Source organism: Microcebus murinus, chromosome 27 (genome assembly GCF_040939455.1).
Source record: "Microcebus murinus isolate Inina chromosome 27, M.murinus_Inina_mat1.0, whole genome shotgun sequence".
NCBI classification, from domain to species: Eukaryota; Metazoa; Chordata; class Mammalia; order Primates; family Cheirogaleidae; genus Microcebus; species Microcebus murinus.
The window spans coordinates 10,030,558-10,172,958 of NC_134130.1; the positions used below are offsets into that span (position 1 = coordinate 10,030,558).

At 39.3% G+C, this 142,401-nt stretch overlaps 2 protein-coding genes across 2 annotated transcripts; one reads left to right on the forward strand and one right to left on the reverse strand.

The window, feature by feature from the left end:
* The first annotated feature begins 1,290 nt into the window (after window positions 1-1,290).
* On the forward strand, window positions 1,291-92,627 carry SEC24D (SEC24 homolog D, COPII component). The gene is made up of 23 exons (XM_012786385.3): window positions 1,291-1,495; window positions 3,823-3,981; window positions 13,381-13,510; window positions 19,770-19,918; window positions 21,133-21,420; window positions 21,715-21,842; window positions 27,070-27,181; window positions 28,807-28,934; window positions 48,241-48,379; window positions 51,918-52,033; window positions 59,370-59,494; window positions 64,288-64,479; window positions 65,048-65,141; window positions 72,008-72,124; window positions 72,953-73,123; window positions 75,573-75,669; window positions 75,800-75,945; window positions 77,284-77,422; window positions 79,017-79,135; window positions 84,071-84,250; window positions 85,263-85,454; window positions 88,338-88,427; window positions 92,209-92,627. The coding sequence occupies exons 2-23, from the start codon at window positions 3,864-3,866 to the stop codon at window positions 92,347-92,349; spliced, it is 3,111 nt and encodes a 1,036-aa protein (XP_012641839.2). The 5' UTR covers window positions 1,291-1,495; window positions 3,823-3,863; the 3' UTR covers window positions 92,350-92,627.
* A 10,394-nt stretch (window positions 92,628-103,021) lies between these two features.
* METTL14 (methyltransferase 14, N6-adenosine-methyltransferase non-catalytic subunit) lies at window positions 103,022-123,540 on the reverse strand. The gene is made up of 11 exons (XM_020284498.2): window positions 123,307-123,540; window positions 120,737-120,825; window positions 119,925-120,012; window positions 118,387-118,467; window positions 117,942-118,029; window positions 115,332-115,422; window positions 112,980-113,121; window positions 111,882-111,974; window positions 109,951-110,067; window positions 108,469-108,679; window positions 103,022-104,114 (listed from the first exon to the last, which is right to left on the reverse strand). The coding sequence occupies exons 1-11, from the start codon at window positions 123,370-123,372 to the stop codon at window positions 103,810-103,812; spliced, it is 1,371 nt and encodes a 456-aa protein (XP_020140087.1). The 5' UTR covers window positions 123,373-123,540; the 3' UTR covers window positions 103,022-103,809.
* Between the last annotated feature and the right edge of the window lie 18,861 nt (window positions 123,541-142,401).

Sequence of the window (142,401 nt, forward strand, 5' to 3'; positions counted from 1 at the left end):
TAGCTGTGATATGACAACTTATTTCATTACTCTTACAAGAGGTACTGCTTAAACACAGTACAAAATTTCCTAAATTTCCAATTCCTAAACCAAATATTTTCATCATATTGAGAATATAAGAAACAATTTAAAACAATATTTAATGTGGATTTTCAAACATGCCCAGAGTTGAAGCTGATGTAGACAGGACATCACATCTTTAAATCTTTTAAGAGCGGGGAAAGGGATCATAAATCTTCACTGCTGAAAGGACTTAAAATTCCTACACTATTTATATGGCATCTCAGCAGTAGAAACATCCCCATGTAAGTTTTTACCTGGGCAGTTCATCTGTAAAGACATTTGTGAAATAGCTTTCATTTTTTGTAACCCAGAAGAAAGTATATTTTGAAAACAAAAATACTGGGCTGATATACTGTGTGCGTTTAAGCAAAGTGATAGCTATACCAAACTCAGGGGAGGCTGAAGGCCTTTCTATTAATATTTAGCAGCGGAGGATGGCGGGAGCAGCCGGAGGGTCCTGGTTTTAGGGCGAGACAGGTCGAGTTCCAGGTCTCACACAGGAGGGTGCCTACGTCTCCCAACTGTTTCTCAGTGCAGTGAGCTAAACGCTGCGATTTTCACGTGCAGAGACACCTGTGGGGGCAGGTCAGTTATCCTGCTTCACAAACAAGGAGCACACGGAACTCTAGCAACCCGGCTTCCACGGGGGGAGCCTCTCCCCGCTATTCAGTGGAGACCCCCCATTTCCACGTCGCCAGGCCGCCTCGGGAGTCCCACGGGCCCGTCATCCAGTCGTTTGCGTACAGGCCAGGTGCGCCTGTAAACTGCAATTTTCTCGAGGCCGGAAGCAAGTACTTGCCTGTATTTGTCGGCAGCGGAGCACCCGAAATATCGGTTCCTCGGGCGCCGGGTGGCGAGTGAGCAGCGGCAGCCGCGACCTGCGGAGGGAAGGGGGCACGCGGGGCTGCGCGGCGACAGCACGGCCCCGACGTAGCAACGGCGTTAGTCTCGGGCCTGTAGGAAGAGGGGTCTGGTGGAGAAGAAAGAAGAAAGGAAAAAAGAGAGCCAGATAAGGGCAAAAAGAGAAAAGACGGGGGTCCCCACGGCCACTGCGCGGCCCGGTCTCCGTAGCAACAACTCGGTAGCCCCGCCCCGCCCCGCCCCGCCCCGCCCCGGCGCCTGTGCGCATGCGCCCGCGAGAGCGCGGCGGCCCAGCGCGGCCCCTGTGCGCGTGCGCCCGCGAGAGCGCGGCCGGTCCCAACGCGGCGCCTGTGCGCGTGCGCCCGCGAGAGCGCGGCCGGTCCCTACGCGGCGCCTGTGCGCGTGCGCCCGCGAGAGCGCGGCGCGGGGCGCGCAGCGAGCTGGAGTTTGACGTGGCAGTCCCAGCCCGGCGGCACCTCAGCGCGCCAGGCGAGCCTGTGGGGACGCCGGCCGGGGAAGAGGCGCGGCGGGAGCTCGGGCACCCGGAGCGGCCGTGCGGGAGCGGGACCAGGTACTGCCTCGCGCAGCCGGGACGCGGCGCGGGGGCACGGCGGGAGTGGGCTGTCTGCTGTGCCACGTCAAACTTCCTCGCGCGGGGCTCCAAGTTGCCAGACCCGGCTCGGCCCCGAGCGGCGGCGACAGGGCAGAAAGCCGCTCGGCCTGGGCAGGCCTGGGGCCGACGTCTGGGAGCGGCGGTGGCGGCGCGCGCTCTCCAGCCCCTGTCACTCGGCGGCGTGGCGGTGCGGGCGGCCGGTGCCCACCTGCGGCTGGGCGGGGGACCCCGGCTTTGCGCCTTCGCCCTCAGCGCGGTTAATATCGGGGGCGGGGCGGGGTGGGCGCGTCTTACCCGCCCCCACCCTGGTGCCCGGGGTGCGGAGGGGCTCGGCTGGGGTCCTCGGGAGCCGGGCGTTCCAGGGTCACTGTTGTCTCCGTATCAACTTAATTTCCTCTTTCCTGAAGGAAGGGAATGCTCGCAATATTCACAATGGAAATGGCAACTGTATCTTTAAGCTTCGGGACGTCCTGATAGTAAAACGGATCTGGCCACATCCCGACTTGTCCCGGGCAGAAGTGCGCCTGGGCTGGAGTCGGTGGTGACAGTGGCTGGAGGGCGCGCACCGGGACCGCCACTCCCAGACTTGGGTCCCAGGCCTGCCCAGACCGAGTGACTTTCCACCCTGTCCCCACTCGAGGCCCAGCCAGGTCTCGGCAACTTGGAGCCCCGCGCGCGAGGAAGTCTGACGTGGCACAGCAGGCTCCGCGAGGAAGGATGCCCCTGGGGCCAGCCGAGGGGACCCGGCGGCTCCCTGCCCTTTGGCGTGGACATCTCTGCCTTCCGCGGGGACAGGCCTAGGTGTGATCTGCCGCCTCCCCAGATGTGCTGTGCTGTGCTGGACGAGAGGGACCAAAGCTCAGGCTGCCACGTCTGCTCTGCTTAGTGGGAGGAGGGAAAAGTGTTGTCAGGAACAAAGTGGCCAGAGGCTTTTGCCTGTCTCGCTCCCTCCTCTTTTTAATTCTCCCCGCCCAAGGTGAAGAAAGTGATCTCACAATATTTTTACTTGGTTGCTTTAATTTTAGAAACTTATAGTTTAATATGAAAATGAAACCAAGTCATGAATTTTAGGCTTCAGATTTTAAATTTGAATGCCAGTTTCTGAATATAGACAGATCTCAAGTCTTAGAAGGTATTACCAATCTTTTACCTTAAAAGGCAGCAAATAAAACAACAAAAGGAAGAATATGCCTGGCCTGGGTGAAGAAACTGGAGAGAAATTGTAGAATCAGTGTTTTATAATCTGGAAAGGCTCTTGGAGCCTTTATTTTCTAAAGGAGGGAACTGAGAGGCCCAGAGAGGTTCTTCAGCTTATTCTGTATCACACAGTTAAGTATTGGCAGATATGGAATGAAAACCCACTTCTTCTGCCAGGATTCAGAGCATTTTCTGTTCTTGTTACAAAATGTTTTTTGAAAAAAGTCCCATGGACTGTCTCTTATTTTGTGAAAACCTGGAAAAAATGGAAAATTTAAAGCAAATTAATGTTTGGGTTCTGAGTAAAATCAAGATGAGTTTGGGTTCTGAGTAGAGTCGAGATGGGTATGTTATATTTGTGAGTGTGTGTGCCTACACACATACGAAATTACACTTTTTTTCTTAGTTCCTTAAATATAGGTGCATGTGTTCTTAGAGGTGTGATATCATTTAAATCAGAAAGAAATTCTGTCATCTTTGGCTGTGAAACTACTGACAACACTCAAATGTCTGTAGCTACCACCTGGCTAGATCAGTTATGACTCACAAAATAAATCCCTTATCAACTTTATTTTTGGCTATATTTATTGGACTATGATTTCTCTTTGTCCTAACTACCAGATTAAAATTACTAATTAGAAGAGCTCTAAAAAGACACAAATCATGAAACACCTGATTGCACACTACTGGTAGTCGTGGTGGTCAGTCAATTGAATAGCATGGTACACTCTGTGCTGCAATGTGGCCATGGAAACCAAAAGCACAAAATAGCAGGAACACTTATGAGAGGGTACCCTTTAGGCTTCCAATGAAAAAGTGGTTGGCAGTTGTTATTCAGGTTTCATGCCTGAAAATTTGCCCAGAATTATTTAGGTGATTTACTGAGTTTCAAAGAGCTATGGTTAGATCCTTTTTAGGGGATAATGATATGATATATTACATTGTATGATATTAAGATGTCTCATGCACCTGATACTGTACTTTTACTCAAACCATCATAAACATTCATTAACAGTGTTTTTATATTTTTAATAGCATTGAGGGACTAAAACCCTCTTGTTGACATTTTTAAAATTTTTCTGTTGCAGAGTTCTTTTGTAGAACTATCCTTTGGAATGATATTTTCACGATGAGTCAACAAGGTTACGTAGCTACACCTTCCTATTCTCAGTCCCAGCCTGGAATAGGCCTTTCTCCCCCTCACTACGGACACTATGGGGACCCATCGCATGCAGTATCTCCACCAGGTAAAATGTGTTATTTTGACTTGTATGTGAGTATTCAGTTCTCAGTCTCAGAGACATAAGATGTTCTGGAAGAGGAACTTTTAAAGTGTTGAATGGCTGTTATATAATCCAATGGCTTGAGATTATAAGATCATTTTGAAAAGGCTCTCATAGCAGAATTCTACAGTTCAATTACTGGGTGGAATACAGGTTTGGTTTCTAACTACAGATTAAAACAAAGAAGATTTCCTGAGTGTTTTATTTTTACTGTTAGACTTGTTCTTGCTGTTAATTAGTGGTGTAAGGTTATTGTATTCAACAAAGATGAGTTTCTGTATATGTGCTAAGGTGATTGGGGCAATAATATTACAAAATCAGTTTTGAGATTGGAAAAATACTATTAGATTTGCACACTAAAGATTACTCAGTGATAATAATAAAAACATGGCCTTGAAATTATTATTGAATAATATTGGTTGCTTTAAAATATGATACTCAAGGAGGGGGCAAGGGCAATATATGTAACCTTAACATTTGTACCACCATAATATGCTGAAAAATAAATAAATAAATAAATAATAAAATAAAATATGGTACTTAGCAGCAAATTTTGGCTTGAGAGGCAAAGGTAGGGGGAAGAGGAATAAGGGAGTGAGAACAACTGTTGTTCTGATGGCAGCCATTGCTTTACCAATCCCTTTACCAAAGAGCTGCTCTGGGGGACCAAGCAAGCTTCAGGAGGTGGGTGAGGCTACTATTAATAATAGCTTGTTTTAGGTCTCATGGTCCCAAATATTTGGGTAAGGCAGTTCCTGGGCTTCTGAGAAAATGCTGGGAATTCCACTCAAATCCACACAATACATATATCGTGCTGTGTAAATGCTGAAGAGGAATAAGCCACTAGATACATTGAGAGAAACTGGAGAAAGATGGGTTCATTGTTCCCATAGGGTCCAAAAAAGCAAAATAGTAAATGTTATGGGGAGAATTGATCCTAGATCAATTATATATCATTATATGTAATGATAATCCATTGTGGAAATGGGCCATATATCAATCAATGAGTAACTCTCAGGGATCCCTGGGACCAGCTCAGATATCTGTGGTCCAGGCTGTGCTGGACAGCAGGCACTGGTAAAGTGCAGAGTCAGGGAGGGAAGTAAAGCCCTTTAGGGAGGCTTGACATTAGCAACCACACATATTGTGCTTCAGAGGATGCTCTGAGGTTGTGAATTTCCTATGCAAAGTCACCCTTATGGTTTAATCTTCCCTCAGTTTTTTTTTTTTTTTTTGAGACAGAGTCTCGCTTTGTTGTCCAGGCTAGAGTGAGTGCCGTGGCGTCAGCCTAGCTCACAGCAACCTCACACTCCTGGGCTCGAGCGATCCTTCTGCCTCAGCCTCCTGAGTAGCTGGGACTACAGGCATGTGCCACCATGCCCGGCTAATTTTTTTTTTATATATACATATCAGTTGGCCAATTAATTTATTTCTATTTATAGTAGAGACGGGGTCTCGCTCTTGCTCAGGCTGGTTTTGAACTCCTGACCTTGAGCAATCCGCCCACCTCGGCCTCCCAGAGAGCTAGGATTACAGGCGTGAGCCACCGCGCCCGGCCTTTCCCTCAGTTTTTAAAGACCTCCAGATGAGGCATCCCTCCTCTTGTTCAGGATCGATCCTCTCCATAACATTTATAATCTTGCCTTTTTGGATCCTGTAGGAACCATTGACCCATCTTTCTCTAGTTCCTCTCTAGCTGGTGATTCATTCCTCCTAAGTCAGCATTTATGATAATTATAAATGACTTTTTTTTTTGGTGCTTACCATGTATCAAAATCTGGTCCTAAAAGCTTTACATATATTGTCTTAGTTAATCCTCATACAACACTATGCAGTAGATTATTAGCGCTCTTTGCAACTAAGAAAACTGAATGTCTGGTATAATATGCCAAGTCACAGAGCTGGCATGTGGTGGAGTCAAGAAGGCAAACTCTCCCACAACCTAAGTGCCACACTGAGTAGTAGTCACCCTTCCTGCCTCTCATCACAGCCATCTTCTTGAGAAAGTACTCTTTTACCTCCCACAATGCATTTGGTCTTCCACGTCCTTTTGGAGTAGTTGTGACGATCTGCCTTTGACTCTCCGTCCCTCAGTGTAGTTCCTATTCCGTAGTGTGCCCACATCCTCCCCTCACTTCTTGCACTAGGGTTGCCAGTGGCCTCCTATTTCTAATGAAATAGACATTGTCCTTTTTTGTATTTATTAATACCATTAATTACTGCTATCATTTTTGCAAAACTCTGTTTCGTTTCAATGACATTATCCTTTTACTGTTTTTCTTGGTTGCCTTCTGGACATTTCTTTCTGAAGGAGTCCTCCTTCCTCTACATGATCCTGATGTTGCTGTTTCTCGGATATGTTCTATCTTCACCCCTCTTCTCTCACTTTATAGATCAGTGGTCCCCTTTTTGGCACCAGGGACAGGTTTCATGGCAGACGATTTTTCTACAGAAGCGGGGGCGGGGCAGAGGAGGCGGAGCTTAGGCAGTGATGCCAGTGATGGGGAGCTGCTGTAAACACAAATGAAGCTTCACTGGCTTGCCCTCTGCTCACCTCCTGCTGTGCCGCCTGGTTCCTGAGTTTCACAGAACACAGTTTTCCACAGATGGGGGCGCGGAGCTCAGGTGGTGATGCACGGCCTGGTTCCTAACCAGGCCACGCACCAGTACCAGACACAGTCCAGGAGTTGGGGACTGCAGCTATAGATTTTTTTAAGCTGTATCATTTCACCTGGAGTGCTTGTCCTTCAAATCTATTCTTCTAGCCCAAGCTCCAGACCCATATTACCAGAGGCCCTCCTGTTTACTCAGCACCTCAGAGTCATCATGTCCAAAACAGTTCAGTGTTCTTTCATAGAAGCCTGTTTTTCTGGCATTCACTATTCACTCAGCAGCATCATTTATTTAGTGATACATACCAGAAACTTTCACCATTTTTTTAAAAAAAACTCAGCCTTTTACCTGTTCCAACACAATTGGTCTCTCAAATCCTTTTAGAGTAATTGTAGGCATCTTCCCCATCTGCTGCTGCTTTTCCGTTTTCCTTTCACTCTTTCTGTGCAATCTGTCTATCTCTCACCTAGATTACTAACATGGCCTCTGAACCTTTATCCCTCTCTCCAATATTGCCTTCTTCCATGCTATCAACTCTTGAGCCAGTGGGATTTTTTATAGCAAGCAAATCTATTCTGTACTTTTTCTTTTATAAAGGCTTTGTAAAGGTTTCCAAAGGAAACATTTCATAAAGGCTGAAAACCTTTTATGGCTTCCCATTGCCCCTATTTATATTTTTAAGCTCTTTAGCCTTCATTATTTTACACATTTTCCTGTTTTCAGTTCATCTGTCCCACTCCCATGTCCATTACTCCAGTGATACCAAGGTATTGTCATTTGGAAGCCGGTTTGCACTTGTTCTCTGGTTAGCACTTCCCACTGCTATAAAGCCAGCCCATGACAGGCTTATCCTCATGACAGGCTTGTCCCCACATTCCTCCTTCAGGCTCAGTTCCCATGTCACACTTGCAGCCTTATTCTTCCTCAAGTTTCTTTATGAATCATTTTCTCTTTTTGTCAGGCCTGTGTACCATTTACCACACTGTGTTTTAATAGATGTGCCTGGACCATGAATGTTTTTAAAAACATTTTTAATTGACAATTAAAAATTGTATATATGTGTCATGTACAACATGTTGTTTTGAAATATGTATACATCATGTAATGGCTACATTGAGCTAATTATAAATGTTTATTCAATGAATGAAGTGAATGACAAGCTGCAGCATTCATTAGCAAAACATTATGGTATTTACTGATATTTTAAAAACAGACTTTGTTGGATTAAATCCTTCATGCTTTAATTTAAGCCTCTTCTTATGTCTCTCAGATGGATAATCAGGCTATCATATTCTGTGTAAAATACCTTTCTGTAAATTATGTTTTTTTTGTTCAATTAAAGCTTTCACTAAATTACTCCAGCCTCTATTTCTCTGTGCTGAATAACTTTAGATACCTTAATTTTTAGTTACCGTGCATCATCTCCTATCTAGTCTTTTAGTGATCCCCTTGTTAGTTTCCTAACAGATACAGGCAACCTAGTTGTGGTTCCTCGAAGTATTATTAATAATATCTATTCCACCATAGATCTGGCCAGTGCCAGCTCTTGCCTTGTATTTCTCACATACCATATCTCCATTTATGCCTGTTCATTGTGTTTTTGTAATTCTAATGCTATGTAGTAACTTATTAAACAGATTTAGTGAGTGAGCAAAATACTTCTGGTGATATAACAACAAATAAAATAAACCTAATCTCAGTCCTTATAAGTACATGCTTCTCTAGTGGGAAATGTGTTAAATGAATTAACAATTACAATCCAGTGGTGCTATCATCAAGGAGGTGCAGGGTGGTGGCAGGGACACCTAACCAAGACTTAGAGGGGAAGGGAATCTTTCCGAAGGGAAATGACCTGAAAGATGAGTAAGAGTTGCCAGGCAGGGAGGCAATTTGATGGGGTTGTAGAGGTGGCACTTTTGATGACCCACAAGACATTCAGCATGGCTAGGATATGGCATGTGAGCAGTGAAAGATGCTACTAGAGTGGAAAGTGGGACCATCTTAAGGAATTTAGGCTTTATTGTAAGGGCAGTAGGGTGCCACTGAAGGGTCACGATCCAGCATGTGTTTTAGAAAGAGCTACACAGCACATTAGAAAGTCTGGAGAAGGAATTAGGGCTGGGCATACTGCTCTCTGGAGCAGGGTTCCTCAATCTCAGCACTGTTGACATTTGGGGCCAACTAATTCTTTGTGGTGTGTGGGAGGGGCACTGTCCTGGGCATTGTAAGATATTTATAAGCATCCTTGGCCTCTACTCACCAGATGCCAGTAGTACCTCCCTACCTTCTAGGAGCTGTGGCAACCAAAATGTCCCAGAAACTGCCAAACCTCTTGTTAGGGGCAAAATCACCACTGGTTGAGGATAGCTAGTCTGGAAGCTGAGTGTCAAGAAGTATTAATGTCCTGGAACTAGGACAGGGGCTGTGAGGGGTGTTGATAATGGTCCTAATAAGTCATATGTGGGTACCCCACCCAGCACAGTGCTCCAGGAACCACAGCCATTATGATCCATCCATGTAATAGGAGCTTATCTTTGTTTATTTTAGGTAAACTTCTCCCACCCTCCTGACCACCCCCATGAGGTTTTTAAATTTTGGTTTCAATTGTCAGATCTAGGGCCAAAGTTAAGGTATACTTTTCTGTGATGTGGTTTTGGTAAGGGCTCCTTTGCTGAAACAATCCCCTCCAGTGGAAAGGGATTTGTTAAAGGGGATCAGGAAGCAAACCTGGTATTAGAGAAGGCAGAGAATCAGACTCAGGCCTGTGTGGTCCACAAAGATGCCCCACACAGGCCCTTTCCAATCAGAAGTCACTACTCTGCTCCCCCACGCCCCCCAAGAACCATGTCTGCCACCAGGCTGGACAGAGGCTCCCAGAGGTGTGTTGCTTTGATGAATTTAGAGCACATGGCAACCCAAACGGTCAGGGAGTCTAGGAAACGAAGTTTCCACCTTTCCAGTCCAGGGCCATACAGAAAGGAAGCCAGAAAGGATTTGGAATTGCTGTTGAGTAAACCAGTCTGTAGTATCTGCCACTGTATTAAAGACCAGTTGGTGATCTTAGATATTTTTCTTTTGGCATAAGCATAGTTAGTTCATTCTTACTGTGTGGTGTTTATTATTAAAATTCTCATACTATTCTATTTATATAAAGAACTTAATTTTCTTTATGTCTGATCACTTTTGAAAAGGCTAATAACATGGCTGGGGAAGGCTATGACTTTGCAGATATCAACGATACTGACTTCCCTTTGCCCCAGGGATGGAGTCCAGATGACACACAGGACTTTGCAGTCTGACCCCAACAAACCTGGACAACCTCCGCTCTGGCCACTTCCCTGCACAGCCTTTTCCCACTTCCTGGTCATGCTCTCCTCTCTCGCATCTGGCTGGAGCTTTGCCTTCTGACTGGTGTCCCTCCTGTCCTCTATACTAAGAAAACTCCTGCTTGCCTTAGAGATTCAGCTCCAGCAGTCCCTCCTCTGTGACTCTTGCTGAATCCCTCAAGCAGAGTTAGAGAGTCCCTCTGCATAGTATAGCACTTACTACGGGCTTGTAATGGTTTGTTCACGTGGTTGTCTCCTCTGTAAATGCCTTAAAGGCATGTTAAATGGATGTTGAATAAAGAGTTTAAATCATTCCTGTAGAGTCGATTTCCCAAAATAAAAGGGAGAGTACATTTTAGTAAGACTGGTGTATAACAGTTCTGCTTGGGTATATTGGAACTGTTTTTTGATTCTCTAGACATACGGGGATTGTTGATGAAAATTGCTATTAGCCTATGTATTTTTTAAAAAAGAATATTTTTCTGTTTCTTGTAGTGCATGGAATTAACTTGAAAATATTTTAGTGCTATTGTTGTGGGTTCTCTACTTTTGTCCAAAATTATGTTTTAAAAATGAAAATATAAGTATGCATGTAGTTATAGTGTATATGTATATTATATATATGTATATGTGTGTGTGTGTGGAGAGAGAGAGAGAGAGAGAGAATAAAAATGCTTGAGGAAAACAGAGCAGGGGCTATGGCCAGGGGAGAGGAAACATTTGTTCTGGATGCTGTCGTATCCATTGCCTCATTTCATTCTCAGGACAATTCTTGGAGATAGGGGACATTATTGCCACGACATGGTATTACAAGTTGAAAAATAAAAAGTATCTTGTCGAAGTCACAGCTATTAAATGGTAGGGAAGGAATTCAAACCCAAATCTGTGACTGCAAGTCTCATGTTTTTCTAACTTTACTGGGTTTGTGGTTTAAAACCTTTTTTATTATTTAGAGAAGGGTCTTGCTATGTTGCCCAGGCCGGACTCTGGGCTCGAGTGATCTTCCACCTTGGCTATCCTGAGATGGGATTACAGATACATGCCATCAAATGCAGCTGGGGTTTAGAACTTTACATAAAAATATAGTTCTATAAGAATAATATATGTTGAAAATGGTGGTAAATGAAAATTGTTAAATAAAATTATGACTTCAGAACGAACATAAAAAATTTTCTCAGTTTAAGGAATCCTGTTTTAACAGAAGAAACCTTCGAAAAGTTTCAATACTATTATTCATGAAAACTGGCCCTTCACTGGTTACCTGTTATTCTAAATTACTCAGACATCTGAAAGTGCCAACTCAAAGGTATTGAGGACTGAACTCTAATTTTTTGCTAAAAACTCCTTCCTAAGGAGGCCAGCTGGGTTAGGCTGGCAAATGACAAGGAGGCCAGCAGGGTTAGGCTGACAAACGGTAAATTCCCACTAAGTGGCTTTTGTTAACCAAATGAAGCAGTGGTTTACTTCCTGACCTGATTCTGGTATGGCATTAACATCACCTAAAAGATAAGAAGCCCCTGTCTTAACTCAAGCATCCTAGCAGATGCCTATCATAAATTTAAAATATCTTAACTCAAGCATACTAGCAGGCGCCTATTGTAAATTTAAAATGTCCTTCTGTCTGGACCTCCCAGAGTGCTCATACCCTTATCTTAAAGTAAGCATATCCTTTCTGGTCTTCTAGATAAAGTCTAACTCTCTCAGCCAATTGTCAGCCAAAGAATCTTTAAACCCACCTATAACCTGTAAGCCCCCCTTCGAGATGTCCCACCTTTTTGGGCCAAACCAATGTATGCCTCTCATGTATTGATTTGTGACTTTGCCTGTAACCCCTGTCTCTCTGAAAATGTATAAAACTGAACTGTAACCCAGCCACAGCGAGTCCACTTGCCCAAGGCCTCTTGGCAGTGGCTCCGGGTCATGGTCCTCAAATCTGGCTCAGAATAAATCTCTTTAAAATTATTTTACAGAGTTTGGCTTTTTTCCGTCGACAGTATTAAGATGACAATATGAGAAATTCTGCTTGGGTGACCACAGGTCATCTGGTCAGTCCCTTTCTGACTGAAGGAATAAACTCCCTGGAGGAGAAAACAGGAGAAAGGAGGTATAGGCATGAAATACCCTCCTGTGGTCCTGTGGACAGACGGGTGCATGGCAGACAGCTAGGGGGGTCCTCAGTGACCTTGCCAGAGAAGAGGGTGGGGTCAAAAGTAAATTGAATGGGCTGAGGCACAAATTAGCAGGATGGAAGTAGAAAGAGCAAATAGAAGAATTGTACTTCTCTTTTTCTTTTAAGAGGCTAAAAGGAGTCTCACAGGTAATGTAGTCTAAGCTTTTCATTTTGCGGAGAGACTACTGAGGTCCTCGAAGATAAGCTGCCTGCCCAGGGCCACACACTGCTAGGAAGTGGCCATATGTACCTGGAACTGCTCTTACTCATGCCCAGGCATTTTCCTACTGCAATTTCTCTAGAAGAAAAGAGAAAAATGTCTGAAGACAATTCCAAAGAGAAACCTTTAAGGCTCTCTGAGAAGAGCTGATAAATGAAAACAGTCATTAATGACATGTGATCCCATCTTTTTTTTGAGACAGAGTCTCACTTTGTTACCCAGGCTAGAGTGAGTGCCATGGCGTCAGCCTAGCTCACAGCAACCTCAAACTCCTGGCTCAAGCAATCCTCCTGCCTCAGCCTCCCAAGTAGCTGGGACTACAGGCATGCGCCACCATGCCCGGCTAATTTTTTGTATATATATTAGTTGTCCAATTAATTTCTTTCTATTTATAGTAGAGATGGGGTCTCGCTCTTGCTCAGGCTGGTTTCAAACTCCTGACCTCGAGCAATCCCATCTTTTGTCTGAGCGAGTGTGATGGCTTGAATAGTCCCCTGACTGCTTATCACCCAGCTATTGAGGACCCTGGGAAAGTTGTTAAGCAAAGGATATGCTCAGGATTTTTAGAAAAACAGACCCTACTCTTCATTTGCTTCCTCATGCTGTCGCTCAAAGACATTTTCAGTGGTCCTTTTTTTTTAATTCTAGAATGCTTTTCTTACTCTTACTGTTTGTTCCAGATTTAGTTTCTGACATCCAACATTTTTCATTGTGTTTTCTAGTATTGTTTGTGTGGTGGTATGCTCTATCAAGGTGCCTTGATCACATGCAAAGATTATTTTTGTTTTAGTAGTTTTGTGTTAAAATGATTCCTTCCTTTTCTGCTCTTTAATCATTGGGACAGTCAAATACCTTTGCCCGAGCCTGGCATTGACAGGTCTGAAGTCCAGGGTTAAAGCCAGCTTGGGGGAGATCTTGTCCTAACCCATATGTTTCCCTCTTCTCCCACCTTGTTTTTATTTTTAATCTAAAGTCTTCATGTTATCTCTCTTTGTACTTTGATACACCTCTGAATTCATGCCCTTCTCTTGCAGGTGTGATGAAGCCAGCAGGGCCTTTGGGGGCTGCTGCCCCGGGTGTGATGTTGCCTCCAGGCCCTCCACCATCTGGACCCCATCAGTTTGGCCAGAATGGAGCTCATGCCTCAGGCCATCCTCCCCAAAGGTGAGCTGGGTAGATTCCAGCCTTCATTTGTGTATTCTACTCAAATAGTCTCAGAAATGCCTGTTAAACTTGCATGTTTATATGTTGAAACTTTGACCTCTTGATAACGTCTACATTCTTGAGAAGATCTATTGAAAAACTCTCCTAGGGAATGAAGCATTTAAAAAAATGTTAGGAGGGAAAAAAACATTAGTAGATATTTAAACATGTATCAGAAATGACTTGTCAATACCACACCTTTTAGTTTTGAGTTATATTCAGTTTATTTTGGAAATTTCTATTAATTTCTAATTACTTCAGATGCCTGTGGTCTTTATTCCTCAATAAAATTTTGAATCACCATATTTTCTTGGATCCTTCATAGAACTGAGCTTAGTGCCAATAGGTGCTTAATAAATATTTTTAAATTAAATCAGATTGTGGCCAATGGTGAAGTCTGAGAGTTTGCTGTGGAAGGCACACTGATGCCAGTGAGGGACGCTGAAAAGGAAGGGCCGCAGTAAAACAACAGAGTAAATAGATCTTGTGTTTGTGTTTGCAATAAATAGAGGTAGGGAAAAACTGGAAGCAGGCCTGGAGAAGCCAAGTTATGAATGTGAAATATTTAGAGCCTGCAACCCACTAGGCACTGTTCCCTGGGCAGGGAGCCAGCGTCACACCTTCCCTGTTAGAAACCCCATCATTGCTCGTCCTGCCAGGTGTTGCTGCCCAGAACCATGGTGCCAAGCTCTAGGCAGTGTTTACTTTGGAGCTTCTCCAAGGATTACCTTAGAGGCTTTATGTCTCAGGTTCCTTTCCCAGGTAGCTGTTGGGGAGAGAACGCCGTAACACGTAAATGAAAATCTGGACCCTGCTAGTGGTGAGGCATTTAGTCCTTGCCTTTCAAGAAGCCTGTCTTCCTCCATAGTAGGAAAACTCCCTCTGGGATTTTTTAAATCATCAGGTTAATTCTCTAATCTGGCATTTGCAAGTTTGATACTTGCTGGCCTTTGTCTGTGCTGATAACATTTGCCACTGGAGTGAGAGCTGTGGGATGCAGTGGGAGGTTAATGCAGGAAACAGAGGATGAGTCTAATTTGGTAAGTCTGATTGTGGTTTGAGCTCAGAGCACAAAGTCAGAGGCCTTGTGGCCTTGTCAGGACTTGACCTCGCTGCCCTCAGTCTCACAGGAGCAAAGCTAGGAAGTGCCAGAGAGGAAGCGCAAAGACTGAGCATCAGGAAGCCTCTTCTGGTGAAGACAGTTAACTAGCTGTGGTTGCTGGTGAAGTTCCTTGGCTTCACCAGGCCTCAGTTTCCTCACTTGTAAAATGAGAAGAAAGAATTCTCAGTCCAGAAGTAAAAGGGGGAAGATATGGAAAAATTCATCGTTGTGAACTTCCAGGCATTGCGATGTTTTTTACAAAGAAAAGCAAAGATTGAACAGCTGGCTTCAAGTTTAGAAAAGGTTTAAGTCACTGGTATTAGCCTGGATTGGATTGATCTTTTTGCTTTATTGACCTTGATTTCACTTGAATCAGGTTGCTTAGGAGGAAATAAATCATGGGTTTTGCTGTCAAGCAGACCCGGGCTGTGTGGTTGTGAGCTCAGCACAGGGTCTGGTACAGGAAGAGCATAGACCCTTGAGACAGGACATGTTTGTTAATCTTGGCCCAGACAGACACTAGATGGACAAGTTATCAAACCTCTATGTGTCTTGGTTTGCTCATGACAACTGTAACAATAAGATGTGGTGGTGAGGATTTTGATGATTAATGCATACACAGTACCCACAAAGGACTCAACACATGTTTGTGGCTACCAGTACTGTTTCCACTGAATATGGAAAGCTTGCCATCTGTAGCTTGTGCTTCCATAGAGCTCAATCTAGTTACTCATGACAGCTCAATCTCCTTTTTTTATTATTCCTAGGGAAGCTTGCTACTTCTTGGATACTGAATTGAAGGTTGGAATTGGGGCTAAAAAGGAAAAGTCAGGGAAAAGTGTAGGTGTTTCAGGCTAAGCCTCCATGGTTGCTGTGCTACCTTGCCCTCATGGGACACATTTCTGTGTATATGATGCAATTTAAGGGCAAAGTATGCAGCGATCACACAGGCAAATCACACCAGTCTGATGGATGAGATTGTCAAAGAGCATAGCTGGTGTGTGACCTTTTTTGTGGGTTCTAGCATTTCATCTCTGGCATTCTTTCTTAAAAGATCAAACAAAGAAATCTCTTAATTTTTACCATATCTAGACTATCCAATAAAAATAAGATATAATTCAGTCACAGTTGATTTGAATTTAAAATGTAAAAAAGTATAAAGTTATAAATAAAAATTTTATTTAAAAAATTATTATTTTGAATATGATGTTTCACAAAATTTTCGATTGTCCTTTTGATCTTGGCTGAGGAAGAATAAATGTGTTAAACTTGTGAGTAGTACTGGAGTTATTGTTACTAAAAACGTGGCACTTGCCCCCAAGGCCACATCAGAAGAATGAGGACAAGTGGTTTGAGGAGAAGGGAAGAGGAGTTTATTATATAAAGGAGGAGGTTGGAGACTCCTGCCTAAAATGCCATAGTCCTGATGATAAACAGAAATGCAGAGCTTTTAAAGAGTGGCTTCTCAGCTTCAGGCAGTGGCTGTTCAACTGCAGTTGAGATCCTGATTCCCATCTCCTCTGAAGACAATTCTGTGACCGCTGCCCAGGATCTAGTTCTGCCAGCTTAGGGCTGGGCCATCTCCTATAGCGTAAAGAACTGACCTGAGGCAGGGATGCAGGTGATAGTTCTCAAAAAGGACTGGAAGATATATTAAAGAGACAGAAAATATTTTTGCCATTTTTTTTCAGGCCATTCCCCTTGTTACATATTTCCCTTCCATACCTACGGGAGGAGGGGTGACTAATCTGTTAACGTTATCTACGTGGGGTTACTGCTGGGTAGAATTAATCTATTAAGTAAAATCTATAACCTAAAAATCCATTTTTTTAATTATAAGGGGAAAAGTCAGTCAATTGTAAGTGGTCTAATTTGACCAGGAAATTGTGAATTGGAGGGGACAGGGGACTTGGCTTCCCAAGTTGAAGCTGATGTGTGTGAATCTACCAAGAAATTGATTTCACTAAAAAAGGAGGGAGCAATAAAAATAAGAGAAATAACTTTTTTCTTTAAATTTTTTGAATGTAAAAAACAATGATAAGATTTGGCAGAGCTATTATTTTCTTTACTCTGTGGGCTGAGTGTTTAAAATCTACACTTTGTTTCAATCAAATCTTGGAAAATTTGGCACTTTATCTCTACATACATAAACTTCGCTTGTATCTCATTTCTTGTATAATTTGTTGCAAACTTGAAAATGGGGAGTTTTGGAACTTGAACAGGCCACAGACCACTGAGTCAACTCTGCAGAGGATTATGGTTAAATAGAGGCTACATTTTCATGTTTTATTAATCATCTGATAGTGATTCTTCATTGATTTTGATGGCAATCTGCCCTTTTCTGACATTCAATAAAACAAGTTAAAATATATAATTGAATGTTTCTCAGTCCAGAAACATGTTAAATGAAGGTAATTACCATGAGAAATATTTAACTCTATATGATTCTTAATTTTAGCCACATTATATTTATAGCAGAGAAAGGGATCATTCTGTTTCACCAGCTTGTCTTTACAATTTGAATGCTGGGAGCTACGGAGAAGAGGCTTGCCTGTGGTCACACACTGGGTCTCTACGCTAGGGGTGGGAGGAGCAGGATTCTCACCTAAATTTTGACACCCATATGATGTGTGACTTTGGTAGACTACTTTAGTAAAGTAATGAAATTGAAATAAACCAATTTGTATATTTTAGATGTTCTGCTCTGTGAGGATTTTTGTTATTTAGTAATATTTTTATTTTGACGTTTATGACATTGCTTTTGAAAACCAAATCTGTTTAAGATTTACCATTTTTAAATTGGTCAGAAAGAAATTATTTATTTGAATTTCTGAAGTCTGACTCCCAGGACACATAATAAACGCTGAATGATAAATAGGCATTTATGAATTGAAAGTGTAGTAGCTGGTGATTATACTTTCTCTCATTCTGTAAATCAAAATAGTACTTGAGGCTACTTGTGTCATAACATCTATTTGAAATATATTTTGTCCTACCTGTATTTTTTATGTAAAAAGTTTGAGAACAGCTAGAGCCAGAGTAAGACCCTGTCTCTACTAAAAATAGAAAAATTAGCCGGGCCTGGTGGTATACGCCTATAGTCGCAGTTACTCGGGAGGCTGAGGCAGGAGGATGGCTTGAGCCCTGGAGTTTGAGGCTGCAACGAGCTATGATGATGTCACTGCACTCCAGCCTGGGTGACAGAGCAACACCCTGTCTCAAAAAACAAAAAACTCCAAAATATTATTAACAATTGTGACATATCTTTGAAAATGGGGGGACTTTTGTTCTCCATTTAGCTGCTGTTTCCTCATTTCCTACTTACCAGATCTGAGGTCTGGAACCAAACCTCACTGCATCCACTCATATATTATCATAGTGCATGTACATTCTGCACCTCATGATTGAGTTTTTAAAAAAGACAAAAAAAGCATTATTTCTTTAAAAAAATAGAAATGGATTTACAAAATAGTTCTTTAAGACAATTCTTGGAATCATTTTTTAGTAACCACAACATATTTTAAATGTGTTAAGCAAGATTAGAGTTATACTTTGCCTTGTGTTTCATCATTGTCATTAATTGATTAGAGATATAAAAAAACTTTTACTGTGAAAAGTTAACTTTTGATTATGAATGGGTGCAAATATATGGTTTGATGGAAGAAAGAAGACCTAGTGTTAGATCAGTAGGGTGACTATAGTTTACAGCATTCTGTTGTACATTTCAAAATAGCTAGAAGGAAATAATTCAAATGTTTCTAGCATAAAGAAAAGCCAAATATTTAAGGTGGTGGATGTCCCAAGTCCACTGATTTGATCTTTACAAATTATGTGAATGTATTAAATTATCGGCCGGGTACAGTGGCTCACGTCTATAATCCTAGTACTCTGGGAGGCTGAGGCAGGAGGATCGCTCAACATCAGGAGTTTGAAACCAGCCTGAGCAATAGTGAGACCCTGTCTCTATTAAGAATGGAAAAAAATTAATTGGCCAACTAAAATATATAGAAAAACTTAGCTGGGCATGGTGGCACATGCCTGTAGCCCCAGCTACTCAGGAGGCCGAGGCAGAAGGATTGCTGGGGCCCAGGAGTTTGAGGATGCTGTGAGCTAGGCTGACGCCTAGGCACTCTAGCCAGGGCAACAAAGTGAGACTCTGTCTCAAAAAAAAAAAAAAAAAAAATTAGCACCTGTACCTTGATCACATATGCATCTATTGGACATCAAGGAATTTATTATTGTGACTCTGCTACAAAAAAGTAAACTTTTGTATTTTGTATCTTTATTCAAATTTTTTTTCCAAAAAATATTTAAATCAAAGGATGCTTAATCTGTGTTGGTCTTTTAAAATTTTTTTGTTAGAAGAGGAGTTTGACAATTTTGCTTAGCAATACTTTTGGGTTACAACATTATTCATTATAACTTTATAATCATTTATAATCAATTATCTGCTGTAGGATAGGATACCTTGTACTTGTGAGTTGCATGGAAAGAGCATTTTGATCATTCATCTATTCAACACAAAGTGTGAGATAGCATTATTCTGGGATTGTGCATAATATCATACAAAGTAATGGATTGAAGGTTAATTTTAACTTTTATTTATAATAATTATTCAAACCAAAACATATGAAGAAAAACGATAAGATAAAATTAGTGTGATGTTTTAAAAAGTGCGCTCTCCTATGACGTGGGTACCGCCTGGTCCCAGTGTTGTCACGGGAGGTTGTGGAACTGCAGGCAAGCCACGGGCCCCTCAGGCCCTGCTTCTGACCTCTCACGTGGCAGTCAGGGACAGAAGGCAAGACGTGGGCCACTAGGGAGAGAGTTTCTAGTTTACAGATGGAGAAGTTGAAATCCAAATATACCATTTGGGAAAATTTAATTTTATTTAAAATTTAAAGTTGACAGGAATCCGTAGTGTGACTCTAAGGCACAGATTAACATAATAGGAACTCTGTTCGGATGGTGGCTCTTGTTTAATGCAAAATAAGGAAAAATAAACATACAGTACGTTCAAACTAAATCAAAAGTGCGGTAAAGTTACTGACATTTGTTACATGTTATTTGCTTATGAGACTCTATGGTATCGTTTAAAACCATTTTTATCCCTCTCAGATTTCCAGGCCCTCCGCCTGTCAACAGCGTGACATCCTCTTATGCGCCGTACCAGCCCTCTGCACAGCCATCCTACCCGGGACCGGTGTCCGCGTCGCCCGTCAGCCAGCTGGGCAGTCAGCTCAGCGCTCTGCACATGAACAGCTACGGTAACAGCTTTGTTAGTGCGCGCTGGCTGCCTCAGGTCATGGCTATGTTTAATGAGAAGCATTTTCTTCATCTTTAAAATAGATGTGACAATGGCATACCATATTGAATTCGTATTTGGACATTTCTATGTAAAGTATCTATATCATGAATGGCTATAATTAATTTTTTTCTGACCATACTGCCATTTATTTCAACATAATTAACAGACCCTCAGAATACCTTACATTCAGTTGTAGAACAATAAAAGACAAAAGAATGCTGACTTCACACATAGCCATTAGAACAGTGAGATTATTTTAAGAAATATGAGGGTATTTTAACCTTGTGCTGTTTATGATGGGGCCCCACAATGGAAAATATAGTAGCGATTGTTTCAGAGTCCATTTTAATTCTGGGTTTAGATCGTGGGAGGATGGAAGCTGGCATGTTGTGATGCGGAAAGTCAGAGAGGAAAGAACTACTGAGATTTGCAGCAGTGGAAATGCTGTCTACTTTGGAGTCGCAGAAATCACCGCTGTGATGACAGCACAGTCAGCCGTTTATCTTGTTGAAGAATGTTTCCGTATTACTTAAAATTAGTTTTCTAGAAGTATCAGTGAAAACCACTCAGAATATTCTCTTTCACTAATTTCAAACTGGATAAAGTCTCTGAAGAAGCAGCTCAATTTCTTATAATCAGAGAATGGAAAACATGAACCTGGTTTTACGGCTGTTTGCAGTGTGGTTGGAATGGTGCTGGCCCATCCCCTCTCTAGGCTCATTTCCACCTGGTTCTGAAATCTGTTTGATCAGGTCAAGCACAGGATGCAAATAATTTACTGAATGTGCAAGTTACCTGAGTGATGCTTGTTATGTAGTGAAATTTTTCTCTGTATGATTTTCTATATTTTGTACCAGATATAGATGCCTTACTTAATGCATGTCTCATGTAAAGTTAATGCAAGTGAGTTAAACTTTATCCTATTAATTTTTTCACTGAAGTTATGAATGTTGCTTTTATGCTTTAAAAATTTTCCAATTATATAAAATGCCCCAAATACCATTTGTAACACTTCCCAAATGAAGATTTCAATTTGTGGTCAGAAAACCAAAAAATATATAAGGGTGCCCTCTTGCTTTGTCAGGATAACAGGCATCTCTGTCGCATACCTTTTAGAAGTCTGAGAGCTGAGCAGTGTGGCACTTAGGTGGGTTGGTCTTCTTTCTCACACAGGTTCCTCCCAGCCTGGCATGGCTCCTCCCAGCCAGGGGCCCCCCGGCCCTCCTCTGTCAGCCTCAGCATTCCAGAGTCCTCCACGACCTCCACAGCCATCTGTTCTGCAGCCTGGATCTCAGGTTCTCCCACCACCACCCACCACGCTCAACGGCCCTGGTGCCTCGGCCTTGCCTCCGCCAACCTACAGGCAGGATGGGCTCCCCGGGCCTGCTCCTCCGGGTGCACAGTACCAGCCCCCGCCTCCTCCTGGCCAGGGCCTGGGCACTGGATACCCTCTGCAGCAAGGTAAGGCGGGCAGGTGCAGAGGAGGGCCTGGGTTACCTAGGGGAACCGTTATGTGGAATCAGCTTTGCTCCTGTGTTACTAGTACCTATCACTTACTTTAAGGGATGGGGTAGTTTTTGAATAGTGTGGCAATAGCAAAGAACTGGGAAACCGAATATATTCACACTTGACTACTGTCTTATTTAATAAGATGAAAAATGCAGTGTTCTTGACTGAACAGCATAATATTGTCAAGGAGTCTTACATATGGGACTTGGGACTATAACCATTTCTTTCTAAACTTTTCCTGAGCAGCCAGCACTGGCCCCCCGATGGCGGGTCCACAGCTTTCCTACCCAGGAGGCTTCCCCGGAGGTCCTGCACAAATGGCCGGCCCGCCTCCGCCCCAGAAGAAGCTGGATCCTGATTCTATTCCTAGCCCAGTAAGTGCTCTTCCCACTCCCATAGTCTCCCTCCCAAAGGAGAGTTTTTCATTCATTGTTCTTAGGAACTCTTCCGTATGTTACTGTTTATCTTGTCCTTAATCACAGAAGTTAGGAGATGCTCATTGCGTAGGGAGAGGGCTTCCGTCCTCTACATTAATATGTATGTATGGGGCAGGCATAGTAAGGGTCTCCGTGAGACAACGGCCTATAGTGTCAGCTCCATGAAGACAAGGATTTGCTTTTGTTAACTGCTGTGTCTCTGACACCTAGAAAAGGGCCTAGGACATTGTATGTATTTGCATATTTGTTAAGTAAATGAATGAATGAGCAACAAAAGCAATAAGCAGTAGGGGCTATAATTTATCCAGGACCCTTAAAATAAATATGTACAAATCAATCCAGTATTTGTTTTTATCTTAAAAGTAATGAAATACAGATGCCAGATGAAGCTTGTTTATGTTCCTATTACCAAAGTAACATGCTTTTGCTAACTAAACAAATTCTTCCTTCTGGAAAGAAAGGTGTAAAATTGTGTTTACTGATCTCTTGCTATCTCCAGTCTTGAGCTAGGTGCTTATTGCAACCTTTTTTGGGTGGTGGTTTTAGCTACTTTTTGAAAGTGAGGAAATTGGTGTCATCATCAGAATTCTTCCTCACTCCCTTTGTGCATGCACGGGAGGATTATTCAGCAATTGGGTGCTTCTGTTCCTCTTTCTCTCTCCAAAATTCAAATAATTGCTTTAGGCAACTTGCTGTATATGACACACACATCTTCTTTTTTCTCCCTTATATTTCTTGCTCATAGATCTCAAGAGAATTGCTTTCCATTTTCTCTCTCGTCTGATTTATGAGCCCAGAATGCTCCATTCATAGCAGATAAGTGTGAATATAATTCTAGTGGCACATCTTCCGAAGGAAAAAGAAATCTGTACTTTTTGAGGTGGCTTTGGCATTATCAATAATTACTGTCTTTACATCTAAACTTTTTAAGTACTGGATCACAGTCAAATCTCTATTGAAGCTTATTTTATCTCTAAGCCTGTTTTTCAAAAACATGCATTTGAGGTAAATAAACAAGCTATAGTATGTTTTAACAATTATTAAAGCTGCTATAATTTTTACTACTCTTTGCTTTGTAGTATTCTCACCAAGACATGGATTTAGAAATGTAATTACTACTTATAATATTTTTTCTTTGGGGATAGGGCTTTGTAAATTGTAAAGGGATAATTTAAAAACAAAGTTTTTGGAAAGATAGAAGATTATGTTCAATATATAGGTTCAGTATATTAGGCACACTAATATATTATGGCTTTTACCTTGCTTTCATATTTGATTTTTTGTTGGTTGAAATGATTGCAATAAATGTTAGCAATATAAAAATTAATTTAAGCTGGACATGGTGTCTCATGCCTGTAATCCCAGCTACTCAAGAGGCTGAGGGGGGAGGGTCGCTTGAGGCCACGATTTCAAGACCAATCTGGGCAACATAGTCCATCTCTACAAAAAATAAGAAAACAATTTTTGAATGAACCCAGTTAACTCTGTGGTCAAAATATAGAATATAAATATAATGTGTTTTGATTTCTCTGTTTGCTTCTTGTCTCTGCCCATGGTAGCCATTAGTCTCCTCTGTGTCTGATCGTAGTTATGTTTGGAACACGTTTTATATCTTAATTTAGCAATAATTAGAATCCTATGAAATTAAGAAGGCAAATGTGTAGAGTTAAAGGCAGGATAACTCTGTCACCAACATTCCATGAAACCAGTGGCGTCAGTACCAGCTGGGGCAGGATGAGATGGGAGTGAAGAATAGAGAGGGTAACATTTCAATGTTTGGCAGGAGACAGTTTTCATATTATTAATGGTTTCTTTAGGAGTATGAAACACTGCATATCCTTTAAAGATCCTTATTCCAGTTTGGACATTTTTCCTGTTTCTCTATTTTTTCCCTTTTCTTACCTTTCTGCCTTTTTTCCCCTCCATGTCTCTTTCTCCTATGAAGAAAGAAATGAGGGAAAGGAGAAGATAAAGAGGAAGATAATTATTAGGATTCCTTTCTGTTTTCTTTTTAACTCCATAGTACTAAATTTTATTCATAATTTTCATCCCTGGACAGTTAAAAGAGAAAGACAATTTATTGTCTCTTATATTCATCGACAGTAAGATGGCAGAATGTAGAGACTTTTGTTCCTGTTGATTTCTGTGCAGTAGGCACAAGGCATGTGGGCACGCTTTGCGCTCTTTGTGTCATGCAGCTCCAGGAGCAGGATGTAGCGGGGAAGCGTGAAAGGCAAGCTGAAGATCAGGAGGAATTTGAGGAGAAAAGTTAAGGCTTCCTTAGGTCAAGGGTGGGGAACCTTCTCATGTTGGAAGGCCACATTAATTTAGCTGTAACCAAATAAGACCACATTCCAGAATCTTCAATTAGATATACTTAAAAATGTACATTATTTTGTAAAAGCATAACTACTATGTACTTAATAATTCCAAAAAATGAAAACTAGTTGTTAATTTTAAAGTTAACTAACCTTTTAATGACTCCTTTGTGCCTGCTTTTTGTTGGAAAGCATTTGAATATTTGGTTGCAGCCTGGAGGTCCACAATTTCAGTTGATCCTCTAGATGGGTATCAGTCATTTGTGACCTTAAGGGCGTCTTGATTTGGGTTAGGTAGGAGAATGTAGATTCACAGCAATTAGTGGTTGAAAAGCAAGAAAGCAATTTGGGGCCTGTTGCCAAAGGCATGGGTTTTCTACTGCATTTTTTCATGTTTCAATTGGATCTTTCTTAGCATTAAACAATGACTTTAAAATGTTATCTGCTAATAGCTCAATCAATTCCATCTGTAGTTCTTTAGGTGCCTTGGTGACATCAACTAGCTGAGGCTGAAATACTACTTTGAATGTGATGTCATGATTCTCAAAGTCAGTGAACCCTTCATTGTATTTTCCAATTACTAGGTTTATAACAGCTGTGTATTCTTCAGATGATTGGCATATGTCATCCTGCTTATCAGTGACCTTGGCTAACTTGGGGAAAATGTTCATCTGAAATTTCTTTTTGAAGAAGTGTTTTGGAAAAAGATAGCTTTTTTCGAAATGCTTGAATTTTTTGCCACGTATTGTATATAGACTTAGTTTTACCTTGCAAAGAAATATTTAAGTCGTTTTGATTTGACATGATACCACACAGAAATGCTGCATTCCTATAGAAATCTTCTTTCAATAATTCACATTGCTGTTCTGTTCTTCAGAAAGTTGAACTATCTGTTCTCACAGATAAAATTTTGGCTAAGACCTATCCCAGCGATAGCCAACACACTTTATAATGATATGGCAAATCCACACTGAATACCTCATCTGATGATGCCGCGTTGCATTTGCATGAATTTAGTTAACACTACTTATAACTTGTTGCAAAGCACAGAGATTTTGCTGTTGCAAGATACAATGAAAATAAACAAGAGCATCTGAATCTGTTAATACTCTTTTTATCTGTGCAATAAACCCTTCATGTTTTCCTGTCATGGAAGGTGCACTGTCTGTACATAGACTCACTAAATTTACCAAATTCTGTCCAACATTATGAAATTTATCTGGGAAATTGTTGAAGATTATTCTCCACGTTCTGTTCACGAAAGTGTCCAAAGTAAGTAACTCTTAGGAGCAAAGAAAATCTTCTCTATGACCCGAAGAAAGCATAAAACCTGCACTGAGTTAGTAGTATCAGTTGTTTCATCCAAAGTGATTGAATAAAATATATTTTCCTTTTGAAGTAGTGTGTGAAGTTGTTCTGTTAAGTTGAAGGATAATTCATGCTGCTGATCAGTTATGGTTCTCCTTGAAAGAGGCAGTTGTTTGTACTTTGAAATGTTATCAGGGTCTAAGCATCCTACAAATTTCAGCAATGCGTTCTTTCACACTTTCTACATCACTGAATAGCTTTCCTTTTTTCTCGGTTATATAAACTATTTTATAATTTGCTTCGGTGGCATTATTTCCCGGTCTCATTACTGCTTCAAAGAATTGTCTTTGCTTTTGCTTTTCATCTTTTAGTTTCCGCAGTACAACCTTTTGTGCCTCTCCCTCTAATTTAAAATATTTGTGGTCCTTATGAATGTTATAATGCTGATGAGCATTGAATTTCTTGTATTGCAGTATCACAAAGCAAATAAATTACCTTATTGTTAGGAGAAACAAGATAATATTGCAATTCCCAATCCTCATTAAAAAATCTCTTTTCTTCCTTCATTGTTCTCTTGTCTTCTTTGACATGGTGGGATGTTAGGCAGACAGAATCAAAAAATACTGTTGAGCTGTGGAACTATTCATAAATTCCACTTCAAACAGAAACACAGTGCACCACTGTCAAAAGCTGATAACGGACTGGCATACTCAACCCCCATAAACTCTCTCTGACCAACTTTTTGTGGTAGTGGCACCAGTCAGGTGGGGGAGGTTAGAACTAAATCATTAGAACTAAATTATGAGTGTAGCAACTGTCAATTTAGCCCTTATGGTTACTAATGTTCTAATTGTGCCACTTTAATCTGGGAGGATTATTTTGTTAAACTTATTTTATTCTTTGTTATTTTAAATATGTTCATTTAAAATATAAAATAAAAATATAAAAGACTAACAAAAATAAAAGGATTTGTTGTGTAAAATTAGGATTCAGTCAAAAGGCTGAACTTAAGGACCTAGAACTTAAGGACCATATGTGGCCTTAAGGCCGCAGGTTCCCCACCCTGCCTTTGGTCGTATATTATAAACAATTTCTTCTGAATTTCCTGATTTTTAGCCTTTTAGAGTTTTCTTTTACTTGTAAAAGTATTTCCTTTAAACAATTGTTTTCAATTTCTTTTCCTACCAGATTTTTTTTTTTTTTTAAGAAAATGCTTACCTATGGTCCCAATAATCAAATTAGATAAAAATAAAGTGCTCTGAAGGGTCAGGTTTGGAGCTCAGGAAATTATGGAATAGAATTTGGAAACTGTTGGTCTACAGTTGTGAAAGCAAACAAAGGTGGAATTGAAGACATGGTAGATTCTCACTGAGAATTTGATCTGAAATGAACTGAAAGGATTTAGAAAGTGCCTGTTCTCACACATGTGAATAATTAGTGGGAGGCAAAATGACGGGGAGAAGGGGTATACTCTTTTACCTGAATGCTGGTAAGAGTCTTAACTTACTTCAACTTCCACTTGATGTCTTATTTGTCAGATCCAGGTGATCGAGAATGATAGAGCCACCAGAGGGGGACAAGTTTACACCACCAACACCAGAGGCCAGGTGCCTCCACTCGTCACTACAGATTGTATGATACAAGACCAAGGTATTTATTTTCACTGGTATCTTTGATGGAGGTCTTAAAATTTCTCACCATTTTTTAAGTAAATACATTGAAACCCTTCAATAATGCTATTACTGCTGAGAAACGCCATTATAGCTGATGACAAACCGATTCACCATTAGTCTTAATCCCTCCAGTACTGAGAAGGTACTGTCAACTGAATTCTCTTCTCTGCTTTTTGAAGTCTAGAGAGTTTCCAGTGAGGTACAGAGCAATGTATCTGCTTAAGAAAAATTCTTCACTTTTATTTATAGGTTTAAATTAGTTCATACACTACTTTGGTTTAATTTATTTACTATATTGGAAACTTGGAAGGGCAGCATGAGCAGAATGACAGGGGATTGAACCCTTGGGAAGTCAGCAGACCTATTCTAGCTCCAGTGACTTTTTTCAGCATGTCCTTTAGCATTTTGGGTTCTGTTTTCCCACTTTTAAACTGGGGAGAGGAGAGGCTGAGCTCTATCTCTACTGACTGTCCCATACTCGCCGTCAGTTTAATATATCTGTCAAGCCTTGTACATATTTGCTTTACCCAGGACTATATTATCCTATCATTTATTGCAAGTTAAAAAAAACAGCCTGATGAAATCTGACGTCTGAGATTCCGAATATACCATTTTAATGGGTCATGTACTTGATCCTAGAAGTATAACATCATTATAGAAACAAGCATTTTGTCTCATCCCAGAGTTGCTGAGCCAGCCAAGTTCTAGCTAGGGATCCCTCTCTCTTTAGTTCATCCTCTGTGCTGCCTTCAGAGCTGTGCTTCTCCGGCTGAGCCAGCCAAGTTCTAGCTGGGGATCCCTCTCTCTTTAGTTCATCCTCTGTGCTGCCTTCAGAGCTGTGCTTCTCCGGCAGGCAGCACAGTGGGGTAGGAAGAGCCTTAATTGGGACATCCAGACCCCTCTTCTTACTGTCCACACGAGCTTTGCCCATCTCACCTCTCTGAACCTCGTCATCACCCCCAGTAACATGTGGAGACTAAGACCTGTCCTGCAGAGCCAATGTAAGGATTAGAGGTGACTATGAGTGTGTGTGCACACATGTGCAAGTATGGTGTGTGTGTGTGGAGGGTGTGACATACAAAAGGGTTTGATATAAATTGCGGATATTATTGTAATAGATATTAATATTTGACTGTAGTCAAATGGAATCATACTTGACAAAGTATCACTTACTAATATGACATAGGGTACAAATGCTTACCTTTCCCATAGCAGAGAGAAGAGGATGAAGAAATATTGGTAATGATCCAAAATGTTTGTTCGTTCATATTTTTGTGCCTGTTTCTTTTATTCTATTGAATGTAAATACTTCTCAAGTCTACATTAAGGCTATATGAAGACACTGCTTTTAGAAAATAATATAATTGAAACATATCTTTGCTATAGAATTTTGACTGTTTTATTTTGCAAGAAATTACAGCACATCCAGAATATAGATTGTAGAATTGTACAATACTATGATTTTTTAAAAGAAATCATGAAGAGGATTTTACAGATAAGAAATAAGGCAATGCATTATCTAGAAGTACCTTTATAAATATTTAAATATCTTATGGCATATTTTGTCTGAGGAAGTTTTGTGTGTCCTTTTGCATGTTTCAGGCAATGCTAGTCCTCGATACATCCGTTGCACAACGTACTGTTTCCCATGCACGTCAGATATGGCTAAGCAATCTCAGATTCCACTAGCTGCTGTCATCAAACCTTTTGCCACGATTCCTTCAAATGAGGTAAGAATGATAAATAGTGGTGATTCAGTAATGTATTGATTCCAAAATTATTCCTTTATTGTTACTTTCTTATAAATTATTCTGCATTAAAGTAGAAAACTGGAGTACATTTATATAATGCAAAAACATCTATTCATTTAATTCATTAGGAAAACAAAAATCTGACAAGCTATGTTTTTTGGCATCTTACACACCAAACACTGTTAGACTAACTCACTTTTTTCATTTGAGGCAAAGTTCATTTGCAATACAAATGCAGATGTCTTAAGTGAACATTCATTGAGTTTTAACAAATGTATATATTTGTCTCACCTAAACCCTATCAAGACATAGAGCATTACAGTGACCTTGCAAAGTTATCTCATGCCCTTTCCTGGTCACCCTCTAGCCCTTGGCACAAACTCCCTTCCCTGGCAACCACTATTCTGATTTTTTTCATGATTTGTTTTGACTATTGTAGGACTTCATCTAAATAGAATCATAGAGTATGCACTATTTTGTGCAAGGTTTCTCACACTCAGCATAATATTTTACATAGCCATGTATTGTTGCATGTATCAATCAATAGTCTGTTTCTCTTTTTATTGCTGAATAGTAATTGGGGTATCTACCACCTCAGGCATTTAACATTTCTTTGTGTTAGGAACATTCCTTTTCACCCCTTTCTCTCCAGGGGAAAACACTGTAATGAATTTAATATGTGTGTCCTCCCTCTAAGTGTTTTTTTTATATGTTGACTTCATATGCAGGTATCCACGATAATATGTAGTATTGGTCTTTACTTTTTTTTTTTTTTTTGGCCACAAAGTATCTGCTGATGGTCTTTACTTTTTTAAAGAGTCAAGTACTGTACTTTTAAATAAGTAAAACAAGCATTCACAAGATGAGAAGGGTGTACAATGAAAAATAGGTTTTTTCCTACCATTGCCACCTCCCCTTTTCATACTGCCCTTACCAGATATTTGTGTTTCCTACTGGAATAAAATGCATATGCCAGCATATAAGTATCTATCCTTAAAAAAATAAAAAAAATATGTATATATAATAATTTATAAAAATGCTAGCACAGTAAACATACTGTTCTGTATGTTTCTTTTTTTCAACTAATATGTCTGGCACTCATCCATGTAACTACCTACATAGCTGCTTCATTCTTTAAAATGGCTGGTAGCATAAATATATATTAATAAGAGAAACATTGCAACTGTATGTATGGAATTGACTTTGAGATGCATACAGATTTCAAAAATGTGAAACTTTCATGCATCCCAAAATCAAGGAAATGTGTTCCTCTAAATGTACGTGGAAGAACCATTAACAGAGCTTCTCTCAGAAGGATGGGATTGCTACAAATGTGCACCCTCTACCTTTACTCGTTCCTCTGCTGTCTGAAGCTTCTTAGAGTGTTCTTTTATTGTTTCATGATCAGGAAAAGCTAACATAAATGCAGCATATATAAATAACAAAATAGTGTAGACAACAGCCCTACTGTATGTTAATATTGTGGATATGTGGGATTCATGCCCCTGAACAGTGTCAGCTATGGGTGCACCTTCTTCGTGGCAGTGAGTTTGCATGGTTTTCAGCTATACGCTAGTCAAAACCTCTCCTTATGAGAAGGCAGACCTTGCTCAAATATGCATGGAACTCTCGAAACTATTGTAAAATCTGTAAATTTCCTCTTGTTATCACCATTTAGTTTAACAATGAAATTATTCAGTAAAACCTTTTGGAAAGTAAAACCTAGTGTTTCATCTTTTGGTTGAAAAAAATCTTTCAAACATTAGTCCAAGCCTCCCCAAAATGCACATGTTTCCTATGTGTGTATGTGGATATGGTTTCAATTTTCCGAAGTTGTTTGTTTTAACCAAATACTACCCCTCTACCAGCATGAGATCTTTTTCTTAGTGAAAAATTGTGCTGCATTTTCATCTCTGTGCTTTACAAAGTAATAAGCAGATGAGGTTAGAGTGGTAGTTTATTTTTGAAATCTGACTTAGGGAGAAGCTAATCTCTACTTGTAAAAATAACACACTCTGTTTTAATGTTGCTAGAGACTTGGCCAACAGACCATGTAAATGTATTTTGACAGTACTGTTTTTCAATTCGGCCTCTCTCTACAAAAAACCTTTTCTTTTTTCTTAAACCTTCAAGAGAGAATATTCTATATTTAAGAAGAACTGCTGTCCTTTTGACAGTGTCTCCTAGTTTGAATGAAGACATTTTCTATTTAAAGAAGTACTTTTACTTTTATGTGTTGAAATATACTTAGAGGTTAAAAAAAATGACTGTGAAGCTGTGTGTGGTAGTTCACACCTGTAATCCTAGCACTTTGGGAAGCTGAGGTGAGAGGATCACTTGAGGCCAGGAGTTTGAGACCAACCTGGCAACATAGTGAGACCCCATCTCGAATGAATGAATGAATGAATGTGAAAAGGATGCTAGACCACCAGGAAGAGGTTCCTCAGGGGTATACACTCAAAAAATGTCTTCTTCTTTGGGCTTGTCCCTGGGCCTGTACTTGCAAAGCCACTGTCATTAGGAAAATCCATTGCTGCTACACTCCTCCACCTAGCTGGATGGAAGTCAAGTGCTACCAATTATTGGGGCCTTCCTGACAGATTCTCCTCTTGTGGCTTCCGTGACACCATCCCGGTGTATTTTTTTTCTACGTTACAAGTAATGAACACTTTAGTTTCCTTTGTTGTTTTCCTGACCCTAATTTTGGGGTTAGTCTAAGCTGGGACTTGGGGTCTTCTCTCTTTAGACCCCTTATCCCCTCCAAAGACTAAATATTACCTGTAACAGCAGCTGCTACTACTGATGAGAATAATAGTCAAAATTAATGAGCTCACTTATAAGTTGTTAAAATATTTGGTCGCTTACTTAATCCTGGCATCAACCTATTTTGTTATCCTCATTTGAGATGTAAGGAAACTGAGGCACAGAGTTAGAGGACTTGCTGAGGTCAACAGCTACTAAATGGCAGAGCTGGGTTTCCAGCCCAGGCAGTCTGGCACTGGAGTCCTTCACTCTAAGCCACTGTGTTGCTATTCTCTCTCATTCATTCATTCATTTCTACATCGTCAGCATGCTCACATATGCAAATACTTCTCTGAAATATCTCCTTGGGTATCTCATAGAAACCTCAAACTCAACATGTTTTAAAAGTGAAAGTTTTATCTCTACACTCTAAACCTGTTCATTCTTCCACATATCAATAAATGGCACTGCCATTTATTTAACTGCTAGAGCCAAAAACCAAAATGAAATGATTAGAGTTGAGTAATAATTGAAAATGAGGGACATGCTTATTTTATCTGATTTTTTTAATTTTAATAAATTATTAAATAACCTATTTTTTTGTTTCTTTTTCTCGATGGTGACTTGTGGGTTTTCAGACATGCTTATTTTAGATATTTATAACCTATAATCAAAGAAATAACAAGTTTTAAAGTATCTTTCTTAAAGATGAATAGATTACATGAATACTGTTATTCTACATCTGAAAAGCATTTAAATTATTCTCCTCTGTCATAAATGACTTGTTTTTAGGTTAATAAAATCTTAGGATTTTCACATATCTGACTAAAATTGCCATCATTACTGCAATTAAAAAATCTTTCCTTAAAGAGATCCTGCTTTGGCATCTACCAAAAGAATTTATTTAGGTTTTTTTTAAAGTTGGTTCCATTGTTTGACAGGTTCCAACCTTTTCAAGCATGCTATTGTGTTAGCAACAGCCTATAAAAATAAACCTAACCCCAGTAGTTTGATCAGAGAATGTTCCCTGTGAGCATTTGCTTTGGAGATATATGCTATTTCCAAGAGCATATCTGTGTCATAATTGTTTAACATTTCATATTCCTTACCATAAATTTTAATTTTTTGTGTGTATTTTAAATGAAACCCATCCCCACATTCAATACAATTAACTATGAGGTATTTATTTAGCAAAAGTAATAGGTCGTAGCAAAAGGTTATGTTGTAAGTTCTTTTGTTTAGTAAACTGTGTTTCAATGTTGATCCTATATTTTAAGAACTGAAGTAGAAATAGTATAGAAGTCCAGTGCAAAAGGATTGAAGATTGTAACTCGTTTAATTTTGCATTTTCTTTGACTAAAATAAGAAATCTTTACATTTTGGACAAGTACATACATCTAATTATACATGCAATTAAATAATTTCACCTATAAACCAGATGGTAGAAGATTTTACTCCAACTGTGACTAGTCTCAGGAATATTTATGTATATTTTTAGATTATAAATGGATATAATAGTCAAAATAATTTCCTTATTGATTAGCAAGGATAAACTTTTATCCAAGACTCTAAATTTCAGTGGATTTTTTAGTCCATTACTTACTCTGTGCTAAGAACTGAGCTAGACTTTAGGGATTTGGAGAAAAACAAGACCAGTTACTTTGCATTAGGAAATTATAGAAAATTTTCAAGTATGCAGTGAGTTTTTGTACAACGTGAAAAAGGCTTTGATGGGGATAATCTTATTGTTTATATGGAACATAGTTTCAGGGAAAGTTTTAAGTGAGGCATTCCTTAATAAGTAAGAACATTTGTCCTATTATTAAATACTGTTTAAATTCTTCCTCCTCTTAATAATTGTTCATATTCTGATAGGTTCAGTAGATATGGAGAAGGAGGTAACATTGGGGAGAAAAGAAAGGAATGGATGTCAGCTGATAAATGAGTTTAATAAAAAGGAAAACCCTGTCAGAGAATAAACACAACACCAATACATTCTGTCAGGGTAGATGTCGCATCTATCACTTGTGGAAGGAATTGCTGGTCATGCATTTGACTTTTCAGCCAGTCTTGCTTGTAGAAGTTGACATAGTGTTGGCAGAATTTCTACTGCTGTTTAAAACATCAAAGAAAAAATTCTTCTTCACTGTAGCTGTTCATGTCACGATGGCTGTGTGTCACCCTTCTTTTAGGAAGATAGCAGCTTGTGAAGTAGGTGCTATCCCACTGTTGGAGATGATCAGCTCTACAGGTTCTGAGGCTGTTAACATTGTATAACTAATAAGTGATACTGCTGGAACTCAGGATTCCAAATTCCAAGTTCTTTTAACTCCACCTGGCTACAAATGAGCTTGTTAAACAGAATTTCTTTTTCCTGCTAGCTGTAGTTTTAGCAATGGGCCTCTTGCTCCTACTGTAAGCTTTTGACTTATTTTGAAATGTCCATTTTAAGTTTCTTTTCTTAAAGTCTTTTGACTTCAAGCTACCGCTTAGTACTCCACGAAGATGGACACTGTCCAGATTTCAGCAGTGGGCTGGGCATATAGTAGAGGTCTTAGTTGAATAAGTGGACTGTTCTCAGGGTTGGATAGACATTTAAAAGACAAAAATAAACCAAACCACACAATGGTGGTTGATTTCTAGGAATTTTCGGCCTCTAAATTACTATTTTTAGCACAGTGTCTTGGCACTCGCTTGCCAACTGCTCCTTGGCAGCGGTTAGGTCTGTTGATAAATGTGTTACCAATGAAGTAAAAGTTTTTATCCTACTTTGGGCATTTTCATACTTTTAAATAACTACAAACTTCACTTATAACCCTATTTACCTCTTTAACAAACTCCGTGGGTAAAGAAAAAATCATTTGAAAGGTGATTGATGTGTTTTTACAAGTTTATCAACACTCCTCGAAACAACACAATCTGTTCTCTATTTTTAATAAGAGAGGTTCTGTTTCATTATAAAGGATAGACAGTAAAACAATTAGGAAGAATTTTTGATCAAGACATTTTTAGGAACCAGTAAAGATTGACTACTTTCTTCAAAGCACAATAAATATTAATAGTAACTAAATGGTGAAACACTAGATTCGGAGCCAGGAGGTGATTCCAGATCTCCACTGTGCCTTGTGTTGTGACCTTGGGTCTCCATTTCCAAAAGGGAGAATATCCTATAAATCTAGAAGGCTGATAGTATCTGTGTTACTTTTCCAGTGATTATGGGGCATTCAACATGAATTACCATTTGTTTATAAAATCTTATATGTTACCAGAAATTTATGTGAACAAATGGCACAGCCCAACTGAAAGTGATTTCGTTTATATTATACTTTTAGTAAAATAAGTCTGGAGTACAGTATTCATGTGAAGTTTGTGAGACTATGCAATTTTACATATGTCCCAAGTGTAGCTAGTTTAGTGATAAATATGCTCTAAAATTAAGCTGATTGCCGCATAATATCATGGCCTGTAAAAACTTAAAGAAGACTTGTAACTTAAATTATTTTTAAATGAAAGATTTCAAAGCCAGAATTTATTTTTTAGGTATAGTCTTGTCTGCTTTAAATGCAGTATTTTTAAAGTATAAGCATAAAAACTTGGAAATATAAAATACATGTACTCAAATAGAAATGGAATCATGAATATAACATTTAAAATACCTTTGTTGTATGAAGTTACTTTAGAAACTGAATCTCATCCCTTAAGGTTTTGGTCACTGTTTATATAGTGCTCTGAGAAAGTACTGTGAAAAAGTTTGGCAGCTGAAGAACAGAATGTTATCCCTTTTTAGAACTGCGTTATAGCACTACACCAGACGTATGGGGAGAGTCACATTTGTCAGGGCAAAGGTCATTAGAATTCTATTTTAAGTTACATTTTAGAAGCTAAATGCACCACGCTTATTTTCTCAATCACAAAATCATTCATGTAAATCTTTATTTTTTATTAAATGGATAATAACTTCAGGAGAAACAAGAGTAAAACAGAAAACATTCTGCCATGCTTTAATTTTCAGCAGATCTCAGGGTGCATTTTATGACCTTCAAGGCCCTGGTGGTGGAGGACACTGAGATCCACACCAGCCGCTCTAGGTGAGAGAGAAGCCACCACAGGACAGGAACCGTTTTAGAGCCGTCTTGCCACCATTTCCATCAATTCTAAGACCTGCATTTTATCACGTGTTAACATTTCTAAAACAGGAACATGTCTTATAGACAAAGACTCCTAGCATTGTATCACATGTAGTCGAAAGCTTTGGTGTTTCTTAGAATTGATGGGACTTTAGAGTCAATGAAATATGCTATTAACATCTATATCTTGCATCATGAGTCTAACATGAGTCAAATTTTGTGGATATTTAGATAATACAAGTGTTTACAGCATATGTAACTCACGTGTCCTCTGGTCATCACGTATGAGGAAGTCAAATATTTTAAAGTTTATATTTGAAAGTTTCACAGCAGTCAAGTTCTCATTAAATAAAAGGGTAAAAAAAAAATCAGTGAACAAAATTTTATTTTTATGAAGAAAGGAAAGAAGGTAGGAAAAGAAAACCCTATCTAAATCTTTAATTTGAAATTATTTTTTTTTTGAAATGTTTGAAAGTGACACTCACATTTGTCTAAAGCACAAATTATTTTTGAAGTGATTGTTTGTCAGGAGCATAGCATTGTTAGGAGTACAGTGATAAGGGCAGAAATTTGGGGGTCAAGTGGAGTTAGGTACATAACTGCATTGCTTTTAGCAGTGTCACCTTGAAAAGTTCACATCACTTTTTTGAGCCTCATTTCTGTCACCAATAAAATTATGATAACACCCTATAATTCATAGTTGTTTAATAATAAGATAAACTAGTGTTATCTTTATTATAATTGTTTGCTATACAATATTAAATTTCACCATGGAAATTTTATTTTAATCCAGTAATCATTGATTTTAAGTGTCTGCTATGTACAAGGAAGAGAAGGAAAGTAGAACTTTAGGTAATTTATATTTACCTAAAGTGTAAATCCATTTAAGACAGATGTTATCAAATCCCTTCAGTGATTCTAGCTACATACATTATATGTAAGAAAGAGGAAACTGAGATAGACTCCACAGTTTATATTCATATATAAGCGGGAGAAGAGAGTTAGTTGTGCATTCACATTTTGAAGGAATGTTGCATGGTATCTGTCGTTTGATATTACATCACTATTTTCTCTGTTTTTATTCAAATTATAAGCACCCACCATGACATAAACAGTGTGTAACCTTTGTGTTTTCCTCAGGTGCTTCATGGGTATTTGCTGGAATAATTCTCCTGCAATACCCATGCCCCCCTCCATCCTGTCCTTTTAGTTGCTTCCCGAGTTGCTTCCAGGGCACCTCGACCACCCACCTGCTCCCTGTCCCTTTCTTCATATCGCATATTGCAGTTTGCAATTTTGTATATATGTATTTGATTAATGTCTTTCTTTTACTGGGTTTCATGAGGGTAGAGCCCACATCTGATTTCTTCTCACTAGAACATTCCTGGAACCTAAAACAATGCCTGAGAGATTTTTTGCTAAATAATATTTAAGTGTGATATTTTCATCACACAAGATTGTTTATATATTGAAGTATACTAGAATTTTGAGGACAAGTATTTTGATGAGATTTTCACCATAGAGGTCTGTGCTCAACCATTTATTGACCTTCTGCACAAATGCTGTATTTGATATTGAAAGATTACAAAGGAAATAAGAAAGGAACTGACAACCTGGAAGTTGAGCTGAGGCCAGGATCCTATTTCTAGGAGTCGTCTCTTTATCCAGGCATCTGCCATTTACTTGAGTTTCCAATGAATATATGTTGCTTCCCACACATATGTTCTTATAAAATATAGCCATTTGGGGAGCCACTGCAAATTATTCTTGCTTTTAGATGAGATGGGGTGCGTTCAGGATGGTACGGCCATAGACACCAGGCCCGACCCTGCTTAGCTTCTGAGATCTGACCATATTCTGCTTTTAGTATTGCTAGCAGATAAAAACAGCTATGCTGACTGGAATAACAGTTGCTTGAGGAATTTCTTGGACAGTAAAATTCTTCATAAGTTTCACTTTTATTTGCTGCTTCTCCAGGGTGTCTCTCAATATCATATCACTTTGTGAAGGTATGGTGTGTGTGTGTGTGTGTACACGTACGTGCACATGCATGGGCGCCTCTTTGGAGGGAGGAGAGGATATATGAACAATACGTGAAAATTGAAATCTTTAAAATGTTATTCATTTTTTGGGAAAATATGACCGTCATAACTTTTTTGAACAGTATTTCTGCAAAATACAAGTAAAACAAAAGCCATAGTTATAAAAACAAAGCCATAGTTATAAAATCTAGTGTTTATAGACATCCTGGAACTCATCTACCACAAAGATCCCTAATCTTAAACTGTAAATTGAAGTATTTCATAGTCTATCTTAAGAATGAGATTTGAGTTCCTTTTGGTTTACCATATCTCATACTTTATTGCCCTCTACAGTTTGAAAAGTTTTTAGAAATTCTTTATTAATAAATACTTTAAACATAATTTTGTCTACATTTCATCTTTCTTATAGAAAGACAGAAAATGTATATTATCTCATATTTACCAATTTTTATTATCTATTTGATAAATTAAGTCATCTTCCTCTCATTTCAGTTCATTATTGATATATAATATATAAATGTATTTCTCTAGATGCTTTTGGCTGGTTACACACTTTTTAATTAAACTTTTTTCTCAAACTTTTTCTAAACCCTATTTTCAAAAACTTTCTCATGCACATGATTTTTGGCTATTTGCCCAAATCAGAACAATAACTCACAAGGGACGATTTGCTGCATCACTGGAAGTGGTCCAGCCAGTGCACAAGGCTGTCCGCCAGGGATGGTTAATCACCATTGTTTACGTTGATAACAGATTGGACTTCATGTTTCTTAGAGTCCTATATTTTTTCCCATTCTGGAAGCATTTATAGAAAAAGTCCCAGAAATATTTGGGTAAATGTGTAGCTTCCATAGGTATCTACTCTGAAAAGGGAAATGGTGATTTGATTTGAGTTCTGTTAGGCTTCTTTACAGAAACAGTTTTATAATTATGTAATCCTGAGATTTTAGCAATTTGTCTTAAATACCATAATCTGGATAATACATAATACATTATTATTTGATGTGTTAGTTTATAAGCAGTATCCAGAAGGACTATTAATTTATATAGTCCACCTTATTTCAAAAAGGGTTTAATAATAGCCATCCATTCAGTTCAATGAGTATTTATTGTTCACCCAATATGTGCCAGACACTGTTCTTGGCACTTGAGATATGTCAGTGAACACAGCCAACATGCTGCCCTCATGTTGCTTACATTCTAAGGGAGAGAAGCAAGACAATGAACCTGATAAAAAGAGTATCTAATGTTATGGAAGAAGGAAAAAGCAGAGCAGAAAAGGGGATGACAGTTGCCTGGGAGTGGGTGGAGTACAGGCATCAGCCTGGTTGAGAAGGTGTTACTTAATTACAGATCCTTGCATTGAGGAAATGCAGACCCTTCCAGAGGAAATATCTGGAAGGTGTTTTCACGGTCTTATAAAGAAGTGAGACAAATGGAGGGAATACTTTGGCCAACTTGTAATTCTGAGGAGAGACAAGGGGAGTTTGCCTCTAGGCTTATTATCTTTAACCCCTTCATCTTTAGAGTAATTTGCAACTTTCCTTTGAAGAACAGAAAGCTGACAATTTTTTTGCTGTTGAAGAAACACACTTGATCCAGAGGGCTTTTAAGTCCAAAATGTATTTTTATCATCTGTAGAAAATTGTGCATTGTTAGAGCAATGAAGTGTGTCTTATACAAGTTGCCTGTAATTAGACAACAAAATATAATTCTCCAGTAGAGACAAAAGATAAATTATAATAGGTCAAGGATCATAAGAGATGTGGGAAAATGTTGTTCAGCTATAGAAATCTTGAATACCATAGTTCATTGAAAGAGGGAGTGTTTGACTCAAAAGTTTCAAACATATGTTCTAGCAAGAAAAATAATGCTGATCATTGCAAATATGTCCATAACTTGAAGGACTGTGTCAGCATAACCCAATCCAAACAGATCATTTTTTGCTAAAGAATTATTACCTACCATTTATAGTTTAGTCATGAACTAGGACTGCCATTCAGGAAAACTGATACTAAGTTGCTCTCTTAACTGCACCAGTATTTATTTTCCCTTTGAAACTGTGCAGTGCCCTCTCACCAGGAGCAGCCCTTTCATAGACTTCAGTACGGGTTTGTTGTGACCTTCCCACCAAAAAGCCCTCCTGGCACTACAGGGCTGGGGTAGGAAGTTCACAGCTGTGTTTGCTTGAAGACAATTTTGGCCATTCCAAGAGAAGAGTTTCCTGGTGTAGTTATTTGTGCATATTTTAGGATGAACTTAGCTTATTAGGGTTTATCACACCCAGATCTTCTGTGATGAAAGAACTGGCAGATATCCTCAAGCCCAAAGGCAACTTCTCTATTTTCCTCCATCAGTTTTTTTTTCCTCCCTCACTCTCTTCCTCTCTCCTTGTCAGTCAAATATTTATTGAGCATTGACTACTATAATTTAGGTCCTTGGGATCCATGGTGAACATGAAGCTTACATGATGCTATTAAGGAGTGAAGTTTTTTAGTCAGAAATTTGATTTAAAAAAATTGATTTACCACATTCAAAAATCTTGAGTAAAATATAATAGATGATGAAACAAACAAAAATTCTAAAAACTCCTCATGGTAATTGTGAAACCTGTGGTAGAATTTAATAATTTTATAAGCAGGTTTCAAAACCTCTACCAAATGTACCATTTTCCCAAAGACATCATTTTAGTGAAAGGTGAAATCTCTTAACTGTCTTCTGTCAGGATTATTACCATGTAGTAACAGCAGATTTGAGGTAGAAATGTGTGACTGTCTGTCTGTCTGGCACTTGCCAAGTCAGGACGCTCCTACCCTACCTGGCTTTGAAGGCTCTCCACATCACCCCAGCCTTCCTGTGTGTGTCCCTTTGTCCCAGCTGGACTAGACTACTAGTCTGTAGCCACCAGCACACCCTGGGCTTTGCTCCCTGTGTTAAGCTGTTCTCACTGGTGGGAATGCTTCCCCCTCTCTCTGACTGTCAGTGGACATAGAGCTCCTCACAGCTGCCCGGCTCTTCCTGGAGGGAAGCCTTTGGCTGCCTGCCAACAAGGGGTTTCTTCTTCTACTTGTGCCTTTTGCTTTAGAACCTATCCCAAGTTTCTCTGAGCCTATGACAGTGTATGTGTTGGTATCTGATAGATATTTCTCTTGTTCACTCAAAAACTGTTGACTGGCTACTTTCTGGGGCACAATAGTAAACATGCTGTACCTGAGAATCGCAGACTTGAGAATGTAGTCATTCTGAAAAGTAGAACAGTGTGGTGAGTGCTGTTGGCACGAGCTAAGGCCAGAACATGTAGCATTTAAGTGTGTCTTCTGCAGGTGACCTGTAATTAGACAGCAAAATACAGCTCTCCCTTGGGGATAAAAGGGTTCTGAGGAGCCAGGTTTAGCCATGGTCCTGGGTTGGGCAAGGCCTCTGGGAAGTCAGAAGAGGGAGACCCCTTCCACTGTGACAGGACAGGAGAGAGGAAAATGTCAGATAGATGCTGGTGACTCAGTGAGGGAACATCAAGAGAGTTCCTATCTGAGGTTTCTATTTTCTTTGCGAAGAAGGAGGCAAATTTATCGGCTAGGGAGGTGGAGGATGAAATAGGAATGCAGAAGTATAAAATAGCTCCTACAGTGAATGAGAGGGAGAAATGACAAGAGACGATTAGAATGGTTACCAAGGAGAACTCTCCAGTCATAGACCATGGAGAATGGTGCCTTTTGCTGAAACTGGATGCTTTTCCTACAGAAGCAATCTGCTAGCAGTTTCTTGTATGTATAGAACAGAGAAAGCAAATAATTGGAATAAATGAATAAGAATTCAACTGCATCTCTGCAATTTATTGCACAAGTCACTTCCTGTCACAGACCTTCCATTCCTTCTGAACATTGGGGATTCTCCATGTCCCAGGGCTGTTAGCACCTCAGCATCAAATTGAGATCTTACAGACACGTAAACATTTTAAACTATAAGTCACCATACAAATGATAGTTATGATCTTACATTTATTATGAAAGGTCTGAATCAGTAAAAATTTTCAGGATTTTTAAATGCTGGAAGAAAAAACCCAAAACAAGAACTAACTTCCAAGTTAAAGAGATATTCAAATCTAATATAAGCTGTGGATATGGCTGTAACAGAATAAATATTACAGACTCTGTAGTAGCATTGTTGAAGAAGAAAATTGAAAATAATTTCTCAAATGCCACTAATGCTCAATCTAACAAGAGGATAATTTTCTGGAAATATAAAAACACCAAGTGTTAGCTTAAGAAGAGCCAACTAAAAACATTCTTGAAAAATACAGATATATTCTTAGAATTAATGCAACACACTAAGTGTCTTATTATCAAGTTTCTTTTTAGAAGATACATGACATGATTTTTAAAAAGCATTCAGGAATTATTTTTTATTTCACATTTGTGATTTTCAAAAGTCAAACGAAATAGTACTTCTCTCTGATAACATTGATACAGGAAGTAGCCTCTGGACCTGTGCCTGCTCTGCCACACAGGCTGACGGGATGTCACCTGTGGTAAAGCTAAAGATAGAAGACATGTACAAGCTGCTGCTCACTTCTCCTTCACATGGAGATGGCTTTACTATGTGCAGTTGGTACAGACTCTCTTTTCAGTTCAGCTGCTGGGCATAATCCTCTGGGAAAACCCGACTCTGTTCCTCTCCCAGCATGCCTAATAGTCTGAATGTTTAACATTTTTAAGGATAGTTGTTCCTCACAGGTTCTGGATTATCTTTTCACATACCATTTCCATGCTTCTACTTATATCCCCCAATTAATCCAAATTACCAGCTGACCTCCTCTTGAGATAGTTCCAGAAAGTAAGCAGCACTCCAGTCCCAAGAAGTAGCCACGTGTCAACATGGCATTGACCATTCGAAATCATTGCTGGCAGAGATGTATATTTACAGTGATTTGCGGGGAGTATAACCTGATATTGAATCTGATCCTTTATCAAGCTGGGGGGCTGTGTCACATTTTGGCAGGTCTTCTCATTTTAAATGTTCTCATCTGAGTTAGGTCCCACTATAGGAAAAATTTCTCTCCTATGATCAGCAGCTACTTAGCTGAGGCATTTCCTTCAGGCGCTTCGTAAAGTATTGCTGTGGGGACAACTGTATAGTCTCAGGACACTAATTGTTTTCCTAGAGACGTCTAATGAAGGAAATAACACAAGAGAAAAAGGGGAAGAAGTGTACATCGAAGATTGAAAGTATTTTTTTCAAAATTAGTAAATAAGTGTTAGAAGAGAGGGGAGGTGGCTGGTCAAAGAGTGAGTTTGCGTGTGTGTGCGTGTGTATGTATTAGAACTTATATGAACTCTGATGCTAAAAAGTAAGGAAAATGGGTCGTGGGGCGAATGTGAAAAGCAGAGAAGAGATGGGGACAGTGTCACGTGGCAGTGTCCTGGACATCGGCAAGTATAACGTTACTCATTCAGGGTGTTCCTGAAGTCTAGGGTGTGGCTAATCCCTCTCACCTCCTGTCAGCCTATTGCCTATGATTTAATGTCCAATGGGAAAGTCATTTCCTCGTTGCAGTGCTCTGGCGCGTGCGGCTGTGGCTCTGTTCTTTCACACCTAGACGGCAGGGTGACACTGGCAGCCGGGGCGTTGCATCTCCTGGTACCCTTTGCTTCCAGGCCGTCTTTAGGTTGCTGCCTGCTGTCTTTTGTGGCTGCCTATCCCAACAGCACATGTAGTCAGGGAAAAGTCAGCAGAGGATTAGAAACTTTTACAATAAGTTTTTCTTGGCTATTATCTTAGTAAATTGGTACATTCTGTACTTTCTGTACAATTTTATGCCTTGTGTTTCATGTTATTTCATTTCACCCAGAATATTTTCAAACCATTATCAAAGGTTTCTTCAAGAAAAACAAGTTCAGTTCAGTGTTACTAGAGTTACATGAAATGGATGTAACCTAATTAGCTACAGTATTTTACTGATGCACTGTGGACAGCTTTGTTTTAATTTCTAGTTGCGCAGTGCCACCTACTGGATATACATTATAAAAACACCTTCGTATTTTTTGCTTTCCAGGTTTGGTATTTATTTATCTGCTTTCTGTAATTCATCACTTTCCTAAAACAGAAAATCTATAACCAGGTTTATGTATTCAGATTTTTATTAATTGTATATATGCCAAAACAAAAATACATAGCCTACAAACTTTACATAAATTCTTCATGATGGGTCTTTCTATATTGTGCTTCATTTTCTTTGAGCATCTGCTTTTGTTTTGGAAATACAATCTGTGAATAATTTAACATTGCCTTTCTAAGCTAAAAAAAAGCTTTTGTTGATGATGTTTTCCCAAGTGTTCTTTCTTCTCATACCCTGCTCTTTTAATTGCATTTGTGTGTGCTTGTTTGTTTGCTATCTTTCTACCTCACTACACGTGAGCCCACAAAGACAAGCAGTATGCCCAATACCTACTGCACAGAATGGCAGGAATACTTGGAAAACTGGTAATGTATTAAAATAAGAAAATTTCAAACATTTTACCAGTGGTTATTAAGAGGGTATTAATACATATTGATGTCAACTTCTTTTACATGGGAAAATAACCTAAGGTTATTTTGTTTTTTAATTCCTGATATCATTTTAGCACTGAGCCTAATTTCTCAGTGAATGATATTCTTGCTTGTGGTCCAAAATTGATCACAGTATTATATACATACAAAAGAGACATATTTTATTCAATTAAAGCACTGTAATTAAAATTAGTACCAGTATAGTATTTGGCACACCCCTGTTAATCCAAAACTACAAGGAAAAGAGGCAGATTTTTCCCCTCCCTCTTCCTTCCTCACTTCCCTATCACTTTCATGTTGCATTAGCTCACGCCACACAGGTCCAGAACAAGAACAGCCAGGTGGGGTTTTTAGAGCCATTCTCTCAGTCCTTTCCCATTTCCATTTAGGAGAAGAACAAAAGACAAAGAGCAGACATGGATATACTAGGAGCCATAGATTTAAGCACATTTATAAACAAAATTTTTAAAACCCCAAAGTATTTCTGAAGTAAATGTAATGGTGAGAAAAAACAGCTTAGGGAATTTTTTGGAAAGTAATTTGATTGAAGAAGCTACACACACTAAGCTTGAGCTGAGAGGAAAGTGAGCTTAGCTATGAATGAGCTCATGCTCACTACAGCGGGGCAGATAAGCAGAGGTCCAGAGGGAGCAAAGGGAAATCTCTGATGGTTTTCAGCATGGCCTGAGAGAGATGAAACAAGCCAGTATAATTTAGAAACCCTTGCCCTGTTGCCTGAAAATAAAATGTAAACAGTTAAAAAGCTTTTAACATTCTTTACTGTCGCCTCCATTGTCTGAATACCTTACTTACCTATTCATCATCTGACTTCCAAAAGAGTAAAAATTGGAGGGGAAACTGTAAGTATATTTAATAGTGTATATACAGTCATGACTTGACTCTAGTTTATTGCTAGACATTCATCTTTCAGTTCTGCAAGTTTGAATCTGCCAGGACTGGAATGCTTAGGTGCTAGTTGCCGACAATTTCACAGTAATTTTAGGCTGGGCCTGCCTTTGAGCAAATCATATCAGTAATCATAAGGTCAAATTTCTTTCCATTACCTCTGGTTGTCTAGCAAATAACTGCATCATGTTTTGTTTCTAAAGTCTCTCAGGGAATTTATTGTAGCCTTTGAACTCTTTGAAAATAAAAGGATGAGAAAAGTAAACTTGGCTAAGTGAATGCAAATTGCAGAATTTCTCCCTATTTTAACTTCTGAAAGCATCTACTGATCTCAAAGGTTGCAGTTGAGAACAGAACATAACCACAGGCACGATGGCTCATTGGACTTTTGATCCAGACGGAGCTACCTGATCAGTACATTTTGTTGTTGTTGTCGTTCACTTTACTCTTGTAGTTCTCCATTCATTGTCGTAGAATCTCTTTTTGTATCTGCATCTTTTTGCTTCCTTCTTATTCCCTCAGATCATTTCTATATAGCAGCTAAAGAGAATAAACATTTGTCATTTTATATCTTTCAAACAAAAGGTTCGTATAAAAGAACATTGTGATTTTGATACTAGATTGTATCAAAATCTCCTGAAAAAGGTAGACAGATTCTCCATCTTCTCAATCATTTTTTTTTTTTGAGACAGAGTCTCGCTTTGTTATCCAGGCTAGAGTGAGTGCCGTGGCTTCAGCCTAGCTCACAGCAACCTCAAACTCCTGGGCTCCAGCGATCCTTCGGCCTCAGCCTCCCGAGTAGCTGGGACTACAGGCATGCGCCACCATGCCCGGCTAATTTTTTATATATATACCAGTTGGCCAATTAATTTCTTTCTATTTATAGTAGAGACGGGGTCTCGCTCTTGCTCAGGCTGGTTTTGAACTCCTGACCTTGAGCAATCCGCCCGCCTCGGCCTCCCAAGAGCTAGGATTACAGGCGTGAGCCACCGTGCCCGGACTTCAATCACTTTTACAACAACATTTTATAGTAACTGACAAGTTAGGCTTCTGGAGCTCCAACTTCTACCTATAACTCTTCTATGAAATTTTGTCCTGAGCTGAGTGGTTTGGGAGAGGACAGATCGTTCTGGTTAGAAATGATGTTCTAGTTTTTTTGTGCCAGACACAATGCTCTGTGCTGCACACACATTACTCATCTCATCCCCATCACGGCCCTACCAGGGGGCACCAGAGCTTTGCCCATGCTGTGGGTCACAAGAGGCTGTAAGCAAGAAAATTCAATCCATCTTCTGGCTGCCTTGAGGCAAGAGGTGGGGGAGAGGGCAGTGCAGAGGCAGTGGGGAATGATTTAGAATTTTTTTTTAAGCCTTTCCCTGATTCTTTTATGTTTTTTACTAAACCTATTTTTTTCTGCTCTGAGACCTCACAACTCATTTCTAAAACCTCTGCAGGGCATCAGTTTTCACACTGAACATCTGGAAGAGGGATCTTGGTTTTCTAATTAGGGCTGGAACAGAAAATGGCCTGACAGCTCCACCACACCCCACCTGCCTCCTGCTCTTCGGGCCTCCCCGGAAAAGCAGTCTGCTTTAGATCTTTTTTGTTAAAGAAAAATTTAATTGACATGCCAAACTCTGCAATTCCCAGGCTTTTCTTAAAATGTTATCTTTAAGGAGATTTATAAAAACAAGAAGGATCTTTGTGGTTTTATTCCAAAAGCCGGAAAAGTTGAAAAACAAAGACAACATCTTGTTGCCATAAATTCATGTGTTATCAAGAAAGGCATCGTTACTGTCTTGGGACAAATGCTAAAAGTTTTAATGAGTGCCATTAGAAGACTTTTCAAATTATAATTATACTATCTAGAAATCCTATTTCTAATAGAACTTGTAATGCTGAGCATTTTTGCTTTAAAACTGTAAAAGATGTATAATGGTTTCGACATATGTTTATAAGGAAGAAGCAATGGAGTGATTTATTTTTTCAGTTCTGGCAATTCATAAGCAGCCACTCTGAGAGTGCTCTGTGAAACATTTGTCATCTGATACAGTAACAGAAGAAGCAGAATCGACCTCCTTGCCTAAATAAGTCAACATTATTGCATATTTTTTCAGATACTTGCATTTTGAAAGAAATATCTTGTATACTTTGAGGGAACTGTCTAAACAGCATACTGCTATGCAAACTGGAGCTTTTAAAAGCAGACCCAGTTCTCTTCTTTATAGTCTATGAACAAATTTAGCAAAATGTGTGATGCAAGGTGTCCAGGGCATTTTTAACATAAGCATAGTTAAGTATACACATTGGTGAATATACATACACATGTAGACATAAATATACATGTATTTATATATGTCTGTAAATGAGATATAAATTTAAATTAATTTTTGTTTGGGTATCATGGACCATATTTTGTTGCTATAAATTCATGTGTTCTCAAGGAAGGCATCTTTACTGTCTTGGGACAAATGCTAAAAGTTAAGAGTTTTTTTTTTTGTTTGAGACAGCATCTCATTCTGTTGCCTGGGCTAGAGTGCCATGGTGTCAGCCTAGCTCACAGCAACTTCAAACTCCTGGGCTCAAGCAATCCTCCTGCCTCAGCTTCCCGAGTAGCTGGGACTACAGGCATGCACCACCATGCTCGGCTAATTTTTTTCTATATGTTTTTAGTTGGCCAATTAATTTCTTTCTATTTTTAGTAGAGACGAGGTCTTGCTCTTACTCAGGCTGGTCTTGAACTCCTGAGTCCAAGGGATCCTCCCACCTTGGCCTTCCAGAGTGCTAGGATTACAGGCGTGAGCCACCACGCCAGGCCAAGAGTTTCTTAATGAGTGCCATTAGACGACTTTTCAAACTTTAATTATACTACCTAGAAATCTTATGGCTGTCTATTCATTTAATTTTACTTCCTTCTTATAGACGCCTCTTTTCTTGGTAAATCATGGAGAGAACGGGCCAGTCAGATGCAACAGGTGTAAGGCCTACATGTGCCCCTTTATGCAGTTCATTGAAGGAGGAAGGAGGTATCAGTGTGGATTTTGCAACTGTGTGAATGACGGTAAGTGGTGCCTTTAAATGCTGTTTGTGAAAGATTTTTATTAAATAAAATATACTTCTTAGCTCAGGAAAAACAGATATATTTTTTCTATATATCCGTACCTTCTTCTTTGTAATTTTATTAAAAGGAAATCGACTAGAATGTGCTCCATTAGGAAAATCCAAGCCACTCTTAGCTTTATGTAACTGCATGAGCAGCACATGGAAGTTGTGATTTTCCTACAAAAGAAAACTCAAAAGTAGGAGGAAAAATTTATTTCTTAACCTCCTCCCACAAAGCCTCAGTTGAAGACAAATGAGATTTTACCTCTTGTTTACGGAGAGTAAACCCAAGAGGCTTTTCCTCTGTTGTCCTTCCTCAGGGTTATTCTTGAATGTGAGCTCATCAATATTCAGGAAAAGCTCAGGTATAACTAATGGCTTTAACACTTGGATAAATGTTGGCTTGTTTGAGGAGAAACATTATTACAAAGGGCTTTCCTATATTCGTTATATTTTCAGTTTCATTCCAATATAAATGCACTAATGTTGAAAAAACACTGCAAACTTGCCAAAAGTGTTCTCACATTTATGAAATTCATAACATGTCTCTATACTTTTATTTTTTATCCTTTTTTTTTTTTTTTTAGAGATAGAGTCTTTGTCACCCAGGCTGGCGCACAGTGGCACAATTATAGCTCACTGCAGGCTTGAACTCCTGGGCTCAAGCCGTCCTCCTGCCTCAGCCTCCTAAGTAGCTGGGACTTCATGCACATGCTCTGCATCACCATGCCCCTCTAATTTTTTTTTTTTTTTTTGTAGAAACAGAGTCTCACTTTGTTTCCCAGTCTGGTCCCAAACTCTTAGCCTCAAGCAATCCTGCCAAGTTCTAGAATTGCAGGCATGAGCTACCATGCCTGACTTCTATATTTTTAATTCTTTAGTGTTGAATGAAGCACATACTCAGGCTAAGAACATTCCCACATTCATTTACATTTATAGATTTTATTTTGAACCATGCGATGATTATTAGAATACAAGTTTTCTATAGGCTTTTCTCTCTTCCTTATCTTCGCAGACATGCTTCCCTGCAGGCATTTACATCTGAAGACTGTCTGCCTGTGAACTGTGTCTCCCATGGGTGCTGGCTGCTCCCTAATGATATCCAAGCTTGGCACAGTGTTTAGCACACGTCATTGTCTTCATGGCCACTTGGCCCTGTGCACGTCCTCTGGTGGGAGGACACTGCCCGCCTCCTTGTTTTCCTGCCCTCTTCTCACACACAAAGTCCATGGCTTTACCCAACTTAGTGTGCAAGAGACTGACATTGTGAGTCTTTCTCATGAAGACCTTTGGTCATTTCCTAAAAATAATTTGTGGAATTGAATCATTGGCTTCTAGGCTCTTCTCAAAGACTGTGGTGTGGGCCTCTTGGGACATCTCTCTCCTTGCACCAACTGTGGCTTCCACTCAGTGCAAATCAGATGTCCCAGTGAGGCCAGATTCCCTTAGTTCTCCTCCCTTCCCTGCCTTTCCAAGGAAGATGTTGTTTCACTTTTCATCCTGGATGAACTCTGCAAACAAATCCTTGGCTATCACTCAATTTTAGGACCTGGATCGGGAACCCTGTGACAGTTCAATTGTCTGTGCTTTAGTTTGGGGGGGGAATAGAAGTGAGAGGACATAGGCTCCTCCCAAAGTGTTTGAATGGGGTCTTCCATGAAGACCACCAGCTCCTCAGTGTCTTCACCCAGGCCCTCGGCTTTCTTAGGGAGGGAATCAAGAAATTTACCCAGCACACAGAGCAGCAAGGGTCTTCAGTTTGCAGTGACTCCCTGGCCTCACACCAGAAATGTCAGCTCAGAGCTTAAAAGGCCTGGCTACTTCCTAGTAGAGAAAAGCCACTCGGATTTCTCGTATCTCCACAAAACAGGGTCTGGTCCCTTAGGTGTCCACTCCTAGGAGGCTGCCATGTTCATTTTCCAATATTATTATTCACACTGGGCTCAAATATTTGTTCCTACAAGGAAGCCAGACTCCCTTAGATTTATGTTGCCACCTACATGCTTCATTTAGAGTTAGCAAAGACAGACGTTTGTTGGAGTTAGAAGCCTGTAGGCTTGGTCCCATGGTTCCACTCCGATTTCCCTGCGAAATGTCTAGGGACTGCCCAGTGGGGAGAATGTTAGGTCAGAGGCATGCAGGGAGACAGTCATGTGGCAGTGCATAATTTATGATGTGACTTGAATTTGGGCTTATAAAAGATGACAGATAATATTAAATGCTAATGAATATAAAATTAATTGTAAAAGGACAAAAATCACATTGCATGTAGATGCGTGGGTGTGATGAATTATAGGTTATATGATATAGCAGTTACTGTAACATACATTCTAAGACAGCCAAGGCTGCATCCTGTATCTCATCTAAATGCATTAATGACAAAGTAGCAATTTAAGACCCTCAAAGTTTATTACCTCATCTGAGCCTGTCAGTTTCCACTTCTGTAATCTTTTCAAGATGTTGATTTATCCAAATTCAGAGATCCATATGTACATATGAACCTTATAAAACTTGTTTTAAAAGAAATGGCCATGATATGGTAAAAACACAAAACAGTCAAGCCTCAGTGATTTTTTAAAAATCCAACCTAAGAAAACAGTCCTGTTGTAATCCTCATGTCAGTTTTACAACTGAAAATAAAGAATGCTGAGTTGTTGGTTTAAAAACAAAAAGCATTACTTCTGTGGTTCTTACAAATGGTTATGTTGTTCTTTACAAAGTGCTTAAAACCAGAGCATTGCTAGTTTTTCTAAATAACTTGTGTTGGCAGTGATTTAATAGCAGCCCTATTAATCTCAAGCCAGCAGTTCATTTTCACAGAGATACCAGGCCATATTTGTCCAAGTGTTCAGTATGTGACTCATAAGTGTTCCTGTGCTGTTGGATGACTTCCAGGTCTTTGCCAGAACTAACCTTCTGAGACATTTGAATCAAATTAGAGTTCCTCAGCTGAGATCTCAGCGGCATAGTCTTTCCCTAATACAGTCATCCTCTCCACTCTCAAGCCCAAACATTAAAATATTACTGTGCACACTCCCCATGGTTTAAAACATCTCTTAATTAAAGCATAATAAATATTATAGTTAATAATATAGTGCAGATAACTCATGTTTATTTTTGTTAGGTATATTAAAAATTCAAATAGAAAAGTCAGAATTCTTTTTAGAAAGGTAATTTAATAGAGACAATTCAATTTGGGTTGTGAACTTGAAACACTAGTACTTTTATCCCTGTTTTTCTATGTTTTTCTATGGTCTAAGTCATAAATGCTCATTGTCATCAATAACTTATAGAAGAGTGAAGAGGATTTTTTAGAAAATGCTCGTACTTTCCAAGACATGTTTTTGAAATAGTGGATGTTTAGAATATACTACATTCTAACTTTAAAATACCTTTCTTTTTAAACTCCTTTCTTCCCATAATAAATTTTGAGACCTTATTTAATTGCCTGTGTTTATGAAAACAAAAGATTTCCTTTCCTGTTTTGTTTTTCTTAGTTCCACCATTCTATTTCCAACATCTGGACCACATTGGAAGAAGACTGGACCACTATGAGAAACCAGAGTTATCCCTGGGATCTTATGAATATGTTGCTACTTTGGATTACTGCAGAGTAAGTGTTCCCAGGACCTCAAATGTTTACACATTGATGTCAAATTCGAGTGAATAACTTTCATATGTAAAGAACTTACTCTTGATTCACAAACAGAGCATTTTGGTGGTACCATGGGATGTAGCAATGCCTAAGACCCAGATCTGGGCTTCAGGTCATCAACGTGATTCAGTGACCAAATCACCCATTGGAGTGATCATTTTCAAACATTGGTATGTGGTGCCAGAAATAGAAAATAATTTTTATGTACCTGCTAGATAGACTATCCCAGGTTCTTAGTACAACAATTCTATACAGTGCTTCTGCCTCCCTTGTTTTGTCAATAACCTCAGAAAAACTTCCCTTCCAAGGCAAAAATTCAACCAAAGTGGTCAGGAGGACCACTGCTATGTCTTTGTGCCCCTTCTCCACTGCCATCCACTCCATGATGGTTTAGGCTCTGGGAATCCCCCTTGGACTTGGGATCCCCCTCAGCAGCCTGGCGCCCTGCCCTGGCCTCTGGTTTCCTTGCTCTGAAGTGTGACCATGAGACTCCCCCACTACCTCCCACAAACCTCCATTGGGTCTTTGTTTTCTAAAAAATTAAGTTAAAAACGTTTAGCTTTCCTTATGAGGCCATTCATTATTTGGACCCCAAACTACCACCTCAGCTGTATCTTCAGTTGTATAAAACTTTCACCACATTCTCTGACCCATCAGCCCCTTTGGCAACACTGTGCCTTTATATGAGATGTTCTATTGACCAGAATGTCTTTCCATTTTCCTGTCACATCTATACACACCCCAGCTGACAAACTCCTACTTATTCTGTAATGCCTGGCTGAAATTTTATTGTGGGGGTGTGTGCGCGTGTATGCGCACAAAACTTTCTCTGTCCTCATCATGGTAGGTATCTACTACAACTTGTGTTTTTCCATAGAATTTGGTCTGTTTCTCTCTTTTTTTTTTTTTTTTTTTTTTTTTTTGAGACAGGGTCTCACTTTGTTGCCCAGGCTAGAGTGAGTGCCGTGGCGTCAGCCTAGCTCACAGCAACCTCAAACTCCTGGGCTCAAGCGATCCTCCTGCCTCAGGCTCCCAAGTAGCTGGGACTACAGGCATGCACCACCATGCCCGGCTAATTTTTTGTATATATATTTTTAGTTGGTCAATTAATTTCTTTCTATTTTTAGTAGAGACGGGGTCTCGCTCAGGCTGGTTTTGAACTCCCAACCTCGAGCAATCCGCCCGCCTCGGCCTCCCAGAGTGCTAGGATTACAGGCGTGAGCCACCGTGCCCGGCCTTGTTTCTCTCTTATAGCAGTTATCCTCATGGAATTGAAATCTTGCATATCTGCCCTCTGAGTAGATTCTGAGATCCTCGGACCCCAAATCTACTCCTAGTCATCTTTGTGACATTTACCACAGTATCTGGCCCAAGGTGGGCAGTTGATCAATAGATGCAGAATGAATGAATGAGTACATTTGCAGATGTATTACTGTTCCCAGGACTGGCTGTTTCCCTTCTCCAATGTCACAGTGATAATGACATCATTATGGGTACCTTGCAGGGCTTTAAAACTCCTTGGTGACTTGAAAATCATATCTTCTTGGGTTTCAGCTCAGATTTCAGTTTATATCTGAAGCACCATGTATGGACTTGAAGAAACAGGGCCATTCTGACTTACTTTCCTATTTGCTCTTCTAAAAATGAATGCTTAATTTCCAGAAAAGAGCCTCTGACTCACAGATTTCTTTCTTGGATGTTTGCTGGGGGACCAGGGTACATATTGAATATAGATTATAATGAATATTTTTCCTAACTAGAATTTTTTCAATTGACTAGATATTGAAATTTTTTTCAGTTAACATAACTTATTTCATTTATTTTACTATTTTATATGATTGTTTTACACTACATTACATAGAACTAGTTATTACAGAAAACTTAGTGCTTTATTAGTTTAAAATGTCACATGTTAACATTTGGGGAAATATAGGAACATTTTTAGTACAAATGCTTTATTTCAGGCAAGAAACATGTCTTAAAGTACAATTACTTTTGGATATAGTTTATTTATAACTTCTGTTGACAGAGTTGAAGGAGAATCATTGGCAATAATAAATATTTAATGTTCTAATTAAATATACTAAAGCATTATAACTAGTGATAGAAAACTTATTCACTGATCTTTGCAAACATAGTATAAATCTAACTATGCCCTGAATTTCTAGTTCTTTGCCAAAAAGGCCACATTATCTTGATTTTATGCTGTTTTAGTAGAAACTTAGGCAGAGAGTCAAATCTATTTCTGGGAACAAAAGTCTTAGTATCTTCATATTCTTATCTGGAAATATTCCAGAAGTCTAATTGATGGGAAATCTTACCCAGCAAGCAAGGAACCAAATAAAAATCGTACATTTTGAAGAACTTTTCTAAGTTTAATCTTTCTTTTATTGTTCCAAGTAGGGTTCATAATAAATATGCTGTATACATCTTTAAATTTAATTATAATTTAAAATATAAATAAAGTGTAATAATGAGTTGGCTTAGGGATTTGGATAATGAAAAAGAGCTTATTTAGTTTAACACCACACATACTGAAAGGGGAATTACAAAATCACATTTTCCCTATTCATTTTAATGTCAATTTTAGATAATAAAATTAACATTTATTGAACATTTAGTATGTGCCAAACTCTGTTAAATTCTTTCTACATATTGTATCATTCAGTTCTCACAGTGAATCCATGTGGTGAGCACCACCATTATATGAGGAAACTGAGGCTTAGTGAGCTTAAGTGCCCATCTTAGGCCATTTGTCTGGAAAGTGATGGAGCCAGACTGACAGCCATGTCTGTGTGATCACAGAACCCCTGTTCCCCATCAAAACACTGTGGACGTGTGGGCAAGTCTTTAGAAAATCACCCTGGATTCCCCTGGGAAAAAAAGACCTCAGCTCTGTCAAATGACTGAGAATTTATTATTTATGTTTATGGACTATATTTGCATATAAAGTATACCCGAAATGCAAAATCTTCTCCCAAGTCAGCCTTTTTTTTCCATGAATAAAAATGTACTTTCTTCACTTAATTATTTATTGGATGCCTGGATGCACTCAAGGCACTTGTCTGTGTGCTGTGAGTGATGCCAAAATTAGCAAGATGATAAGCCTGCTCTCAAGGTACTTCACCATGTATAGGTCTGATGAGAAACATACATAATTATGCTGTAAACTCAAATATGATAAATGCTGTAAGAATAGAATAAACCTAGTGCCATTAAAAAGCAGGGTTGGGAAGGCTTCAAAGAGGAAGTGACACTTGAGCTGGTTAAACCATGAGCAGAGTATCAACATGTGAAATGGAAAGGGGGAACTGAATGGTGAGCAGAAACAATTTCACAAAGGAATTGAAATTTAGTCAGATTTCTTTAGGACTTGGGCAGGCATTGGAGATGAGTCATGTGGACCTGCTGTGGAGGCTAGGAGAATTAGAGAGAAAATTCTCCTTTCCCCCAAAACATACTCAAATTCAAATATTTTTTGAAACATGATGCCAAACAAAACAGTTTCCAGCCAGATTCTTGGCTCAGGCCCACTAATCTGTGACTTGTGAACATGGGGTGTCTTGAAAATGGCAACACTTAGGTTGTTAGGAGAATATGTATTGGGAATAATGGGAAGTAAGCTGGGGAATTGTTCTGAGAATACAGTCTATCTTTTTACTTTCCACTGGGCCGAACATCATATCTTTGACCTCTTAGGTTTTTATATGTGTTTGTTAAATGAGTATTATGGTGATTCTTGAATTCCAGGCCATTGAAGAACTTATGTTAATTCAATGGGCCATGAGGACAATGAAAGGTAAGGACGACTTTTCCGTCCATCGATCCATCCATCCATGCATTCATTCACTCAAACAATTGGCAGCTACTAAGCAGTCTTTTTAGTGCCATGCTCTGTTCTGGGCTCTGAGGACTTAGTAAACTTCCTGTTCTTTGAGGAGGTAGTATTGTGCTCTGTATTTTGCCTTAGTTTATTCTGACAGCAGTCTGTATAAAGAAAGGAGCGAGATTGGAGGCAAGAGTACATTAGAAGTTAGTGTAGTAATCTGAGTAGGAGAAAATGAGGGTAGTATGACAGTTCCTCAAAAACTTAGAGATAGAATTACCATATGACCAGCAATTCCATTTCTGGTTGTCTACCCAGAATAATTAAAAGCAGAGTCTCAAAAACATATTTGTACATCCATGTTCATAGCAGCATTATTCACAATAGCCAAAAGGGTGGAAGCAACCAAGTGTCTATTAACAGATGAATGGATAAACAAAATGTGCTTTATACATACAATGAAATATTATTCAGCCTTAAAAAGGAAGGAAAGTCTGACACATGCTACAACTTGGATGAATGTTGAGGCAATTATGCTAAATGAAATATTGTATGATTCTACTCATATAAGGTAGTCAAACTCATGGAGACAGAAAGTAGGAAGATGGTTGCCAGGTGTTGGAGAGGGCGAATGGAGGTTGTTTAATGGGTACAGAGTCTCAGTTTTGCAAGATAAAAAGAGTTTTGTGATGGACGGTGGTGATGGTTGCACAACAATGTGAATGTACTTGATACTGCTGAACTGTATAATTAAAATGGGTAAGATGGTGATTTCGATGTTATGTTTCCTTTACACCAACTAAAACTAATAAAAAAGAGAGAAAATGAAGGTCTAAATTTAGGTACTGAAACTAGAAGAGCCACAAGCCCTTCACAATTAGCTGGTTGTGCTAAGTGAGATAGACAGTTCCATGGAGACAGTCAGTTTTCAACCCCAGATTATTTTAGAGGATTGTGATTTTGATTTTTTTTTTTTTTTTTTTTGAGACAGAGTCTCGCTTTGTTGCCCAGGCTAGAGTGAGTGCCGTGGCGTCAGCCTAGCTCACAGCAACCTCAAACTCCTGGGCTCAAGCTATCCTCCTGCCTCAGCCTCCCAAGTAGCTGGGACTACAGGCATGTGCCACCATGCCCGGCTAGTTTTTTCTATATGTATTAGTCGACCAATTAATTTCTTTCTATTTATAGTAGAGACGGGGTCTCGCTCTTGCTCAGGCTGGTTTCGAACTCCTTACCTCGAACAATCTGCCTGCCTCGGCCTCCCAGAGTGCTAGGATTACAGGCGTGAGCCACTGCGCCTTGCCAAGGATTATGATTTTTTGTAGATTCATTACAAAAGGAAAGACCAGTCTAGCGGGAGAAATGTTGCCTTAATTTCTAGAATTTTGAGTCTCAGGTGCTGGCAGAACCCTTATGTGGATGTGTGCTTTAGTTAATTGGAATGCTGGCCTTGAGCTCAAAAAAGAGACAGGAGAGAATTTGAAGAGTCGCCTATATAGAGATGCTGGTTAAAACTGAGTAAATGAATGTGATTTCTGTGCTGGAACTTGGTGAGAGGAGAGAAGAAGGTATACTTTGGAGAAAGACGAGACAATGAAAAACAGAAGCAACAGTGAGAAAAATGGGAGAGGAAATGATGCCTCAGCGCCCTGGCAGCTAAGAGAATGAAAGTGGTTTGTCACGTCTACAGTTGCAGAGAGATAGAAGAGATTTAGGATGAGAGCTGGATTTATTTCAAGTCATTGTGGTTTGTAATTTGGCTGTCAGTGACCTCCAAGAAAGCAATTTTAGTAAGGTGGCATGGAGAACCAGATCTTTTTAGAGTGCGTCTGCTAAGCTTGGCTGGACAAAGCAAGCCGAATTGAATGGGTAGAATAATAGATTAAGGAAACTAATGATGACGCTGTTACAATTATCTAGGCATGAGGTGACAAGCTTCCAGATGGTTAAGAGTAGGGATGGGATAAAACATCATGAAAGAATGAATCATTCTGGGGGGAAAAAAAAAGAAAACAATGGGACAACTCAGTGATTGAAGGAAAAGAAACAGCAAAACCTAATTTCACGTTTTCAAGTCATTGAGTTGGCACATAGTGATGTTAGTGATAGAGAATGTGATTTAGAGGAATGATAATTAATTTTGCCAATATAAAAAACAAGCTATAGTGATGTACTTCTGTAGAAAGGTACAGGTTGGAGATGTGGAAAATATTCAATAGGGAATTGATAATGCCAAACTTAGGCGAGAATACAGGCATGATAAGGCACATTTGGGTTTGTCACAGAGGTTTTGGTTTAATTAACAGAAATTATTATTTAAATCAGCATATATCTATGTTATAAATTAGATCAGGTGGGAATGATTTGTCATAAAAATTATTCACCTAGACAGCAGAGTTCCTTCATTTTTTTTATTATTGTGATTTGGCAAAGGGATGAAGTTTTCAGGTTGAGATTTTTAGGTCGTGTAATTTCTTTTTATTTAAAATGAAGGACTTTTATTAAAAAAATGTTATATCTAGCCTTGTAGTGGTTATAGAATGAATCAATAAGATAGTTTATAGACATTATCATCTAATTTTATAATAATTAAAATATTAAAATTTTATTTTAGAACATTTCTATGATTTATCATAAAGTTAAAAATTAAATTGGTCTTAACTCTCAATTCTCTAGTGTAGATTTCTAAAGTTATTTGCCTTTGGCTCTCATTTCTAAGTGTTTTGTAAGAAACAACCAAATGGTCACTTCCTAAGACCTGTTTGAACACTAGCCAGTAAAGAGACAAACATCTAGGAAACATTTTCATAGCATCTGCTTTGTGTTATAGTGATTCTTTTAACAGATAAAGGCCTAACATTGTAATTTTTCCATATATGTGTAAGAAATTAGGTAAGTATTTAACAATATGGTACAACTTTTTAAAGTATACAATGATTATTCTCATATATAATTTCCTATCTTTAAAATTGAAAGAGCTAATGAAAGAAGAGATTTGAAAATAGTGATATTCAAGTTAACAGAGTTCTATTACAGTTTCAAAAACAGACACTAATTATTATATGGACTCTTTCTTAGCACAGTTTGTTAATACTCCAAACCTACTTTGTCCTGTGAGGCAGGGTGTGATAAGCAAGGGTGGCCACAGTACCATACTCCCCCTTTGGCAAAAGTGATGATGAAATCTTTGGAGCTTTGTAAAAGTGAACCTTCTCTGCTAGATATTATAATACTGCTTAATTCACTGGTGGGACCCAGGTCATACCCTAGAAAATAAACAGCTTCTTTGATCTTTTTTGTAGCATCAAAGACTATTCTAGAAAATGATTTAATTCCACAGATGTTATATCTGAAATATTAAAGGAAACATCTGATGATTTTCAAATGTTCTAATGAGTGTTTAAATTTGATTATGAAATGTACTTATGGTATAATTACATCTATTTATGTTATGTGCTTGCCCTCCTATAGAAGAATAAGCCTCCCAACCCACCAGCCTTTATCTTCATGATTGATGTTTCATATAGTAACATAAAGAATGGACTCGTCAAGCTTATATGTGAAGAACTGAAGACTGTGCTGGAAAAACTTCCAAAGTAAGGGAACTGCCATTCTTTTTATAACTTATGAAATATTTCTGAATTAGTTTATTGGCCAGAAAACAAGTGCTGAGTGACCAGTTGATACCTTTTGCTAACAAGGACATTGGACAATTAGTTATAAATCAAATAGCACCATTCTTTTGAATCTTTAAAAAATCAGAGTGATCTTTTGTACAAAGTGAAAGAAACTAATGTAAAGAAAAACTATGGTAAAAAAACATTCAAAATACATTATAAATTATAAGAAGAATCCAACAGTGTGGTTGGTGGTAAAGACTTTGGAAATCTGTTATTCACTTTACAAAGCATTGATTTTCCAGTGGAAAATAGTAGCTGCTGGGCACGGTAGAGAGTTTGCAGGGGTGCCAGAAAACGGAACTGCTGTCTTATGGCAGAGATGGTAGCTTTTTAGCCAAATTTCCCTTTGCCCTTAATGACACACTGTCCAACTCCTTTGCTGCTGTACTTCCTCTACTTCCTGCACCTTAGCCCAAGGTGCCCCACTGTCCTTGCCATGGCAGGGGCCAGTGCATTGCAAGGAAAGGTAGAAAACCAATTGTAATAGCCAACAGATGAATATGCCCTAGACATTAATCAAGACTTCAGACTGTATTTTAAAAAGGCTGTTTGGCATATTACCTGCATATAAATCAAATTGATGGCAATCTTAGCATAAAAATTATAAAGTTGTACATATACACAACCCAAAATAAATTTCAGGGGAGAAAAGACAACCACATTTTTTTTGAAAGATAAAGGGAAAAAAATATTTTGGCATGAATAAAAGCTCTTCAGAGAGAGATTTAAAAAGCGTCAGGAATACTTAGCAGTGTCTTTTACTTTTTTTCTTCTATCACCTCTCCTAAAACTGATATCAAACATAGCTAACTAGTTGTTTAGGAAGGGGATCTAGCATCTCCTAAGGAGATTCAGAGGCAGAGAAGATGCCATCCTTCATGAGAGGAAGACATGCTTAAAAAGATGGAACAGCCTAGGTAGGAAATGTCATCTGTAACCTGGTGTCTGTACCGGTCTCCACATCTCCCACCTCCCCTGACCTCCCTGAGCAGAAGCAGTCTTTCTCCTGGAAAGGGTTGTTTCTCGAAGGATGGGGGGTATTGTCTTTGGCCCCCAGGGCTCCGTGAATCTGTGGGTGCCCACTCTTCTGTACTCTTTTCACATAGGTCTGGTGCTTTGGCACACGTGAGAGTCAGAGGAACAAACTCCGGACCTCCCAGGAGTGGTTTTGTTTGTATCTGTGAAGCTGAAGTCATAATATTCTCAAAGATGGTTTGGAAAAGCAGTGGGGATGTTTAAAATACACAGAGGCTATTTCAAACTGAATTCTAAAATGAAGAATGAGCTAGGAGCAAGTTGAATGTGGTGGCATAAGAAAGGCATCTGAGGCCTGCAGACTTATTTGTGACAGTACTTTCCCTTACCCCATTCTTAGAGAAACTTGAGAAGCATGGGTTTTTCTGCTAAGTATGATATTTTTTATCATAGAACTCTCTCATAGGGCTGGTTTTATTCTAAATCTGAATTTGGAACCTGATTAATATGAAAAGAAACTACTGTAATTTCTGGAAATGATCTCTCTCTCTTTGTCTTTCTCAAACCAGTTCAAATTAGGCTAAGCTGTTTTCATAGACAGTTACTTCACCAATCCCTGGCTCCTTTTCAACACAGTGGTGATGTGAAGATTATAACCTACTGTCATGAAATCACACTCTTTCCTTACGTGCCATCATAACTTTACCTCCCATAGGGAGCTTTGGCAAAAGATAGGAACAAAAATTAAAAGGAAATTATTGGTTATTCTCTGCTACTATTCAAATCTGTCTTTTAAAAGAGTTTATTCAAGCCAACTACCTTTTTCTCCTATATCTTTTAAAACAAATCTGGTTGTTTTTTCTCTCCTGAAATTTATTCTGGGCCGTGCATGTATATAACTTTATTTTTATGGAAAGAGTGCTATCAATTTAACTTACTTTTTTGTACTAAAGCAGGTAATATTCCAAATAGCCCTTTTAAAGACACCTAAAGTCTTGATTAACATCATAGGGTATGTTCATCTCTCAGCTCATCTTTTGAAAAAGGGAGGCCCCATTATTTACTATTTAACTTTGAATTTATAGCTTTGGCTTCACAAGAGTACCAGACTTTTCTGACTTCTCTGGAACAGGAAAGAAAAGATTATAAATGTTTTACCTGTTGTTCAGAACAAGCTCTTGGGTTATTTTGGGGTTTTGTTTGTTTTTAATATTGGTGTAACTAAAATGGTCAAAATGCTCTATTTTTGAATTTCCTGGTCATCTTGTTGCTAATGTTTCTGGTGTTGCTCTGTTGGATTCATTCCATTAAAGTGGTGATGGGGCAGGTGTGGAGAGAAAGGTAATTGGCAAGCAGAAGAGCAGAAGCATATCAATGTTTATGAAAATCCCTCATGGAACCTCACAAAACTCATGTGGAATTCATCTGAAGGAGAGGCTGAGATTTAGTTTTCTTCTCATTAGGATTTAACAAGGCAATTATACTGTTAAAGAGACTTATAGGATAGTTCTTTGTTTCTCAAACAAGTTTTTAAAAAATTATGTTCCCGTGGAGACAAGTACTAATATTTTGCAATAATGTGAGATGTTCTGATTAGATGCTTTTAAAAGTGTTACTTTAGATTTTAAGTGAACCCTATGAATCCCAGGCTAGTCTTTTCCCATCACTTGAAAATGTCCAAATCCAGAGGAAAATAGCAATCCAGATTTTTCTTCATTTTTTCTTTGTGTCTTTTGCGTCTTTTGCCTTGACTCCAAATTAACTATTAAGGGGAATTAAAGCCTTTCATGATTTGCTGGGCATTTTCACCTCATGTCAAGAAAGGTTTACTGGGAAATGAGAGTTAACGAGCAGTGTGCTGGTAAACTGTCTCTTGAATGGATTTGTAGTGCCTACTCATTCCATGGTGTCGATACGTCTAGCCAGACTGATTTTGAACTATCAAAGTGACATCACTAAGTGGGGTTGGGAAGAGACATGTACGATTGGCTTATCAACGTAGGCTATAATTTGCCATCCCAGATCCAACGTTTCACCATCATGATGGTCATCCTCAGGAAAGCCTGTCCTTCCTCACACTGGGCTAGGCCTTGTGGGGACAGAGAATGTGAGCCTTGGACTCTGCCTTTATCAGCTTATGGTTGAGATCATGAAATGTTAACCAAAAGGCACCACGTGCTAAGAGCCCAACGAGAATGAGTTATAGGAATTTAGAAGAGGAAATCATTTCTAGTTGGTAGCATCAGGGGAGGTTTCACAGAGAAAAAAGGATGTGTACTTGGTCTTGTAAGATTCTAATATGTAGGAAGAGGAAGGGAAAAGCATGGATGTGTGTAGTGTAGTGGTTAGTTGTACAAAGTCGTACCATTTAGGATGGTGAAGTCTGTGTTGTGTCTGTGTAGTTACAAAGGATAAGGGTTCTCATTTCTGAAGGCTTTGCCAAATATCTAGAATACAAGCATTTACTAAGTGCTTTAGGAAGGTATTATGAATCTATTTAAACTGCCCACTCTTTTATCAAGGCCTCAATGATGAACAAATACCCTTAGCGAAGGAAATAGAGAAGAAATAAAACATAGTTTAAAGGCAGTACTTTGTCAGCCTAAAACATCAAAGAAATTAGAAAGTCTGCAAAGGAATGAGCAATTTAACTTGCTTGAGATACTTCCATCTACATACTTCCATTTTCCTTTCTTTTGTACTTGAGTAACTCCTTATTCCATGTGCAAAATTTAGAAACTGAGCAAACCAGGTTCATTTTCAAAAAAGTTGTTTTTTAATCAAAATAAGTTTTACTTTGATCCAAGGGTCAAAGAAAATGGCATATTTTTGTGGCTTTTTTAACCATTTCACCGTTGAGCACTATAATATTCACCATTGAAAATTAGTAAGAGCTTCAGTAGTGTCTAAGTGTTTTATTTTAGGGGAGAAAAATAGACCGGCAGTACAATGCACTCAGTCAAATGTGTAACTGGATATACTTACGAACATTCATGGTTTTATACTTTCAGGAATTCTATATGTTTTGGAATTCCTTTTAAAAAGCCCACTTTTTGTTGTGTTTTTGGAGCTTGTATTGCTTTGCCATGACCATCACAAATGGTCACCTAGTAAGAATTACATTATTACATTGTCAATTTATACATGTAACTTTATATATTTACATTTTATGTTTATATGGTATGTAGTTCTCAAACTCTAGCCCGTTTTTTATTGAGATTCTCTAGGATATGTAAGAAAAGGATCACACAGTAGGAACAAGTCCTTTCTTAAATCAGACAGCTCTCCTATTAGTAATCTAAGTGCCTTTCTTGTCTCTTGCTTTAGATATTCCATTTGTTCTTCTGACCTTCTGGTGACTTTTTGAGAGAGCTTTGTTTATAAAGGATATGAGAAGCCTCGCTTATTCATGAAAAAAAAGCCCTTTTAATTTTCTACAGATTGAAAATAAATATATTAAAGAAATATGAGTAATGTTTCATAATACTTATTTGATTTTTTTTACCTAGAATTTTGATAACTTTTTTCTTTATCAACTTATTTTTGTAATAACCCTTATTCCCTACTGCTGTGACTCACTGTTAGTTGTATCTGGTAATAGAAATTAAGGCCAAAACTTTAAACATGTATTCCATGTATTTTATAAAAGACACACACTGACCGAATTTCAGCTAGAAACCTCCTTTTCATTCTAAGTTAAAAAGAGGACTTCAAGCACTTTTTTTTCCTCATAGGGAAGAGCAAGAAGAGACGTCTGCAATTCGAGTTGGTTTTATCACATATAACAAAGTTCTCCATTTCTTTAACGTCAAGAGTAATTTGGCCCAGCCTCAGATGATGGTGGTGACTGATGTTGGAGAAGTCTTTGTTCCTTTGTTGGATGGTTTCCTTGTCAACTATCAGGAATCCCAATCTGTGATTCACAAGTAAATATCAAGTTCTTTTATAATCTAAATACAAATCAGGTGTCTGTTTTTAATTGCATTGTGTTTTGATTCCATCATATATTGTTTCATTTTGTCATTTAGCAAGGAGGTTTTAAGGCATGGATTATAAAACTCTGCCATTTATGTTTGGTCTGTGTCTTTTTAATGTCGACCAACACTCACACTAAACCATATCAATCCTTTCTCTTTGCTGTAAAGGTAATGCAAGGGAGGTATTTCTTACATATGGATGAATATGTTCAGTGATGATGATAACTAAAGATATGGCCACTGTTCTAAGAATTTATAGTCTAAGAGATCAGTAGTGTAGTGAATAGAATAAATATCTACAGAGTATAATTTTGTAAATGTTTCACTCATTTTATAGATTTTGCTGCCAAACCGAGCTAGCAGATCATTCCCTGAGGAATGGCCTGTGAAATTCACCCATAGGTGTTGGCTGTCAAGTACTATACGTGTTTAGGCTTGAGTGTCAATGATTTATTTCTTGAAGTTTATTACAAATATGCAAAACGTTTGACATCTTTTGCTCATTCATTTGCTATAGTTTGTTGGACCAGATTCCAGAGATGTTTGCAGACTCTAATGAAAACGAGACCGTTTTTGCGCCCGTCATCCAGGCTGGCATGGAAGCACTAAAGGTGAGAGAAGCTGTTTCTAATTGCTAGTTAATAAATTTTAAAAACAGACCAAAAAAAAAAAAAAGAAAGTTTCATTTATGCAAGAAAATATAGTCTTCATTAAAACATGTGTGTACCCAGAGGCTATTCCAAACTTCCACACAAATCTCAAGAGGTCAAGAGGAAATGGCCAAAAACCACAGATTGCTCCCAGGGTTTACATTCCAGCCCTATTAGCCTCTGAACAGCCGATTTTGCCAAGATTTCCAGTTTAGCTCCTCCTTTTGGCTTTTATATGAACTTTGTAGGATCTATTTTAAAAGTAGTTCAGCAATATCCAAACTACCAGATTCCCATATCACCCTCCCCTTCCTTGGGGTTTTCAAACACTCAAGGGCAGGGCCTGTGACAGTCTGTGGCAGAGCTGTGCGTGCTGCTCAGGGCCTCGCTGACGGCCAGAGCGGGCGAGAGAGGTTGGCCATGTCTCCAGGTGGGAGGCTGAGTCCAAATGACTGTGCTCATTTGCATAGTAATAATGACAGTGAACTGAAGAAGGAAAAATTACTTAAAAAGCACATACTCTCATCATTAGCACAAGAGTCAGACCACTTTGGCTCTGACTGCTAGTTCCTAAAATTAATTTTTAAATCTTATTTTTAAATTTAAATTAGCTTTTACAAAATAAAATGTAATAATAACAACAATAGTACAAGAACTGAGTTTATGAAATACTTCTCACATAAATTTTGCATCTAATTTTGTAGCTTGGTTCTGGTTACAGTGATTCTTGCCTGGGCTTTCTGCTCAGCAAGAGTATTCACTTATGGGATCAAAGACTGTTGTGGTGTCCCTCAGAAAGTCTCAGAATACATGTTAATTTAACATAAAGTTAATAATAAAGTTTACATCTTAAAGCAATTTGGAGATAAATAGGGCTCACCCAGCGGAAGCCAACAAGTAATCACTGGGCTCCAGAAAGGTTTGGGAATGCCTGTTTTATTCCACATTACTACAAACACACATCTTCTGTTTCAATGTGAAAGGGTTTTTTTGTTTGTTTGCTTTTGTTCGTTGTTCTCTCTTCCCATAAGGTATCTAGAAATCTGTACGTAAATGTTCTGTACACAGTAAGTCACATGTGACCCTATCAGTCTTTCTACTCTAAGAAATTAGGACTGGGAATATTATACTCGTGGCTCATGTGTGAGAGGAGGGATGGGTGGATGTTCATAAGCTCATGTTTCATCCATCAAGAGAGCACAGGACAGTGGAGAGAAGCGTACAGCGGGGCCTGCTCACAGAGCCCCAGCCCCAACCCGTGCTCCTTTCTGAGAGGGAGCAGTCCACTTTGTATAATAGTGGTTTCCACACCAGCAGTCTACAAGAGGTCTAGGGGCTGCCTGGCAGCTTAGAAAGAAAAAAATATATGAAGCATGTTTGTGTACATGCATCCTGTGTATCTGAAATTTGATATTAACTATACATTCCTGAAAAACCAGTGTTCTTCATAGCCACGTGTTCTCCAAGGCTACACATGTATGACAGTAACGGTGCAGCCAGTATCCTCAGCTATCAGTCACCTCCCCAGAGTTCCAGTTCATTTGGCCAATGTATCTTCATATCCTTTGCAGTTTATTTTTGTTATATTTGCAATTTTATTGTTATAGTAATCTATATTTTTACTTTAAAGTTTAAAAGTGAGAAGAAACTAATATCTAAATATAACAATTCATAATAACTTTATAAAGGCAGAGTTAATGAGTAGTAGTATCCTTACAAAGTGGAATGGATTATTTTTATAAAAAGTAAAGAACTGTCCTTAAACTGTCTCTATAAAATGACACTGTTGAACATAGCGTCAACAGCCGTTACCGTCACGTACTTACTGGCAGAATCAATATTGTCCTTCCCCAACATGAGTCTTCATGCAGAGGTGCAAGCATGCTCCGATGCTTCAGAAAGATAAGGCATTGTTCCTCAACTGACTCTTCATAGCGTCAGGTGGGAAAGAGTTGGTGCTGTTTAAAAGTGCAGATTCTGGTCCACTCCCAGAGATTCTTATCATTAGGGCCCCGATTTATCCTGATGATTATCCATTTTTGGGGGCTACCAGCATAAGGAATTGTATTCATCCTGCAATCTCTAAGAATATCCTTACATTAAATTAACTCACCAGAAAATTGCATTCCTGACTCATACAAACTCCATGTGCTACTTTTGCTCTAGGAATGCTTTGGCTTATCCTTGATTTAACTTCTTGCCCTAAGCTGATAATTAATGGTTAAAGTAAGCAGTAACTTGATGAAAAAATTTATTTTAAAGAATCTGCAGGGTAGAGACTCTTGTATTACTCAATTTCATGTATAAAGATTTGCTAGCTGATTTCCTAAAGACAGTTATTATACGCATGCTAGCCCATAATGTTTCTTTTAGCCTTAACTACAAAAAAAGGATACTAATAATTCTTAGGGTAGATTTTTTAATATAATTATTTCCTTTCCCTGACCTTCATACTGATTTCTAGTGTTTTTACTTTTGCTTTAGTGGTTCTGTTTAATATATGCCTTTAGTCATATGTTTCCTCAAAACCTTTTTGTAAATAGATTTTTAATATGAATAATAAATTAATGAAAAAGTTTCTCCTGCAGCTGTCAGGAAAGTTCTGGGTGATTACAATTAATTGTATAAGAGCAGAAACTGATGCAGTATATTGGAGCCTGTCCGTAGTTTATGCTTCTTACCTTGTAGCAACTTTGCCAGCTTTGGATAAAGGACAAAAGAATACAAATGAGATAAAAGAGAGTGTGTGTGAGTGAGATTAGGTGCCTATGGCAGTCATACTATCTCATTATCTTTTTAGGTCCTGTGTGGCTGAAAGTCAGACATATTTGTGCATGTTATATACGAGGGTACTTGCTTGAGGTCATTATTAGGCTAACAGCTAACATTTTTCAAAATTTATAAGGTCGTATCAAAATAGTGAAGAGCCCACATCATCATTCATTCACTTATTCTTTCAATCAACAAAGATTTATTAAATACCCATGTTTTATAAGGCAGGGTAGAGACTACTGTCCCTGCTCCTGAGTTGCTTACAGTGTGGTAGAAGAGATGTAACTCTGTAATACAAAACATAATGTTCATTGCTGATAATTTTTAAAAGGGGGTGGGGGTTTAAGGAAAGGGCAAAGAGAAAGTTTGGAAAGCCCAGGACTGTGGCTGACCAGCCAAATAGCTCAGGATGTTCTGCACAGAAGGGCAGAGATGAGGGTCTCATCCCCTGTGAACAGCGAATAAAAACTGAAAGAAGATCAAAGTAAAACCTTTGTCACTGTGTGTCCAAGAGAAGACATTTCAGAACTATTCTTCCCATTTGAATTATAGCTTTACTTTCTATCAGATAGATGCCAAGTAAAATCTATATGTAATCTGTAGTAATAAACCTCTTAAAGTAAACAGAGTAGATGAAAACTAACAAAAAACATGTGTTAATTTGTCACAAAGATAAACAGGGACTGATTGGACTGTTTGGCAAGTGCTTATACATATTTTCCAAAAGTCCTCGAAATATCCAACTTAAAGGCTTCAAAGTACTACTTTCTGTTGTAAATGTTTCCATGGCTACAGAAACAGAATCTTGTACTCTTAGCATCTTTCTCCCCGCCCCACCCAAGTCTTTCAGAATCATAACTCAACCATGTGTGAATTGTTGGCATTGTCTTTTAACTTGGCCTAAGAATAGTTTCCTGAGTTAGCTATTATTTCCAGCATAAAACTAGACAAATGCAATTGGGGGTAAGATTTGGCAAAAATTTGGAGGGAAATGGCTTTTAGTGGTTATGCTTTAAATAACATCACTAGTCAGGGGAAATTATCTTTTAATTTTCTATAATATATACGTAGCCTTGGTGGCGGGGTGATGTATCACAAACAACACTCCTTCCACACACATTTACGGAGCACGGATAGAGTGAAAGGCAGTAGACACGATGGGGGTTGGAGAAACAGAGAACAAAGGTCCTTCCCTTTTTCAGGGAGCCCTTGATCTATTGAAGACCGCAGAACACTTAAAGCTGTGACACAGTGTCATTAATTCTAGAATAGTCTTTTCCACAAAGAATGGGGACAGAGATGGAGATGACCAGCTCTGTCGAGGGCGATAACGGCACATCTCTCAGAGGAAAGGGCGTCGGAGCTGCATTTTGAACTGATTTCTCCAGGCCAGCCTTTCTCAGCCTGTTTTCCACCATCACAGGAAGGACATATGTCATTGATTAATTCTGTGTGACTCGCTCCTGCACAGAGTCAGATTTTGGTTAAAACATAAATTTTGTAGGGAAATAAGGCATTTACTAGATAGGAGCTTTGTCTGTGATTAATTTGCTACCTACAAGTATGTGATTAATGAAATGAATCTAAAATTAATAGCCATTTTATAAGAAGAAAATAAATATGGCCATTCTATTTTTTTCCCCAATATTGAACTTTGTTTTCTAATGGGCCCTAATTTTTTTCCCTCAGATTTGCCACAGGTAATATTAAGAAGGTGATCAAGCATGTTTAATTATGATTAACACTCTGAACTGGATCATTGAATCTCCCAACAATATTTTATGTGGGTCATATATTGCCTGCGTCATATATGGGGTAACTGAGAATTAGAGAAGCTAAATAATTTTCCCAGTGTCACTCAGATAACACAATGGCTGTGATTCTAATAGGGCCCTTGTTCTTAACTGCTGTATGTAAAATTACAGTGCTTCTTCAGGTAGAGAATATCTATATGGATAGAAGAATTTTTGACAGTGAATTCCCTAGGAGAATTGGGTGGGCCAGGCAGGGAAAGTTTAAGAGAAGGTAGACTTTTTCTTTGCACCTTTATACCTTTTCTGCTATTTGAATTTTTTAAAAGTACTTTTGCAATAAAAGCTATAGAAATGAAAAATGTACAGTCACAGAATTCCAAAATTTTCATCATTCTTAACAAGTTATAATCAATATTATTGAACATTTTACTCTGATTTGATCATTGGAGCTAATTATGTCTTTACTGGCCAAAACGTTGATAGTCTTTTTCTCCTGTACAATGTACATCTACTTGTAGATTTGTACCTATGTTTCTTCGTTCATCCTTGCCTTCTTTCTTATAAATGCTGTATCGATCAGTAATTTTCAGTAGAAGACACATGCAACAATAAGCTCACAGCCCACAGATTACTCACCTGCCCTCCCTCTCTGACCCACTCCACAGAGCATCTCAGAATGCCACTTGGTGAGAGAGAGACATTAGGACAGGGCTAGCGTTGAATTCTCTGTTTCTGTTTAAGAAAGCTATTCACAGACCCAAGTACTTTATTATTAGTAACACTCACAGCACATCTTACGACTGATCCAGGCACACCTGTGTATTTGCAAACAACAGCTGCAGGCAGAGAGCAGGAGAAATGGATTCTAGGCTAAGAGAACAGAATGTGCAAAGATGTAGAGGTGTGTAAAACACATGGCGTATTCCAGGAAAGGAAGACGCTTGTGTGGCTAAAACCCCCAGTGCAAGGGATGGGTGAGGAAATGTTGAGATTAGTCTGGAAAGAATGATTCAGATTTCAGCTTCACCAAAGGACCTTGAAGCTGTCATTTACTGGTTGTGTGACCAGGAGGCAAGTTGGATGAGCCTCAGTTTTCTGCATTCTTACAATGCAGACAGTAGTGCCTATTGCACAAAATTGTGACTGTTACATAAGAAGTGTGGGAAGGGCCTGGCATGACACTGCGTGCAGCAAGTGTTGGTGGCATCTCATCTCACTGTCGCCTACGCTTCCTACTCCCGCCTAGATACAGGACTGTGGACTTTATCCCGTATGAGGACGCCTTCGGGCTTCTGGAGGAGAAAAGCCACATGTTAGAGGAGAGCTGCTGCCTTCCTTGGGGAGCAGCGCTCTGAGCAGTGGGCAGCGTGGCCTGGAGGAGGGCAAGTCTGGGGGTGAGGCGGGCAATGTATTGAATCATATTTCAGGACATTGTTCTCAGTAGGTCACTTCTTAGTTCCTCACATAGATTTTAAATCTTAACACTCAATGCTGAATTGACTCTGATGGAGCCTGAATCTTCTTTTTGTTGCTTCCTTGAGACTAGATGCATAATCTTCATCACACACTTTTCCATTTGTCATCACATGTGACAGCTGGTTCCCGGTGTCTCCTGTTGGCACAACAGCACCGTGCTCTTACGTGGTGTTCCTCAGAATTCCACTGTAGTTTTTCAGCTGTGACAGGGGAAAAAAATAAAAGAGCAAGGCCGGGCACGGTGGTTCACGCCTGTAGTCCTAGCACTCTGGGAGGCCAAGGCGGGAGGATTGCTCAAGGTCAGGAGTTCAAAACCAGCCTGAGCAAGAGCGAGACCCCGTCTCTACTAAAAATAGAAAGAAATTAATTGCCAACTAAAAATATATATACAAAAAATTAGCTGGGCATGGTGGCACATGCCTATAGTCCCAGCTACTCGGGAGGCTGAGGCAGGAGGATCGCTTGAGCCCAGGAATTTGAGGTTGCTGTGAGCTAGGCTGATGCCACAGCACTCACTCTAGCCTGGGCAACAAAGTGAGACTCTGTCTTAAAAAAAAATAAAAAAAAAGAATTCCACTGTAGTTTTAATCCATGTTTATTTTACTAAAGATTTGAAATAAGAGTTTTGTTGTATCATAATCTTGGAAATTCTATCATCTGCTTTTATATTATGGGATCTACCTGGTCCTAAAAGTCTATAAAGTAGCCAAAGTAAGAAAGTATTTTCATTGTAATACAACACTTTTAATAGTTTTAACTTATTTTCTGATTACCTTAAAATGAAACCTTTCTACCCAAAGCATGTTCTGTGATTTTTTTTTCTAGGCAGCAGACTGTCCTGGAAAGCTGTTCATCTTCCATTCTTCCCTGCCGACTGCCGAAGCCCCAGGAAAGCTCAAAAACAGAGATGACAAAAAGCTGGTTAATACAGACAAAGAGAAGGTACTTTGTGAACAGTTACTCTTGGAAGTGTCCATATGTCGGTTCCTAAGAGGGGTAAAGAGAGAGGCAGTATTTCCTTTGGAGGAAAAAGGGGGATACGCTGAATCTAATGCTAAGTCCAGGACACACGCTGTATGTTACAGGAATGTTCTGAATTGTGAGGAATTTAAGAAAGTTTGTAGTCCTAAAAAAACTGATATGTGAAATATCTAAATTGAAATAGAGGCCCAAACTTGTTCATGTGTAATCTGTGTAAGACAGACTGAATGAAAAGACTGCTGAAGACATGGCGGCGGCAGGGGAGCTGCAGGGAGGAGATGAAGGGTAGAGGGAGAAAGTAGACGGCACCCCACGACAGCACCCCACGGAGCCAGACACCGGAGTCATGATGTAGAGGTGCCGGCTGCTCAAACGTGCCTGTGCCTGGCTCTGGTGACACTGCAGCAGTGAGGGAGAGCCAGTGGGAAGGAGAAGACCGTGGATGTAGGCATCCGACTGCTGGCCACATAGCAACACACAAGTTGCCTCATCCGGGTCTCTCAAGCCAGGACGGCAATGTCAGCTTCATCCGGATTACTGGAGGACCAAACGGAACCGAGTGCCGCGTGCGCCCAGCACAGACTGGGTGCTCAGGAAGGGCCTCCAGCTCTGTAGTCGCTTTCTGTGGTGATGGGTGATCTCCACGACTTACTTCTTCAGCCCAGTTCACTTAACTGGAAAAGATATATATATTTTTTTTCATTTTAAAAATTCAGTAGAAACTTAAAGTTTAAACCAAAAACATTTTGTCATTTGTCACTTTTCCTTTTTTGCATCTCTTTTTTTCAGATACTTTTCCAGCCTCAGACGAACGTCTATGACTCGCTGGCCAAGGACTGCGTGGCTCACGGCTGCTCCGTGACACTCTTCCTCTTCCCCAGTCAGTACGTGGACGTGGCCTCGCTGGGGCTCGTTCCTCAGCTCACGGGAGGGACACTTTACAAGTACAACAATTTCCAGGTAAATGCCAGCTGCATGTTCACCTCTGTTTTCTACTCCCATTTTTATTTTGGTGCTTAGATCATAGCTTAAAAGGCTGTGTACTCTTGTGGGCAACTCACAGATTTAAATTCAAGAGCAGATAGAAAAGAATGTATACAGTTGGCCCTCTGCATCTGTGGATACAGCCAACCAAAGATCAAAAATACCCAGAAAAAAAATTGTGTCCTATACTGAACATATACAGACTTTTTATCTTGTCATTATTCCCTAAACAATAAGTGTAAGAACTATTTCCATAGCATTTACATTGTATCAGGTGTTATAAATGATCTAGCGCAGATTTAAAGTATATGGAGGATGTGGGGAGGTTAAAGGCAATATGCTATTTTGTGTCAGGGCTTGAGTAGCTGGCAGATTTCGGTATCTGTGGGAGGCCCTGGAACCAGTACCACATGGATAGCAAGAGACGACTGTGCATATATGGTTAAGCCGTTCCACACTTCCTAAGCATTTGGCAACAGAGTGACTCATTCATCCTCAGAGCTAAATGTCAATGTCAGCTTTCATAATAGGGAAAAAGACATTTTATGGAAAATACGCTTAATGTTTTAAAAAGTGACTACATAATTGTTTTAAATTGTTGGGATTTGGGCAGTCAATTCATTACACTCCTCTCTTCTAACCCTGAATTGAGAGACATTGACAAGATAAAGTGTCAGCACTATTAATATAATGGATTTAGGTCTGTAGGCACAAGGGCTTGCTGATGCCTCAGCTCCAAATGTGACAACCTTATCACCCAAGCACGAGGGGCACAGTTATGAGCTTCTCCTGTGGACACCTGTACTTTGAAAACTATTGAGGGGCAGAAAACATGTGCCTCTTAAGGGCAGGCAGCCTCCTAAAAAAGAGGACTCAGAAGAAGCTGAGCTACACCCGCTCAGTTCTTTCCCCAAAGTTACTGCTCAGATGAGTCACTCCCCTCGCTGTGTATGTGCCACCACATGGCAGCATGGCGTGGGAAGGTGTGGCCCCCCCAACATAAGTGACAAGTCTTAATCATCTATTTTTACTTATCATCAATAAAGTGATTATTAATAGAGCCTCGCTACATGTTTATATTATAAACTAGTTAAGGGACTTGATAAGACCAAAGGTTGCAAATGAAATCAAATTGAAAAAGCTTTAGGAGCCTTTTCCAAGACTTCTGGATAAAAGTATGTCTTTTTAGGCACACTCTGGAAAGTAAGCTCCTAACAATCATACAGAATTCCAATCTGTTCTCATTCTGCCTGGATTCCGGGCATCGAGGCATAACAAAGCCTGTTGTGTTGACCAATTGCAGCTCCTCTCTCAACTAGGGAGATAAATTTCATCAGAAACTTTTTTTCCGCTTTCCCAGAAAAGACTTTATCATCCTCCATCCCATATTAATAAGGTCTTGGCGTGGTTAAATGGCACTCGCGTCCGCGCTAGGGCACTCGGCCACACTGTGCGATCATCTCCACCAGTGATGGAGCTTCAAAGAGCAGACTGCCGGGTGGCGTGCAGGCGCGGGTGTGCGGAACATCATCTTCCAGGCTCGCTTCTTTTCACAAATACTTAAATTTTTGAGTCATATGTTAACCCCATGCAGTTTCTGATATAATAAAGGGTATTTACGTGTACTCAACATATCAATGATTATTATTGAGTCCTTCATTGTTATTAAAAAAGAAATGCTGTTGTAATCCAACAGAGGAAAAATCTTCTGAGATGTAAACAGGTAGTACCATACTTTACAATCAAAGAGCATTAATTTTGCCTGTGCTACCACTCAGTTGTTTATTTCTGTTTACTTCACATCGTTGTAAAACTGAATTATACTGCAGCATTTCTTTCTCATCTTCAACAGTAAAATTTTAATAGTGTTTTCCATTCAACAATATGATGGTCATGAACTTTGCAGGCAGCAAGTTGTATGTAAACAGCTAAAGGGATTATTATATAAAGATTGCACTTGTGATTTCCCACTTTCCTGCTTCCCTGCCTTTGTGGTGGGGTGTCGGGGGACACGTGTATCGATGTTCCTCCTAACTGCCAAACAGCAGTGGTGAGACTTTCTTAAAGAGCTTCACTGACCAGTCAGTTGAGAAGCTTAGAAGCTGGTGCTCAACCAGTTTGTTTACTCTTGTGGGTGCATGCTCAGCATTCTACACATGTGCATGTTGTATACATGTGGCTTAGTAGTGGACTGTGAGTAGCTTTCAGAAACATGGTGATAGCGGAGTCGTTAATGAGCTAGGAGAAGGGGTTTCTACTGACTCAGGGCATGAACTGTCCCCCTGACTTCGCTTCACCAAGCGTATAAATATGCTAAATCAGAATATAAAAATGAGAATTGTTTCAAGTCAGGATTAAAATGTGAATCGTTATGTTAAGTATTTTACTGCCATCTGGTGGGCATTGATCATACTTTATTTTTTAGATACACTTGGATAGCCAACAATTTTTGAACGACCTCAGGAATGATATTGAAAAGAAAATAGGCTTTGATGCTATTATGAGGGTTCGTACCAGCACAGGTAATTATCATTTATATAATTTTTCAGGTCAATTTTGTATAATTGTTTCCTTTCAAATTAATAACAGACCAACAAAGAAAATAACAGTAAAATAAGGAGAAACAAAATTTCCCTTTCCCCTTCTCTTTAGGTTTCAGAGCCACTGATTTCTTTGGCGGGATTTTTATGAACAATACCACCGATATAGAGATGGCCGCCATCGATTGTGACAAGGCTGTGACCGTGGAGTTCAAGCACGATGACAAACTCAGTGAAGACAGCGGAGCCTTGATCCAGGTGAGTTAAAGTTTATTCCCATCTTTTGTTTTTTACTGACAGTGATCAGTGGGGAGACTAAGAGATCATCAAATGTGTTAGTCTCTTCATAAAAGAAAATTCAACTCTCTTTCTCCAAAGACAAAAGTGATCAGATGAGAGCACTTAGTCGTGCAGTTTTTCTGTCCTCTGATTCACAAATGCTGCTTAGACGGGGTCACGGTTGTGTCCCTTGCGCAGGAACACGTGAATTGTGGGCAGCAGCAGACTGGCTTCCAGTGGGATTCAGTCCTTTCAGGCTCCCGCACCTTCCCTGCAGCCGTGCACATATCAGTCTGCCATGGGGCCGCGCGCAGTGGCACAGACAGGCCGGCTTGCACAGAAACTCACTGTCTCACAGCTCTGAGGTTAGAAGTCTGAGGTTAAGGCGGAAGCATCTGTTCCGGGCCTTCTTCCCAGGCTGGTGGATGGTTTTCCTCCCTGTGTGTCTTTATGTCTTCTTCCCTGTGCTGTGTATCTGTGTCCAGAGTGCCTCTTATAAGGACACTTGTTCATAATGGGTTAGGGGCCACCCTAATGACCTCATTTTAATTAATTTACCATTTTAAGGACCCTGTATCTCCAAATATAGTTACATTCTGAGGTACCAGGGGTTAGGACTGCAACATAAGACTAGAGAGGACACAATTCAGCCCTAACACCACATTAAGCACATCGTCGTATTATAAGCAAGTGGAATAGGACTTGACTTTGTAGTAAATAAAATAAACTAGAAGCCATGGAGACTTTGAATTAAAACAAGGAAATAAATATATGTGATGGTCATAGTTTTCAGACCTTAGCATCACCCTTTAAGGATGGAGAGAAGTTGACATTAGTTTGAGGAAGAACTTCAATGTTTATGTTTTAGTCATAGATATTTGGAGAAGTGGTTTTGTGTCTGCATTCTTGAAATGTATATTTTATTAACATAAGACCCAAGTCCATCGTCAAAGCTAGTTGTTTGTCTTTGAGGGAAGCGAGCCTTGAGTAGGGCTGTGAGCACATAGGTACTGTTTCTGGACCTAGATCCCTGGTAACAAAACCTGAGATGTGTGAAATGCAGACTCATTGTCGAAATGTGAACAGATATTTACCCATAAATAGCCCAATAGTTTAAAGCTGTGAAATGATACATAGAAACCCAGCAGATGAATTGGTCATTATTCTCCCATTCTTGTTGTCGTTCAGTCTTTAACAATAATAGAAAAAATTCTGGGGGAAACTTTGGGGGTCTTTCATCTCTACACACAGTTTTGCAAATGTAAATGTGATCAAGCTGGCTTGGGTGAACACGTGACCTCGGTTTTGCTTCTGCAGTGTGCTGTGCTTTACACGACACTCGGTGGCCAGAGAAGACTTCGGATTCACAATCTTGGCTTGAACTGCAGCTCCCAGTTAGCGGATCTTTATAAGAGCTGTGAGACAGATGCCCTTATCAACTTCTTCGCCAAGTCAGGTAACACTCTGCTAATCCTGAGGGTCAGTAAACCTTTCCTAGTGATTCAGTCAAGACTTGTTGGTTAATTGAGTCAGTAGCTGAAAAGTAGGTAGTGGGTGGAGACTTTTGGTGGGGGAATTCAGAACTAATAAAAGCCAAGGGTAAGGGAGAATAGTGAGCATCTCTGATGCTAGATTAATACATGAGAAAACTCAGTTCTGGGCCAGGCTGTACAGATTTATTTAAAGTTTTCTTCCAGGCACTAGGGGCTCTGAATTAAAATTTAGGAATATGATGCTTAGACCCTTGCTATGGCATGTGAGTGTGCCTTCTGGCACATTAGGGAAATGCAAGGAGACTGTCCCTGACATTAGACTGAACTCACTGTCCACACTTGTTAACTGTAACACAGGAGGGGCGGGCCCCAGGGCAGAACTGTCTTTGGCTTTCCTTCCAAGATTCTATTAATACACTAAGGTTTGGGAAAAGTAGCAATCCAGCCCGTAAAAATTTAGGACATCAGAAAAGTGACAAACCGGCTTTTCTTTTCTCTGAGTGTAATTCTGTTTCTAATATTATGAAGATAATTCTGGTTGATATTACCTTTTACTGTAGGTAGGCCATTGTTCTCCATTGGCTAGATCATATGTAGTCAAGGAGAGACCACTAGCAACTGGTTTTAACATTTTTAAATACTATTCTTGTTGGGTGGTCTGAAAATAGCAATTTGTTCTTTTTCACTATTATTTGAAGAGATCCATTTCTTTCTCTTTTTTTTTTGAATACTTGCAACTTTATTATTTTTTTTATTTCAGGAAATTAAAAGAGTACAAACATTTTGGTTACATTTTATATCTTTGCCTCTCCCTAGCAAGGGTTAGAGGTATGCCCTTCCCCTCCACAATGCTCACCACATCCCTCAGTTGTGAGTCAACCCCCTCCAACCCCCTAATCCCTGGAGAACACCACCACCATGTGAGCACCATAGTGTTAATCAGTCAGTACCAATTTGATGGCAAGTACATGTGGAGCCCATTCTTCCAATCTTGTAACACCTCACTTCGGATAATGGGCTCAAGCTCAATTTAGTAAAATACAGGCAGTGCTAGATCACTGTCGTTTCTTATAATTGAGTAGTATTCCATTGTATACATATACCAAATTTTAATAATCCACTCATGAATTGACGGGCACTTGGGTTATTTCCACATCCTTACAATAGTGAATTGTGCTGCCATAAACATTCGGGTGCAGATGTCTTTATTATAGAATGTCTTTTGCTCTTTGGGGTAGATGCCTAATAATGCTGTTGCTGGATTGAATGGTATTTCTATTTTTAACTCTTTGAGTTATCTCCAAATTCTTTTCTACAGAGGTTGCACTAATTTGCAGTCCCACCAGCAGTGTTAGGGTGTTCCTATCTCTCCACATCCTCACCAGCATTTGTTTTGGCATTTTTTGATACAGGCCAGTCTCACTGGGGTTAGGTGATAGAAGAGATCCATTTCTGAGCTAAAACTTTGATATCCTGGATGGCCGGTTAGCTCAGTTGGTTAGAGCGTGGTGCTAATAATAAAACTTTGATATCCTTTTCATTGTTTTGTGTATATAGCTTTTAAAGCAGTTCTACACCAACCTTTGAAGGTCATCCGGGAAATTCTTGTTAATCAGACTGCCCATATGTTGGCGTGTTACCGAAAGAATTGTGCCAGTCCATCTGCAGCAAGCCAGGTAAGGTTCCTATCGAACTCGGATGTTAAAGTGTTACAAACGACTACTCGTCCCTTCAGCACACAGCTATTTAAGGTTTATGATGTTGCAGGCACTTAGATGCTATATAGTAAACCAAATAGCCAAAAAGATTGAGAATGCAATTTGGGGGGGCTGTGGGTTCTTTATAGCCAACATTAAAAATTTTGGCTTTAGGAAGGAGAGGATGGGGAAAAAACAACCTAATAGGTACAATGAACACTCTTTGGGTGACGGGCACACCTATAGCCGGGACTGAAGCATTACAAAAATGATCCATGTAACCTTAAGCATTTATACCCCCTTAATATTTTGAAATTAAAAAAAAAAAATGTTGGCTTTACAAGGTGCCTGAACCAACAAATGGGTGTGTATATTTGGTTGACAGTCCTTACATTATGTATAAACAGAGGAATGTTATATGTAAGAATTGTCATAATATAAACAGGATCCTCTTTTGTATATAGAGATGGGTATTTCGTTGTGAAATGTGTATGCTGAGACGCATTTCAGACATATTAACAAAGTTGACATGAGCTGATGGCAGTAATAACATATTTTATAAACATAAACAATTTATAAATGTAAATATTGTAATTCTTTGTATTTAAAAGCTATTAATAGGTATGAAATGTTTTGAAAGGATTATCTCTGGCCATCATCTAATAATTTGAAATTTTAGAAGTTCCTTTAAATAAACCTTATTTAGACTCTCTCCTATAAAAGAAAAAGTAAAACCTCAAGAAACTATTTTTCATACTTGTGTATTGAATATCTGAGTACAGAATTTCAATTAAAAGAGAAGACAGTGAACAACAGATGGGAAAACTTTCTGATTCATTCATTGTCAAATCGGGTGCTGAGAGGACATCTGAAACCCCACCTAACGTTAGCCAGCAGCACAAGATAATGCAGGTGAACTAGGGGTCCAAAATCATAATCTGGGTAAGGGAGAAAAATAAAACAAATATATTTATTGGATTGGATTTTTCATAAAAGTTCCTTTCCATGCTGTCCAAAGTGATTGAATCTTTCATTTAATTAATCTTTCATTTCATTAAATCATCCATTCTTTCATCTCTTGTGTTGTTGATAACATGTGACACACACAGAAAAGAAAAGCCAGTTTGTTACTTTCTGATGTCTTGAGTGTTCAGTTGCTTTCTTATTTGGAAGACTTGCCACTTTAGGAAACTCAGTTTTTTCAGTACTCCCTGGCATCTGGCCTGGACATAGTCCAATCATGAGCACTTTACACCCAGTTTTACTATTTATTGTGGAGCTCTGGAAATGTTACTCTGTCTCTGGAGTATCTCACGTTTCAGAAGGATTAGTTGAAGCAGTACAGATATAGTTAGTGTCCTCTCTGGAAGTTTATTTGCTCATTTTAAAACAATTGGATTCAAAGACCTTAAGTTAAAAACAAATCTGTTACCTATTTAAGGAAAAAAAACAAAACCTGTGAGTTCCTTCAGGTTTAAAAGTTAAAAGCGTTATGTCTACTACTGGATCATCTGTTTACACAATTTAATTATTTCTGGAGTGAAAACATTATGGTGTCAGATTTTCTCTAAATAACTTGATAGAGATTATTCCTGTTCTTACAATGAGAATTTTCTTTCTTCGTTAGCACACTGCAAGTGTGTCCTCCAACCCATGAGCTGTTTGAAAAAAATGATATAACTTAAGTAACCTTATGATTTTCCATAGAGTCTGGTAAACGTAGATTCTGAAACTGTTAGTAACAACGATGCTTTAAAATATACCATTAACTGAAAGTGTAGAATAGCTAGACTTAAAGTTCTCTTCAGAAAATGTAACTACAAACTTGGTGACCCTCCCACAGTTCACTTGTGAGAAATAGTATCTGTGCAAAAATTACTAAGGGAGGCCGGGCGCGGTGGCTCACGCCTGTAGTCCTAGCACTCTGGGAGGCCGAGGCGGGCGGATTGCTCGAGGTCAGGAGTTCGAAACCAGCCTAAGCAAGAGCGAGACCCCGTCTCTACTATAAATAGAAAGAAATTAATTGGCCAACTAATATAAATATATAAAATTAGCCGGGCATGGTGGTGCATGCCTGTAGTCCCAGCTACTCAGGAGGCTGAGGCAGAAGGATTACTTGAGCCCAGGAGTTTGAGGTTACTGTGAGCTAGGCTGATGCCACGGCACTCACTATAGCCTGGGCAACAAGCGAGACTCTGTCTCAAAAAACAAAAAAACAAAACAAAAAAAATTACTAAGGGAATTCTATTTTACCACGGAGCCCAGATTTGCCTTTATTAGAGCAAGGCCGGCAGGGAGCTGCATGCTTGGATTGTATGATGCTAGAATCGCTTTTACTGAGTTGCCAGGGTCAAAACCAGGTTGAGGTAAGAAAGACACTGAGGGCACAAAGTTTAAGGAGGCCTCCGCTCTGAGGGCGTGTGGTGGATGCTGGGTTAAGACATACAACTATATACAATATTAAAACATATTTGTAGGCTTGCATAAGCAATGTAGAGTCTTTTTTTTATTAAATCTACTGGCTCACTGTTCTGAGCTTAAATATATCAGAGAGGAACACATCAACTTCAAAAGGCAAGTCAAATGACCCTAACTGCAAAGTAATAGTTGTTTTTATTCATTATTTATCATTATTCATTTTTTATCATTTATTCACTTCTGTCATTTCAAAACCCAAAGAAGAGAATGTTCAAATGCAATCAAACTGGACTTACATGAATTTCCACTCCCTCCTCTCCCACGTTTTCTCAAGAGTAGTTTAGTTATGTGTGGAAGGGGTCAGGGCGGCAGGGAGGACTTTATGGCTGTCGTCCATTGCCACATTTCCTTCCCCACCACAAAAATGTTAAACGTTAAGATTGTGTTCTCATTTCCTTTCCCTCTTTAGCTCCATTTTTCTTCTTCTTTATTAATTTTCCTTATTTACTGCTTCTGTGTTCTTCCCACTTCCCTGTATAACCCAACCTCCTGTGATTAGACTTCTTGGTCCTAACAGTGTCACTGTGGGCCAACCTCACCCGTGTGGCAATTAGGAGGACAGATTTCTGAAGTCTTAATATGACCTGATTAACTAGAAGCAACCAGTGAAATTCCAAGATAATATTTAAAAACCATATGTACATGCTCCTGTAAGGGAATCTAAGAACATTCCTAATCCATAATGATATGTAACATGCCTAACTAATAACTACCCCAGGAATATGACTGTGATCTGGCTCCTGTATCTTTTGACTGTGGTTTTTCCTGGGCTGAGAATGTAATCTAGCACTAAATGTTGTCAAATGGAAATATTTTACACTAGAGGAAAAATTACAAGGAGAGAGTATTCTCTTACAAGTATACGTGCATTTAACTCTCTTTGGTTCTTTGAAAGGAGATGAGAAGTTGAGAGGGGAAACCAACTGCAAAGTAGAATCGTTCTGAAACGTGTTGTCCAAACCTGTTAGCAAGTTCCATCGCGCACGGTCCTCACTCAGCACATCATGAGAAGAGGCCTGTGTTGTAAGGAGATTTAAGTTGAGGAATAAATCTTAACAGAGCTCAGAGGGACATTTTCTCTTCAGTGTGGATTCTGATAAGTGTACATATCCTTTTTCATCATTAAGATTGAAAGCTAAAAAGAAATCATGAATTTATAGGCCAGATACTTCAGTTACATGTTTGCAAGTTATCATTATGTCCTTTGTATACTTTTCTTTTCGGACAAGTCCTTGTCCATTGACCTGTGCTGGAAGGAAGCGCAGGTGACTGTGTAAATGGAAGGAAGTGACATTCAGGTCAGTCAAACTTGATTATTAGCTGTTCTTATGAAGTTGACTTGGGAGAAGTTTAAACAACATAAGACATTATCAATAATATTTTAAATCCTCAAGATGTGTCCCTAGAATTGCTGCCTGTGTTCCACTGTAGCATCGCATTACGGTGTGTGCTTTGAGCCAGTCAAAATGAGGTTGTGTGAGCCACAGGAAGGATGGAGAGGATGATGCAGTGGATTGTAAGGTAGAATTAAAATGATTCATTTATTCATTGAGGGTAAAGAAACAAATGAAATCAGGGTTCATCTAGAAGTTCTGCGTTAAACAGGAAACATGAGAGGAAGGACACGTCTGTGGAATTGTGGGAGTTTGTGCAGGTTTCCATTCGGTAGGGACATGCGTAAATGCAAGAAGCATTTCCTTTTTTAGTTTGTATCTATGGTATTAAAATCTCCTTATTGTGTCTTATCTATTTGCATGTCTATTATCCTCACTGGACTTAAGTCTCATGCCACAGACTGTCTTATTCCTCCTTAGGAATATCCTTGACACTTTCCACACCACCTGTGACACAGTGGTATTTGATAAGTGATGACTTTATAACTTACTGAATTTAGTTGCATGAAGAGCATAAAGTAGGAGATATCTTGTGGGCAATCGGAAATGCTGTTCTTGAACTGAAGAGGTAGAAATCAGAAAGGTAGATTAGGAAATCACTTTTTAAAAATGTTTATTTCATAAACATGCAGCAATGCTCACACTGTGCTAGGCACCACTGTGTTTCACAGTTCATTTATTCTCACGCTAACCCCGTTGTCATTAGGTAGATGTCCTGTTATTCCATTGTCAGATAAGAAAAGGGAGGAGAAGAGAGGTAAGTAATTTGCCCAGGGCCACACGCCTAGTTAGAGCAGAGCCAGGATTTGCCTCCCAGGCAGTGGGGCTGTGCTGGTTGCCCGCACCAGGCTGCTGTCCCACTAGATGCAATTTAAAAACTGCTGTTCTTTGAATACTTGCTGTGCGCCCCTTGCTGTGCTCTAGGTGCTTCACGTGGGTTGCCATTTAATCCTCAATCTCAAAAGCAAACGATGTTTCTATCTTACAGAGATTACATGGGGGTTCTGGTCAAGCATATGAAACAAATGTCTTTCTTTTTCAGCTTATTCTACCCGATTCCATGAAAGTATTGCCAGTGTACATGAACTGTTTGCTAAAGAACTGTGTGCTGCTCAGCAGACCAGAGATCCCCACCGACGAGCGGGCGTACCAGAGACAGCTGGTCATGACCATGGGGGTGGCTGACTCTCAGCTCTTCTTCTACCCACAGCTTCTGCCCATAGTAAGCGCGGCAGTGGAGGGTTCCTGGCGGCGTCTGGAAGGGAATCATACCCTGTGCTTTTCCATATGTGATAGGAAATACTTTGTTCTTAAGGAGAAAATAGAAAGTTACAAATGCCTTCCAATGTGCAGTGTGGGGTTCAGAGCAGAGGCTCTTTGAACAAGGTGCCTGTGCGATGGACAGTGCTCAGTGCCGCGGGGAGAGGGGATTTGAGGAGCCCTGCCTCTCCCACAGGCTGCTTTCAGCACAGAAGTTAAGGTGATCCTGTTAAAATATTGTCAGCTCATATCACTCATCTGCTCAAAACACTCCAGGATTTCCTGCCACCACCCAGCACTCCCTGTCTTCCCCCTTCTGTCCGACCTCATTCTCTGTTACTCTCCCCTCCTTGTTCCACCAGCCACACTAGCCTCCTTGCTGCTCACAGACAGGCTGTCACTTCAGAACATTTGCACTAGTTTTTCTTCCATCTGGAATGATCTTCCCTACACATCCCCACGGCTCCTTCTCTCACCTTCTCAGGCTACCTTCTCAAAAGTTCTGGACAGTCCCATCGGCTCAGGAGGCTGAGGGAGGAGGATTGCATGAGTCTGAGGAGTTTGACGCTGCAGTGAGCTATTGTCATGCCACTGTACCCCAGCTTGGGTGATAAAGCAAGACCTTGTCTCTTAAAAAAAAAAAAAAAAAAAAAGCATTCCTGGACTACCCTAGCTAAATTGTGACACCCCACCTCCACCACTGACACGCCCAGCCCCACTTTCTGGCTGCTTTTCTTGATAACTTTGTACATCATCTACAATTCTACATATTTTACTTGTTTTGTGTGTTGTCTCTTCCTCTTTCCGAAAAACCATTAGCTTCACAAGGCAGAGATTATTGTACAGACTAGAACAATGCCTGGAGCTCATTAAATATGCACTGGAAAGAAAGGAGGGAAGAAAAAGGAGAAGAAAAGAAGGAGAGGGAAGGAAGGAAGGAAAGGATTCTAACTCTTTTGTCTTTGCCTGCACAGCACACACTGGATGTCACCAGCACAGTGTCACCTGCTGCCGTTCGCTGCTCTGAGTCCCGTCTTTCGGAAGAAGGAATATTCTTACTGGCGAATGGTATAAACATGTTCTTGTGGTTGGGAGTCAGCAGCCCACCAGAACTGATCCAAGGAATATTTAATGTGCCATCTCTTGCACATGTCAACACAGATATGGTTAAGTATTTTTTTCATTGTTTTTATGGTACTATACAAAATATCAATCATTATTACAGAGAAGAAAAAACAATAAGGCATATAGTTCTATATAAGAATGAAAGAGTTTAATGTTTTGATCAATAACAATTACCTGGCATAAAGTTATTTGTATAGAGTTTAATCAAATAACCAAATTGTATGACTTTAATGGAAAATGCTGAGGCTTCAGTTCATTTACTATGTGCCAGTCACATAGCAAATCTAAGTATTTTTAATCCACTGTTTCATTTAATTCTTATAACAAATCCATAGATGAATAGTGTGTCAAAATTTTACAAATGGATCATTGAGGCCTGAAGGCAATTTCTTTCAGGTAGTAGATGGCAGAGCTGGGAACTGAATTCAGTTCTTACGCCCCGGGCTTATCCCCAGTGCTGAACTGCATACTAGGAAGAATGCCGGAATCTTTCATACGTGTTGGACTACAGACTAAATCAGATTGTTGGGTTAGAAAACCACCCCACAAGAAGAAATTATACACTCCTCCTGTTGCGATCATAACAAAATAAATTTGGGGTTTGATGTGGAAATGGATACAAATGACTACATTTAGAGAGTCCTGGGAAAACCCAGGAATTATAACTTGTTTGAGATCAACATTTATTTCAAGCTTTATTTGCGGGCTGTTGTTGCATGGGCACCGTTGCCTTGCTGTGCTTGTTGGTGGAGCCTTCTACGTTCACAGCAGAGCTCAGCAGGCAGTTTACTCCCCGAAGCCTCTACTGTTATGGCAAGACGGCTTTAGTCTAGTTGTCCTGCCCAATTTCTGGTGTGTAGTGCAGTCTAGAGATACACGGCGTCTTGCCAAAAGGGGCAGGGTTACAATTCAAAGCTATGCTACGTGGTCAGTTTAGGAAATTGCATATCCATTATGAATGTCAAAAGCACATTTTTAAAGGAATTGAGGGTGTCGATATTCCACTAAGAGACTATAGTTTTATGATTAAGATGAAGATGTAGTAAGATATCTGCACGTGGATGAAATTAAGAAATGATTAGAGGCCGGGCGCTGTGGCTCACGCCTGTAATCCTAGCTCTTGGGAGGCCGAGGCGGGCAGATTGCTCAAGGTCAGGAGTTCAAAACCAGCCTGAGCAAGAGCGAGACCCCGTCTCTACTATAAATCGAAAGAAATTAATTGGCCAACTGATATATATATAAAAAATTAGCCGGGCATGGTGGCGCATGCCTGTAGTCCCAGCTACTCGGGAGGCTGAGGCAGAAGGATCACTCGAGCCCAGGAGTTTGAGGTTGCTGTGAGCTAGGCTGACGCCACGGCACTCATTCTAGCCGGGACAACAAAGCGAGACTCTGTCTCAAAAAAAAAAAAAAAAAAAGAAATGATTAGAAATGCCATTTAAAAAAATAAAAACAATGAAATTAAAATTCAGTAGGCAAAGAACTATGAGTCTGAAGAATATATAAAATTTCAGGAAGCTTCCCCTTATATTGCAGCCCACTGGCATAGTGAATACTGAACGCATATTTGCTGAGTTGAACGTACATATGAACTAGCCAGTAGCTGCTACACAAAGCAGATTGGTAGGTTTGTCCTCATTATCAGCATAGATTTTCTTGACCTTATTCAAAAATGAAAACGCAAGATCAAATATGGGCTACTTTCTATTTAGAGGCAGTTGGCACTTCAAGACATATATGGAGTGTATTTTATAGTATTTGTTGAACAAAAAGATCTATCTTAATGTCAGAGAATACATATAGGGGATGGTGTGTGAATATAAATGATGAGGTTTTTTTGGCCTACAACTTCTGTGAAAAATATTGGCTCTAATCTTCTCCTGAGACTTGCGGCTTTATGGTAAAACATTCTAACTCATTTTCTGTGGCTACTCACAGATGATGCATTAGCTTTTGGCATCGTCATGCTGAAAAGCAAGCCTTAGCATTTTACTCTGTCTTAATGGAAGAAATCTAAGTCCAAATCCTCACACCTGAAGGCCAGGGGCAGCTGGACTGCTTTGTAAACCACCAGCCAGATTTCAGGGAAGCCTAAGAGGCTACACTCCCCTTGAGAAACCAACGCCTGGTAGTTTGTTTCCGTGTTGTACAGTGGCACTTGGATGCCATTTGCCCATCTGGTAATGCCTCCGGGTCCTGCAACTGATCACTGAAGCAGGAAAGCACATTCTTTTTTTCTCACAATGTAGCCTGGAAATACGCATGTTGAAAAGGGATTAAGCCTTCGTCGGGAGTGGTCCAGCAGCATCCTTGGCACAAAGCACACACTGTCATCTCTTGGTATCCGGGGGGATCGGTTCCAGGAACTCCTGCGACTACCACGATCCACAGATGCTCAAGTCCCTGATATTCGATGGTGTAGCATTTGTGTATAATCTCTGCACATCCTCCTGTATACTTTAAATCATCCCCAAATTACTCATAATGCCTAATACAATGTAAATGCTGTGTAGTTATAATGTTTAGGGAATAGTGAGGAGGAAAAAAGTCTGTACCTGTTCAGTGTAGACACACTTATAAATTTTCAGTCCCTGGTGGTCCAAATCCACAGATGCAGAACCCAAGGGCCTGGAGGCCAGCTGTCTATGCTGTGTCATTTCAGTGATGTGCACGTGTCAAATTCCAGAGGAGGATTTTTATTTTCAAACGAAAGAGATAATTGTTTCATCAGTGGGAATGTGTGCCAATAAGCATGAGTAATTTTTAGTGCCTTTTCCCTACATTTTTGAGTTTCAGATAAATGAATTAAGCCAGTAGTGAAGATGTGGTTTTAGAAGGATGTTTTTAACATTCTAATAATCTCATATTGCTACTTGTATCTGAATGTTTGAATTATACTGAAACTTTGATCTTTTTAAATGTAGACGTTGCTGCCTGAGGTGGGAAGCCCATACTCTCAACAGCTCAGAATGATGATGAGTATTATCCAGCAAAAGAGGCCATATTCTATGAAGGTAAGAAAGAGATTTTGTTTTTCCCTTTCTTCAAGTGTTTTATTTTTAAATTTCATTAAGGGCTTTTAAAATGCATGTCTTACATTTTTGGCAGACTTTTTATATTTCTATCTCTGATAGAAAACTCACATTAACCTCTGAGTATATCTGTCTACTTGTCAAATATACAAAAATAAACAGCTATTGCCATGGGTTAACCATGGAGTATCTTAGTATTAACTTAGTAATCATGAAAATCCTCTTTATGATTTAATAGTAATTAGTACCATTAATAGGTCTTGAAATGACTTTCCTTTTGGTGCTTAAAATTATTTAATTACGGAATTATCATTAAGAATATTTGTAAAATTTGATTTATTAATTTTTTGACTTATCTCTGAAATGTTTTGTTATTCTCTATTCCTTCTAAGCCCCTCTATTCTTTTCTGAGTTTGAATAAAAGAATTTAAAATGTCTAGGACCCAAGAGAATTTTACATTGTTGCTAGTCCCACCTGCTCACCTGTCATCCTTCCCAAGCTCAATATTGGAATCTCTGGGATTCGGAATGTACAGGTTGCAATGGCGTGTGCGACACTGCTCGCTGCAGAGGTATAAGACTCACTTGGAGCAAGTGTCTACAAGTGCCAGGGTATTATGGGGCCAATTATCTCCTGAAATGTAAATGTGATGTCACTCTACATCAGCATTCCTAACTGTGAAAGTAACTCATGCGTGCAAACATCAAGTTTAGGTAGAGCTTCGATAAATTGCATGAACAGCTAATAAACATTTTTGCAGCCTCTAGCAGATGTCTGAATGAATATAGAACTTTTCTAGAGCCGTTGTCACACACCACACAGCACCTACTTGGATTCAGTTTAAGGGCAGGACCTACGGATGGCAGAGAAGGCTCAAACTAAACACATTCTCCACACGACACTCTCTGAATGTCCTGGAGACATGAAACGAGATCTTAGTCTCAGGAAACACTAACTGAAAACTGCTGCTTCTCCAAGATTCTACTTCCCTTTCCTTTCCTTCCTTCTACAAATATTCACTGAGCATCTGCAATATGCCAGACATTCTACAACAGGCCCCTTGACAAAGTTGTCTGTATTAACTGTTTATATTCCCTCCCTCTCATCTCTTCAGATCTCTGTAAACTGCCAGACTGCCAAAAACAATCGATTCTCCATCCCTTTACAGCATGTATGAGACTGAATACTACCTCCTTCCTCAGATTCTCCCATCTGTCACCTTTCAGAACATCACCCACTGCCGATTCTTCTCTTCTCTCAGAGACCCTTTTTCTTTGGCTTCTCTTCATTCATCTGGTTGTACCATGTTCTCTTTTTTTCTCAAACATTCTTCCCAGGCCATCCTAATCACTCCCATCATTTACCTATTCCCTATGAGTCAGACAATGAGAAATAAGATTGGCTTGTGAAGCACATTAATTCTTTAAGGCCTCTAGTAACGTGGCCCACAGAATGTCGCACTCAGACCACTTGGGTTGGCCAGGCCTTCCATGGAGAGGAAGTGGGAGGGAGGCCAGCAGTGATCATTTAAGTCATCCTCCCACTCTGTAGGGCCATGCCGCTCCCTATAGACATGTACAGGGGAAATAAAGATGGAGCCCCCAATCCATCCCAGTAGTTTTTCCTCTTATTGGTATGGAGAAGACCACGAGTGTGTCAAGACAGCCCACACTCCACTTCCACGAATCTACTCTCCTGAGACTTCCACTGTGCTTCCTGTGTCATCCTGGCACAGGTGGTGGGTGGTTCGACCTTGTGGATTTTCAGATGGTTGAGTGGGCTGTTAATTACTTTAGCTTAAAGCTAAGTTTCTTCCAAGGCTGAAATTCATTCCCCATTCTACGTAGACTCTCAGATCATAGCAAGACACACGTCAGAGGAAGTTGTACAGCGAGCACCACGTGCAAACCAAAAAAGTAGCCCAAGTGAATGGCAGCAAGAGAAAATACCCCAGATGCGCCACATGAACTCCCCCCCATTGAGTTCCATGGAGAAAGTAAATTCTAAAGCCATCGGAACATCAGAGCCCTCTCTCCACACCGTCTCATTCTGTCCATTCTTAGCCTGCAGAGTATCGCTGGGGCTAGACCCACGTTGCTGCTGCCCACCGCGGACAATGGAAGAGTCACAGTGGCACGTGGATAAGGGTGGAAAACAATAAAAATAGCCTGGCTTAGATTCATCCGGAAGCAAATCTTAAAGTCCTTTGGAGAATCTCCATTAAGAGCGAGTTTTGCCTCCCTGCATGGGAGTGGACTCTGTCTGTGCACACAAGCTATTCCGGTGCTGCCTCTCGGTGCCTAGCGCTGACATCTGAAAGCTAAGACATCGCACGTATCTGTATCCACATGCAGTTAGCTGAGTTGCACTGGTAGTTATATATTATTATTTTTACTAGGTCAGGGGCAGTTTAAAACTTACCAGCCTAAGGCCCAGGCCAAAATGTCATAAAGGAAAAAAAGCAAGCTATATCGACAAAATTATTCTACCTGATAACTAAAACGCATATTATCCCACCCTCAGCTGTACACACCTTCGCCGTGGCAGCTGGTGGAGCCGCCAGCGGCAGGCTCCGCCCACTCCTGTCGCACCTGGCTCTTCCTGATGACGCAGGAAGCAGGTGGAGAGACATCGCTGTGCACTTACGGCTCAACTCGCCCCATTTGTAGCCCTATAAATATCCAGTTCTGACTCTTCAGATCATCTACCCTGACTCCCTCAAACAGGAGTAAGGGGGTAGAGGGAAGGGCTCAAAGTGTTCATGACGAAACGCCCCCTTTGGGCCTCCTCCGCGGTCTCTTCTCCTAGAGCAGCCTGTCCGGCAGTGCAGGCCACATGTGTAATTCTCTTTTCTAGTAACCACATTTAACAAGTAAAAAATTCATTTAAATAATATATTTAATTTAACCCAATATAGCCAAAATATTAGTATGTCCACATGTAGTCAGTATAAACAATTATTGAGTTTTTTTACATTTTATTTTTCACACTAAGTCTCAGAAATCCATGTGTGTATTCGCAGCACGTCTCGCCTTGGCCAGGCCGCGTGCAGGTGCTCAGGGCGCACGTGGCCGGCGGCTGCAGCACTGGACAGCACAGCCTGGAGACGGCCACGGGCAGAGAACAGCTGTCCTCCTGATTCCCCCTGTGTGTTAACCTCGGTGTCGCCTCCCAGATCTACCCTCTTCCCACGTCCTCTGCCCTGGCGCAGGTCCCTATCGTCTCCGACCTCGGTCTCGCCGTCCGCTTCCTTCTACCCATCCAGCTTCCCCATCCCAGAGAGCATCGCACATGCTGCTGCCGTCGACTCTCCCCTCACCCTCCTGTGCCTTCCCTGGGTCACAGGTCTACAACAGCCCCAACTCCTTATTCTGGCAATTTGCCCCCAGCCTCTCACTGCCTTGTAGAAGCCTGTGGTGGTGACGTGCCAGCCGTGTCTGCATTCCGGGGGCCTGGTGCCCGTGCTCCAGTGTGGCACGCTCTCGAGCCCTGCCCCTGTCCTTTGAGGCTCAGGGGACAGTCACTCCCCAGTGGAGCCTTTCCCACCGCATTCTGCTTGTGTTTCATTTTTGCCACTTCATGTTGTCTGTCTTGGGTTTTGGGGTCCCTCTCTCTCTCCACCCCATAGCTTTCTCATCATCCTCATTCTTAGTGGCCGTTCTGCAACGTTTGGTGAAAATTGAAGCAGACAAAATTGAGCCACATTCAAAAACTGTTTCTAACCAGTGGCTGCTGTTTTTTTGTTTTGTTTTTTTAATCTAGCTCACCATAGTAAAGCAGCGGGAGCAGCCAGAAGTGGTTTTCCGACAGTTCCTGGTGGAAGACAAAGGACTATATGGAGGAGCGTCTTACGTGGATTTCCTTTGTTGTGTCCACAAGGAGATCTGTCAGCTGCTTAATTAGTGGAACCTTCTCTATCATTGCTGTCGCATTTCTAAGGAAATCTCCTTCTTGGTGCCTAATTTTCTAGATGATAATAGGCTAGTTTTGATTTCTTGTTCATTTTCAGAATAGCTTTCCAAGATGGCATTTAGAACTTCAGCTTTGGTGCTCAGGTATAAAGCCGATGAAGGTACTACTGTACCATAAAGGGAACAGTCTATTTCTGATTGCACAATTTTTAATTATTAAAAGTGATGCAGTTTGCATTTCATGAAAGACAAAGTTTACAGAACCTTAAACATTCTCAATTTTCTTTCTTTGTGCAGACATAAATTATTTTTCAAACTGTATAGATTTGAGGTAAAAAGTTGTCTTGGTTCCTCTCGCATTTGCAGTGAGGAAAAAAAAGCTTAATTTTTACATTATATCTAATTTTTTTAAACCATGTAACTCCATTGAACACACTTTTTAACTTAAGGTTTGCATAGCAAACCTTGAAATCTATCTGGTAGAACAATTTGTGTTCTACATTTTTTTCATAATTATATATTGTGTATGTTAAAACTATTTTCCAGTTGTTTTGTCTATAAAACTGTCTTTATCAATATTCTTAATGGTTCTTTGTACAATTTTGAAGGTTTCTACCTGTATATAATGGATCTTAACCAGTGTCAATAAATTACTTCATATACTCTTACTCAGTAGGTAGAATTATTCATTTTTTTTATGTATTTTGAGATTTTAAAAATAAATAAGGATAGTACTCAAAATGCCTTGGCAAAAAGTTGTTTTCATGGATCACACAAATCAGGAAAACAAAGTTTTCTTTTCTTTTTTTTGAGTGTTGAGAAGTATTAGGTAATGAATCTAGGGAATATCAGGAATAGTGTACTTGGGAAAGGCATCTAATAGAAACGGGCTCTGTGAGACCATTACTAATCGATATATCTAAACCTAAAACAGTGTTTTTGAGTGGTGTCACACAGGCATTTGTCCTCTCTCTGCCCGGGTCAACTTTGTCATCAGTGATATGAATGATGAATTATAGCTAAAGTATACTGAGTACCTGTCATGTCCCAAGAACTGCAGTTTTGGGTTTTAGGGACATTTCCCCATGTATTCTCACAGCAACCCTAATCCTGTTATCAGTCCATCTACACATGAAGAAATAAGCTTGAGGCTATTAAGTACTTTGTCTATGGTGACATGACTAAGGTTTATTTATGAATTAGTAGATGTCATGAGGTTGAGTAGAATAACAAGACACTGACAGGATTAAAATCCCCACATGTGCTAGCCAACTGGCATGGTGCTTCAGATCAACTTGGATGAGCTTAACAAGAAGAAATGTGAGCTTTTAGATTTGTGTCCAGAAAACAAGTGCATATGCAGGAGATCATCTGTGGAAAAACACGTATTTTAAAGAACTTAGGGTGTTTGCCATTATGAATCAGTAGTGAGATGAAAACAAATACGATCCGAAGCACTTTTGTAACAAGGACAGCCTGTCCAATGAGCACGGCGATGCGCCCGCCCTGCTCTGAGGTCGGGCCACACCCTCGTGAGTGCTCAGTTCTAGGCACCTTGCTCTGTGTGCAACAGAAGCACACAGTTTGCTAGGGTGTAGAACCAGAAATGATAAACAGAAGTGACAAAGTGCTACTTAATGGACGAAACTTCAAAGTAATTAGGTGCCCAAATAATGTGCCATTAAGCAGGTAGTATGTTCTCATGTAACAAACATTTATTGCATGCCTTCTACATGCCAAACACTAGGTTCTCTACTGGGGAGACAGACAAGAGTGAGAGCACAAAGTCTCTGCCAGCTCTACAATGACAAAAAATGTTTCATAAATGCCATGAAAGGCTACAGTGAGTACAGAGCAGGGTCATCTGACCTGTCTAGCTGGGGAACAGGATGCAGTCAGTAAAGATTTTCCAGAGGAAGTTACATTGAGACTAAGACCTGAAAAAACTGTGGACATTAGCCAGGCAGTGGGGAGTACTGGTGAATATTCCAGCAGAGGAGGAAACAGACACGAAGGTCCAAAGTGGGAGACAGCATACGTCACCCTTTCAATAAACTAAAGAACTCAAACTTGGCTGGAACTACTAAGGAGAGACAACGTGGTAAAAGACAAAGTTGGAAGGGTGAGCAGAGCGAGTCCGGGTCAAGGGGGAGTTTGGACTTAATCCTAATGGCAAAGCAAAGACATTCACCATAATTTAAGCAAGAGCAGCAGGATCACTCTTTGGAAAGATCACTGTGGGGTTGTGAGATGATGGAAGTAGCAGCAGAGGGACCACGTAGGAGGTTATCAGAGTAGTCTGTTTGAATTCATGGTGATCCTGCTGCTCTTGCTTAAATTACTAAGTTTTTCAGCCACTTGTGTGGCTTCTTTTTCTCTATAGGTAAAACTACAACAGTATTTAGCTGGGAGGAGCCGTGGGAGGGGTGGCTGATATTAGTGAGGGAGAAGAAAGTGTCAGAAAATGATATTTGGGGGCAGCTGGGTAACAGTGAGATGATTCTCCATGAGCGGAAACAGAAGTAGCAGCAGGTCGCATGTTTGTGGAGTGTGTGAAGGGCAGGGGTTTGCACATCTGTGCATGTCGAGACGGCTTGCCCGATCCCCACGTGAGACAAACTAGAACTATTAAAAATACTTAGAGGCTCAGGAGAGAGCTGCGACTGGAGGTCCGCAAACCATCTACATGCGGAGAAAGAGAAGTCATACAAGTGGCCGCAAAACTTAGGAAGACTGCAGAGGGGGAAGACAGCAGATCCCTGGGGCAGAGACAGTAAACTGGAGACTGGTAAAGGGGACTGGGGCGGAAGGACTAACGACAAGAAGGAAACCTGGCGGGAGGCTGTCACAAAGCCCAAGGTGAGCGACAGGTGCGTGGAGACAGTGGGGCAGCCAAGTTACAGGCTCCCAAAAGGCATGTTAAAACAATGACTAAGATGCACGTTGGAATCAGTGAAAAGGCCATGGGTGACTGGTGAGAGCAGTTTCACTGGATCGATGAGATGAGATTAGACCAGGTTGAGGAAGCGGAGGCAGAGGGGGGACAACTCAAGGGGATGAGTTGGGATGAGCGGGTCACAGGCGGAGGGGAGGGTTTTCTTGTTTTAAGGCATGCAGAGATACACATTTGCATGCTGGTGGAAAGAAGCCAGTATTGCATGGAAAAAAAAAAAAACAAAAAACAAAAACAGTGGCAATACTGTACTTCAAAGAATGTTGAGGATTAAAGACAGAAAAAATATTCAGAAGAGCAGACCCTTGGAAGCCAGAGGGATGTAAGTGGAGACATTAGCTTTCAATGATAGAAGGAACCCAGTGGATAACAGAAATGCCCGGCGCGTCCTGAATGATGACTCGGCAGACACGACGTGACGCGGTGTGGGGCTATGCCCTGCTGTTCGGAAATGGTGTCCCCTCCCCAGCCGCGGGAGGCAGCCGAGCGCGCTGGCTCAGAGCTCGGGCTCTGGACACAACACCACGGTTTCCATGCTGGTTCCACCACTGTGTGATCCAGGGCAAGGTAGAAACTTTTCCGTGTCTCACTTTCTTCTTCTGTTGTTTCAGGAATTAAGTTAATAAATAGAAAGGGCTTAAAAATAGTGTCTGGGCCGGGCCTGGTGGCTCACGCCTGTAATCCTAGGACTCTGGGAGGCCGAGGCAGGCAGATTGAGCAAGGTCAGGAGTTTGAAACCAGCCTGAGTGAGACCCCGTCTCTACTAAAAATAGAAAGAAATTAATTGACTAACTAAAAAAATATTCAAAAAATTAGCTGGGCATGGTGGTACATGCCTGTAGTTCCAGCTACTTGGGAGGCTGAGACAGGAGGATCGCTTGAGCCCAGGAGTTTGAGGTTGCTGTGAGCTAGGCTGACACCACGGCACTCACTCTAGCCAGGGCAACAAAGCGAGACTCTGTCTCAAAAAAAAAAAAAAAAAAAAAATAGTGTCTGGCACATAACAAATGCTATTTAAATGTTCAATGCTGTTATTTTAATAGTTTTTTTCTTAAACTTGCTAAGGATCATGAAAACTAGGACTAATCTGACTTCTAAATGTATTGGCTGCTATGCCATGAGCATCTCAATTGATATCCTCTAAATCAGGGGTCCTCAAACTTTTTAAACAGGGGGCCAGTTCACTGTCCCTCAGACCACTGGAGATTGCACTGTGGGCCCGGGACGAGTCGGCTGCTAAGCAGGACAGGCAGCAGCAGCAAAAACACCCATCAGGCTGGATAAATGTCCCAGGCAGGCGGCATGTGGCCCATGGGCCATAGTTTGAGGATGCCTGCTCTAAATCAAGCTATCATTATAAATGCTATATTAATGTCCAATTAACAGATAGTTTCAGAGATTAAAATAAATTCACCAACATGAGAAACTTATAGCCTAAGCTGATTTCAGTGTTAAAAACCAAAACCTCAATATATAAACCAAAGATGAGAACCTGCATTTCAGATCTTGAGGAACTGTTATGAAAAATACAAGTTTACTCAATCAAAAAGGCACATTTCAGAGGTTACTAAACAGCACACCTTCACTTCCTAAAAGTCTAACCTAATGGCAGTAGACTGACAATAATTCAGAATTGTCTATTAATAAATTTTTTGCTTTCTCGAGGAAGATCAGGAAAAAATAATATTTAAAATTATTGTAGCCAGATGTAATTAATGTAGCCAGATGGAAACATTTATTTTTTTTTCTGTGATGGTGGCACAACTTTGTGAGGAAACATATTTCTCTGTTAACAAAAAAATGAAGAGCAAAGATCAAATTTTAGATCAATTGTTGGAACATGGAACAATAATCTGAAATTGAACTTCAGCTCCACTAGGGGGCATCATACACTGAAGTGTCTAAACCTCCCAGACATGTTAGTCAGTAATCTTCCAGAAAAAGCAATTCTTTGGGGGGAATTGAATATACCAATTTTAATTGCTGAAAAACACAAGATGTAATACCAACAAATCTGGATTAAAAGAGAAACAGAAAAAGAGGCAACAGAACTCCCCTAGGCAGTACCTCTAGTGGGTATTCCCGGCTTGCTGTTTCCCTGCAGCCATTTCTGAGCAGTTCCGCTTATTAGAAAATTATATTTAGCAGACTTTCCCCGAGTGCTCTGTATTGTGAGGCCAAAAGTGACTTCCTCCCCCACTGAACAGTTTTCAGATGGTTCAAAGGAGATCACATGCCCTTATTATGTCTCTTGTCCAGGCTAAGCTCACCCAGTTCCTAAAATAAATCCTCATAACGTGATTTCCAGAGCCACTGTTATCCAAACTTAATGATTAAAATCCAGTTTCCAATCACATAAAGAAAAATGTCGATTTTGGAAGGCAAAATTACTAACTAGTGTTTAGTTAGGGAAGCTATGATAGTGGCTGCAGACGCAGTCTCAAGCATACACGAGTTATACAAGAATTTTTAGGAAATGCTTATTTTGATTTTTTTTAAAAATTCTGTTACCAGTTATAAAAACAAAACTCTTTTACAATGAGTATTTTGAATTTTAAGACCTTTTGTAAAACGAGACTTTAAGTCAGTTTATTTCAAGTTGAGGTATTCCTGGGGTCCATGAAAAAGTGGTTAAACACATATCATTAGTGTCTGAAGAATAGTTTTAGGATACTCATGGAGGTTAGATTAATGTTATCCAATCAATATCTTACAGACCAGATATGCATGGGCATATCCATATGCCCCATAGGGGGCAAAAAGGTCGTTACATTTATGATTTAGGGAAGTTTCAAGCAGCTATGAATTGCAACAGTCAGCTTTGATGTGCAAAAAAAAAGGCCTGTTTTTTTAAAATCAACCAAACTCAATCTGCATCTCTATTCCAAAGGGCTGGGAGGGAAGTTACTATCTTTGGTCCACACTAATGAATGATGTCAAAGCCCCTGAAGGCCTCAGGGGTGCAGGGCTGTCTGCTCCCACACCAAGCTGGGGGGAGACCATCGCTATGCTGGGACTGGCGGTCTGCTACGTTCCCAGCGAGCCCATCTCTCCTCGGGTCATTGTTACCACCGTCTAGCAATCATTTCCGGATTCCTGGGTGTCACCCCACATCCATCTTCCACCATCCTGTCCCATCCTCACTCCCAGGCAATCTACTGTCCCTATTATTCACAGGAGAAATGTAATCTGCTTTTTCCCCATACGGTACTATTAAACAAGGTAACACAGCTGTGGTTAAATCACTTTCCTTATTTGAGCAGGTTGTGTCCGGCATAAAAGTAATTAAAAATTTATATCCTGAGGAAAGAGTCAGACCAGCACAAGTTGATTCTGTTCAAGACCTCTGACAAATGGTAATTTAGTAGAAATGACTTTGTTTTTCTCGTCCTCAAAGATAATGTTCTCTTGAGCCAGTCCTACAAGACATTGAAGCAATTACCATGACCATTAAACCAGCACACGCTGCTAAACTAGATACCTGAACAAAAACTAAGTTTTGACATTTTGTCCTTTGCTTTCAAAATGACAAAGTAACACCCATACAATAGACAGGATAGTGACGCAGTTATTCTCTTATGATATTAAAAACTGTAAACTAAAAATGTATGCAGGTATAGGAGTCTCTCAAAGGCGTGTTTTGTGACAACACGAGCCTAGGTCTCTACACCTTTCCCCCGACTGGACAGGCAAACAGCTTGCGGTCACACCACTGTGCATAACTCGCAAGTATCCGTCACATTTTCAGTCTTACTTGCGTGTTCCAAAGTCAGCCAACTACACAAGATGCTTTCAAGGGTGACAGTTTCCTGTCCTGAGTAACTTTTTTCCCTCTTTTTAGTAAATTTGGTCCCACAGTATTTAGAGGCCAGAATTTAAAACATGCGCACAGTATTTAGCTAGCCAAGTTAATTTTAAGGAATTTTAACTTCATGAAAGTTAAATGTAAGCAAAGGTCACAAACTATCTGTCGACCTGTAAAAATGAGGGAAATTTCACATGAGCATCTCAGACTTACCGTCTTCCCTCTGTGACAATTAGCTGGAGCTGACAACTGATGTCCACCGTAAACAGGGTACGAGGTCTCCAGTCCCCACCGCCTCTGGCTCCGCCGTGGTCTGAGGCCAGGAGTGGGTGGCCGTTTACTAAGTCAGCCTGTGCTGCTCTGCTTCTCATGTAGCAGGGCTGAGAAAGCTCATCATGGCGGGAAAACAGAACAGGTGAGACAAACGGGAGACAGTAAACGAGCAAAAAAGAACTATCTCCAGGTGTTTAATATGTAAATAAACAATGTGCCTTAAAAAGACAATTATTCCATAATCAAACACACTCCTGGCTGCTTCACTGATTTATGTTATACGCTTGGTTTCTGTATGCATTTTACATTGTTGACTTCGAGATTCTCAATTATTTAGAATTACTTTTGGAAAAGCCTAACTTACCTGATTTTCACTGATTTTCACTAGCACTTCCCGTTAGAGAGCTGTAACACATAAATCAAACTGATCATTTTCATATTTTGTCCAAAACTGGAGAAAGGGTTTATTGGAAAAAGAAGTCCAAATGAAGTGAGCTGGTTTCTCTCTGTGCGTTGCAGCTAGCAATGCTTATACCTGAGCAAATGAAGGAGGCCTTGAGGACAGAAGCAATGTGGCATTTCCAGAAACGGAGTGAGTCTTCAATGGGCTCATTTGCTTGATAAATGTTCTAACCTTTTGGGAAGTTCTAGATTTACAGCTTCAAAACTGACCACATATACTTGAGGCCTCAGCTAAAAGTTCAGTCCCTAGCACCAAACCTTCAAGACAGGATAATGTTAAAAGTCCCACATGAACCCCAAGATTACAGGATTGTTCTACGAAAGGCCTTTTTTATAAGCAAAGGTTTTTAATAGATCACAAAAATGAGATAATTTCAGATCAAAGACTACTGTTTGGAATCTAGACTCCCAACAGATCTTTCATTTTGTCAAGTTAATAAAGATTTTATTAAACAAATTAGTAAAACCTGAAACTATACTTCGAAGACTAAATCTTATATTCTAAATTTAGTATATAACAGTACAGGTTTTATTTATTTATTTTTATTTTTTTTTTTTTTTTTTTGAGACAGAGACTCCCTTTGTTGCCCAAGCTAGAGTGAGTGCTGTGGCATCAGCCCAGCTCACAGCAACCTCAAACTCCTGGGCTCAAGCAATCCTGCTGCCTCAGCCTCCCGAGTAGCTGGGACTACAGGCATGCACCACCATGCCCGGCTAAGTTTTTCTCTATATATTAGTTGGCCAATTAATTTATTTCTATTTATAGTAGAGACGGGGTCTCGCTCTTGCTCAGGTTGGTTTCGAACTCCTGACCTCGAGCAATCCGCCCGCCTCGGCCTCCCAGAGTGCTAGGATTACAGGCGTGAGCCACCACTCCCGGCCAACAGTACAGGTTTTAAAATAAGCTATTATAATGAAAGGATATAATTTAGCAATTAAGATGGGTAGAAGGTATTTTAAAAGACTTGAAAAGGAATCTCTCCTAGTACCAGGCGTGACACACTGATGCACACTGTCGCTCCCAAGTATCCTGCCATCCCACTCCACTAGCTTAAATGCACCGTGGCCTCATACCCAACTGGATAAGGATCAGGGAGCTACGAGCTAAGGGCTCACAGGTGGCTCTCTATTGCCCGAGTAGCCAGGGCAGGACTGCTGCAGTACTGACCCCTCCAGCTCTGCGTCTGGGACCCGGCTGTCATGCCAGACTCCATGCTCGATTCCCACTTCCCAGTTGGACACCTGGACCTCCCACACTGTACTGTTTCATGGTGACACTCTACACTCCGACATCTCCACAATTCCTTGGTCTAGTCTGGACCAGTTGTGTATGGGCATTTGGGAATACCCCCACCCCAAAGTCTGCTAGCTGACATCATCACCCCTGCCTCCCTTCTCCACCGTGCAGGAGTGGGAAAGTGCTCCCCGCAGGCGCACGCTGGCCTCCTGGCGCCACCCTCGGGAAGGAGGGAGGCACGGGGAAAGTGGCTCCCACTGTTGGCCTAGCACACCTAGGAATTCGTATAAACTCAGGCATGCTGATCTTAGAACTTCTAACTGAAAAATGTAGGGTTATTTCACACTTATTAGCTTCTATCCCCAATAAGGAATCAGTAAGTGAAGCAACTGAACATTTATTTCCACATAACTGTGAAAATGTCAAACATGTACACAGAAAGAGGATCAAACCCAGAGGTCAGAGCCATGGACTTTCACAGGAAACGTCCTTGAGCGAACAGACGTCATCCTGCGTAAAGCGGCATCTTGGCCTTTACTGGAAATGAAAGGCAGCAAAACTGGTTATTCAAAAGTTCTTAAATAACTAGTTTTTAGTCTGTTATTAAAAAGGCCACATTCATTGTCAAAGGGATAAATTTTAGGTTTGCATTCTTCCACCTACTCTTTCTGTATTTGCTCTTTTCTAAACATGGTGGGCTGTGGCTCCCCTTAACTCTGAACCTACACAGAACCCATTCCTATCTCCCTGTGAAGACGACACTCCCGGTAAGCACCAGGAATGAATGTCTCCTCACCTTGGTTAGGCATGGAACGTAATAAAGAGTCCTGTGGATAGGGCAGGGTCACTCCTTAGCTGACACATCTAAGGACAATCAGAAGCGGACAATTGGAATTTCTCTGTCCTGACTTCATTCTTTAGAATTCTCTAGAATTAAAACTCTGATATACACAGTTCCCATTCTAAACAATTTGTAATTTTACTGAAGTTGAAAACATACCATTATTTCAGCAAAAACTGATACATAGCATCTACATTATGAAAGGACTAAAGTACTAAAAGATTGAGCAAGTTAATTCATTAAGCTTTTAAAGATCTCGACCTTATTTCTATTATTAGGTCTTTTATCTTCAAACCAAGTCTTTAGTGGATGTAATATAATCTCATCGTAGGTGTAATATGAGTACAAGATGTTCACTAAAATGCATCAAAGACCAAAGAAAGAGTTTGATTTTAGGTCAGTCTTTTCATTTGGTAACAAGAGTAATTCCATATATAGAAAACAGATTCTCAAATTTCAAAGGTTTAAAGTTTCATTAGAAAAACTGTAACATAATTAAAAAAGTACTCATCAAGAATAATGGCATAATTTCATTCATCAAATTCATTTAAAATATGAATTACAGTATAAAAAGAGAAATGACAACATGAAGTCTTATGTAACTAACTGATCTGCACGACCAGACCCTTAAAAGTAAACAGCACACCATATGGTTTTAATAAAAGGCAAGTGCAGTTCAATTTCTAAGCTGTATTCTTAAGTTGAGGGTTTTCTATAATCTGTTTTACATTAAATTTTCTCCATAACAAGTTTAAAAGTGTACATCATTTCCTCATCCCCAAGTACTTTATTCCCCAAAATGTTTAAACCAGGTATCTCCGTTGTTGCCTCTGTTACTTTATTTTGCTAAGGAATATGTAACTACTTTGAAGATTGATCCAAGTTCATGTCCACACCAGAGTTCTAGCCCTAGGATATTTGTCCTCATTTGCTTCTTAGGAAACAAGATTAAAAGTCGTATGTAGCTACACATTTAAGACTGAAAAGAGAAGCCTACCCCTTTTTATTGTTTCATCAAGAAAATCTTAAAACCCTGACAGCAGCTTATCACTGTTAGGTGCGGAGCCGAGAGGGAGACACAGGAAGCCTCAGGTTTAGCAAAATGCTGTTTATTTGAGCATCGTGGGTGGAGGTCGAAAAAGGCGTCCACCCCCGGAAGGGGAGAGTGGTGGGTTTAATAGAGGGTTTTTCTGGGGGGGAGTAAGTAACTGGACAGGAACAGTCACTTGTAATAAATTATTTTTCAAACCACCAGCTCCTAGGACCCCTGCCTCAGTCACATCTACCCTGCAGCCCCGGCACTGTCACTCTCCTTATCAGGAGAGAGAGGGACAGACTTGTCCTTATAGGGGTGGCGGGGGCAGGAAGGAATGCAAGCTCCCCTTTTGCATTCCACTCCTTTATCTCCCTAGGGGCCTGGCAAAGGCTACTGCCTAACAACCATCTGTCCCAACTCCACTCTGTCAAGGCTCCAGGACAGCTCCCCACATTTGACAGCAGCGGCAGGAAGTGCGTTACCAACCCCGAGGGCACTAGCGCGATACTACAGATGGGATCTTCTCCCCCTTCAACTACTTCTAAAAACCAAAACCTCTGTCATTAGTTGGAATCTGTCAGACCAGAGTCAGTCTCTGGAGATGAAGTTACTAGCATTCCATTCTGCTCATGCACATGACAAAAGGCCGAATACTCATTTATCCTGAACAGAACTAGACGGTGTGTGACAAGTGCCAGGGAGGTTGACTAAGATAGTCCTGCAGTTCAGAGAAACCAAAGCAAAGGTGCAAGCTTGATTTGTGCTCTAAAGTAAGTTTCCCACTTGAAATGCAAACTACAATAAAGAAGGCTAGAGGGGCATTATCAGGATCAACGTCTCCACAACTATCGAGGTGGAAAGCCGCCTCTGTGTGCTCCCCCACGGCCCCCTCTAAAACCACCCCTTTCTCCCCGGAAGTTAGAGCGGTTTCTTTCTCGACCACGGCCAGCGGAAGTTCCACCTCGTCCTCCGCCTCTGGGCGCTCCACCTCCCCGGTCAGATTTAGATTTGGGAGGAGGGGATTTGGGTCGAAGTCTCTCAATTTCTTCTGTACATCCAGTCAGGTAGGAGTTAGGGGCACTGAAGTAGGACGCGTATGTCTCTGCATTGTAGTTGCTGTTTGTGAGCGTTGGTCCCACTGTGAGCCAACCTGAAGTGGAGGGAAAAAGATTATTCTTTTTATTTGCAATTCTCTCTTATCTTAGATCTTGTAGGGACTAGTTCAAATCCCCAGTGCATTCTTAAAGATGTCCCTATCACTCATCCAATATTGATCTCTTTCACAGAATGCATGGCACTTAATCACGGTCATATTTTAAAGATGTCACCTGTATATATCTTATTTCTCCTCCTAGATTGTAACTTTTGTAATATATCCTCCTCGTTGTCCCCATCCATGTTCTCTTAATATCTTTTGTGAAAATAGCACTTAGAAAAAACTATTACACATTCATTACACTGAGTTTGGGCTCAGTGAAAATTTATTAAATGATATATAATCTTTCTACTTACGGAAATGGTACCATCATTTTCTAGTTAATATCTTGAAACCAACTTTTGCTCTATTCTCCCCAACCACAAAATACTCTCAGTTGATATGTCCTAGAAACTCAACCACTGCCATGTTGCCCCTAATCATCCCCATCTTTTCATTTCTACTGCCACCCTCAAACTTAAACCCTTTTCTACGAGGCCAGCCCCTGCCATACCACGCACATGTAACACACACACATGTATATTGTCATGATCTCCCAACCTTTAGTTTCTCTTTCCTCTAAAAGTGACAAGTCTAAAGCAAAGCTCATGTCACTTCCCTGCTCAAACACATTCTAGGGCTTTACACAAAGCCCAAATTCATAAATACGGACTCTATGATCTTGAACTAACTTTCCAATCACATTTCTCATTGAAGCTTTCCATGAACCTTCGTTTAGGTAAAACAATGACCTACTATAGCGGCTGCTTTCTACTAACCTCTACTTTTGTGCTTGTATTATTTTCTTTTCTATCCAGCCAACCTATTAAAAATCTCACCCTTCAGCATCCAATTCAAATATACTTTTTACATGAAATGAAAATTATTTCTCTCTTCTCAGAATTTCCATATATAGAAAAAAAAATTAGCCGGGCATGGTGGCGCATACCTGTAGTCCCAGCTACTTGGGAGCTGAGGCAGAAGGATTTCTTGAGCCCAGGAGTTTGAGGTTGCTGTGAGCTAGGCTGATGCCACAGCACTTACGCTAGCCTGGGCAACAAAGTGAGACTCTGTCTCAAAAAAAAAAAAAAAAAAGACATAATGTATAACCTAAGGTGGGTAGAGTGACCATAGATAATTGGATGAAGAACCCCACTGAAAATTAAATTATAAATAAAAATTGGTATGGAGCAAAATCTATTTTAGTTGCTTCTTATGCTTATACCTATAACTACACTTGACAATTATCTAGTCTCTCCTAGGTTCTTCTACTCATTTAAAAAAATTAATAGAAATCATTAAAATGATGCTAGAAAGCCATTAAAATGATTATGAATAATTATTTAAAATGTAGAAAATATCTGATATAATACTGATAGGAAAACTACAAAATGATGACAATTATATAAAAATTTGTATGCACAGGGACTAGACGGTATTATGTAAAAAATTAAAAGAATTCTTGGAGGTAGTGAGATCGACTCTTTTTTCACCTTTAAAACTTTCCTACACACCTTTAAAACTTTCACCACAAAACTTTCCTAAATGTTGTTACATTAACTTTTCAATTATTAAAAGATTACCATCTAATGTTTGCATTTACTCTTCAAATAGTTTTGTTTTTATCTTAAGTTTTTTGCTTCCTTAAAACAGCAGTTGCCACTGGAGACTGTTCCTATATTCGGGAGCTATGTTGGGGCAGGACAGATTAATGACGGAAGAGACAAATCTGTTCCTTATTTACTAAAATAAAGAACTAGGGCCATAATCTCGATATTCAACATATACGGACACCCATGCTTTCTGAATAAACACACTCCTCCAGTGAATATCCAGTGACATTAGTTTCTCTTAAGCCACTGAAAAGGAAATATTTGCTTGTCACAAGCTCTGCTGCCAAAATATTTTTACTTGGAGAAGAGAGTATAATCATCCACAAAACTTCCAAACAAGATGTTCATGTATAGTTGCAGAATTCGTAACAGTTCAAAGTTCATTCTATGGCTGTATATATATATAATAACATATGCATGATCTATATGTATATTGAGAAAAAAATGGTTTTGAAAAAATTAAGAAAATTATAAAGAATAAGCCATATCATTCTCACCCTTTAAAAATTAATACTATTTTAACTTAGACTTTAATAATTCAAGTATGCAAGGTCAATCTCCAAGATAACCAATGAAAGAACAATAAAAGAACAGCTAACAAGCTAATGAAAACAACAAATGGAATAATAAAAGAATAATTAATTGAGCCAAAAGAAGTCAGAGAAAAAGGAACACGGAATAATAGGTGGTGCCAACATAAAGCAAATAGTGAGATGGTAATTTATGCCCAGATATATCAGGAATTACATTAAATACAGATTGACTAAACAGTCCAACTAAAAGATAAATATAAACTGAATGAAAAAGCAACCATGTATTTAATCACAAGAAGTACACCTTAAATGTAATGACACAAAAACTGAAAGTAAGAGGATGGAAATAATATGCCACATAAACACTAATCTAAGAAAGCCGGAATAGCTACAATAATATCACATGAAAGGAAACTTAAGGCAAAAAACATTGGATAAGGAACATTTTATAATCTAAGAGGTCAATCTACCAGGAAGGCATAAAAATTCTACATTTTATATGTACCTAATAACAGAGCCTCAAACAGATATAAATAAAAAACTGTCAACTAAACAAAGAAAACCACCATAATATATTTCAACAAAGTAGTTTAAAAATATCAGTAGAGATAATGGATAATCTAAACAGCCCACAATTAAATACTATAAACAAAATTAAAGTATACATTCTTTTCAAACAGACTTGGAACATTTATTAAAATTGAGTCATAAAGTAAATCCTAACAAATTACAAAGAAGTGAAATCTTACAGTATATGATATTTGACCACAATATTAGGCCAAAAAACCTAATACAAAATAACTGAAACAACACAACAGTGAATAACCAATGGATTAAATATGTAGTCACAAGGAAAAATTACATGAAATACTTTGAAATGATAAAATACCAGATGTCAAACTTTTGGAACGCAATAAAGTTGTGCTCAGAGAAATCTAGAGCTCTAAATATAATATTACGATACAAAAAAGCTGAACATCAATAATCTAAACATACTTCAGATAAAAAGATAACAAGTAAACTCAAAGAAAGCAGGAGGAAGAAAACAAAAAATAAGAGCAGAAATTAATTAAATAGAAATAAACATGTATAAGAGAATGGGAAGACAAGACACAAACAGGGATAAAGTACTGGCAAATAAACATATCTGATAAGGGACTGCTATCCAAAATATACAAATAACTCTTAAACCTCAACAATAAGAAAATAATCTAATAAAAATGGGCCAAAGAGCTTAACAGACACCTCACCAAAGAAGACATGCAGACTGCAACAAGCATATAAAAATATGCTCCACATCATATGCCATCAGGGAAATGCAAACTAAAACAACATGATATCACTACACACATTAATATGGCCAAAATCCAGAACTCTAACTTCACCAAATGCTGGTGAAGATGTGGAGCAACAGGAATTCTCACTACAGATAAAAATGCAAAATGGTACAGGCACTTTGGCAACTTGAAAGCAACCAAGATGCCCTTCACTAGGTAAACAAATAAATGGTGGTCCATGCAGACAACGGGATACTATTCAGCACTAAAAAGAAATGAGCTATCAAGCCATGAAAAGACATGAAGGAACCTTAAATGCATATTACTAAATGAAAGAAGCCAATCTGAAAAGACTATATCCTGTATGATTTCAACTATATGACATTTTGGAAAAGGGAACATTATGGAATCAGCAAAAAGATCAAGTGATTGCAGGAGGTGAGGGGAGGAAGGGACAAGTGGAGCATGGGGGATTTGTAGGGCAGTGAAACTACTCAGAATGATGCTATAATGGTGGATACATGTCAGTTTACATTTGTCTAAATTCAGGGACTGTACAACACCAAGAGTGAATCCCAGTGTAAACTACAGACTTTGGGTGATTATGACGTGTTAGCGCTGTTCCATCAATTGTAACAAATATGCTGTTACGGTAGGGGAGATTGATAAATGGGGGAAGCTATGCATGTGAGGGCACGGGGCTAACTAGGAAATCTCTGTACCTTCCTCTCAATTTTGCTGTGAACCTACAACTGCTCATATTTGAAGTACAGAAAAAAAAAATCAAATACTTAAGAATTTTATTTTACATAGCAGTGTGTCCTGCTTCTTGACACCCATATCCCAAGGAAGCAAGAAGTGGTTTTTTTTTAAACTGAGGTCCTACCTGGTCTAATTGTACTGTCTCTTCCAAATAGATGAAGGCGTCTTCTCCCAAGACAAAAATGCTCAATTATATGAAATATTTCTACAGGTTTTTCTATATTGCCAATTTCAGGTTCTTCTGTGATAATTAAGTCAATGTCAACATTAGCATGAATGAAGTCCCCGTCCGTGCTGCGCTTCACGGTGCCTTTGATCCCCATGAGGCAGTGCTCCTAAATAACAAGAACAGACCAATTAATCTCTTTCCATCAACAGTCATATTTCACAACATTTAAAATTTTATGTCCTCAATTCCAAAACAATCCTCATTTCTCTGACTCTTTGATATACAGTTCTATGAGCAAAAACATGATAGGAAAACCCAGATATCTGGATGAGTAAAGACTGCCATGTAAGTAAGAAAAACAGTTTCTCCTGTATTTTCACAACACTCAATAAATACTTCAGAACACTTCATTTCTGACGTCAGACGTGTGTGGGTTTTTCCACTTCTGTACCAACACTGTAATTCAATTCTATTCTGCCACTACCTATCTCGGTAGTGCAGACCCCATGCATAGGTCAAGAGCTTAGTCACATCAGACTGCCCTTCACTGCAGATATCAATCACAAGTCTATGTTGTCACTCATGATTCTGACTGACAGGTTATAAATCAGAGGTTCCCACAACCCCCTCCTTGGGATAGATCATTTGCTAAAGTAGTTCATAGAATTCAGGAAAGCATCTGACTTACTACTACCTATGTATTATAAAAGGATCCAACTCAGGAACAGCCAGATGGAAGAGATACATAGGGCATCTCTCTAGGAAGAGAAGGGGGTCGGGGAAGATATAGGGGAAGACACAGGGAGCTTTTATGCCCCCTCCAGGCAGATCACCCTTCCAGCAATTCCACAAGTTCACTATCCCAGAAGCTCTACAAACACTGCCATTTTGGAATTTTATGGAAACTTCATTACATAGGCATGATTCCAGTTCAAGAAAGATTGAATAAGAAAGACCTTCCCACCAACAGCTCCCTAAAGAGTAAAGAATAAAAACTGTTAAAGCCTGATACTAGCAGGGCAGAGTCATATGAAGCAAAAGTTCTCAGGGATTCTTATATAGGAAAAAGGGAAGAAGAAAGAAATATATCTCTAAGCTGGACAGCTATGAGTCTTGCTGCCATCTTCTTTCTGAGCCTAGAGAAAGGGAAAAATTAAAGGGGTCAGAGGTATCAAAAGTCCATAGCTAACTTAGAAATATGGCAATTGAGGAATACAGGAATATATACTCCCCTCTTCAGCACAATGGGGGCTGATCTACGATAGTGGCTAAAATATTTTTAAATTAACTTGGATATATTCCTGTAATGCTCAATGCTGTTTTTACAGGACTCAGAAAAGGGCCTTCCCACCAAAATTAATTGAACTGATACAGTGATTTGGAAAAGTTTGATAGAAAATAATGAAAATTAAAAAAAAACAACAATAAAGGTAATACCTTTGTTCTCTGAAAGACAGCCTTTGGATCTAAAGTCTTAGTCTTCCCAGGATTGTTTTTGTTGGTTTTAATCCAACAAATATCTTCACATCTTCTGTAACCCCACTTTCGTAAACACTAGACATAAAATTAAGAAAAGAAATCCTTAACTTAAAGAAATAAACAATACTTAAAATAACCAACCAGCATTAAAAATGAAAACTTAAAATCTCAAAGATCAAGATCAGTATCTATTCCTGTCACTAAATATTTGTTTAGCACTGGTGTTCATTAATATTAATGCTCATTAACATTAACATTAGGTCATTAACAATGCCTAAATCCTACATGCCCTAATCTACTAATTTATCAAAGGCTCAAGAGTACTCCTCATGCTGACTTATTTTTGTAATCATTTTTGACCAAACTCTGCTTTCACTAATATGATTAACTGCTGCATAAACAAGATAAAAACCTCCTAATCATTTTCAACCTAATTCAGGTGGTAAAAGGAAAGACCAAAGTCAAACATTAGAGCCCAAAAAGGTAAATACCAATATACTTATAAACACATACATAGTATGTTTCTTTCTCTCGTTTTTCCATAGCATCTTGGGGAGCCACCACCAAAAATAATGGAGATACCTGATTAAAATATAGTTATAGTCTTACCCTTGAAGTTAATAAATGACAGAAGCAATGATGTAACCCAACAGCCTCAAACTCACTATTTTTATAAAAAATATAAAGTAACTGTATGGCCGGGTGCAGTGGCTCATGCCTATAATGCTAGCACTCTGGGAGGCCGACGCAGGCGGATCACTCAAGGTCAGGAGTTCGAAACCAGCCTGAGCGAGACGTCGTCTCTACCAAAAATAGAAAGAAATTGACCAGCTAAAAATATATATACAAAAAATTAGCTGGGCATGGTGGCACATGCCTGTAGTCCCAGCTACTAGGGAGGCTGAGGCAGTAGGATTGCTTGAGCCCAGGAGATTGAGGTTGCTTTGAACTAGGCTGACTCCAGGGCACTCACTCTAGCCTGGGCAACAAAGTGAGACTCTGTAATTAATTAATTAATTAATTAATAAAGTAACTATAGAATTTCAGAATTTGGGCACAATTTTATCAATATAATCCTGCTTGTTATCTCATATAATCCTAAATTTTTTACTTGTCAAATGAACACCTACCCCAATTAGCACGATTAAATGAGATCATTTGCTGTATAACAATATGTCATAAAAATTTTAAGTACCATCCAATAACACATGCGGAAACTGAGACCCACAAGATTAAGTACCTTTTTGCCCAGTCTCACAGTCAAACTGTAGCTGAATTGAGACCAAAACTGAAGATTTTTGATACCTAGTCATAATACTCACATTATTCTTGGTTAAAACAGCATGTTATTTTGTTTCCTTTTGGCAAAATAATAAAAAAAAAAGAAAAGAAAAGCTCTGAAATACAATTAATATAAGATACCTGAAATAAGTTTGGGTATCATAACTTTCTTTCTTACCCTCATTCATTCAAACTATGTGTTCCATATGCCATGTAACTTTTCCAATGTGATTTGACTTTCATTTGGAATTCAAGTGTCCATGCTATTCAGAATAATACTTTTTAGCTACTTATAAAGAGCAGTAAGTGACACTAAGCAGCTCATTTTTAAGCTGTAATTTGGAGTTCCAAATCTCTAAACTGTTTTCTTTCTGCAGTTGTAATACATTATATTTTGAAGGGGCTACATTCATCCCTAGTGCTAATTAACTGACTTATGGGTACTGTTTCTCTTCCATTCTTTTCCCAACATTTTTTCCTTCTGAACATTTTACGACTATCCAAGAAAGAAAAGACAAAATAACAATCTTCAAACTTCTTATGCAAAATATTATTACATGTTTTTCTTATGAACTTAAAATTCCACTCTAAAAAAAACACCACCTTACCACTCTTCCAAGGTCCAATCCCTCCCCAGAACCACACCAGAGAAAAATAAATGACCGCGGTGCTGCAATCTCATCAATTTCTAACTTCATAATCTGTAGGACACAAAAACAATATTGCATAAAAATAGTTTGTTTTCCATTTATCCGAAATCCAAAAGAACCACCATTGAAATTTGTCAGGATTCTCAGTAGATGTGTTCTCTAAATGTACTAATTTCCATTAGGAAATATAATGGAAAATAAAAATTTCTTTAAAATTTCTTGTTCTGCTGTTTTATTATTTTATACACACACACATACATAAACACACTTGCTTTTATAAGGAAAGAGCTTATAGGAAACCATATTCATAGAATTATGAAATCGTATAGATGGAACTTGAGAGATACTCTACAGCAATGTTTTATTCTTTATCAAAAAAGAACAGAAAGAAGTTAAATAAGCCCAAGGTTAGGGGTAAAATTAAAATGAAATATAATAATAAATGTTTGGGGAAGAATGGTTTCCAGTATCTACAGAACAGTTTTCAATAAATCAATATACATATATTCTTATAAGTAAGTCTGAAATGCCAAAAAATAACAAAGTATTCTCTTTTGACTCTATAATTCTAAACGCTAAGCACTGGTATTCTAAATAGGTGCTTATGTTCTTAACACAAACACATTGACCACTACTGACTCCCTAATGTGAAAAAGAATACTTACGAAACCCACGTTTCTTACTTACATTTTATTTATTACATTAACTACTGGTACTTTCTTTAGGATATGACACAAAGGTTAAGAGCTTAGAGCTTTGAGACTTTTCTAGCTACATATCCAAGGACTCTAAGACTGGAACTGTGAGTTTTCTACAGCCTACTCACTGACTACCTACTCAATCTTTGCCTCAGAAAGAAGAATCGAATTAAAGATAATGTAATATTTGTTAATGTACCTTGTACTTTGGACTTCCAGATATAATATACACTATAAATCTATATTTATAATTCCTACAAAAGTAGGGATAATATTTATAATCTCACTTTCTGATCAAATAAATGCATATTTATTTGAAAATAAATAATTTATTACAATGTAAAAAGTTTCATCATACATCATCCCAAGTCCAGCACTTTTCATTAGCGGTGATGCCAGTCTCTCTGTAATATTCTTCCAAAGGGGGTTCCAGAAGAATCACATCAAATTTGGGTGTTAGTTCTCTGATGTCAAAGGCTTCTATATCTGCTTGTAAATACCTATTTGATTAAAGCACAAAAAATGAGTAAAAAATTTTCAAATACCTCCCAGATTAAACATTATTACCAAAAATTATGTATAAAGTGATCATGAGCTAATTATTAATACTAAGTGCTTTTTAATGGTATATACACTAAACCACCTCCCAGTGCTCTTCCCTAAGACATGGGCATAATTACACTATAAAATAAAAATCAACCTATTACCCATGTACATCTACAATAAATTCTTCTCCCATCTTTACATTGAAAATTCATACTCAGATGTGAGTTTCTGAACGCCTTTCCACTGTCATCTGAATTTTCTAAGGAATACCACATTAGTTTTTCTTACCTAACTAAACAATTGAGAAAAAAAGTATTTCACTATAAGTTTTATTTTTTTTGAGACAGAGTTTCACTTTGTTGCCCAGGCTAGAGTGAGTGCCATGGCGTCAGCCTAGCTCACAGCAACCTCAAACTCCTGGGCTCAAGCAATCGTCCTGCCTCCGCCTCCCGAGTAGCTGGGACTACAGGCATGTGCCACCATGCCCGGCTAATTTTTTCTATATATATTAGTTGGCCAATTAATTTCTTTGCATTTATAGTAGAGACAGGTTTCGCTCTTGCTCAGGCTGGTTTTAAACTCCTGACCTGGAGCAATCTTCCCGCCTTGGCCTCCCAGAGTGCTAGTATTACAGGCGTGAGCCACCAAGCCTGGCCTATAAGTTTTAAATTCCTCCTTCTATAAAAAGGGATCTAAAGCTGGGCGCGGTGGCTCACGCCTGTAATCCTAACACTCTGGGAGGCTGAGGCGGGCGGATTGCTCGAGGTCAGGAGTTCGAAACCAGCCTGAGCAAGAGCAAGACCCCATCTCTACTATAAATAGAAAGAAATTAATTGGCCAACTAAGATATATATAGAAAATTATATATAGTCTCCCCAAATACTGAGACTTTTTGTGATTCTTCTAACAACTTACCGAATACATTTTATCAAATTGTCAAATGTACAAAACATTGAAAGCTAAATATGAAACATTCTCCAATTTCAAAGACTACATACATTTCTGGGGAATTTATTGTTTAGCAAAGACTAAACTGAATTACAATATTACAAATTGTTAAGAATAGTATCTCAGGCCGGGCGCTGTGGCTCACGCCTGTAATCCTAGCTCTTGGGAGGCCGAGGCGGGCGGATTGCTCAAGGTCAGGAGTTCAAAACCAGCCTGAGCAAGAGCGAGACCCCGTCTCTACTATAAATAGAAAGAAATTAATTGGCCAACTAATATATATATATAAAAATTAGCCGGGCATGGTGACGCATGCCTGTAGTCCCAGCTACTCGGGAGGCTGAGGCAGAAGGATCGCTGGAGTCCAGGAGTTTGAGGTTGCTGTGAGCTAGGCTGACGCCACGGCACTCACTCTAGCCTGGACAACAAAGCGAGACTCTGTCTCAAAAAAAAAAAAAAAAAAAAAAAAAAAAGAATAGTATCTCAGGATGCTATGTTATAATTAATTTTTATCCTTTATCCTTTACGTTTTCTAAATTTTTTCCAATAAACAAATGGCTTTGTAAAAAAAAAAAAAAAAAGTCACTGGTTGGGTGTGGTGGCTCACACCTGTAATCCTAGCACACTGGGAGGCTGAGGCAAGTGGATTGCTCGAGGTCAGGAGTTCAAAACCGGCCAGAGCAAGAGCGAGATCCTGTCTCTACTATAAAAATAGAAAGAAATTAACTGGCCAACTAAAAAATATATATAGAAAAAATTAGCCAGGCATGGTGGTGCATGCCTGTAGTCCCAGCTACTTGGGAGGCTGAGGCAGAAGAATCGCTTGAGCCCAGGAGTTTGAGATTGTTGTGAGCTAGGCTGACACCATGGCACTCTAGCCTGGGCAAGAGAATGAGACTCTGTCTCAAAAAAAAAAAAGTCACTTAAAGATATTTTAACTAAAGTATCAAGAATATAATAAACATGAAAGATTTTTTAAGAAGATAAAAATATTTAGAGGTACTTAAAGCTAATTACCTGAAAAGCTGAAAAAAAATTAAATGAGAACCCACTGCATACTTAGCACCAGAATTTCAAATGAATATATTTTACTAAAGATCAGAGTAATAAAGTATCTTAATCTTATAGAGGCACTAAATTTCTTTTAAAAAGAAAACTTATAACACATTGATACTTTAAAACTGAGTTGAGAGCAAACAGTAACTGAATAAACACTTACATAGGAGGAGTGTTAGATTTAGCTATTAACTCATCCTTTAGCCTGATGAGTTCCCTTAGCTTAGGGTATTCTTCAAATCTGTCAGCTAAACCTGAGGAGAAAAAATAGTAAATTCTAAGCTGCAATTCAAGTAAATTCAGTATCAGTGAATTCAAAAGTTATGAGTATTCTCAAGAAAATAAAACAATACAAATGCCACTTTGCTCTCATGTCCTTTTTAGAAAGTTAATTTATAGCATTTTTAAACAATTCATATACACATTTCATAACCAATGACCCTAAGCCCACATACAGGTAAAAACTCAGATGTTCTAAAGCCCAGTTCAAGTCAATACACCATTTAATTTCTAATATTTATTAAGTTAAACAATCTGCTCATGGGATCAAGTTTAACCATCCAGGAAAAGAAAAAATACTACCTTTCTTGTGTGCTTTTTTTCCCCTTTCTTTTAGCTAAAACAAATTCCTTCTCCTAAAAAATGTAGTAACTGTTAAGATTTTTACTTAGTTTTTTGGATAGGTACCCAGAGCAGAGAAAATTAGTATTTTTTTCTATCTTTCTCACCACACAGGAAGCATGTTCGTAACAATAATAAATTATGTAAATTTAATATAAAAACCAAAAGTACAAATATCAATAACTTTAATATCAAAGAGTAAAAGCGAAAGATTCTGAAAAGCTTCCTCAACCAGTGGTTGTAGATCACTCTTCAAATAAAACAAGTTTGAAGATTTTATTATAGTAATGTTTTAACAGGGTAGAGTCAGCTCTCAATCAAATAGAAAACAGAAGGTGCTTTTCCTCAATTTATCATAATAGTTTTCTAAGTACATTTTCTTTGAATTGGGAAAGTAAGAGCAGAAAGGTTTATATACAAATTTGAGTATAAAATTTATCATAACTTTTTATGCTACATCTAAATTTTGCTTATAAAAGCATTAAAATTAGTTTCTGCTTCAAGAGTAATGTTGCTTATAAGTGATAAAAATAAATAAATTGGATTACATCAAAATTAAAATGTTTGTGCTGCAAAATACACTAAGAAAAAAGTGAAAATTCTTCCAGAATGGAAGAAAATTGCAAATCATCTATCTAAGAAGAGATTTGTACCAAAAACATATAAAGATTATATACACACACACAGAATGAAGAAGAACTCTTGCAATTTGATAATAAAAAGACAAAGAAATATTTAAAAATAAACAAAATATCAAGACATTTCTCCAAAGAAGATATTCAAATGGCCAATAAGCATATGAAAAGATGCTCAATATCATTAATCACTAGGAAAATGCAAATCAAAACCACAATGAGATACCACTTTACATACACTAGGATGTCACAATAAAAAATACAGACAATAAGTGTCCAAGACATGAAGAAATCAGATCCCTCATACGTTGCTGATTGGAATGTAAAATAGTACAACCACTTTGGAAACAGATAGGTAAAAAGTTAACAAAGGGCCTGGCGAAGTGACTCACGCCTGTAATCCTAGCACTCTAGGAGGCCAAGGCAGGCAGATGGCTCAAGGTCAGGAGTTTGAAACCAGCCTGAGCAAGAGGGAGACCCCGTCTCTACTAAAAACAGAAAGAAATTAATTGGCCAACTAAAAATACATAGAAAAAATTAGCCGGGCATGGTGGTACATGCCTGTAGTCCCAGCTACTTGGGAGGCTGAGGCAGAAGGATCGCTTGAGCCCAAAAGTTTGAGGTTGCTGTGAGCTAGGCTGATGCCAAGGCACTCTAGCCCGGGCAACAGAGTGTGACTCTGCCTCAAAAAAAAAAAAAAAAAAAGTTAACAAAGGATTACCACAGGATCCAGCAATTCCACTCCTAGGTATATACCAAAGAGAAATAAAAACATATATCACATAAAAACTTTTACATGAATATTCATAACAAGATTGTTTGTAATAGCCAAAAAGTACAAACAATCCAGATGAATAATGTGAGATATATATATATACACACACACACACACATTTATATACACCCAATGAAATATTATTTGGCAATAAAAAGAAGTAAAGTACTGACACATGCTATAACTTCAATGACCCTTAAAAATATTATGCGAAATGAAAGAAGACTGTCACTAGTCACCAAACACCACATATTACATGACTTCATTTATATGAAATGTCTAAAATATGCAAATTTATTGAGACAGAAAGTAGATTAGTGGTTACTTAATGCTGGAGGGCAAATGGGAGGGAGGGAATGGAGACTGACTGCTAACGGGTATGGGGCTTCCTTGGAGGAGATGAAAACGTTCGAAAATAGATTGCGGTAATGACTGCACAACTCCTGTGGATACTCTAAAAGAACAATGAATTATACTATTTAATGGATGAATTGCATGCTGTCAATAACACTATCTAAAATGCAGGGATAGTCACAGAACCAATGTGGAATCCCCCCCAAAAAAGAAAAAAAAGATAACACTGCTTATGGAAAAGGAAGGTGTACTAGAAAGAAGCACTGAGAACAGAAAGAAGAAGTCAAACTAGGAAGAATAATTTTGCTAGGACTAATCCACAAATGGATAAATTACATGCACGTCATTAAGAGTTAGCAATAGCCTAGTCCAAATAAATCTGACATACCTACATCCCTGATGAAATTCTGAGGCCTATGTCCAGTGTCTACAAAATGTTGGCAGTAATCATTATGAGGATTTAAACTCTGTGTTCCCTAAAGAAAAAGTCAAAATTAAATTAATAGCATGCACTCTGATGGCAGATACACTAAATTTGTACTTTGTTTTTTATCAAGGGGTCAGACAAAATATAATCAATTGATAGATTAAAAAGTAATATTTGAAAACACAAGTAAAATGATAGCACTACTCTTCAGTAGTTATTGACATTAATATACTATTATCTCATACTAAATAGCCAAATATCAGAAGAAAATTTCACAAATAATTTTAATTGATCTTTATTTTATAATAATAATCCCTAATCTTAAAGACAAATAGATATTTAAAATCTTTTCAGACACAGAGCTTAAATGTGGAAAGTTACAAGGTTTGAAAATTCTCTACTTTACCTTAAGAAAAGTACTAGAATCTTTATAAATCTCTTCTTCATATGGCAAATTTTCTTCCTCCTGTTGCATTTCTAGTTCATCCTTGAAAAAGGAAGATTAAGTAAACATTTTATGTATCAAGACTATTTCTCTAATTATCACATCTTGATTAAGACTCAACATAAATATTGTATGTCCTTAAGATATAATGTTTCTAATTAGCATTAAAGCAAAACATTAAAGTTTTTGCTTTCTGATCATTAGATCTAACTAGTTGATTATCTTCAAAATAAAAAAAAATTTCCTCATGATTATTATGAATAGCAATTACCTACAATTACTAATGTTTTATTGGCTGAATATAGTATTATCTCATACATACTATAAATATGAGAATTTAGCTTAAGTCATGAAAGGTATGACCACTAATGGCACAATTTTATTTCTATCAGATTGAATCATTAAGAAAATGCTGTACTTACAGGTCAAAAAATTAGAGTATCAGCAATTGTATATGGTTACACCCAAAATAATCACAAATACTGATGCTACATATTAGCATACAACAAAATGCAACATACAAAGACAGTATTCATGAGATTAGGTATCACATCATTGAAATTCCTAGAGAATTACTGAAACTATGCATTCTCTTCACTATTAAATATTGTTATACAACAATTTACTTAAAAAAATGAAATCAGGTTTTTCACCCATAATACTTTGTTTCAACTAAATATTGCAATATAAGTTTAGATACTGGGTTTTTCTTGAGCCTCTTTCAAAGATGGTTCTACACTGCTGTCTAGCCCATCAGTTTGCAAAATATGTTAACTGTACCACCCCATATTGTTAACATGGAATAATACAATTCAAAAAAGACTACTGCAGGTTCTTGAAATCTGTTCCAATAACCCAAAGTTTCTGACACACTTCTTTAAGAATACTATTGCCTAGTGCTTACCAGGCATTACGCTAAGTACTTTACATACATAACTTAATTTAATCCATACAACTCTTGCATTAAAAAGAGGAAACTAATACAAAAGGTCTTAATTTCTGATGACAACATATGCCATTAATAATTATTTTAGGCCGGGCGCGGTAGCTCACGCCTGTAATCCTAGCACTCTGGGAGGCCGAGGCGGGCGGATTGCTCGAGGTTGGGAGTTCTAAACCATCCTGAGCGAGACCCCGTCTCTACTAAAAATAGAAAGAAATTAATTGACCAACTAAAAATATATATACAAAAAATTAGCTGGGCATGGTGGTGCATGCCTGTAGTCCCAGCTACTTGGGAGGCTGAGGCAGTAGGATCACTTGGGCCCAGGAGTTTGAGGTTGCTGTGAGCTAGGCTGACACCACAGCACTCACTCTAGCCAGGGCAACAAAAGTGAGACTCTGTCTCAAAAAAACAAAACAAACAAACAAAAAAAAAAAAACAATAATTATTTTAGCACATCTTAAAATTCAGTTTTCCATCAAATTTGTTCTCCTGGATATGAATCTATTATATTAAAAGGACTTATTTTTTCTTGATAATAAAATTCTCTACTTGCCTTATATTCTTCCATTTTGTCTTCATCTGTCTCTCCTTCATCCAAATACTTACGCTTTGCATTTGGAGCAGAGGTATCATAGGAAGCCCTGAAAATTAAAAAGGAAATATCACACACAAATATATATGTAAGATGTCTAAGTACATCTATTAATAATATTAAATAACAGGTGATAAAAACAGAACCAGGCAAATTTTTCCTGATTAAACGTTATGTATTTACTCAGTTTATATATCATCCAAATAGTCACATAATCTGATTGATAATTCTGTAGTCTATTTTCACGAGAAAGCAAGCAAATGAGAAAATAAAGTGTTATAAGGGATGTACTGCAAAAAGAAACTTCTATATTATACATCATTTTAATCTGTCTTGAGCAAGACCGATGTTGAAATTGATCACAAATATACTGAAATGCTTTCTCAACTATCAAATAAATATCACTTATAGGGTAAAGTATATTTTCCTTTATAAAAATTTTGAAAATGTAATTACAGTATATATGCTAATTCTTAGTCTAGAAGTCCATTTCCTACTTTATAAATAAGAACTTACCATATTCAGAAAAGATTTCATAATTCATGAATTGACAATAAAAACTAATGTTTCCAAAATCTTCTTTATTTTGATGCTTTTCATAAAAACACTCTACATACCTAGAGTTGTTTATTAAATAATGATCCTTTTATTGTTTAATTAAATAATGTTGTTTATTAATGTTGTTAGTAATGTTGTTTATTAAATAATGTTTATTAAATAATGATCCTTTCACAATGTTAACATGTCACTAAAAAAAAATTCACTTGACTGACCTGCAAGTTTCTCTTGTTTCAGCAATTTCTCTCTGCTCATCTTTGCTGTTTAACACAGCACCAATGCTGTCAGCACTTTCAGCTCCCAACTAGGAAAAGGCAAAAGCCAAAAATTAGATCACAATACATTGGACAGCCTTTCCAGGCATTTGTAGAGGCATTTAATATATCAAGTATTAAAAAAGAACAAAAAACCCAAATCATACAACAAACAAATGGGTTAATAGCTTATAAAACTAACTGGAAAAACTGGAAAACAAAATCATGTTAATTAAGAATGATTTTGACAGCAGAAAAAGCATTTTATGCTTTCAGTCATATAGATACTCCTTGATTTATGATGGGGTTACATCCCAATAAATCCATCATAAGTTGAAAATAAATGCATTTAAAATAAATGTTGAAAGTGTGACTTCAACTTCAAATAAATCCATCATAAGTTGAAAATAAGTGCATTTAAAATAAATGTTGAAAGTGTGGCTTCAACTTAAAGTATTTTCAACTAATGACGGATTTATAGGGACATAACCCCATAAATCGAGGAGTATTGAATGCATGTGGTTTTTGCACCATCGGAAAGTCAAAAAATCATTAAGTTGAACCATTGTAAGTCAGGGGCCGTTTGTGTTTGAAAATAAAACACTTAACTTTAGCCAATTTCCTACTTTTAAAGTAAATAATAAAACACACCTTTACACAACTTTAGGTTGAGCATCCTAAATCTGAAAATCCAAAATCCAAAATTTTCGGAGCACTGACATGATGCTCAAAGGAAATGGTCATTGGAGCATCTCAAATTTCAGATTTTTGGATTTGGAATGCTCAACTGGTAAGCATAATGCAAACATTTCAAAATCTGAAAAAAACTAAAACCCGGAACCCAAGCATTTCGGAAAAGATACTCAACTTGTAGTAGCAATAACCAAAAAAAGCAGCAAACAGTTTTTATACAGGGTTGTAGGTACTACATTAAACACTTTGTATGCACTGGCTCATATACTTATTCACTGCATGCTCTAATAAAAATCCATCCAGTTTTATGCAAGCTAAGTCTTTATAGGCATAACACTGAACTTTATACCTTAAAAATGGCAATGTAAATTCTTTGAGCTTAATTTCTTCATCTATGAAAACACAGACAGCATCTGATTGTAGAACAAAGATAATTTATGTAAAAAGCTTAGCAAAGTCTGACACATAATTAGAAGGGACTTCATAAGTGGCAGCTATTATTAAATTTTATGCACTTTGTAAGCTTTCTGAGGGTAGGGACTACCTATTATTGTTCATTTGCCAACACCTAGTAGAGCCTCTGGCATTTGTTGAGTGTAAAACATTCAACAATTGTTCCAATACATTTTTTGAGTAAAATAGAGGTTAGAATTCAAAATTAAGGAGAAAACTCCTTACGTGGAGGCAACAAGAGCTACTGAACACACTTTTAAAGATAGCATGACAAAAGAAGCTAGGAAAAAGAAGACTTAGAAAGGACACCTGATTTGTTAAAGACCATAATGCCAGAGGGACAAGGAACAGATCTGACTCCAAATTCCCACCTTTTTAACAATATACCACAAATGTGTTCATCAGATCATAAAGGAAGATAGGCTTCAGATTTCCATTCACTAAAACCAATTATTTATTACTGAAAAATAACATCAAAATGCCTCATTACAGCCTATCAGTACTTCCCCCATCACTTGTACTGATTTGAACAGGAGAATGGAAAACACAGCCTCTGATTTTTAAGAAGACCATGTACAGTGTGTATTCTCTGCATGTGGACTCTACTAATCAGCAAGTGTTAACTTACTCATACACACAAAGCAGTGAAGGAGGACGGGTTTAGAAGACAAGCTCTGGAGAGACAAAACTAAATTCAATTTCCTGGCCAAGATGTGAGTGACCAGGGGTAAAATCACTTAACCTCTGGAGCCTATTATATAATTTGATAATACCATTATATTAAGACGGTTGTTGTGACTAATACAGAGTAAGGTTTCAAATATTAGCTGTGGATGATGTCAAAGATACAGTGCATGAGATGCATACATCATATACAGAATCTGAAATTTACACTCGGGATACGTTCAACGGTATCTTTAGACACGATCCCAAAGAAACGATATAAACTTATTTCACAATGAAGCCACGATCTCAAGAATTTGGTGCTGACGAGGAGGAAGGAGAAAACACTGAAGACCATTTAAACTGTGAAGACAAACTGAGGGGATAACAAGCCACTCATCCTCGTGTGAACTGCAGTGATTTATTTACAAAGACCAAAGCTCTGTGTCCCACCAGTGAGCACCATGCCAGCCCGGCATCCCACACGAGTGGTTGAAGAACAGTCGTGGCATTCGACTCAGCATCACAGTGAACTCGGCAGGAGCTGGGTAAAACTCGGGGCACCGCAGGAGTTGAGAACGAGAAGGACAGACCCGGGAGTCGGGGTCTAGCGACCCGGAAGGCGAGGACTGCGGCGGGCGGGGAGGGGACACAGAAAGGAAGGGGGAAGGGCGGCCGCGCACGCGCATTCTCGCTCCCGCCCCACATTGGCCGCCGCGGACCTGCTGCGCCAGGAGCTGCCGCCGTAACTTCTGCCGCTCCCGGATCTCCTGCAAGCGGCTGTCCATGTCCCAGCTCCTCTTTTTCACTGCCTCAAATACGTGCCAATCGCGAGCGACCCCTTGCCCAACCTTTCTTCGGGGTCTGTGAAACACACACTGCACCGGGAGCTTCTGCCGACGGCCAGTATCCCCAATGCTTTCCTCAGCGAGGAGTTCCGGCGCGGCCGGAACTGGCTCGGCCCAGGCCGGAAGTCCCGCCTCGTCCGGGACGCCCGGATTTGGCGCCGCTTGAAAGGGCCAGGTGCGGGATGCTGAGGTCGGGGAGGGGACTCGGCAGTTCTGGAAGCGGTGGTCCGGGATGGCGCCACCCTTCTCACCTCTACGTCCCAATGTCAGGCTCCCCTGGTGCCTCCCAGTGCTTCTAAAGCGTTGCTTCCCTTTTCCATCAATCCTCTACTTGCCAGTCCTGATGTTTACCGAGACCCCAGACTTGAGCAGATTGCCTAGGCTTGAACCCTGGCCTCCCGCTCACTGGCTAAGTGGCCTTGGCTAGTTAACCACGGCAGTCAGCCTCAGTTTTCGCATCTGCAAAATGGGCAAAACAAGAGTGTCTACCTCAGAGTTGCAAAAATTAAACAGTACTGGGCACAAAACGCCAAGCAAATTTTTATTATTAGTTTTCTTTTCAACAAGGAAACGACTGCATCTACCTGGATCTTCTCCAAGCTTCACTTGGCCCTTCACATGTCTCCTATTTGATCATAATGCATTTTATGGATTCTTCCGTGTCCTAGAGGTCAGAAGTCAGTGGGTCGTGCGCGGTGGCTCAGCCCGTAATCCTAGCACTCTGGGAGGCCGAGGCGGGCAGATCATTTGAGCTCAGGAGTGCAAGACCAGCCTGAGCAAGAGCGAGCCCCGTCTCTACTAAAAATAGAAAGAAATTAATTGGCCAGCTAAAAATATATAGGAAAAATTAGCAGGGCATGGTGGCACATGCCTGTAGTCCCATCTACTCTGGAGGCTGAGGCAGGAGGATCGCTAGAGCCCAGGAGTCTGAGGTTGCTGTGAGCTAGGCTGATGCCACAGCACTCTAGCCCAGGCAACAGAGTGAGCCTCTGAGACTCTGTCTCAAAAAAAAAAAAAAAAAAAAAGAAGCAGCAGCAGCAGAAGCCAGTGGACCCTTTTTTTGCTTGTACATTCGTCCTAACTGAAACAAAATGGCCTACTAAAAAGACCTGGATTTGAAGAGTAGGGAGAATGGGGCAGTGGTGGTTCTTCATTTCTTTTATGCTCTGCTTCTGGCGTCCAGGGGAATCGCTATATCCCTTACAAAGTCTAGAGCCAGTTGGAGCAGCCCCTCCTTTCTCCTGCCTTCGTGGGGCACCCCCAACAGTGAGTTTGCTCTTGGGCTCTGACAATACCACTTCTACCCCATGTTCCACCAGCTCTAGGGCTGGTGGCCATTTGCAGTTAAGAATCTTGAATTTAATCTTACCTTACCCTTTTGCTCTTCTAATTCTCAACACCTGTGTAGCCATTTCTCCATAGTAAATGGTGTCTGTTTAAAATACTTTTTAAATGATTTTCATTTTCCTGCCCAAAACCTGGGCTGATAAGATGCAGGTGTCTACTACCTTGCAGTATTTACAAAGCCACTAGGATCCAGCAGAGGGTTGTTGCAGGTTTTACAAAGAAGGGGATGTAACTCTGAAATCTGTCTCCCAACTAATGAACTTTAAAACACCAGCCCACATTAGCACACCTGTAGAGTACGGTACCTACCCATCAGTAACATCTGTTCATCCTGGCAACATAAGGGCCAGTAGGGAATGTGTGTGGTAGCAAGAGAAGGATAAAATTTGGAAAGTCTTCACATGTATTTCATACTCTTTGAAGAAGCAATTTCACTTCTAGCATTTCTTTTAAGGAAGTAATTGAGAGATCAACATTATAAACTGCTTCTCAAGAGACCACCTCCAAGAAGATAACCATTTCCAGATTGTACCATCCTGTTGCTGATTCTCTTGGGTAACCAACTTCACACAGGCTCCCGTGTATCCACAAGAGCCAAAAATTACTTTTAGCTGTAAGGCAAGAAACAGCATAATCTGTCCTTGAGTGATATGAATGAATCTTCCCTGAGCTTTGGAGACTGACTTCTCACCCTGCAGCATGTCCTGACAATCTTCAACTGCACCCGAGATGGGGGGAGACTAAGGGCCTTTGCAGGTAGCAGGCCCCCCTGACCTGCCAAACCGTGTGCATCTTCCAGAGCACACGGATCAGCCATGGTGCTGCAAAGACAGCCACGAAAGGTTAAGTTCATCGCCAAGCCCAATGAGGCAAAAAGAAAAAGAAAATTCCTAGATGTCAGGAACAAAGATGGAACTTAAAACCAGAGCAGTGAGGGGGCTTCTCAGGTGGAGTGGGCACACCCAGTCCCTCCCCCAAACACAGATAGAGAAATTGTGCAGAATGCATGGTTCTCTGAAATGCAAGGCAGGTGGATCAGGGAGGAAGACCAGAATTCCAAGCACCACCAAACCAGCAGTGAGTTCACCGTGTTTTTCCACCAAGCCCAGAGCCCTGAGACAGGCATCAGTGTGGAAGGAAGTACCAGAACCGCAGAGGTGACCTAATGCTCAGACAATGGTCAAGGCACTTGCTGCAATCAGAGCAGCCCTTGTCCCAGGAGGGTGGAACACACCCTATTGTCGTCTCTGTGCCCCCTGCCTTGTAGCCCCAGACATGTGCATCCCGTGGCATGGACAGCGGAACAGACCCTGCTCCACTTTTCTGGAAGGAGACTGAAAAGCCCGGAAAATGACCCAGCAAGGTTGCTTATGAACTCCTGGGCCACCCTCAGGCTGCCCAGGTGTGGATCTGACCCTGAATGGCAGCCACAGACCTGGGAACTGAGCTATGGGACACACTGCACACAGAGTCCAGTCTGGCCCCCAGCTGGTGCACACATCGGACTGGTCCAAAGAACACTGCAAAGGCTTTCAAAACAGAGCTGCCTTGGAAACTATGGCCCACAGAAGGCCGATTAGAACTTACACTCTGAATCCAACTGGATAGTTGTAGTTGGTTAGTCAAGACATCAAAAATACCCACATTCTTCATAAGATATAAACAAAACCCAGAGTTGTACAGTGAATGTCACTATAGAGCACAGAATGGAATGGATGAGTCCCATGAGATGTGTTAAGTACAGGTAATGAATAAGCAAGTAGCTTGTGAGACACAGAGTTTATAAGATGCTAAATATAGATACAAAGGAACCTAATAAACTGAAAGATGTGTTAAAGCTACTAATAGCCCAAATTAAATGTGTGATGGAACAAAGGAGAGTGTTATTTGCAGAAAGGAATGGAAAGACCATGTTACCCTTACACCAGCCACCTATGATCCTACTCTGGGCCCAAGATCCTATTCTGGGCCCACAGGTGCCGTGCCTAAGAAATGCTTACAGTACCTGTGGCTGTTGGCAGGCCAACTGACAAGCTGCAGCTGTGGTCAGGCATACTTGCCACTGTCTCTCTTTAATAGAGCAAATATGTATCTTTGGCCCTAAGCACCTTCTATCTGTTGACTTGTTTGCTCAAACCTCAGTCTGTTCCCCAAGGCATCAGTGGAAAAGGCGACAGATGGAGAGAGGCACAGGACATGTGACTGTTGCATAACTCAGGGTTCACACAGTGTGCTCCTTCCCACGTGCACCCTCTCCCACGCATGGTAACTCACCCCATCTCTTTCCTCTTGCTTCAGATCATGTACCTTAAAGTGATTTAATTAACTGTGGGATGCAGGCATCTTCACTTGGTCTGTGAGCCTACCTGTTTCATGAATTCTGGGATGGGCTGGCTTGTAGCTGTTTGGAGGGACCACTGCATCAAGGTAATTTCTCATGACAACTACAGAAATCTTAGAAAAATAAGAATATAGTGTTGTATAGCATAAATGAAAGTACTTTGAAGAGGGGAAAGGCAGTCACAAATTTTTTCATTAATAGACTGAAAGACCAAAATTGGCAAGTAAAGGACAAACCAAAAGATCAATGTGGAAAAGATTTTTTTCTCTAAACTGATTTATAGAAAAGGGAATAAGACATGGTTTTTGGCAGTGTTGTATGAATGTCATCAATACCAATTATATTTATCTCTGAGATATTCAGAGATAATTTACCTCTGAAACGGTGTTTCAGAGGTAAATACAACAAAGGCCAACAAGTGGGCTAATCTGAATTTCTTTTAATTCATTCTACATGGAATTATAAGTTTGTAAAAAATGTTTACTACATTTTTAAAGCACTTAAACCATCAAAAAGAGAAAGGGGCAGGGTGTGGCATTTCATGCCTATAATCCCAGCACTTTGGGAGGCTGAGGCAGGAGTATCATTTGAGGTCAAGCATTCAAGACCAGTCTGGGCAACATAGTGAGGCCCCATCTCTACAATAAATAAGCAAAGAAATTAGCTAGGCATGGTGGCATGCACCTGTAGTCCTCACTATTCAGGAGAAAGAGGTGGGAGGATCACTTGAGCCCAGGAGTTCAAGGCTGCAGTGAGCTATGAGGCGATGATCATGCCACTGCACTCCAGCCTGGGCAAAAGAGCATGACTCCATTTCAAAAAAAAGAGAGAGAGAGAAAAGTAACAGTCTTTTAAAATACTTAAAACTAGGAGGAAATGCATATAAAATACTACTTTCTATAAAATTTTTTATTTATATGCAATTCCTAAAATTTTCCCTGTAAATTTATTCCTATTTTAAAAACACTAATAATGCAATAATCTTAAAGAATTGTGGGATAAAGGATTTAGTAAAATGAAATATACCTTTAAAATGAAAGTAATTTATCCCTAATTTATTGCTTTTATAATTTATTTTCTTTAACTGGTCACAGTATCTCTATGCATTACAGAAAATGACGAATTAAAAACTTGTCAAGGTAAGTAAAATAGTTGTATTTATAAATTATATGTGTGGATCTAAGAAAGTTATACTTACATAAGAAATGAAATTGTTCATGAAGCAAATACTTCTTGAGGTTGACTCCATGGTGTTTAAAAATATGAAATTCTGTGAGGTAGCTTATTCAAACAGCCTTACTACTTTAACATTGCTTTTTAATTTGTCTGTTTCTACAACTTAATTCTTATTTTGAAGTTAAGAATTTTCTCCCTTCCACAGCTAAGTTTGAAATGATAAAAACAATTATAAAAAGAAAGTGCATTCTGTGATGAAACTAGAATCAAAAATCAAAAATAAAACCTGTGTTCACAGAAATTGAAAATATAATATCATCATTGAGTCCTGATTTCTTTTAATGTTCTGTTTGGGAATTTCAATATTTATATCATTTTATTAAAGAAAAACAGTAGAAGATATGTTCTCAGAATTTATGAACTACTATTTGTAAATGGTAAGTTTTGTACCAAAACATTATTATTAAAAGAAATCCACTACTCTAGAGATTTGGATCAGAAAAATACTAAAAATTATTTTTGTTATTTTATACCAAACCACCACAAAAAATGGATTTAGTTATATACATTCTTTACAATACATGACATATTACTGTAGTCACTGCAAATACAATAATTTTTACTCCAGAGAATTAAGTTTCAACTGAATACGAAAGGCAATCTTTGTATATATGCTCAAAAGAAAGATAACCAAACCGAACTGTGGCTAACATACTAAATATGTTTCAGATTATGAACGAGTACATCCAAAAGAAATTGTTGGAGCTGCTGCTCTCTGTGGCTTCCCAACATTCTCCTCTGGGGATTTATATCAGATAACTTATGAGTGATGTGGAATTAGGGTTCATTTGCCAGTCATGGGTTGTTCAGAATTCCCTCCGATCTGAATTACATCTACTGTTTTTCCCCCACCCAATTATGGGTCAAATGTCTAATAAACCAAAGCTTGTTGATTCTGGTGAAATTTAGCAGATGAAAACAGCTTTGGCTAGTGGCCACAGAAGCTTGAAAAGCTTGACAGAAAGGGAAAAAAAACTGGACATCTCATCCTGGATAGGAACTGGATTCCAACTTAAATTCCAACTGTTTTACTATTTCTCTTAAGTCTGAACATTGCATATGGCAAGACTTATGTCAAGCCAAAACTCAAGCCACAGTTTCACTTTTGTCATACTGTATCCTGGAAATCGTATTATGAAGAAGCAACTCTACCACACCCATCTCTAAGTCTAGATTGGTAGTTGCTAGGAACATGTTATATTAATATCAGTGGGAAAAAGCACATAGTGTATGTGTATGTGCACATAGGCACACACGTATATATGCTAATGTATAATTCAGAAAAACATTTTTGTTTTGAGACAGAGTCTCACTTTGTTGCCCAGGCTAGAGTGAGTGCCGTGGCGTAAGCCTCACTCACAGCAACCTCAAACTCCTGTACTCAAGCTATCCTACTGCCTCAGCCTCCAGAGTAGCTGGGACTACAGGCATGCGCCACCATGCCCAGCTAATTTTTTCTATATATTTTTAGCTGGCCAATTAATTTCTTACTATTTTTAGTAGAGACAGGGTCTGGCTCTTGCTCAGGCTGGTTTCGAACTCCTGACCTCGAGCAATCTGCTCACCTTGGCCTCCCAGAGTGCTAGGATTACAGGCGTGAGTCACCGCCCCCAGCCCAGAAATTTTTTTAAGATGTGTAGGGAGAGGACCTTTGTATTTAGAATACTGAACAAGCAGGACTCATAGTAAAATCGTAAAGCAAATTAATTTTTTCTCCTGCCACCCTTTCTGTGGGTCTGGCTCTTCCCCTGTCTCTGGATGAAAACTTGAGCAAAAAAAATGCTTTTTATGGTCATTATTACATTATTAAATTAGAAACATTTATTTGGCTATTTAAGCTTTAGTCTCAGTTTGAGAATCAAAATATGAGGTCAAAATTTAGTTCTAGCTTTGGAGTTAAGGTTTCTCTCCCTGTCCCATTTCCAGGCCAGATGCAGGCATGACACTAGCAGTCCAGGAGGTAGACACTTCTCTCTTTCCCCGTGGGGATGCTCCAACTTCATCTGCACCAGGGCTACAGCCTCACCCAGGTTTGGAGTGTGGGGAGGGAGAGGATGTAATGGAACCAGCTTGAGGGAAAAGTTCTAATTATACTGGTGCCATCTTGGCCAGGCATGGTGGCGCACACCTGTAGTCCCAGCACTTGGGAGGCTGAGGTGGGAGGATTGCTTGAGCCCAGGAGTTTGAGGCTGCAGTGAGATATGATCACACCACTGCACTCCAGCCTGGGTAGCAGAGCTGGACCCTGTATCTAGGGAAAATAAACAATAAAAAAGCAAACAACAACAACAACAAAAAAAAACACTTTGGGACTTTCTGGACTTGGCAGATGTTTAAACCTGACTCTTTTTCTCATGAGCATATTTTCATGGATTCTTCCAAGAATTCCACTCTACCCACCCTGAGGGTTCGCATGACAACAATTAATGTATTTCTGTTCCTACTGGTCCTTTATTTACTTGGCTTCTTTCTGCAGTGACTAGTCACCCTTGCTGGTCACCCTTTAGACCATAACCTAAGATGACTCCCCACTGGCTTTCTTAAGTGAGTCGTCCACATTTGATTCATGGGAAAACCACATTGTTTGCCCCAACAGACTTTGGAAGCAATATTTTACTTCTGGAGTTTAGAAAAACCAGAAATCCTATTATGATATGGCCACTCTACTCTAAACATCCACTTTACCCCTTCCTGTCTCTGCCCTCTGAGCAACCAGCCAGGCATTCTTTAGCTCTTTGGATTTTCCGAATGAGAAGTAAACACTCCCATGTTTCCCAGACCTTAAGTTCTCCTAGTGGTCTCCTAAAGCCCCTCTCTTGAACTAGGGTGATGAGGGACCACTTTCTACCCCTGCCCCAGGTCCAGATCCTCACTTTGGAATGTTGTATTTACCCTCTTTGTGTCCTAGACAAAACTCCACAATAAATCCTGTGGTGCTTTTAAGTGAAAGATGTTCCTTTATATGTAAATGCATATATATGTATACACACACACAGATATGTAGGAACCCTGTCAAATAGTTCACGTTTTTTTTTTTTAATTACCTTTTTGAGATCATTGTAGATTCACATACAGTTACAAGAAATAATACAGAGGGATTCTGTGTACCCTTTACCCAGTTTCCCCATGGTAACATCTCGCAAAACTGTAGTACAGTATCACAACCAGGTGATTGGCATTGGTAGAACATTTCCATCACCACAAGGTCCCTCATTCATCTTCCTCCTGCCCCATCCCCTCCTTAACCCATTACAACCACTAATCTGTCCTCCAGTTTTGTAATGTTGTCATTTAAGAATCTTATATACATAGAAATAGAGCTCAGGAATTCAAGGTTACAATGAGCTATGATTGTGCCACTGCACTCCAGCCTGAGTGACACAAAGTTTCCCTGTCTCTAGAAAATTAAAAAAAAAAAAAATTTAAATAAATAAATGGAATGATACAATATATATTTTGGGATTATCTTTTTATACTCAGAATGTTTCTCAGGAGATTCATCCAGGTTGTTGTGTGTATCAGTAGTTGATTTCTTTTTTACTGCTAAGCAGCATTCCAAAGTATGGATGTACCACAGTTTGCTGAACCATTCACCCGACGAAGGACATATGATTTGTTTCCAATTCTTGCTGTTATAAATAAAACTACTATAAACACGCACATACAGGTTTTTATGTAAACATAAGTCTTCATTTCTTTGGAATAGATGGCTGCAGCGCAATTGCTGGGTGGTAGTTACTTTTTTAAAGAAACTGCCAGACCGTTTTCCAGAGCACCTGTATCATTTTATAGTCTTACCAGGTTTTCCAAGGGGAGTTTTGATTGGTGTGTGTAAAGCACGAGTCCCAGGAGGTCACTCAGGGTGGCACATCTACACCATCTGTCCACGCAGGGTGTGAGGATCCGGTGTATAAAGCAGGAGTTCGGACCAGTCACACTGCGGAACAGGGGAGGTGGGGCCGTGTCGAGCCGGAAGCTGTGACAAGGGTGACAGCCCTGCTTCTGCTACAGGAAAGCCCAACTTATATTTCAAATGGACGCCCAATCAACATAAAATTATACGCATTCATCACAAAAGTGATATCTCATCGTGGCTTTAATTTGCATTTCCCTGGTGAATGATGTCGAATGATCACTTCGTGTGTTTATTGCCGTCTGTGTCTCTTTTGTGGTGAAATGTCCCTTCATGCCTTTTGCCCATCTTCTAACTGGATTGTTTCTTTTTCTTTTGACTGTTGAGTTTTGAAAGTTTATTATATATTTCAGATGCTAGTCCTTTGTGGGATATGTGGTTTTCAAATATTTTTTCTTATTATTTATTTTTTCCAGCATATGATGGGGGTACAAATGTTAAGGTAACGTATTTTGCCCTTGCCCCCCATCTCCCTGGTTTTCAAATATTTTCTCCCAGTCTGTAGCTCATCTTTTTGTCCTTGTAACAGAGTCTCACACAGAGTGAAGGTTTTAGTTTTCATAAAGTCCAGCTTTTACTTTTTGTATCATGCTTTTTGGGTAAAGTAATAGTTAACGTTTTATATGTGGAAACACGTACATCCTCTCTCTCCCTCAGTTCCCGAGTCCAATTTGGTGGCAGGTCCTGTCAGCGTCACCTCCAAATCACAACTGAAATATGGCTGCTTCTCTCCATTTCCACAGCTCTCCCCGAGGTTCAAGCCACCACCATCACTCTTGTGATTGGTCTCTTTTCTTATATCATGTGACCTCTTAACTGAAAATCCTCCAAAGGTTTCCTGTCACACTTAGAATAAAATCCAAACTCTACCACAGTCTATAAGAACCTGCTCCATCCGGCCTGCCTAATTTATCTCTGCCCTCACCCTGGGCCTCTCTCCCCCTCACTGTGGTACACTAAGTTCTCATTTTGGTCCTCACACCAGCAAGCTGCCCTGGCTTCAAATCCATGCATTGGCAAGTGCTCCCCTGTATTCGCTCACTAAGGACTCAGTTCAAATGCCAATCACCCCAAGATGTCTTCCCTCATCACCGTATTTAAAGTTGCCTCTCTTTCTCTCATCACTTTGTGTTCTACTGTTTTCTTTTTCTTTTCTTTTTTTCTTTTTTTTTTTTTTTTTTTTGAGACAGAGTCCTACTCTCTTGCCTGGGCTAGAGTGCCGTGGAATCAGCCTAGCTCACAGCAACCTCAAACTCCTGGGCTCAAGCCATCCTCCTTCCTCAGTCTCCCAAGTGGCTGGGACTACAGGCATGCGCCACCATGCCCGGCTAATTTTTTCTATATATATTTTTTAGTTGTCCAGATAATTTGTTTCTATTTATAGTAGAGACGGGGGTCTCGCTGTTGCTCAGGCTGGTCTTGAACTCCTGACCCCGAGCAAGCCTCCCACCTTGGGGTCCCAGAGTGTTAGGATTACAGGCGTGAGCCACCATGCCTGGCCCTGTTTTCTTTTTCTTTATAGCACTTTCTCTTACTAGCTGCAGTTGTTTGTTTGCTTCCTGTCGCCTGTCAGAGCAGTGGCCTCACCTGCCCTGTTCTTCACTACATCTTGAGCATGCCGCACGTGGGGGTCACTTATCAAGTGTTGAACACTTCCAGTTATTTTTCAAAAAACAAATTTCCCTTTGAGTTCCCAGCTTCCAGTAGATTCAGTATGTCCTCAAAAGAGACTATTTATAACAATGCTAATTAATTAGAGAAACAAAGAAAAGTGAATTCTGGTTTCTGTAAACTCAACTCAAGCCACCAAGACTTATTGTTTGTTCATGTTTCCTGAGGTACACAAGTAGAGCAAAAATGCCTCAGACATATCTCAATTCCAACTGCAAGAGAAAGCGCCCTTACTGTGTGGTCACAAACTCCAAAAACTGTGTCACTTTCTACCCTCAGCTTCACCAGTAATTCTAAGAATTATTCCAGGCAAGTCTGAGCAGGTCTGGACAGCTTAGTTTCTTGTTCTGTTAAAAGGATATAATGCAAGCTTACCTCATCAAGATGCTATGTAAAACAGTTTCTATTTATTGCAAGGACTGTTTGATTTTTGTGTCTATATTGGTGTGGAACAACACACTTATTACACAATGGCATCAAAAGATTTCATACCATGCAGGATGCCACATTCTTGGAGATACTAGAAGGATTATATCACATATGTCCAATTAATTTTTGGAATTGTGTTACAGTTAAATCTAAAGATAAATTTGGAATTTAGCTAAGCTGAAGAATTGTCTCAAATTGTTTTTAATTATGTCTTTAGACTATGACTTTCACATACCTTAAGATAGCCTCAAAACTTTAGTAGAAAATATATCATAACTAATAAGCTTATAAATAGAGCATTACAGACACATTTCTTATTTTGAAATGAAAAAACTTTCTGATATTATTGGCATTCATTTACTTAAGACCCCGTGGAACTCAACAAAATAGAACTGGAAAAAGGATTGCTAACTTATCCAAGATATAGTAATAACTCTAATTCTGAAACAATCCTATCCATCTTTCTCAAAGAAACTGGAACTTGCAATACATACAGTTTGATAAGATTAATTATGTAGAGTTTTTTAAAGGATTAAAAAATGTCAAAAGAGCCTTATAGTTACTTTACTATAACTAGCAGCAATACTTTAAAAGACAGAATTCAGTGAAATCAAAATTTTCATTTAATTTATAAAATTAAAATTTTTTGTTTATAAATATAAAGTAAGCTTTTTAAATTCTAGAGTCATCAGAATGAACTGCCTTTATGACTTGGAGACAGTCATATAACCATTTTTATCACAGATTCTTTAATTGTAATTCAAAGGGAATGAAATAATTCAGTGGATTTCAAATATTTTAGTCAAGGACACTTTACCCTCTTAAAAACTGAGGACCTCAAAGAGCTAAATTTTTGTCTATGTGGCTTATATCAATCATTATTTACCATATTATAAATTAAAACTAAGAAAATTTTAACATGTTTATTGGGTAATTCATTTTAAAATAACTATCCCATTATATGTTAACAAAAACAATACATTTTATGGAAAAACTATGTTTTCCAAAACAAAACATTTTTTTGAAAAGAGTGAAATTGTTTTATACTTTTTCAAATCTGTTTAATGTCTGGCTTAATAAAAATGCTGGGATTCTCATATCTTTTTCTTCATTCATCTTCTATGACATGTTGTTTTGGTTGAAGTATGTGAGGAAAATTTGGTCTCATGCAGGTATATATTTGGAAAGGGATTTATGCCTTTAAAACTTTAATATTCATTTCAGATAACTGTGGATACTCTTCTTTAATACTACATGGAAACTTGACTTATAGTAATTTCTCAAAGTCTAGTTGCTATGTGAAATCTGAAACACAGTGATAAATTTTTCATATTAAGATTGAAAAACTTTCCGTGTCAAAGAATAACAACTTTTTAGGAGTGGCTTGACGAGACAAATGGAGATTATGCCAGCCTTCAGGATACACTGCTGAGTGATAAGATGAGGGCTTTTTCTGTTATCTTTATATGGCTACTTTTCATCAATAAGCATTCTTTAATTATATTAAGAATATTTATTTTTGGTGAGTTGTCTCAAGGCTAGATAATAGTAAGATTATATGTGTATATATGTGGGGGTAAAGAGATCTATCACAGTAAAATGATGAATGCTGAATATCAGTAGTTTAATCTGAAATTCTGTGAGCCTCTCTAAACCGAAAGATCTAAGTAGATTGGTAGGCAAGTTAGGATGGAGAAGTACCTGTGATGTCTGTTAGATCTGTCCACAGTCTGAGACTTCTTGGTCTTCTCTTAGCAGCCTCCCTCCACTGTTTTTGCTGATAATAATGGGTCCTGGGTCACCAGATCTCTGCCCTAAGTTGAGGATGCAGAGACAAACAAAAGTCAGATTAACAAAAGAAAAGCAGAAGTTTATTAACGTGTGCTATACCCATCACACGGGAGAGGCCTCAGTTCAAAAGTATTTCTCAAGGCAGTGGCTTAGGGTCCTTCCCAGATGGTATTTTAACAAAGAGCCATAAATCCTATATAGTGACAAGACATAAAAGAGAGTATCTTCAGACTCCCAAAATGTGGGAAGGGAAATTAATGGGAACGGTAAGTCTGCTCCTAGATCCTCTCGTGCCACTGTACCTGCACTGTCTCTGAGTAGTTGGGCGGGTGCCACCAAGGGCTAACCTTCGGGTGGGAAAGGCAGAGGGGGGCCTAGTGAGCCCCAACCTTTTTTACACCTCAATAACCCCAGTATTTTAGAGAGGTTTAGATTAGAGAGTATTTTGGTTTCCTTCACTAGCACAAGCAACATTGGTTTTCTGCCTCAGTTTCCATGCCTAGCCCTCCTTTCCCTGACCAGAAAGAGTTCTATCCAAAACCTCGGCCGGGAACAGACGGGCTGCCGTCACCAACACTGTGCGGGCCCCAGACATAGGACGCTGACTCAGGCCTGCCCAGGACAGCCGCGCCTGCCACAGAGGGTTTGCTTTTCCAGAAACACCATGCCTTTCTTCAACAGGGCTATCCAATATTTTTGTCATCAGAAAAGCCACATCATTGTGTTACAGAACATTAGAAAATGCAGAGAATAAAGACAACTTTCATGCATCCTACCACTACCCCCAACATAACCCCTTTAAGATTTAAGAAGTTTGATGTTTTTATTCCTGTAAAGTTGTTTATGCACAGTCGCTTGGATAAGCACGTAGAACAAAGTTCCCAGCTTCAGAAAATGTGCTTACAAAAGACTCAGGCATGCCCGGGCATATCTCTGTGGTGAGGTCCTGCCAGGCCTGGAGAGAGAGAGAGAGAGAGAGAGAGAGAGAGAGAGAGAGAGAGAGAATATGAGAATGAATTGTGAGGAGGTGCCGCTCTCACTTGGGATTCACACCAGCCCCGAAGCCCCACATAAGAGTTCTAGAAGAGAGGAAAGTGAATAGGTATCAAAAACCCTTCTCACCAGCCAACCGACAGATGAAAATCTGATTTCATTACCATTTGAGACCCAGGTTTCAGAGTTCATCACTAAGGTGAGGAAAGAGTGACTCCCACAACTTTCACAGGAATACAGTGGGACTTCTCATGTGAGGGCTTGGGAATAGCTTCCCCAGGGGACTGACCCAGATGGGGAGGAGGGTAGAGAGACAGACACGATCAGTGAGATGACTGAGCTCATGAGCACACACGAGAGGACCTCCAGGAATGTACAGGAATGTTTGAGGCTTTGAAGAGGGACAGCAGGCCCCTGAATTGAGGACAGAGGAATGCTATTGAGAACCCACCATTCCACCTCCAGACAGAAATAAATGGCTTAAAGGAGCCCAGGTTCATTTTGGAGGCTTGTGGGGCGACATTGTATCTTGGTGTGTTGTCTACGTGTTCCAAAGGCTTCTTTCTCCCCTACAGTTACAGTTCATTGATATTTTGGAGACGATGGTGGGGACATGGTTGGAGGACTGCATTGGGGGCTCCTGGGAGGCTGAGACCATGCCTGCCTCATTTTCTATCCCTGACACTTAGCACATAAGAGGTGCTCAGGAAACATGCGCTGAATAAATGCTGAGTGAAGCTTAGTGCACTGAGCCAGAAATGGAACATTCAGAGGCAATTGATGATTTGGGGAAACCAGTGAACTCTCTGTGACAAGGCTAAAACTGAAGAGATCCTGCAGAACTAGACTGCTTTAAACTCTTCGGAGGGGGGAAACTGATCAAAAGTCTGCAGATCATTCAAGGCCTTATTACAGCCCGTCCAACTGTGATGGATTGGAGTTCTGGAAAGGTGAGAGCAATTAGCAGGGAAAAGGACAAGGCTCTTTGGGAGCTAGGAACCTGAGAATGAACGACAGGTCAGAAATTCGGCATGTACCCATGAGGTTATATGAGTCAGGGAAGTAAATTCAAACTCAAAATTTTGGTGGCTTCACATAATAAAAACTCTTGCTGCTAGGGAGGGCAAATGTATACAAACTGTTTCAAGGGTGATTCGATGATTCACTAATAACCAATTATGTGCTGCCAGGGTCCTCTGAATCATGCTTCTGTTTCAGGAATTTATTCTAAGAGGGAATAATAAAATATGTTGCTGAAAAGATTTTTATTGTCACTTGGACTAAAGTGGTCAGAGCACCAGTAAAAAAATGTTGCTGTCTGTAATCCTAGCACTCTGGGAGGCCAAGGCAGGTGGATTGCTCCAGGTCAGGAGTTTGAAACCAGCCTGAGCGAGAGCGGGACTCCATCTCTACTATAAATAGAAAGAAATTAATTGGCCAACTAATATATATAGAAAAAAATTAGCCGGGCATGGTGGCGCATGCCTGTAGTCCCAGCTACTTGGGAGGCTGAGGCAGGAGGATTGCTTGAGCCCAGGAGTTTGAGGTTGCTGTGAGTGAGGCTGACGCCATGGCACTCACTCTAGCCTGTGCAACAAAGCGAGACTCTGTCTCAAAAAAAAAAAAAAAAAAAAAAAAATGTTGCTGTCCAGAAGAAACCCAGAATCTAGATTAGACAGTCTGCTGCCCTACAACATTGGCAGTAGTAGCAGGCAGGAACAGGCGCTTGCCTCTAGAACATAGTGCTCCTTTTTTGAATTCGTTTGACAATTTTTAAGTGAGGGTCTGCCTCCATAATCTTCATTCTGAGATAGATTTAAACCCTTTTTTTGAGGGCATTAAAATGAGGGCATGAAATTGGATTAGTTGACAAAATCCTAACAATCAAATCTATAATTCCATAATTTAGAACTCATTTTACTGGTTTGAAATTAATTTTTTTAATTGCTAGATACTCATAAGATATTTTCTATAGTTTTTAAATGCCAGATTCTTTAATGAGTCATTAATAATACACTTATGCTATTGTAGCTACCAATTTGAGGATGTAATCTGCTGTACAGATTTCCATGTTATAATGGAGTTTCCAGAAATGAACTACGTGAAGTTTTTCCTGCCCTAGGCAAGATGAGTTGTTGACTCTCATTAAATGTTTGTTGAATTTTTATGTGGAGTCTGCCAAGAGGATAGGAAAGATATAGCAATGACCAATTTTTAAGGAAAAAACAAAAAAAACTGTACTTAGCAAAATAAAAGGGTAAATGATTAACTTGGTAAATTTAAAACTGTTGTATTTATTTAGGAGTCAACCAAGTGTCTCAAATCTATAAATCACCCTCATTGTTTATGCTGATGATTGTCAGTAGTCCTGCTGCCACTCATAGGTTGGATGTAATTGATTATATCATGGAAATGCATAACACTGTCAATCGAGGAGTTCCATTTTAAAATCACAAATTAAATACAGGATATCTTAAGGGTAAAAAATATTTCCAGACCCTATGATATTTATAAAAAAATGAGTAATTGCATTTAAATATATTAATAAAAGACATGAATCCAAATGGAAAGAGTAACATCAAGAGGACAATACTGATTTCTCCAAATAAATTTTGGGACCTTGAATGTAACAACTCTCATATAAGGCCGGGCGCGGTGGCTCACGCCTGTAATGCTAGCACTCTGGGAGGCCGAGGCGGGCAGATTGCTCAAGGTCAGGCTCAAAACAAGCCCGAGCAAGAGCGAGACCCCGAGACCCCGTCTCTACTATAAATAGAAAGAAATTAATTGGCTAACTAATATATATAGAAAAAATTAGCCGGGCACGGTGGTGCATGCCTGTAGTCTCAGCTACTTGGGAGGCTGAGGCAGGATAATTGCTTGAGCCCAGGAGATTGAGGTTGCTGTGAGCTAGGCTGACGCCACGGCACTCACTCTAGCCTAGGCAACAAATCGAGACTCTGTCTCAAAAAAACCCAAAAAAACTGTCATATAGTAGAAGATATTTCTATTGATCTTGGCAGGTAACCTTCTCAACTTTGGACTTGTCACACCTCTCTTGAGATACACACATGCACACACATAAGTAAGAATATTTTTTGAATATTTAGTGTAAAAATGTTAGGAAGTATATGAGGAAAATTGTTATTGGGCTATCAAGAAGAAAACATTTCATGTCTTCAGAGATTGAAAGTAGGAAACACTAGCTGCAAAAACCCAACAGGCAGCTCTGCTCATTAAGAAAATGTGGGTTGTGACTATATAAAGTAAAAAATTTTTGATTTCCACTTAAGTTGCCATTTAGGAACACTTGCATGATTGTAAAATGCCTTCTGTGGATGTGATGTATTTGATTTGTTACCATTTCTTTATAGGAATAGAGATAGCATAATGGGAGTCTCTGAAGAGGTATTCCAGACTTTAGTCCTGGCCAACCATTTAGTATCTAATTACCTTCTTTCTTTTCTCTGTACTTAGACCATTTAATTCATTTAGAAACCCCATTGAAACTCCAGCACATCCTGTACTGTGAACCATTTGTGGGAAGACTTACTCTATACAATGCATTTTGCATGATGTAATGAGAGGGCTGAGCAGAAGGGATTTGTTAGGCATAATTTATATCTACCGCACAGTCAAACCAAAGCTATTCAGTGGCTTGCTGTCCTGTTGTGGGGATTATACAAGCGTTTTGCCTCTACACTGTCTCACTGTGGCTGTTTAGCTATTTCACTAATTACTAGCATATCTGCCAAGAGTAGTTTGGAGACAGAATAAAGCAGGGAATCATTGTTGTTCATCATTTTGCTATTTCTTAGACGATTTAATAAAATCTTTAATGAAAGAGGGGACTGAAGCATGTGTGCAAGTTGACTGTCACTGGAGGTCAAAGATTCCATTATTCCTGTTATTCTCTGCCTCCCAAGGACAATTAAAAGTTGTCTATATATGTGTCTAAAACCTGAAAATAAGAACATGCTTATGCACATTTAAATTTTTAATGAGTGTTGCTGTGATATACTACAAAAAAATTCTATCACATTACACTCCCATAAATAGTATATGCAAATACCTTTCCCCTTTAAACTTCTCAAAACAGTACTGCATTTCTTCTCAATGGGATAGGCGAAAATTTATCTTATAACTGTTAAATTTATTAAGTAATTTATCTTTCAGATATATTTACATAAATATACTGAGACATTTTTATTTCAAGAGGTAGTAAAATTCACAGTAGAAGAAGTTTGGGGGAAGGTTAGAGGGAGAGGGATGTTAAATAAGGAAAATTATTTTTAATATAATAAAGTGTTTCCTTTGAAATGTGTTTTTTTTTTTCTTTTTTTGAGACAGAGTCTCACTTTGTTGCCCAGGCTGGAGTGAGTGCTGTGGCGTCAGCCTAGCTCACAGCAACCTCAAACTCCTGGGCTCAAGCAATCCTCCTGCCTCAGCCTCCCATGTAGCTGGGACTACAGGCATGCGCCACCATGCCTGGCTAATTTTTTTCTATATATGTATTAGTTGGCCAATTAATTTCTTTCTATTTATAGTAGAGATGGGGTCTCGCTCTTGCTCAGGCTGGTTTCGAACTCCTGACCTCGAGCAATCCGCCCACCTCGGCCTCCCAGAGTGCTAGGATTACAGGCGTGAGCCACTGTGCCCAGCCTGAAATGTGTTTTTAATTAAATTTCTTTTAGAAATTGAAAAATTGAGCAAATTATAACTTCACATGTTGCAAATATTTAATATTAACATATAACCTTATGTTATATTGTTACTTCAATATCAAATACTACTCGGAGCTAACATAGCAAAATTATTTAGGTATATAACAGGATTAAAAACCAACTGGAAAATTAAATAAAAGGCAGCATCTCATGCTATAAAAGGAGTGAAAGGAATATATCACAATGAATATCAAAAGTTTACTTTTATACTATTGCCACCATTTTCTTTTGTTATCCAAACCCTTTTTCTATGAACCATTTCCTTATTATAATCATTTATAGTAGAGAACATTTGGAAATGGTCAAAATCTTCAACAATGGGGGGAATATAATTGAATATTATGATACCATTAAAATGGAAGTTTCAAAGAAATGTGAATGGCAAAGAAAATACTCTGCAGTGATATAATGAGTGAAAAAGAGGACAGAACTGAAAATTCCACATGACTTCCACCCTCCAGTGAGTGTGAGATGAGAGGAGGAAGGAAAGAACATGTTTACAATGCATGGAAAATGGAAATAAA

Excerpts from the sequence above, each read along its gene's own strand:
- METTL14 (XM_020284498.2), bottom strand. The coding sequence starts at position 123,372 with ATGGACAGCCGCTTGCAGGAGATCCGGGAGCGGCAGAAGTTACGGCGG. Across the intron at positions 110,068-111,881 it reads GATTGGACCTTGGAAGAGTG|TGTTTACGAAAGTGGGGTTA; the intron begins GTAAGGTGGTGT and ends TTTTATGTCTAG. Across the intron at positions 104,115-108,468 it reads AGACAGTACAATTAGACCAG|GTTGGCTCACAGTGGGACCA; the intron begins GTAGGACCTCAG and ends CCTCCACTTCAG.
- SEC24D (XM_012786385.3), top strand. The coding sequence starts at position 3,864 with ATGAGTCAACAAGGTTACGTAGCTACACCTTCCTATTCTCAGTCCCAG. Across the intron at positions 21,843-27,069 it reads CTGATTCTATTCCTAGCCCA|ATCCAGGTGATCGAGAATGA; the intron begins GTAAGTGCTCTT and ends CTTATTTGTCAG. Across the intron at positions 59,495-64,287 it reads GTGCTGGAAAAACTTCCAAA|GGAAGAGCAAGAAGAGACGT; the intron begins GTAAGGGAACTG and ends TTTTCCTCATAG.